The sequence below is a fragment of the Doryrhamphus excisus genome, linkage group LG16, assembly GCF_037039965.1.
Source record: "Doryrhamphus excisus strain RoL-2023G ecotype Guam linkage group LG16, RoL_Dexc_Guam_v1.1, whole genome shotgun sequence".
Classification (NCBI taxonomy): domain Eukaryota; kingdom Metazoa; phylum Chordata; class Actinopteri; order Syngnathiformes; family Syngnathidae; genus Doryrhamphus; species Doryrhamphus excisus.
In genome coordinates this window covers 10,911,011-11,055,189 of record NC_136372.1, presented here as the reverse complement: position 1 = coordinate 11,055,189, position 144,179 = coordinate 10,911,011, and the positions used below count along the sequence as shown (strand labels likewise).

At 40.8% G+C, this 144,179-nt stretch overlaps 4 protein-coding genes and 1 long non-coding RNA gene across 6 annotated transcripts; 4 read left to right on the top strand and 1 right to left on the bottom strand.

The window, feature by feature from the left end:
• The first annotated feature begins 4,161 nt into the window (after positions 1 to 4,161).
• On the top strand, positions 4,162 to 33,107 carry fbxl16 (F-box and leucine-rich repeat protein 16). 2 transcript variants are annotated; one of them, XR_013630034.1, is made up of 8 exons: positions 4,162 to 4,466; positions 19,939 to 20,650; positions 23,770 to 24,012; positions 26,356 to 26,621; positions 29,172 to 29,256; positions 29,366 to 29,429; positions 30,618 to 32,969; positions 33,046 to 33,107. XR_013630034.1 is itself a non-coding variant. In XM_058049445.2 (7 exons), exons 2-7 carry the CDS (start codon positions 19,946 to 19,948, stop codon positions 30,764 to 30,766), a joined length of 1,512 nt encoding a protein of 503 aa, XP_057905428.2. In that variant the 5' UTR covers positions 4,162 to 4,466; positions 19,939 to 19,945; the 3' UTR covers positions 30,767 to 33,010. The 2 variants fall into 2 exon arrangements, 1 of the variants encoding a protein (XP_057905428.2); XM_058049445.2 differs by lacking the exon at positions 33,046 to 33,107 and having other exon boundaries at positions 30,618 to 33,010.
• Positions 33,108 to 33,402: 295 nt separating this feature from the next.
• LOC144901884 (uncharacterized) lies at positions 33,403 to 39,237 on the top strand. Its single transcript, XR_013630022.1, has 2 exons — positions 33,403 to 33,482; positions 33,722 to 39,237. It is a non-coding gene; the product is annotated as an uncharacterized LOC144901884 (long non-coding RNA).
• A 20,418-nt stretch (positions 39,238 to 59,655) lies between these two features.
• On the top strand, positions 59,656 to 81,098 carry LOC131103497 (retinoic acid receptor alpha-A-like). Its single transcript, XM_058049817.2, has 9 exons — positions 59,656 to 60,545; positions 73,116 to 73,270; positions 73,660 to 73,801; positions 74,716 to 74,876; positions 75,044 to 75,220; positions 75,314 to 75,518; positions 76,784 to 76,851; positions 77,160 to 77,250; positions 79,236 to 81,098. The coding sequence occupies exons 1-9, from the start codon at positions 60,347 to 60,349 to the stop codon at positions 79,460 to 79,462; spliced, it is 1,425 nt and encodes a 474-aa protein (XP_057905800.2). The 5' UTR covers positions 59,656 to 60,346; the 3' UTR covers positions 79,463 to 81,098.
• A 2,978-nt stretch (positions 81,099 to 84,076) lies between these two features.
• Positions 84,077 to 134,506, top strand: tanc2a (tetratricopeptide repeat, ankyrin repeat and coiled-coil containing 2a). Its single transcript, XM_058049171.2, has 29 exons — positions 84,077 to 84,375; positions 101,239 to 101,316; positions 102,428 to 102,538; positions 111,636 to 111,778; positions 111,950 to 112,121; positions 112,690 to 113,007; positions 114,801 to 114,926; positions 115,008 to 115,274; positions 116,423 to 116,547; positions 117,779 to 118,010; positions 118,815 to 118,987; positions 119,932 to 120,012; positions 120,100 to 120,300; positions 120,388 to 120,522; positions 120,985 to 121,181; positions 121,280 to 121,388; positions 123,012 to 123,134; positions 123,284 to 123,421; positions 123,503 to 123,601; positions 123,704 to 123,895; positions 124,226 to 124,319; positions 125,279 to 125,412; positions 125,678 to 125,801; positions 125,876 to 126,051; positions 126,128 to 126,260; positions 127,308 to 127,399; positions 127,483 to 127,617; positions 127,717 to 127,817; positions 128,738 to 134,506. Exons 2-29 carry the CDS (start codon positions 101,259 to 101,261, stop codon positions 130,464 to 130,466), a joined length of 5,718 nt encoding a protein of 1,905 aa, XP_057905154.2. The 5' UTR covers positions 84,077 to 84,375; positions 101,239 to 101,258; the 3' UTR covers positions 130,467 to 134,506.
• An 818-nt stretch (positions 134,507 to 135,324) lies between these two features.
• On the bottom strand, positions 135,325 to 142,698 carry cyb561 (cytochrome b561). Its single transcript, XM_058049355.2, has 6 exons — positions 142,559 to 142,698; positions 141,691 to 141,895; positions 138,695 to 138,793; positions 138,477 to 138,580; positions 137,975 to 138,132; positions 135,325 to 136,637 (listed from the first exon to the last, which is right to left on the bottom strand). Exons 2-6 carry the CDS (start codon positions 141,893 to 141,895, stop codon positions 136,445 to 136,447), a joined length of 759 nt encoding a protein of 252 aa, XP_057905338.2. The 5' UTR covers positions 142,559 to 142,698; the 3' UTR covers positions 135,325 to 136,444.
• Positions 142,699 to 144,179: the final 1,481 nt, after the last annotated feature.

Sequence of the window (144,179 nt, the reverse complement as noted above, 5' to 3'; positions counted from 1 at the left end):
GAAACGATTCTTTTTGAAGAGCATGTGCCACTTTTAACTTTTTAACCATAGCTTTTTAACCATAGCTTTTTCACCATTCTACATTTTTTTTACATTTTTAACATCTATGTCCCAACTATGAACCCGTTTTTATCCAGGTTGAGCATACAAAAGAAGCCATAAAAATAATAAATCTTTGATAGATATATGTTTTTATATTAGAAATTCATTCTATATATTGTTACTGGATAGTCAAATAAAAATAAATTTAAGCCAGGAGCCTGATCCTAGATTGTCCAACTGTATATAATTGATCAGAAAAGTGGTATGATATAATCCATAGTCAAATGGATCTGCCCACCCCTGAGATTCAAATGCATTATAATTCAAAGGGTGAATGAACCACCTCTGTAGTTTGTATCAGTACACCTAATGATATTCATAGCTAAATGTCTCACATTCACACACACACATACACAATTTCAGTCCTCGGCAACAGCACAGTTACTTAGAGACTGATTGCAAAGAGGCTGTGTTTCCATGGTAACTCTAGTGGCTGAGTCATCTTCACCGCAGTGCTCGCTCTTCTTATAAGAGTGCACATGTGTTTGCGTATCTCTTTTCATTCATTCAGTTTGCCCGCTGATTAGAATTCTTCAAGCCCAATTTTGACACATTTTCTACGTCAGTGAGCAGCACTGACTTTGTGAAACCAAGACTGTCCTCATCTCCAAGGACGCCACGTCCTGTCTTTATCGAATGCTTTTAGCACTGTAATGTGCTTTATCAATTTCCAGCATGATGTCACCGTTCCTGCAATGAAAGGCATACAGAGAACAGAAGGAGCCTCTTTTTATGGCTAAAGCTGAGAGGTCTGACCACGGCATTCGGTGTGCGACATGCAAATCAAAGGTCAAGTTGTGAGGTCGCGTGCAGCCGAGACTGCCGCTGCTGCGAATGCAGCTGGAAATGGTGAAATCATTTGACAAGGGTTGACTAAACATGACCAGCTATTCATTACACATCATGAAAAGTATTTTATAAATCAAATACTTTTGTAGTTAGAGCATAGAAACACTGTTTACGTTACCTTCTAAATACAGGTTTTAACATTATTAAAGCCCTACAAACAAAATAGCACCCCTATAGGTCGTTTGTGTTGCAGTAAAAGTGTTCTGGGTATGTGGAGGACAGGAAGTGACATGACGGTTCAGAGTTGAGTTTTTGCTGTAGTGGATAATTATTATCATGATTGTTATGTTATTATTATTGTGCCTGTTATTGCCTTGCTTGTATGCTTCACCCAACATGACAATACTGACAACACTGACACCTACTGGCCAGTGTTGAACACTACATAACATCTTTGAATGCATCTTATGAATGTCTAACATTTGTATTTTAGTTAAAATGGGCATTTTCTATGCTTGAAAATGCTTAATTTAGGGGGGAAATGATTATGTAATAATCGTCTGTGTTTGAACATAAAACAGCCTGATTTATTCATTTAGTTTTGAAATATGGTAATGGTAATGGTTTTATTTCATTTGAACATGCATCAGATTACAATTGAGTGATCACATAATCAGTTCACAGTTCCACATGTTCAAAAGGAGTAGGAAGAAGCAAAGCTTATTAAATCCTACTCCTCCATCTGGTACTTTTACAATCAGTAACTGTTACATTTGTTCTCTTCCTGCTTTCCTAATATAGTTTAAGTTTTTTTATTTTATTTTTTTATTTTTTTATATATTTTTAGATTTTAATTTTTTATTTATTTATTATTGTTTATTTTATTTATATTTATATTTTTATTTTTAAAAACACAAGAAAGAAGTGAAAATTTAACCACAAAAGAGACTGCTGTAATATCTAATAATATAATAATAAACGATAAAATTTAATTTAATTTAAAAAATAAAATGAGATGTCCAACTTTAGTGTTTAATAAGAGCGCCACCGTGTGGTATATTTGTCAGAAAAATAATAGCACAGGCCACACAATCGGGGTTTTTACTAATTTTCACCCTTTTGCGTGCAAGAGTTCCAACCATAACTAATAACAATTAAACCCAAGATAAAGTTGCAGGGTAGCTTTTTTATACTAGCTTAGAATTAATTGAATATCATTGCACACAATTTTAGCCCATCTGTTGAAACTATACACGCCTGGCTTGCCCTTGTTCATTAAAAATGGAATGATTTATGCCTGCTTTCCGTTACCAAGAGAGGCCTGAGCTCCCACAATGTGACTTTGTACACAGATTTATGCCCACAGCATCAGTAATATCTAGTGCACAGACAAGCCCAAGCCCCCACCCCCATATCCATTACAGGGAGTGTTCCCTTTCCTCCTCCGAAAATCCCTGCATTATTGATGCTGTAGTATGTGCACTACAATGAGCCTAGCTGGGATTTTTTATTTGCCTTTGCTTTGCATTTGCCATTTTCTGCCTGTATTACCTCCAGTGTGCTATACATTGTGAATGCATGAATTCACTTGCTTGTTTCAGTATGTGTGTGTGCAGGCTTTGTCCGTTCCACGGCTGCTTTGTGTGAGTGTGTGTGGGTGTATCTCTTTGTGCCGAAGAGGGCGGGAGGGGCAGCGGGTTGCATTCTATAAATAGAAACCTCTCCGGCTCCTCTCAGTCCTCATCTTGGACTGAGAGAGAAAAAGAAACAGAGGGAGGATAAAGGAGAGGAAGAGAAAATGCACATTCAGATGAAGCGTCATGGCGCCACTTCCTCACTGAGGTGATGCCCATATTAGGATACAGGACATTCACAGATTTTAACTAGGCAGGTTTGTTAGTGTTTGTCTTTATTCAGGTTTGAAAGATGTTGATGCCAGTAACTCATGCAGTGGTTTGTACAGATAAATACGTTTATATTACTGGTTCTCAATACTATTTCAAATTCATTTCATTCATTTTCTACCGCTTATCCTCACAAGGGTCACGGGGGAGCTGGAGCCTATCCCAGCTGTCTTCGGGCGAGAGGCGGGGTACACCCTGGACTGGTCACCAGCCAATCACAGGGCACATATAGACAAACAACCATTCACACTCACATTCATACCTATGGACAATTTTGAGTCGCCAATTAACCTAGCATGTTTTTGGAATGTGGGAGGAAACCGGAGTACCCGGAGAAGACCCACGCATGCAAGAGTAGAACATTCAAACTCCACACAGAGATGGCCGAGGGTGGGATTGAACCCTCGTCTCCTAGCTGTGAGGTCTTCACGCTTCTATTTCAAATTAACTATTATTATTAAAAACTGGACTGCATAACACTGTATAAATATCTATGTATCCATCACTATAGGGTCATGGATAGGCTGGAGCCTATCCCAGCTGACCGGCTACACCCTGTACTGGTTGCCAGCTAGTTGCAGGGCATATATTCAAGACCATTCACACTCACATTCATACCTATGGACAACTTGGAGTCGCCAATTAACCTAGCATGTTTTTGGAATGTGGGAGGAAACCGGAGTACCCGGAGAAAACCCACGCATGCACGGTGAGTCTGCAACTCAATACAAAGTCAGCATAATGGGTCCCCTTTAAGTTGGATTCACATGTTTTGAGTATTCCGAAGACACTTCCAACCCTACACATACTTAAGTAATATAGATGCTGTGATGTCCGGGCTTCCAACTATTAGTGAATGCACCTCACGGTTCTGTGGTGACAATGAGGAAGTTTTATTCTGAGAGACGTGTTTGTGAGTTGGAGATATATATATATGGTAGGAATTAGACTTCTGTTGGTGAGTTCAGGTCAGAAAAAAGTACTAAAGGAGCGTCAGACTCTGATGAGTCTGTGAGGAGGCTATACTAATCCTCCATCTGTGGCGTGATGTCTGAGGCAGAAAATGTAACATCATTAACATCTGACAGTGGTACTAATATGGCTGTGAGGTGCTTAAAATGCATTTCAGGGCCCCAGGTGAATCTGACCTGCGGTATTGTGCCCCCAGACTGTCTATACACACCACTGTCCTTATAGTACAGTCATTACAGACATATGGCGTGAACGTCGGGACCGCTACCTCTGTGCGTGCGTGTCTGGACTGTATGGAGCTCCATCACCAGAAGCTCCTGCTCCGGTTACATAAGAAGCGGGAGGCTGTGGGCACAGCTGCCTCTATCTCTTTAAATGACACGGGGCTCTCTGCGCCTGTGCATGTGTGCGTGTGTGTGTGGAGAAATTACGCGAGCACTGTTGTGTTGTGTTGTATTGCTGCTGCTGGAGAACGACCGGAAACACAACAGGGTCGCGTTTTAGAGCATATGTGATCACGCAGAAGAAGAAGAAGAAGAGGAAGAAGAGGAGGAGGAGGAGGTTCGGTTCTCCACCTGAATGCCCCCTCACGGTTGGAACCGTGCAGGAAATAGAACGTATTGATTTGGTCCTTGTAGGAGACGCTGGGAGGAAGGCGAGGATCATGGATTAATAACCGAGCGAACATCCATCCGAGAGGTAAGGAGGAAAAGGGCGGACATGGGAGTGCGTGGATGCTAAGTGACTGTGTTGCCGTGATGTCTGAGGCAGTGCCGGGTTATGGCAGCAGCATCCACACTGCGGTCCAGAGGACACCCGAGGTCCACGGGGAGGGTGGGACGGTGCTGGGTGGTACGAGCTCTTTGTAGGGAACACGAACCTGATCAGCCGCATCGAGCTGCGGATTATTAACCGACACAGTGACGTCACCGACTGGGAGTGACGCAACTGCCTCGGTTGTCATTTTGTGCAACGTGAGCTTTTGTGGTGGGGTTGGACATCCACGTTCAAAACGTGTCATCCATAAATGAATAAGCGTTCATAAACACCGTCTATTTGCTTCACACATCCTGAGTTTATGTTCCTACCATGACTTGTATATTTTCATATTTTTGCAGATATTGAAGAAGTTGTATTTAAAGTGGGGGGGAACAGCCTGCATTTCAGCTTTGTGTTGTGAGTGGCAAAGAGTGTTATTGATAATTATTTCATAAATAACGCCCCCCCCATACCGGGGGAAAATTGATAGGGTTTAAATTTTGATCAGGTAATTTTTTTTTTACATGCACACATCATGTTTGACCCTTGGCCCACACCGTAGTGGCATTGAAGTTAATGTTGATCCACAAGGAACAAATATTGAGCAGAAATGGACAAAAAAATACTGGTAAGTTGAGCTTCAAAGCCCCGCAGATGGCACGGACACGACTAAAGTTATATGGATTTACCGTTACTGTGAGTTGAGTACGCCAGGTCTGGACTTAGCACGGCTGGTATTTTTTATTGTCATTTATACAGTACTACCTTGGCATACGAGCTCAAATTTGGGCTACAAGCTGCTAGTCACCAGGGGGGGCGTGGCCGAAGACAGCTATTTGGAGGGCTTGTGTCACAAAGACGGAAGTGAGCGAGCACACACAGTGCTCAATGAGATGGCAGTAAAGGCTCGCGAGGGAATTTGTTAGCGTTATTTGTTAGGGATTTGTTAGCGTTGGAGCTTGAACTGCTGCGTTTGTAAACGAGGACAGAATAAAACCAGCATGAGTCATAATTTCATGCTGCTGAAGTCGCCAAACTAAGAAAAGTGTGTAAAAGAGAAGTGAAGTATAAGATGACTGCAGTCCTCGTTCTGTAAACTACTTAAGTTTTTGTAAGTCGTCTTTTCTGTTTTCATTTTTAGTTGGTGGGTGTTTTTTTTGCCAACCTTTATTTGTAATGTTAGTCACAATTCAACACAATTCGATTATTGATATTTAATTGATTTATTGATAATGATATTTAAATGATGGACAGTTTACCTTACTAAATTCAAGGAAGTTTGCATCAATAGTCACCGATATAATGGTACCCCTTCACACCTTGTGGTCTCCATTCTATACCAAACAAACAATACTGTAGCCCAAGTCACAAATGTCACATGACGTCACACGGCTGACATCAAAGTCCCCCCAAAAGCCCCACAGGGGTTGTTATGACTGGTGGCTGACGGCTCCTTAAGCAGCATTTTTCATCTTAATGATACAAACTCTGAATAATATAACTTGACAAATGTCCTCATTGTATTTGTAGGGTTAGTTTCATACAAAAAAAAGTTTCATAAAAAGTCATTTGTGATGTGTATCCACTTAACCCCGTTATCGTGATGTACTTTTCTACACTATCGTTGCTATTATTTTATGATGAATTCTTATGGCTTACATACATGCTGTATGTTGGAACCTCTTGGTTCAATAGGAGAATGAAACCCAGGTCTTTCTGATCTCCTGACTGTGTGACCAACATGTTAATCACTAGTCCACCGTGCGGCCCCAAAGTATAACACTTCTGGTTAAAATACATCTTGCTCACTAGATACAGTATGTCAAATTGTCCTCCATAATTTGGCTTGTTGAACAGTTTTGCTCTGATCAACCAATCAGAGGCTGGAGGGAGGACTGTGGTTTAAGAAAAAACAGCCCCATTGGTAATAGTGTGTATGTGACATGGGCCAGCATTTCTGATTCTGAAGGCCCTCAGCAGAATACGTATATTGATATGGCACCACATAGAAGCTGAAATCTAATTGGACAAACATATCTAATATGCACAAATACAAGTTGTCAGTGCTTGTGATCATGATTAGGCCAGCAGAGAAGGCTTTGCTGGCCATAAGTGAACAACACTGCCTTTTAATAATAAGAAGAACGCAGTGGGGCTGCACGGCGGACGAGTGGTTAGCGCGCAGGCCTCACAGCTGGGAGACACAAGTTCAATTCCTCCCTTGGCCATCTTTGTGTGTAGTTTGCATGTTTTCTCCGGGTACTCTGGTTTCCTCCCACATTCCAAAAACATGCTAGGTTAATTGGTGACTCTAAATTGTCCATAGGTATGAATGTGAGTGTGAATGGTTGTTTGTCTATATGTGGCCTGTGATTGGCTGGCGACCAGGCAGCTGGGATAGGCTCCAGCACCCCCCGCGACCCTCGTGAGGAAAAAGCGGTAGAAAATGAATGAATGAATGAATGAACAAAGGGATATGATTGGAAACACCAAGGATAAGCGGCCATTGATTGATCATCATCTTAAAATTAACCCCAAACAATTAGCAATCATTTTGTATTATGTACATATATAATACAAATATTTCTATTATATGCAACTACATTCCACAAAGCTATCTATATTTCTAGATCACTCTCCAATTGTCTGAAGAACTCCAACTGAAATTGCCTCACATGTTCTTCACGAGGCCGATGAATTGCACATTGCATTTTATCTGGATTGCTACAAATGTGACAAATCAACCATCAGTTTCACACAAATGACAGAATTAATTGCTTATTAGCCCAAAAATGAACCTCTATTTACTTTCGACTCCAAATTGTCCATAGGTATGAATGTGAGTGTGAATGGTTGTTTGTCTATATGTGGCCTGTGATTGGCTGGTGACCAGTCCAGGGTGTACCCTGCCTCTCCCCTGAATACAGCTGGGATAGGCTCCAGCACCCCTGCGACCCTTGTGAGAATAAGCGGTAGAAAATGAATGAATGAAGAACACAGTGGACCAGGACTTGAGTTGCTGGTTGTAGCCAGGTTGTTGACATAAGCGGGATTTATGTCCCACTTATAGACTCAGTGACTAAATGACTATGGTGTGTCATTTATTCAACATAATCTAATCTAATCCGTACTATTATCATTTCAAGATATCATGACATGGTATCACTTTAATGCTGTTGATAAGTTCAGTGAGGAAGTCACTGGCTTTGTTTGTCATGAATGATGCATTACTGCATCAGCCAGATTGATTAGACCGTGTAAGCCATGCTGCACTCTGCTTGCACCATAATACACACATGCAGTCCTTTCCCATCATGCATCTGTGGCACTATATTATATTTGTATGTCGTTTTCGCTCATGAGCGTACAGTAACAGTTTCAAAAAGCCTCGGGCCATTGCACTGGGCCATGTTGAATGATCTCATCATTTAAAGCTGATGATTCAACATGTAAAGGAGAAGCTATTAAACTATACGCGAGTCTGAATGTCCGGTGTGTCCGAATTGAAAGATTTTAGTCCAAAAAAATCATTTTTTCTCTGACGAAAGGCCATTTCTTCTGTAGAAAACACATCCCATTTGCCACAAGTCAATAATAATTTATAAATACATAAAAATACTGATGAAATGTAAAGATACATGTAACACTGTTAAAAAAAGACCATACTTCACTGATAATGTTTTGTTTTCAAGCGTTGCGATTTCACACTTTGTCTGGCCGTCCTTGCATACTCCATAATTGCTGTCAGACGCAAAAGTGAAAATTACAGTATATATATAACTTCTACACCCTGACTCCGATTCCATTTGTTCATCCCGCATCTTACATTCTCATTCATTAGGGGTGAGTACTCACACATTTTATAACCACCTATACCCCCTTTTCAACCTCTTCAGTACCGGCCATTTTAGACGATTTTGATTTTTCAAGTAGAATATTTTGTTCTATGGCTATATAAACATGGAACCTTCCACAAGAAAGATTAGACTCTTGTCTTTCATCAGACAAAAAAGTTTGTTTCTACCTTTTTCCATTCTTTAGTAATCAGCAGTAGAACTTAGGTAAGTTTCAGGGAAATATCAGTTCACAACTAGAAAAGGCTTGTTGGTGTACATGTGTGTGCCCGCATGAGTGTGCATTCGTAAAATTTTTCCTACAGTGTGTAAGCTTCTGCACACTACACTCCTCCATGCTCTTCAACACCTTTGCTGTCCATCCGTGCTGAGGATTTCTGCCGCCTAGCAGCCGTTTTAATGACCTAAAACTGCTCTAAAAGTGACATCAATTAGTGTGCAGTTGCATCATCACCTGTTTTGCCTCTTGTGCAAAAAAATGTAAAAAATGTGTACATACGTCTAAGGTATTGAATGAATTTTGGATAATTCCTGAATTTAATCCTTTTGTTACTGGGTCCTTGATGTGTTTTGTGTACAGTGTGAGTAACTTAGGAGTCAATTTAAGTACAGTTTAAGTATGGCTGTCAATTTTCAGAAACACTTATATCACTTACACTTACATATAAAGTAAACTAATATAAATAGCCTGGTACCAACATCACATATCAACTTTTTGGGCATTTAATGGGACGTAATAATGCATCCGATTTTATGCAGCACGTTTCATGGCACCGAAAGCACGCTTCACCCCTCTGTCACAATCTGATGGTGGTAATCTACATCTGTAGCCACAGCTGCCCTGGGGTGGTCTGACAGAAACGTGGCTACCAAACATTCATTCACATTTATATACCAGTGTGGGAAGCACCGGAGGTAAGGTAGGTGAAGTGTTTTGCCCAGGGACACAATAACAGTGGGTGGAAGGAGCGAGAAGCAAATCGCCAACCTTCCAGTTTCTGGACGACCTGCTCTATTCCCGGATATTTTTCTGTTGGCATTTTACAAAGTGAAAAATGCCTATGAAAACTTCCTATGTGCTCATATGAGGAAGATATCACTTTTTTCATTTGGTTTGGTATCAATGTTGACATATCACTCACGAGAAGCGTCCATGTGAATTATACAGTACAGTGCACAGACCATCAGCTCAGAACTGAATAAAAAAAATCAAAAGCAGTAGCATTTTGCAGGTTGCTTTTTGACTGATCAAAACGCAACAAAAGTAGAGCAGGAAATTGTATACATTGTTTCAGTGTCATGGGAGTTTTCCACAGATTATTCATTTGTTATGGTTAAGACAGCATGTATTGAGATGTCTCATTCAGTTTGAAGGCAGATATAACACATAGCCTGTCACATTTTAGGTTAGGTATCATTTAGATATTATCTGATAACAGTGCCACAGTCGTACTTTTGAAAGGGTGTTTTATTTTATTTTATTTTATTTTATTTTATTTTATTTTATTTTATTTTATTTTATTTTATTTTATTTTATTTTATTTTATTTTATTTTATTTTATTTTAAAGCTGATATGCGTGAATATCATATTTTAGCTAAAACACAAATATAATAGGACGTATTTCAAGGAAAAATATTCACATTTGAGAGGCTGAAATATCAGAATATTTACATATTCAAATAAAAAAGTTTTACCAATTACCATAATAGTTGTTGATTAATTGGGGAAAAGCGGTAGAAAATTAATGAGTGAATAATTGGGTAATCCATTAACCATCCATTAATCAATATATTGTTCTAGCTCTAATTCAAATGTCTATTTTTGACACTCTACTAAAGCATGGATTATATTGCTGCGTCTTGGTGCCAATGTACTCTAAGACAGTTCACCCTACCAGTTTGAGGTTGACTTCCCTGATTCCAGATTAACATTTGCAATAAAATATAGGAAAATAGATTCAGCTACAATAACCTTCTCATTAATTGTTGTTTAATTGTTAACTGATAAAACTGAATACTTACTGCCTTCGCTTGACTTTTACCCAAAGACAGCTGTTGACTTGTGGATGCAAGCAGCAAATAAATCACAGGCTCAACAAGATAGGTAGAAACAGGCCTCCATCATAATCCACCATGTCTAAGAAGATAGTGAGGAGACCAGTCAGGAGGAAAGTGATGAGGACAGCTTGTCGGATAAGTGTGCCGTGCAAAGAGTGAGTACCAAGCAGTATCTCCAGGTGCTCCCTTGAGAACCAGACCAAAAAGGTTATGTGCAGGGGTGTTTATACTCTTATCTAACAAAGCTGCTGCGGTAACTTTGTTGTATGCCTTGACGACAATGACAGTAGCTTTCAGACATGCACAAATCTTTCTTCTGGTGGTTTAACAAATAAACATAAATAAATAAAATAGTGCCTTTTGAGATGTTTTTTGAGTTGGAAATACATACTCTATATGGTGTATCCATATATGGTGAATCCTATAGTCAATAGGATTCAGGTCAGGACTTTGACTAGGCCACTCCAAAGTCTTCATTTGGTTTTTCTTCAGCCATTCAGAGGTGGACTTGCTGGTGTGTTTTGGATCATTGTCCTGCTAAAGAACTCAAGTTGGTTTCAACTTGAGGTCACCAACAGATGGACATTCTCTTTTGGGATTTTTTGGTGAATGGTTCAATTTATCACAGCAAGTCTTCCAGGTCCTGAAGCAACAAAACAGCCCCAGACCATCACACTACCACCACCATATTTTGATGTTCTTTTTCTGAAATGCAGTGTTTCTTTTCTCCCACATGTAATGTAGCACACACCTTCACAAAAGGTGTTAATAAAGTGATTAAAGTTTTGCCTTGCCAAACATTTTCCCAAAGGTCTTGGGTATCATCACAATGTTTTCTGGCAAAATTGATAAAATCCTTAGTCTGGGAAAACTGCTATACAGGCAATCTTTGCCCAATGTCATTCATATGGTGGAGTCATGAACACTGATGTTAACTGAGGCAACTGAGGCCTGCAGTTGTTTGGCTGGTATTGTGGGGTCTTTTGTGACCTCTTGGATGAGTCTTCGTTGCGTTCTTTCACTCCACTGTATATGTTAATTTCAGTAGGGTGCAGTCAGGGCCAGCAATGCCTTCTCTGCTGGCTTAGCCACTACCAGAAGGACTGACCAACATTCAGAACCTCAATTCTATTATTTGTTCCATTAAATTATAGTCATTTTTTTCTATTACAGGGTTCCAGTTCCAAGAACAGTACATTACAGTACAGTGTAAAATAATTTTACTGAATTGACTTACTATATTGCCGTGTTCAGTATTTCCTGTGTTGAGCTTTGTGTGCTCCGTGCATCAGAAGTCATTTTCATGCTGTATTTTTGTGAATAGAAGAGAAGAGAGGCTGTTAAAGCACATACTGTTTTTCAGCTCAGTTCATGACCGTGCATAGTACATTTTTACACAATTGTCATTAGCACTCTCTGCATACAAATGTCCCAAAAAGCTCATCAACCCAAAGCAAGAATACGAAGAAATATCACAGAGCAGAGTTGGGGGGTTCACAGGGAGAAAATAATTATGTTTTTTATGTCTTAAGAATTGTAATGACAGCTGTACAGTGTTAAGTAGATTTGCTTTAGGATAATCAATTGTAGTTAAAGGCTTGTTGCTAACTGGGGAAAAAACAGATAATTGTTTTGTTAGGTTCATGGTAACTGCAGCTTAGGGGCCCATTCTTTGAAAAATAAATCAAAGATGGCCCGCATCAGAACATTACAAAGGATTAGAGAACTACAGTGCTCACTGTCTGGAACACAGTAGTCCTGCATAAAATGTGCAATGACCACATTTCCACTACCAACGCCCTCAAGTCCAGCTTTTTAGCTCCGTGGCGCCAGCGGTGACTCTGACAAAGTGTGTCCGACAATGAGTGCTCCTCCTCGAACAGGGGAGGGTGGAGGCAGCGGCCACATGTGGCGGTTTTCCTGAGCTCCATGGCACTGGCGGTGCTTTTGACAAAGTGTGTGCGACAATAACTGCTCCTCCTCGGGCAGGAGAAACTGGAGGAGCATACACGGTAAGTCAGGGCTCTCCAGCCTCTAGATCATGAGCTGCCAATAGCTCCTAAACCCTTTTCAATTAGCTCTCCAAAGACTTTATGCGTTTATTATCAACTCCTATACCCACTATGTTAGAAAGTGGGGTTTGTTTGTAGTTAGGAAGCACTCTGGGCGTGTGACCAATCACAGTGGAGTGGGCGTGCCCGCAGGCGGGCCGTGGGTGGAATAAATAAAAGCAGAACATTTTGGCGGGGAGCACAACGGCAAGGAAATAAAGTTGGAATAAGTGCAGATTCTGAAAGATCTAGAAAGTTTTCTGTGCGGGTTATTGTGTGTCACTGCTCTATAGGAGTCCACAACTCAATAAGGGTAAAAAAATGAGAATAATAGGTTCCTTCCATTATTGAACTGAGAAAATTAGTTTTAATTAAATTTTCTACAAGGCTGCAATCTATTTGTGGTGGCGGGTTGTAAAATTTGCAAAATTGGCCATGAGACATGTGCATGTACATATGTGTGAGCCCGAAAGCGAGATTTGTTGCTAATCACTTTTTTGTAAAACAAGAGGGGTCTCAATAGTCATGAAATACAGTGACATTGTCACTAAGCACACAACAGTGATCCCTCTTGCTACGTATTGTTATTCTCTGGCAGACCAAATGCATATGAGGTGTGATAAGAAGCAGCATTTTGATACCATTAACTGTGCAGAATTGGAAAGACAAAGTACATTCACAGGCATCATTGTGTGTTTATGGGGGAGGGCGAACAGGTAATCCCAATGCATTTGTGGCTGCCGCAAATGAATGAATGTATGAGAGAGAAACACTGTGTTCATATTGCTCTGCTTTAAAGGCTGTGTTGACTCATCCTCAAATCTGACGTCCAGCATCACTGTCACTGACATGGAAATGAAGCTTGTTAGGTAACTCCAGTCTTGGTGGGATAAACATGTTGGTCGTGTTCTTAAACATTCACAGCCTAGTGAGAATGATTCATCAGGGGAAACAAACCTGTTGCCTCATTCAAAATGTGCAGCTGCAAGAAACCCACGACACAGTGATACTGGATAGGAATATCTCATGCTGATGGCAAAAATATAATATACAATACATTACCTGACAGCATTGATCCCTGATGCTTTGACAGATCCTATGCCCCAAAAACATCACTTTTAGGAAGATGCCTCAAACAGAACGTGACGGAGGTCTGTTCCCAACATCACTAGGGCCCTATGATTTCCACCTTAAGGGGACCTATTTTGCTTTTTCCACTTTTCTGACCTATAAATGTAGTTAGAATGTTGTATTCTCATTTTAAATGACGCCAAAATTTCAGATAATGAGGTTTGCGCATTTGGAAGTGAGCCCTGAAAGAAGTTTGGGATGGCTCAAAATGCTCGGCTTCAAAAGGCGTCGCAAAATTGTTCCTTGTGATGTCACAGAGGGGCGGATTTCCTTCTATGGGTGTGTCTGTAAGCCGATAAGCTTTCTGTCCCTCCCCCCAGCTCTGTTTCCTGATTCCCTACCAGCAAAATAAATGCATTTTAATCTGTCAACGGCATTTCACACTGGACTGTTTTGTGAACATGGGCCACTATGCAGCTGGACTAGCCGACAAACTGTTTCTGAAGCCTGACGCCTTTCCGATATTACTTAGTCATGTGGACTGCGCAAGGAGTAAGTAACAATTTATCAGTGTCCTAACTGTGTTTATTTTGTGTAAGTCATGGAGCAAAAGCGATTGCATACAGGGAACGAGGTTGCTAATAGCCATTTCCCTCCAAAATTAATGGCCACATTCGGTTTAAAAGCTACTTACCATTGAGAGACGTCTTGAAGCTTCCCTGAGACAGAGCAAATCTGTCTAGCATGTAAGGGCATTTAGATCAACAATACTATCTGCCCCAATGGCTGGACGGGACAAAAAAAAAAAAAAAAAAAAGAGAGACGTCTTGAAGTAACCTTTTTTCTTGAAAAACTTCAAACTGTCCAGTTTTAAAAAGATAAATCGCAGTTTATTATCAACTCCTACACTGTTAGCTAGCGGCACAAACCAGAACTCCATTTTGGTACCCCCTAGTGGGACCAACCACAGTGGAGTGGGTGTGCCTGGAGTCAGGCTGTTTTTGTGGGAACCACGAAATCCAAAGAAATACAGCTGAATAGGTGCAGATTCTGGAAGTGCTATAAAGCTTTGTGTGCTGGTTATCATGTGTAGCTGCTCTATAGGAGTCAATACAAAGGGCTGAAAAATGAGCATAATAGGCCCCCTTTAACAGCCATGGAATGTCAGATATGATAGAGTGAACAAAAAAATTGAAGGCTAACGAGTTAGCTCGGTAGCTTGCTCTATGCTATGACCGTGCAGTGATTCATTCATTCACATTATACACCAGTGTGGGCAGCACTGGAGGCAAGGCGGGTGAAGTGTATTACCCAAGGACACAACAACAGTGAATGGGATGAAAGTCTTCCGGTTTCTGGATGACCTGCTCTACCTCCTGAGCCACGTTTGTGCTTGTATTGAAGCTCATTATTGTCTGCCTAGTGTAGGTTTTTGCTGTAGTCGTGCTCGCCTTGGGATATTCTTTACATTCTTTTGCGGATGTGAGCTCTGTCGCAGCACTTAATTGCTGTAAAATATGTCTGCCTTTTTAAATGTTTCACAGTGCTGGCTGCAGCCGGTCTAGCTGAAAGCATTGTTGCATTATGTAATGGATGAACCTGGTGATGCTGCAGCTGAGGCAGAGCAAGGCGCCATCTGATTAGGGACTGACAACAAGTTCTCTTAACGGGAGAAAATGAAAAATGCTACATCATATGCGGTCATAGTGTCTGCCCGTGGTGCTAATGAAAAGAAGATATACGCTAGATGGTTTTGTGCAACGATGTCACGTGTTAGTTCCACTGCCTGTTGTTTCAGTGTAGTGAGACGAAAGGATGGCGTTGTATGTGAAGCCCTAAAGTCAGGAGCTTACATAACTGATCAGTTGGAGCCTGTGAGCCTCCTCCTGCTGCTGACACAGTGAGATCAGAGAGAACAGGCGAGATGAGGCCATGGGCAGTCCATCATTTACACCCTCAAGTGTTTTCACTTCAACACAGCATCCAGCTCCTGTCCAGAAGCTCATTTAAACAGTTGTGCAGCTAATTTGGCTAATTCTCTTGTAAATCAGTGAAAAAAGAGAGTTGCTGTTGGTACATTGAAGGCATTGCTGATATATGTTGTTGGAGAAAAAAAAGAGTCATGGTAAGATTTTGCTGTTTACAGAGCATGGAAATCCATTTTCCTCATCTTGTTGTTGGGTTACAAGCCGGAAGAATTAAATGAAACGCTAATAAAAAGAAAACAACTTCTCACTTTTGTCCTTGTGGTTATCCTACCATTGTCTGGAAAGGTAAACACACTTAACAGCAAGGAGGAAGTAGAAGAGCATGGTTGACTGTAGCGTGGTAAGGAAACTTTACACACATGCACACCAATTTAGTTCCAAATGTGAAAATTGTAAATGGTTTATGGTGGTATATTTGAAAATAAATTGTAAGATTTTTTTTGTAAATTTTGGTGGGCATGTGTCCTCTTTTTATGATGTTTATTTTCACTTCTGTGGTGATGGCTTTCCTTTTCTTTGGCGCACTGTGGCTTGGGAGGCACAATGAAGTGTAAAAAGGTAACTAATAACTGTTGTTAATCTTCTTCCTGGGGCTGCACGGCGGACGAAGTGGTTAGAGTGCAGGCCACACAGCTGGGAGACCCCAGTTCGAGTCCACCTTGGGCTATCTCTGTGTGGAGTTTGCATGTTCTCCCCCGTGCATGCGTGGGTTTTCTCCAGGTACTCCGGTTTCCTCCCACATTCCAAAAAGGTTAATTGGTGGCTCCAAATTGTCCATAGGTATGAATGTGAGTGTGAATGGTTGTTTGTCCTGTGATTGGCTGGCAACCAGTCCAGGTTGTTCCCCGCCTCTCGCCCCAAGACAGAGTGAATCTTCTTCCTTGGTGTGGCTTTGCAGGCCGACACTATCACACAGAATTCTTCTGCTACGCACCATGTGTATTCTTCCACTGGCGCGGTGTAGCCGGGTGTAAAGCATACATATCTTGTGTTTACGAAATTTAAAGGGGAACTGCACTTTTGGGGGGATTTCACCCATCATTTACAATCCTTATGTGAAACATGAACACATATTTATTTCCCTTTTCTGTGCCTTATAACACCAGAAAATAAGTTAATATGAGCTCGCTAACAATAGGGTCATTGGGACACACCTATTTCAACCATGGAGCCCTCTAAAAAACCCTCTAACAATGTTTTATATAGTACATGCTGTGATCATGTATGAACAAGTACATTGATTCATTCATTTATTTTCTACCACTCACGAGGATGGCAAGAGTGCTGGAGCCTATCCCAGCTGTCTTCCGGCGAGAGGCAGGGTACACCCTGGACTGGTGGCCAGCCAATCACAGGGCACATATAGACAAACAACCATTCACACTCACATTCATACCAACGGACAATTTGGAGTCACCAATTAACCTAGCATGTTTTTGGAATGTGGGAGGAAACCGGAGTACCCGGAAAAAACCCACACATGCACAGGGACAACATGCAAACTATACACAGAGATGGCCGAGGGTGGAACTGAACTCGGGTCTCCTAGCTGTGAGGCCTGCATGCTAATCACTCATCCGCCATTGATAACATGTAATACTTGATTTGAGATTTCAAACATTACGGGAACATCTTTCTTAAGTGCATTGATTTCACAGACCCATTGATCGGAACTAACGCTACTTCCGTCAACAAGGTAAGAAGTCTCGTCTCCCCAGGCAAAGAATCATGTTGCTGTGTTCAAACATACACACACACACACACACACAAAACAGTTACTTACATGTCTGCTCTCTTTGGGATGCTGACTGGTGGAATAGCATCAATAATGTTTCAGACGTGTGAGACGTGTGCTCCTTGTTGAGCTGGCAAAAAAAAAATCAAGATCTTGCTAAGTCTTTGCGGAGATGTTGTCGGGTCTAAGTTGAGAGCTGGCATCCTTCAGTCTGTCCTGTTGTTTTGTTGGTAGCGTGAGGAATCTCAAAGTTAACCAATTATTTGGCTTACTGCCACAACCTTCAACGATATACATGTGAGACATGATTCATCGTAAGTGTTGCTGTTGTCAATCAGGAATTCATTGTATTAAATCATCAAAATACGGCAAGACACTGCAACTATTACATGTTATCATCAGTGTAGTATGTGTTAATGCATGATCACAGCGTGTATATGAAACAATGCAATGTTGTTAGACATTTTTTTAGAGGTCTTCACAGTGGAAATAGATGCGTACCAATGACGTGCATTATTAGCTAGCTCATATTAACTCATTTTGTTGTGTTATAATACACAGAAAAGGGAAAGAAACATGTGTTCATGTACATAATGATTGTGAATGATGGGCAAAATTCCTAAAAAAGTGCAGTTCTCCTTTAAACGACAACAGCAACATGCTCTCTAGTTTCACAGCATGTAAAAGTGCACACAGTGACTTTCTGTTCAGCGCAAAGTAAGCTTCAAAATTAAAGCAGGTCTGTGATTACTTGGATTCTACCACAGCCACCAGCAAAACACACCCATTACGTTTATAAGAGTATACTGTATCATATGAAAACATAAGAATCAAAATAAAAACCAAAATCAAAAATGTGATCATTTGTGGCTTTGTCGCTAAATCTGGCAACATTCCAAACCCTCTTGGCAACATATTTTCTCAAAAGTGACTAGTAACTTTTTCTGCTGTTGTTGGAGAGTTTTCTAGTATTCTGATTTTCTGCACAGTTTGTTTAGTTTCAGTTTCATGCTCTTATTTTGTAGTGCTTCCTGTTTAGTCTGTGTTGCTTTCTGCCTGTCTTACGTTTATATTCCAACGCACCTGCATCTCATTTTGTGTTTGATTATTTAGTCTTGCCTGTGGTGTCTGTCTGGCGTTGTTTGCATTGTAACTGCTCATGATTAAATCCCTGCCGCTGCACGGCAGCCATTCATTAATTGTCATAAATTAATTCATTATGTAATTTATACTTCTTACCTGTAATTGGGTGTCATCTTTCAACACACCACAACACCAACAAGGCAAAACATGACAATTCGGGGACTTAAAAGTGAAAGCACATATTGATCTGCAGTTTGTGTTCTCACTAAGCAGCAGCGGATGCCGCTGTGACTTCCGCCCCGCCCTAAAGCAGCCACAATCCGTCAGCTCACACGGCACACTGAGAGCTTAGTGGAGCTGTACGCATCCATGGAGCGGGATCTAAAACGTAAATGTTTTTTTTTATCTTCATTAAATTGCTACTCATTACAGTCAAGCCTCATTCGGACTCGGTCAATGTGTCTGAACGTGTGCTGGGAGAAGGAAGTGATAAGTTAAACCAGTAGTCCCGAGATAAACAGTGGAGGCTGGAGGCGAGTCCGGGTGTAGTTACTATGCTTGCTAGATAATATAATTGTATTTTGATGACGTGATGGCCAATTTAAAATGACTAAACTATTCCATTTCATTGTCCTCCGTTTATTCGGGTCCGGGTCGCAGGGGGCAGCAGTCTCAGTAGGGAAGCCCAGACTCCTCCATCTCCACCGGGAGAATACCAAGGCATTCCCAGGCCAGCTGTGAGGCATGATCCCACCAGCGTGTCCTAGGTCTGCCTCAGGGCCTTCTCCCGGCTGGGCATTCCCGGGACACGTCACCAGGGAGGCATCTGGGAGGCATCTGGACTAGATTACGGTTCTTTGCGCAAGAGGCAAAAATGATGACGCAACTCCACAATAGAAGAGATCATGTTTGGTGCAGTTTTATTCGGTGGACATGGTGGCCGAAGGCCTTTTATAAGAACTCGGCCTGCAACTTTCCCATAGTAATACATACTGCACAGCAACTAGGTGTCTTATAGCATTGAAGAGATTACACATTGAGGGGGAATTTTAATGCATTCACATGCATGGTGTGTGTGTGTGTTTACACAGTACAGTTCCAAATGTGAAAACTGTAAATAGTTCATGGTGTTATATTTGTAAATGAATTGAAAACCCACGCATGCACGGGGAGTACATGGCTGAGGGTGGGATTGAACCCTGGTCTCCTTGCTGCATGCTAACCACTCGTCCGCCATGCAACCCCGTTTAGAAGTGATATTTTGCTGAAACTTACCTATGTTCTACTGCTGATTACTAAAGAATGGAAAAAGGTAGAAACAAACTTTTTTTTCTAATGAAAGATAAGAGTGTAACCTTTGTTTTGGTATATAACATACCAATATAGCCCAAGCACACAATATTCTGTGTGCCTTGAAAAATCAATCAAAATCATCAAAAATGGCCGACACCTAGAGGAACGGCTTTAGAAACATGGCTGGGATTGAATGAGTTTTGGTGTCTCCTACAAGGTTATGCTTTTTCCCCTAAAGCATCTCTTATTTTTGACATTGGCTGTGTTCCTTTCCCCAGGTTCCAAATGTTGAACATGTCCACCCCCAGCGAGCTGAAGTCTCCTTGCGTGACTCGCAACGGCATGGTGAAGTTGCCCCCGAGCCAGCCCAACGGTCTGGGCAGTGCCAGCATCACCAAGGGCACCCCTGCTGCCAAGAACCGTCTGTGCCAGTCCTCATCGGTGCCCTCCATCCTTCCTCCTCCGCCATCCTCCCTTCCCTACCACCATCACCACCACCTGGACAGCGGCATCATGCCACACTCAGCAGCCTCTATTCTGGGTTCGGACCTGGAACCCGGCAAGCAGCTTGTAGGCCTGAAGAGCCTTCGTCAGCTACCCCCCCTCACTTTACCCAAACCCATCCTGTTGGAGCGCCAGCTTGTCCTGGATGAGAAGCTGCTAAACCGACTGCTCTGGTACTTCACCACTGCTGAAAAGTGCGTGTTGGCCCAGGTATGCAAGACATGGCGCAAAGTGCTCTACCAGCCAAAGTTCTGGGAGGGTGTGACGCCCATACTGCATGCCAAGGAGCTTTACACCCTGTTGCCCAATGGAGAGAAGGAGTTTGTCAGTCTTCAGGCCTTCGCCCTGCGTGGCTTCCAGTCTTTTTGCTTAGTGGGCGTGTCAGACCTGGACATTTGTGAATTTATTGACAACTACCCGCTCTCCAAGAAAGGCGTACGCTCTGTCAGCCTCAAGAGGTCCACCATCACGGACGCAGGTTTGGAGGTGAGTCACTCGCTGGAAATCTGGAATGGAATGACTGGAATCTATATTAGTCATTCATTTTCTACCGCTTATCCTCACGAGGGTCGTGGGGGGTGCTGGAGCCTATCCCAGCTGTCTGGTACACCCTGGACTGGTTGCCAGCCAATCACAGGGCACATATAGACAAACAACCATTCACACTCACATTCATACCTATGGACAATTTGGAGTCGCCAATTTAATCTTTATTATATATAAGCATATTTATAGATAAAGTATAGCAGGGGTGGGCAAACTAAGGCCCGGGGGCCACATGCGGCCCACCAAGCGTTTGAATCCGGCCCTCCAGTCGCTTTATAAGTATTTCAACCTTTAACATACAAACTGGCAACATGACTTGCAAGTCGGATGTCTGATTTAGTAAAAAAAAAAATGTAAAATTGAATTACATAGTTGATGTGGTCTGATGTTTTAAGTGCTCCTGAAAAAACGGGACATGAGAACATACAGCTGATAGTATAACACTTCATAGATAACATGAAATTTGACAAATAATTCAAGGAAAATTATAAGCATAAAATAGTGTGTGTGTGCCTGTGTGTGTGTTTGTGTGTGTGTGTGTTAAATATATGTTCTGGCCCCCCCGACAATTTTGTTTACTCAATACGACCCACGAGTCAAAATATTTGCCCACCCCTGCAGTCACATGGTATACAGTACATCCCCTTATTTGTGGTTCGGCATTCGCCATCTCACATATTGGTGGATTAGGCACTGTCTACAACAGGGGTGGGCAAACTACGGCCCGGGGGCCACATGCGGCCCACCAAGTGTTTGAATCCGGCCCGCCAGTTGCTTTTTCAGTATTTCAACTTTTAACATACAAACTGGCAACATGTCTTATTTAGTCATTTTTTTTTTAAATGTAAAATTTAGTGACATAGTTTGATGTTTAAAGTGCTCCTGAAAAAAGCCACATGAGAACATACAGCTACAATTAGACAAATCATTCAAGGAAAATGTGTGTGTTAAATACATGTTCTGGCCCCCTGGACAATTTTGTTAACTCAATGCGGCCCACGAGTCAAAATATTTGCCCACCCCTGGTCTACAAAAACAAAAACAGTACTGCATCTATGAATCCAGCAGAAGGCGCTGTCTCATAGTCCAATTTCCAGCAGGAAGATGCTTTGACAAGATGTGATGTTGTGTAAGTCCAATACTATATACCTGTAATTGTTTCTTGATGTGTAAAACTGAACTTGAAATGTGTTGAATAACTGTGAGAGGCATATTAAGGTTATATATAGAGGCTTTTTAAAGTTGCATCCATTATGCTTGTTTTTTTGCCATCCGTGGGTGATCGTGGAGCGTAACTTCTGTGAATACTAGGATACAAGTACTATAATACAGTACATTACTGTATTGTGCCTCCTATAAACGACACTAGTAGATCCCATGTTGAAGATATTCTATTCCTTTTGGTTGAAATAATCACCTAATAATCAGGCTCTGTTTACATGCTGTCATATTTCACCGCTGTCAACAAAAGGAGTTTAATGCTGGGGAGTGTTTCTCAGATGTCTCCTCATACCTGCTAGGCAAGAGGGCTATTCTGGGATGAGTGCATGGTTGTCATGGTGAAAGCTGAAAGTGTTGCCTGCATGATCTATATATGGACTTTCCTGTTTTGGGTGCTGAAATGTGCATCAGCAATTGATGGCACCTGAAATGGAAGAACCCCATGCAGGTTTTTGACAGCATCTCGATATTTCAAGAAATGATATTTGACAGGGCTGCACGGTTGTCGAGTGGTTAGCGTGCAGGCCACACAGCTAGGAGAGCCGAGTTCGAGTCCACCCTCGGCCATCTCTGTGTGGAGTTTGCATGTTCTCCCCGTGCATGCGTGGGTTTTCTCCGGGTACTCCGGTTTCCTCCCACATTCCAAAAACATGCTAGGTTAATTGGTGACTCCAAATTGTCCATAGGTATCAATGTGAGTGTGAATGGTTGTTTGTCTATATGTGCCCTGTGATTGGCTGGTGATCAGTCCAGGCTGTACCCCGCCCCTCGCCCGTAAACGGCTGGGATAGGCTTCATGTGCGCCATATGTGATGGATACAAGTGGAAAAAAAGTATTTTAGCACATGAGTGGGACAGCACTTGCATCACAGAGAAGCTCCTGTATCCATATACGTAACAACATAGTCGGTTAGCCCTACAAGCTTGTACGGCATTGAGTATCAACGCAAGAGTTGCCGATGAGAACAAAGAAAAGTTGCAGGAGACTTGTACATTTACATACCATTTACATTTACCTAGTTTTATTCACTTTTCTTGGACTCATTTCAGGATTATGTATGAATGAGAGGGACCCAAATGGAAGAGTGAGGTTACAGGGAGAAGAGATACAGAAGGTGCAGAATTTTAAGTACCTGGAACAATGGAGATTGTGAAAAGGAGGTGAAGAAGTGTGTGCAGGCAGGATGGAACGGGTGGAAAAAAGTGTCAGGCGTGATGTGTGATAGAAGAATTTCAGGTATACAAAACTGTGGTGAGACCAGTCATGTTGTTTGGTCTAGAAACAGTGCCACTGAGGAAAAGACAGGAAGCAGAGATGAGGATGCTGAGGTTCTCATTGGGAGTGACCAGGATGGATAGGATCAGGAACAAGTACATCAGGAGGATGTTGCGTTTAGAGTTGCCAGGTAGGAGGCGTAGAGGAAGACCAAAGAGGAGGTTTATGGATGTAGTGAAGGAGGACATGAGGGTAGTTGGTGTGAGAGAGACAGATGCAGAAGACAGGGTTGGATGTGCTTTTCTCTTCCTTTGAAGGGAAAAGCCGAAAGAGAAAGAAGAAGAAGAGGCATTTACTTATTTCAGGAGCAAAATGCAAATGAAAGGGTTAAAAAATGTACCCACACCAGTGCTACATTTTTACTTTTTCCACTCACACAGTCTAATTTCTAGCCGCATATACAGTACAGCCCTGATGTTGGCATAATGTGTTGCATAAAGACATGAAAGAGTTGAAAACAAGGTGAACAAACAGTGCTTGAATGTTTGTATTAAAGTAAGGACTGCAGACACAATGAATGTAGCAAATGATAACAATTCCTAATTCCTGATATGGATTGCAGGTCATGTTGGAGCAGATGCAGGGTCTGATGCACCTGGAACTGTCCGGATGCAACGACTTCACAGAGGCCGGCCTGTGGTCCAGTCTAAACGCCCGCTTAACGTCACTCAGCGTCAGCGACTGCATCAATGTGGCGGATGACGCCATTGCCGCCATCTCACAGCTTCTGCCCAACCTCTCCGAGCTGAGCCTGCAGGCCTACCATGTGACTGACACGGCCATGGCCTACTTCACAGCTAAACAGGTACCGTTTGAAAATAAAAGAATGTGAATGTGAAGTGACTCTTAATATTTATACCTTTACTCACACATCACCAACCATCAGGAGCTTATCAACCCATAATAACTCAAGAACCCGTAAGGCATGCTGGGAAGCCGAGGCCACACTTCCCCAACAGGAAGTTACCCAGTGGGTTACAGCATATATGCATTTACGATCGTTCCTCGTTTAATTGGTGAGAAGTGAATTTCCACAAAGTAGGATTCAATATTAATAAATAGTAAACCTGTTTGATTTTCCTAATATGGTTTTTACCATTATTAGAGCCCTGTAGACATGAAATAACACCCCTATAGTCACCTTTACAATTGTATTACTGGATGGATGGAACAGTTACACAGAAGCTGTGCCCGGCCACTCTCTACAATGCTAACTTATTGCTAAGGCTCAGCTACAGTCCACACTCGCTAGCTGACATCACAGATATTGTATTAGACTTCATATCACAGCTTCTGAATGCCTTATTGTTGTATTTTTGTTCATTTAGCCATTTTTATGCTTGAACAGAAGGCAACGGATGCAGCTAGAAGGGCCCAGTAGAGGCGGGCAAACCTGCTTTTCATTCAGGTTTTTGGTTGATAATATGATAAGAGTAGAATTATAATATAATTATAATAATAATGATAATATAGCCAGTAGTCGGTATAGGACGATTTCATTCATGGATTCTCAGGATTGGTATCAGCAGCATGAAATCCTAGCTTAAAAGCACAGAGCCTCCGCTGCATGACTTTACCTTTGGTAATTCTTACCTTTGTGTCAATGCACCATGTTGCATTTCCGTTCCGTATCACAGTTTCCCTGTTTTTCCTGGTTTTATTCGCCTCCTTTTTCTTGTTTCCACCTCCCACAGTGAGTTGATTTGTTAGCTTTAGCCGTACCTTCCTTTCTTCTTGGTTATTTTGTATTGTGTGTTTGTCGTTTTGCTCTGTTTGAGCTTAATTAAAGACTCTCTCAGCATGTCGCCTCAGTCTCTGCATCCTGGAGTTCTGCCCGTAACAGAATGTGACACCAGTTCCATTTTGACATAAATCCAAATAAATACGCCAATAAAACCTCTGAAAAGAAACCAAAACAAACACATTAGAGGGTGGTTCAAGAACACTTTGCTTTTGAAAAACAGACATAAAGGACCAAAAAAAAGGGAGGAATAATCTTAGAATGGTGCTGCTAGATTGGCGATTCCAGTATCAATCCCATACCGATATCAACCTTCTATTGTCCTTGTTGTAGTAATAGATTTGTATGAATATACTTTGCTTCAAACGTACATGTTCCAACTGTGCAACTAATATTCTGCTCCCCTGAAGGAAGTAATTCAATTGCCCACAATATGACTCAAGTTATGCAATACTGCTGCTGTGATATATTTAACATTAAACACACATACACATACGCATTTTTGTTTGTATCCTGATCCAGCAGCTTTCAAAGATACCACATGAAATTGAATACAGTCTCCAAATGTTCAATGGAGCATTCATGTGAGGTGTTCTAATTTTTTTCATCAATATCCACTAAATTTGACCAGTGTCATACCAATATCAGTCCTGATTGTGTCGTATGGATCATCCATTCATCCATTTTTTATGCTGTTTATTCTCATTAGGGTCACAGAGGAATGTCTTATCTTACTAGCTTTTAAGGATTTCAGTAAACAAACATAGTTTGTTTACATTGGGAGTGACCAGGATGGATAGGATCAGGAACAAGTACATCAGAGGAACATTACATGTTATAGAGGCCTTAGAGATAAAGTCAGAGAGGCCAGACTGAGATGGTTCAGAGGAGAGATAGTGAATATATTGGTAGAAGAATGGTAGGAGGCGTAGAGGAAGACCAAAGAGGAGGTTTATGGATGTAGTGTAGGAGGACATGAGGGTAGTTGGTGTGAGAGAGACAGGGTTAGATGGAGGAGATTGGTTTGCCGTGGCAAGAAGAAGAAGTAAACCAACATAGTACCTGCCCTGCATCACAATTATAGTTGCACATTACTTACAGACACCAAGTCTGTATGGCAGAAGCTTATTAGAAAGTATTCAGTTGCAAAAAGTGTGTGCATCAGTCAATTAGACAGTATAGTTTGATGAATAAGTCGCAGGACCAGCCAAACTATGAAGTATAACCTGGTTTATCATCACTGTCAATAAATTATGTAACGTCAGGATAAATATGTAATACCACTGGTCTACCGTTGGTCTACCACTGGTCTACCACTGGTCTACCACTGGTCTACCACTGGTTGTGTGGTGAATTTGAACTGGCAGGAGTGAATAATAATAACCCAAGATCTTTGTTCATTCCCAGGGCTACACCACGCACACTCTGCGGCTCCACTCGTGCTGGGAGATCACCAATCACGGTGTGGTAAATATGGTACACAGCCTTCCCAACCTGACAGCACTCAGCCTTTCCGGTTGCTCCAAAATCACTGACGATGGTGTCGAGCTGGTGGCGGAGAACCTGCGGAAGCTACGCAGCTTGGACTTGTCTTGGTGCCCAAGGATCACCGACATGGCCCTGGAGTACATCGCCTGCGACTTGCATAAATTGGAAGAACTGGTGCTTGACAGGTCAGTCAGCGTCTGTGTATTTTACTGTAAATGACTTTAAAGACGTGTTTACATCAGGCAGTACGGCTCAGTTCAATTCCATCCACTTCCATCAACACCAACTTGAAATTATTATTATTTATTCAAAATTATTTAAATTATTTGTTCAATTTACTGTTCACGCTGTACATTGTTGTTCATATTTGATGTCATCTATTTATTCTTCACATTATTATTATTATTTATTATTATTTATGCTGTGTTATTCTGCAATGACTATAAAGGAAGTCTGTCTATCTATTTAGCTATCTATCTAGCTATCTAGCTATCTAGCTATCTGTCTATCTATCTAGCTATCTATCTACATCCATCCACCCATCCATCACGCCTGTAGCATTGTTGTCTGATAAAACTGCACATTCGGAGTGGCCTTTTATTGTGGCCAGCCTAAATTACACAAGGATCATGTTGTCTAAGATTCAGACATATTTGAGAGAAATTGGTCTTTTGTGTACAAAGAAAAGTTTTTGAAAGAGTAAATTATTTCTTTTTTTGCACGTTTGTCACACTTAAATTTAAATATGAGTCAATGACAACACAACCAAACACGAAATTCAGTTTTTAAATGAAACTTTTTTATAATTAAGGGAGAAAAAAAATCCAAACCTACATGGTCCTGTGTGAAAAAGTGCTCCCCCTCCCCCTAAACCTAATAACTGGTTGGGCCACCCTTAGCAGCAACAACTGCAATCAAGCGTTTGTGATAACTTGCAATGAGTCTCTTCATCGCTGTGGAGGAATTTTGTCCCACTCATCTTTGCAGAATTGTTGTCATTCAGCCACATTGGAGGGTTTTCCAGCATGAAGCGCCTTTTTAAGGTCATGCCACAGCATCTCAATAGGATTCAGGTCAGGACTTTGACTAGGCCACTCCAAAGTCTTCATTTGGTTTTTCTTCAGCCATTCAGAGGTGGACTTGCTGGTGTGTTTTGGATCATTGTCCTGCTAAAGAACCCAAGTTGGTTTCAGCTTGAGGTCACCAACAGATGGCCGGACATTTTTGGGTAGACAGCAGAATTCATGGTTCCGTTTATCACAGCAAGTCTTCCAGGTTCAGCCTCAGACCATCACACTACCGCCACCACATTTTACTGTTGGTATGAAGTTCAACTTTTGTCCTGTCAGACTCCAGACTATTTCCTCAGAGGTCTTGGGGATCAAAAGGCTTTGTGGCAAAATTGATATAATTGATATGTTCTTTTTTGTTTAGCACTGGTTTTGGTCTTGGTACTCTGCAATGCAAGCCATTTTTGCCCAGTGTCTTTCTTATGGTGGAGTCATGAACACTGACCTTAACTGAGGCAAATGAGACCCGCAGTTCTTTGGATGTTGTTGTGGGGTCTTTTGTGACCTCTTGGAGTCGTCGCTGTACTCTTGGGGTCAGTTTTGTTGGCTGGCCACACTCCATTGCCATTTGTGGATCATGGCTCTCACTGTGGTTTGCTAGAGTCCCAAAGCTTTAGAAATGGTTGTATAACCTTTTCCAAATTGATAGATGCCAATTACTTTCTTTCTCCTGTATTCTTGAATATCTTTAGATCTTGGCATGATGTCTAGCTTTTGAGGATCGTTGGTCTACTTTTTTTCCCCTCTCTTGAAGGGCCCTATTATGCTTTTCCTACTTTTCTGCCCATAAATGTTAGATTCACGTGTTAAATGAAACATTTTAATGTGACAAACTTGCAACAAAAAAAAAGGAATGAGGAAGGGGACATACACCTTTTTACACCACTTTACATTTCCTTCCAAATATATGTTGACTCATGTTACCTGTGCTACAGGAAGCCATATTCGTTAGGCCGTGAAGCTGTCCTTCGCTGTCATATGCAGTGTCGTAACAGCGGCACAAGGAAGCCATTATCATTTGTTTCTATCCAAAGGCTGGCACTTACCATGCACTCCTCTGTTTGTGGGTGTTATCAGAGTCCTGTAAAATACAAACTTAAGGAATTCAGTAGATGGATTCAAAAGCATAATCATATGTAGTGTTGTATACTGACCACTAGGTGGCAGTAGTCTTACTGTAATGTTTTGGTGAGACACTCAAGAACCAAGAAGACTTGATCACTGGAGCAGCAGGCTTTTATTACAGGTGTGAATTCTATAACCTAACCCTAACAAGAACAATTGTCGTGGCTGTAAACCACACCAAGCTAAAGCTCTGAACTCCTGACGTCACTTCCTGTCCACCATCCACTTGACAAGACACATTTACAGCAACACACATTAACATAAGTCATATGTAGACCTTGAATGGCTTATTTTATTTGTAAAGATGACTATAGGGTTGTTATATCATGTATAGAGGGCTCTAAAAATGTTTTTAAAAAACTTAATTACAAGGTTGTAAGCAGGTTTTCTATGCGAAAAAATTCCATTCATAAATAAGGAATCCTATTTCATGTGGACGAGTGTTCATCATCAAGTGTCATTATTATAACATGTGAGTCAGTAAAGTTTGTGTTGTTTTGGTTTCCAACCAAGTCAGCTTGTTGTGCGTTGTGCTTTTAGATGTGTACGGATCACAGACACGGGCTTGGGTTATTTGTCGACAATGTCTTCATTGCGGAGCCTCTATCTGCGTTGGTGTTGTCAGGTAACATAACGTCCGCGCACACAGAATAATGCAGATGACACGCTGGTTGTATTTTGGATTATAATTAATTATGTTGTTGTATTATTCTTTGTGTGTCCGTATTGCTCAGGTGCAGGATTTTGGACTGCAGCATTTGTTTGGAATGAGGAGTCTTCGTCTTCTCTCTCTAGCAGGTACTGTATGAGTTGTCACTACAAAACAGGGATGTTCAAAATGCGGCCCAGGAGCCATTTTTTAAATTTGTTCATACATTAATGAATGTTTCCATATGAAAGAATTAAGACACCCCATGTCATGAGTGTCTTGTTGTTATTTTTCTGACAGGTACACCACATGGTGGCACTGTTGTTTAACCCCAAAGATGAATACACTTTACAAAGTGCTCCCAATACTGTTTTACGTTTGGTAAATTGCAGTTTGAGCTCTTCATTAATTTGATCTTAAGTGTAATATTTTCATTCTTTTTCTGTTAAATAGAGATTTCATTTGCTACATCATATGCTATATTACATCCTGAACCATCTGTGTGATGCATACTTTTGTTCATTTTTCTCAATTTTTGTGTATAATTGTATAATTTCATTAATAAACAATACATTTGAAATAAATAAGACATAAAATAATTAATTATTTGAATACTTAAAAATAATTAAATGAGCATTACAAAATGATGTGTAGTATAAAAAAATTATACTTAATATAGTCAATTAAAAACCTTAATTTACAATATAATATGTACTTCTTTATGTATAATATAATTTCTAGGTGTGTAAAGTAATTAATAAGCAATTAATTTTAAATCAATATGACAAATAACTCATTATTTTAAATGCTATTACTTATAAGTAAATGTGTATAATTTAATTGAGAAGCAATTAGGCTGTAGGCTGATTTTTTTTTGTATTCATACAAATACATTCTGCCATATAACAAGCAAAGAAGCGTATAGTATAAGCACAGAAATGATACAATCAGTAAAATATAGCATTATCCATACATCGTGTACTTTTTAACCACTTTTCTGTTACTTTCCCAAAGGCTATAATCCAATTTGAAGACAGACAAACAGAATTAGACCGTCTGGTAACAGCTTTTCTGCATTGTTATTTAGCCCACAGCGCCATCTGGTGGCTGTTAGGCTCCTGTGCAACAAAACAATCAAGGAAAAATGGTAAATCACAGCTTAAGCGGTTCTCATCTTTGCAATATTTGGAGTTTAATGGTCCTTATTTTCATAAATAGTAATAGTATTGTCGTTAATGCATTTTTCCAAGTATTGTAGAAAGATGAATAGGTTTTACAGATGGCTGTGCTGCCAGAAAGGAGAATAATGTTTTATTTTTACAAATGACCGCCTCCAGGTTGCCCCCTGCTGACCACCACGGGCTTATCAGGCCTCATTCAGCTGCAGGATCTAGAGGAGCTGGAGCTGACCAACTGCCCGGGAGCCACCGCCGAGCTCTTCAAATACTACTCACAACACCTGCCGCACTGCATGGTCATCGAATAAGACCGCCGTTCCCGCCCTGGCGACCAACTGCAATACTTCAAACTTCCTCCTCGCTACTCTTCCTTACTCTTTGTCAAACGCCAGCCAGGAACACAGAACACCATTCGTCACCACCTGGCCCCCCCGACCCCACCCGTCTTCCTCCACACCCCATTGAAGAGGCGGACCAGCAGGAGGGGACTTCAAGACTGGATGGCGTTCAATGTTGATACTGGAGCGAAAGGCCTGGTATGACGTCTTGTCTGGCCACCAGTTTCAGTTTCGTTCTTCAAGGGCACGGGAGACGCTTTGATGATAAACTTTTAGCAGATGGGATACTTCAGGAAGTGGCGTTGGAGGAACACAAATAGGGACTTGTTGTGTTCTGGTGGAAGTCACACGTGCGTACACACGTTAACCGCACTCACATGCATACAGTATGTGAAACAAGTACTACTACTTTGCTTCATCACTCTGTGTAATATATTCTTTTTCTCCAAGTGTTCAGACACAAACCAGCCGATAATGAAATCCGGATGGAACTTCTCTTTCTCTTTTTCTCCCTCGACGTGTGCGAACTGTGAGTCATGCACCATATTTTGGGATCCTAACATTTTTTCCCCCCTAATTCTTATCAGAAGTCAAAAACATTAGGGAAAACTACTGTTTACATCAGGGGTGTCCAAAGTACCCAGTCAGGGTGGCATTTTGATACATTTTGTACATTAAAGATGCTTAAAAACCAATCCGGTCTAAATCGGTACAGTGGATCCCCTGGTGGATATTAACCAATCAGCACTCATGGCCCCTAGTAATTTTTGGAATTAATTTCATTGTATTCACATCTGAATAATACAGCTCAAATGTACAGCATACATATAAAGCCAACCATTTTTCCATGTTTATGTCTTTCACTGATAATGTATTTTGAGAATTGACACGTACTTGAACGCACCATAGTCCGGCCAAAAGTGCGTACCTATACATTTTATACTTTAAATGCATTTCATAAATGTGTGATGCATATTTAGGACTTAAACCTGAACAATGGCAATTGAAGAGAGAAGGGGAGGGTCACTTTTATTGCAAATGCTGATCAGAAATTGGAGGAAGAGCTAGCAAGAGGGTTTTATGGGGTGGGTAAGTGTCAAATATAGACATACCAATTACTCATAACCAACTTACCAAAAAAAAAAAGCGGGGATCTACTAGTATTAGTGTAATATCTCATAATATATCTTATTAATAAAGAATTAGTTGTATTTTTAGAACAAAAAACAAGCTGTGGGCTGAACTTTGGACACCCCTGGTTTACATTGTTTGTTGTTTTGTGTTGGAGTCGCAGGCTTGACCGGCTCATGATTTCCCGTTTTTCATTGCTATTTTTTTAAGACAGTGAAATGCTAGTTCTAGATAAGGCGCTGTTGTACACCATGTGCTGTTGTGTCTTCAACGCGTGGTCAGCGAGGCAGTTCGAGAGCGGGAAGAGGGAATGATCCTTTTGTGTTTGCTGGAGAGATTCTGCTGACGGTTAAGTGCTTTTCTCTTCAAAGATATCACACGTTGATACGAGATGGCTTGCAATGTTTGACTTGGAGTACTTGAAGTATTTTTTTTTTTTTTTAGAGCGGAGGGACTTTGAATTGTGGTGGAAACACATGATGGGTAGTACTTTTATTTGAATTTGTGTCAGTAAAAATGACCTGTGTGGACTGACTACTTGATGACAAGTCAGGGGATTTCACTCCATCTGGCAGTTTTGGTTTTTCTGTGCACTTCGTCTATCAGTGGGCTCGTTGGAAAAGTCCTATGGAGGCTCCTGCTTCAGTGACTTAGACAAATTTATGGATGCCTTTCAATATCTGCGACTATTGTCATTGATCCAGGAGGTCATGGTATTCTCAGGGCTGGAATGGATGGCAACTGGACTATTTAGGAAATAGTCTTGGAAGACGTTTCACCTCTCATCTCAGCAGACTTTAGCAGCTCATGCTTAGTTCTAGCTACAGTATTTAAGGACAACTCTAGTCCTAGTTTATGCTCATGACTAGATAGGACAGCTCTTGCCCTAGTTCATGCTCATGACCAGATAAAACAGCTCTAGTCCTAGTTCATGACTGGACAGGACACACCTCTAATCCTATTCATGCTCATGATCATGACAAGATATAACAGTCCTAGTCCTAGTTCATGACTAGCTAGGACAACTCAAGTCCAAGTTCAGGTTTATGACTAGATAGGACAGCTGTTTTTCTAGTTGTGGTTCATGCCTAGATAGGATAGTGCTAGTCCTAGTTCAGGTTTATGACTAGCTAGGACAGCTCTATCTTATTTGGTCATGAGCATGAACTAGGACTAGAGCTATCTTGTGACCTATGCTTGTGACCTATGCTAGTCCTAGTTCAGGTTCATGACTAGATAGGACAGCTCTTGTCCTAGTTCATGCTCATGACCAAATAAAACTAGAGCTCATGACTCTAGTTCATAGTCATGACCAAATAAGACTAGAGCTGTCCTATCCAGTGACCTATGCTTGTGACTATGCTCGTGACGAGATAGGACAGCTCTAGTCTTATTTGGTCATGAGCATGAACTAGGAGTGGAGCTGTCCTATCTCGTCACGAGTCTTTTTTGGTCATGAGCATGAACTAGGACAAGAGCTGTCCTATCTAGTCATGAACCTGAACTAGGACTAGCATAGGTCACAAGCATAGGTCACAAGATAGCCCTAGTTCATGCTCATGACCAAATAAGACTAGAGCTGTCCTATCTAGTTTTAGCTCTAGTCCATTACTAGATTAGTTGTGAGCATGAAAAAATAAGTCAACATCACACTTTTTTGTGCTCAATTCCACAAACGTACAAAACGAACTTTTAATTCAGAATAATTGAAATATATTGAGTGTCCTATTAGCATTTTTTCATGCTTTAAAAAGCAATGTCAAGGCTAAAAGCCCGATAGCGATATTTTCCTAGCTTTTTTTAATGAAAATTCATTGAAGAAATATACTGAAGTAAAACAGTTGAATTGTAATATTTGCCACCGTATTATTAGAAATGTTCAAGGGGTTGGAAATGACCATTCAATGGCAAACAAATGAAGTTTGGAAATTGGCTTTCCTACCTTCCATTTTGGGGGAAATTACATATCTTTGGCAGGTTGTGACTGTCACATGACATCCACTCCAAAGTGTCTTAGATTACAGGTGGTCTTCAGGCTACGAACGAGTTGTCCCACTGTCCTACTTGTCCCAGGCTAGTCAGCTATAACCTCCTCTTCTCCTACATAATAAGCAGACCTAGATGGCCCTCTGTGAAAAAGTGACTGCACCCCTGCTAAAACTTAACTGACATTGAGTCTGGAGATGGTTATAAAGCTATTTCTAAAGCTTTGGGACTCCAGCAAACCACAGTGAGAGCCATTTTCCACAAATGGCCAAAATTGGAACAGTGGTGAACCTTCCCAGGAGTGGCCGGCCAATCAAAATGACACCCCCCAGGTCACAAAAGACCCAGCAACAACATCCAAAGAACTGCAGGCCTCAGTTGCCTCAGTTAAGGTCAGTGTTCATGACTCCACCATAAGAAAGACACTGGGCAAAAACGGCCTGCATGGCAGAGTTCCAAGGCCAAAACCACTGCTGAACAAAAAGAACATTAAGGCTTGTTTCAATTTTGCCAGAAAAACATCTTGATGATCCCCAAGACCTTTGGGAAAATACTCTGTGATCTGACAAGACAAAAGTTTAAATTTTTGCAAGTGTGTCCTACTACATCTGGTGTAAAAGTAATGCTGTAGTGTGGATAAAGAACATCATCTCAACAGTAAAATATGGTGGTGGTAGTGTGATGGTCTGGGGCTGTTTTGTTGCTTCAGGATCTGGAAGACTTGCTGTGATAAATGGAACCATGAGTTCTATGTCTGGCCATCTGTTTTTGGTGACCTCAAGCTGAAACCAACTTGGGTTCTTTAGCAGGACAATGATCCAAAACACACCAGCAAGTCCACCTCTGAATGGCTGAAGAAAAACCAAATGAAGACTTTGGAGTGGCCTAGTCAAAGTCCTGACCTGAATCCTATTGAGATGCTGTGGCATGACCTTAAAAAGGCGCTTCATGCTGGAAAACCCTCCAATGTGGCTGAATGACAACAATTCCGCAAAGATGAGTGGGACAAAATTCCTCCACAGCGCTGGAAGAGACTCATTGCAAGTTATCACAAACGCTTGATTGCAGTTGTTGCTGCTAAGGGTGGCCCAACCAGTTATTAGGTTTAAAGGGGGGGTCGCTTTTTCACACAGGGCTATGTAGGTTTGGATTTTTAATATTTCCATTTGTTTGATGATGTGAAACATTTAAGTGTGAGAAACACCCATCTTAACCACTTCCAGAATTAGTTCAAGTCAAGCCCATTTTAGGAGATTTAAAGTAGTTCTTTAACTAGCTCTTCTGTGTAAGCTAAGATAAACATGACATCCAGAACAAAAGGCATCTGTTAATTTGTCTGGACTCAAGCATCGGTACAAACAAATCCCCATAAAGTCAACATCTGAAAGATGATTATTTTTCTAGCATTCATTGGATCTTGAAAGGAGACGCTTGACAGCGAGCCACTGTGCTACTTTTGTGTTGCCTCCAGTGTGTCGTCGGACGTGCCGACTGCCATCTGCAAAGACTGGCTGAGTGACAGCCGGTGTTAGGTTGTGCCAAATACATGTGCAGCATCACACGTTTTGCCTCATACGTGGACTGACAGCTGGCAGACCATGCATGTTTTTTTTTTGTTTTTTGTTTTTAAGTTACTCTGCCTCTGGATTTCAACAACGCTGTCCTTTTACCTCTTCATTGTATATATTTATTTATTTATTCATTCATTTGTGTCTTGCCTGTTTGATTTATTTATTGACGTCTTCAAATTTGGTCAAGCAATGACTGCTAATTTTTTTTTTATTATAATTTTTCAACCCCTAAAATAAATATTTGACTTTGTGCTGACATGATGTATTGACTGTCATTGTCTTGAATGTGGCAGAAAGCATACGATGTTTGCCACTTACCTCTGTCATGGCTACGCTATGTTTACAATATATTACCACGAAAACAATGGCGAGCAAGATTTATGGTTTGCTAATGCAAAAATGAAATCTATGGAAGCTTATTAGGGACAAACTAAATCATCAGAATGAGCCTGTGTTGTGATTGTATTGTTTCCCACTCTTCACATGTACGTATGTGAGCCTTGTCTTAAAACACGGGTGTCAAACTCAATCAGTCGTAATGTTGGTAAGACAATACAAAATGGAGATTGACGCCCCTGTTATAAAACATGTGGCCTCCCCTACTAGCTGAATTTGTTTTTTTCCAGGATGATTGTCTGGAATTTTCTGCTGTGTACTCTGAAACTGCAACATCCCATCATCCACGATCCCTATGTGAGACAAGAACACTTGTGCACCTTTTCCACCTAAAAAGCCCTGTAAGATAACGTTTATATCCATGCTGTAATTATGTAGTAACTAACAGGAACATTCATGACAACATATAATAGCAACTCATGCTACTTGGATACGTACATGGAGGATGAGCTACAGGTTTTAGAAGCTGAGCCAGCAAGAATAGAAAGTGAAACATCAGAGCTGAGTTCTTCGGTGTTAGCTCCTACAATAAGAATATCACTATAGCTTGGTTAACTCGTTCAATCCCAGGCCACTTATCAATAGAGAACCCCTTCAATAGCGGCCATTTTTCATCATTTTGACTGATCTTTCAGGACGCATAAAATATTGTGTTTTATGGCTGTATAAACATGGATGCTACCAAAAGTTGGATTAGACTCCTGACTTTCATCAGAAAGAAAAAGTTTGTTTGTACATTTTTCCGTTCTTTAGTAATCAGCAGTAGAACATAGGTAAGTTTCAGGAAAATATCAGCTGCCGACTAAAAAGGGCAGAACACCTATAGTACCAACATAAACAACACAAATATGGGGTTGTTTTATATCAAAATGACAATTTATGTCAAAATATAACACCATGTACTATTTAGAATATTCATATTTGGAAAAGAACTATAAACATAAAAAGAAGCTTTTTGTGAAAATGTACTTACTGTACGACAACGTGATCTCTGACGAGCTCTTATCATACACTTCTGCATCCTAGTGGCTGTTTTATGGCTTAATATTGCTCTGAAGGCAAATCCATCAGTGGGAAGTTACATCATCACCTCTTTAAGCGTCTTGTGTAAAATACGTCTAAATATGTTATTGGGATCGGGCGTTTAGGTTGATAAAAACGTCTAACTAGTCTTGGATGAGTTCATATGTAAGTCACAGCATGTCAATGCAGTGTTGTTGCCGTTTTTGGTTGGGTTTGTGGTGTGAATTGCTATTGACAAACAGTCAGCAAGAGGCGGCTATGTAGAACACAGAACAGGGAAAGACGTGTGTTCTTGTCTCACATAAGGATGGTAGATGATGGCAAAATGAAAACAAGTGCAGTTTTCCTTTAAGGGAGGAACTAAAAATCAACAATTTTAACCTCTGACATACGAGAAAAAAAGGATTTTTGTTGTTAAGCAAATACAGTGGACCCCGTTTATGTCAACAACCGGTCTATGTTGCCCACCCATTCAAGTCCTGGTCCAACGTCTTCTTCTTATGACTAAAAAGCGCCCGCTCAAGTCGATGTGGACATTAAATATCCGTTTGTGTTGACATTTGTTAAAGTACGGTGTTCCCTCGCTTTTGCGGTCTCGCAGTTGCACTGTTTTTTTTTTTTTTTGTGCAATCTTCTTCGTCCTGATTGCCAACGAATCCTTGTCTCCTGTTGTGTTTGCACGTTTTCTCCCCGACAAAAACCCACAATGTTGACGGGACGTCCAGAGGAAGCCAAGCATTGCACAAAAAGTAGGACTTGTGGACATGCTGAAGGAAGGTTACGTGACTGTCAGGCGCCATGATGGAATAAATTAATCTTCCGTTCAGCCAACGACTACTAATAACTACATAGTAGTTAGTTACCCAACATTAAAACAAAAACACAGTGACTTCCTGTGCAGTGCAAAGTAAGCTTCAAAATAAAACCATGGCAGTATTAATCTGGATCCTATCACAGGAGCTAAGAAAATGTATTTTTGTATACATGTATAAATCCACTGCACAGCGATGAGTTCAATTCCACCCTCGGCGTGGATTCTGCTTAATATTTATACCCTTACTCACACATCACCACCCATCAGGAGTTTATCAACCCAAAATAACACAAGAACCCGTAAGGCATGCTGGGAAGCCAAGGCCACACTTCCCCAACAGGAAGTTACCCAATGGGTTACAGTATATACGCATTTACGATCGTTCCTCGTTTATCGCGCTTAATTGGTGACAAGTGAATTTCCACAAAGTAGGATTCAATATTAATAAATAGTAAACCTGTTTGACCTTCCTTATATGGTTTTTACCATTATTAGAGCCCTGTAGACATGAAATAACACCCCTATAGTCACCTTTACAATCATATTACCCAATACATAAATGTAATAAGAGAAAATAAGTCATTTTAGACTGCACAGCGGAGGGGTGGTTAGCACGCAGGCCTCACAGCTAGGGCACCCGAGTTCAATTCCACACTCTGCCATCTCTGTGTGGAGTTTGCATGTTCTCCCCGTGCATGCGTGGGTTTTCGTCGGGCACTCCGGTTTCCTCCCACATTCCAAAAACATGCTAGGTTAATTGGCGACTCCAAATTGTCCATAGGTATGAATGTGAGTGTGAATGGTTGTTTGTCTTTATGTGCCCTGTGAATGAATGAATGAATGAATCCCTTATCGCACACTTATCTCGATACCAGTCAGCTAGTCAAAGGGGCGTCGCCATAAACGGGCTCCACTGTATTTGGTATACTTGATGTTACTCGTGAATGAAGCCCATCATGTTGGATACACTCCACCATTACACATGTGAGACAGACTTCATTTTTCTACGTGGTGGGGTTTTTATTAGACGACAGCTTGAAAAAATCCTTCTCAATACGGTATTGTAAATGTCTTAGCAGAAAATAACCAGATTGTTACGAGATAAATTGTATACTATACCCTTTTTCTACAAGAATAATATAAGCAAATGGAATTATTTACATGTTGTCTTGTCAGTAATTGATGTGGTATCTAGTATCAGTCTATACCAATGTACATTATAACAAATATTTTAATTATTCCTGCATTTGATACTGTCTGTAATGAGCTTCCATAGATTCATGTGCAAGTTTACATATCATAAATGAACGTGTACAGTCAGGCATTTCTCAGCTAAAAGCAACTAACGACAAATCTGAGTCCACGGTACATGAGCTAAGGTTTTCCAAGGAGAATCATTCCTGCCACTTCTACTGCTGTCTACGGTCTTTGTATACATCTGTCACCATTTTGTTACAACCCCTGTACAGCACAACTTTCAACAGTCAAATAAATGACGACAATTTACTGATAATGAAAAACACTGATGGACTCTGTGCATTTTTTTTCAACATTCATTTCATTTTTCATTTATTGGAATGGAAAGAGCATGTTGCATAGAATACCGGACAGAAGTATTGGGACTGAGAGGTCATGTTTTTTTTTTCTTTTTCTTTTGCTGTAAATGGAAAACATGTGGATTTGACATGAAAAGATGAATAAAAGACTGAAAAGCAACATTTCAGCAAGATTAGTTGATATCGGGAATACTGGCCATGTACGTATTTGCTTGGCATTGGATTGATTTGCCAAATTTTTATCACCCAGCCTTGCCAGGGTGACAACAGTGACAGTGCCATTCAGTGGAAAAGGTGTCACTATTGCAGTACACAGCAGCAGCCACTAGAGGCTACTAGAGGACACTTTTTAAGACCAAATGAGTTTTTAACCCTTATTTCCTTTTGAAGAACCTTAAAATCAGCAAAAAAAGAGTACTAGGTATTATTCATTCATTCATTTTGTACCGCCTATCCTCACTGGGTCACTGGGGAGCCTATCCCAGCTGTACATCCTGGACTGGTCACCAGCCAATCACAGGGCACATATAGACAAACAACCATTCACACTCACATTCATACCTATAGACAATTTGGAGTCGCCAATTAACCTAGCATGTTTTTGGAATGTGGGAGGAAACCGGAGTACCCGGAGAAAACCCACACATGCACGGGGAGAACATGCAAACTCCACACAGAGATGGCCAAAGGTGGAATTGAACTCCAGTCTCCTACCTGTGTGGCCTCCACGCTAACCACTGCAGCGCCGTGCAGCTACAGTTTTCATGCAAAGATTTTATTTTGAATTCTTTGTTGTTGGAAATTTGGTTTCACTGAGTGAAAACCTGGACATGAAGGTTGTACACATGGAAAATTTGATCCAAATTCTATTTACCTTAATGCACTGACAGAAGACAAGCTAAAATTGAGTTAGAATGAGGAAAGAGCACAATCTACGAATGGGAAGAAGACTTGAGGGAAAAGGAGGAAAGGGTGCTGGAGCCTATCCCAGCTGTCTTGTGGCGAGAGGCAACAAAGTTGCCAATTAACCTAGCATGTTTTTGGAGTACCCGGAGAAAACCCATGCATGCACGGGGAGAACATGCAAACTCCATACATAGATGGCCGAGGGTGGAATTGAACTCGGGTCTCCTAGCTGTGAGGCCTTATTGTGTTTTAATTAGATGTTTCTGTATAGTGTGAGTAGTAAAAAGTTTATTTCTTTTTAATACATTTTTGTCCCCCATGTGACGATTTAAGTGGTGAGAAAGAGGTTTAGCAAGGAGTCGGAAACCATCTGCTATGTCATAAAATGTGGGCCATGATTGAAGTGTTCATGAAGGGATGCACGCTGGTGTTCACACAGAAGTGATCCTGACAGCTCAGTGAGCCTCATCGCGTGAGAAGGTTGAGGAAGTGGCTGGTGTGAGAAGACTGCCACCGCAGCTTTGTGGCAGTGTTGTCACACTCTGCGGTGATGCCGTCTTTCACCCTCTGAAGCTCGTTACAATCTGCTTTCAACTTCCACTCACACTTTTGCATCCGTTTCAGTAGCTGTTTGTGCACAGAGCAACTGTCAAGACAGCTGACTGGCATTTGGTGTTTCAAATAGTAACATCCATTTGGGTTTTCTATTCATTACATAAGCACAGGCACGCATTTGTCAACAAAGATTTTACCCCCTTTACACCAAATCCACCAACCACAGGGATGTGCTGATCATCCACTACCAGTAGGGCAGGAACAGTATGGGATCAAAACTATATTTTTTAGATACATTGTTACATTGTTAGATTTATACATTCATTTATGGCTGTCAAAAATAACATCTTAACTCATTTATTTCATGGATTCTGTTACATTTTGGTTGCACAGTGAGCAAGTGGTTAGCGTGCAGGCCACACAGCTAGGAGAACCGAGTTCAATTCCACCCTCGGCCATCTCTGTGTGGAGTTTGCATGTTCTCCCCGTGCATGCGTGGGTTTTCTCCGGGTACTCCGGTTTCCTCCCACATTCCAAAAACATGCTAGGTTAATTGGCCACTCCAAATTGTCCATAGGTATGAATGTGAGTGTGAATGGTTGTTTGTCTGTATGTGCCCTGTGATGTGGGAAAAAACCCATGCATGCACGGGGAGAACATGGAATTGAGGGTGGAATTGAACTTGGGTCTCCTGGCTGTGTGGCCTGCACGCTAACCACTCATCTGCTGTGCTGCCCTAATTGCAATTAGTCGTGATTAATTCATTAAAAAAGTGTGATTAATAAGTCAACAATGGTAATTGAAGAGAGGAGGTGAGGGTTCTGAATCTGCTGAATCTAATAATAAGAAGGACATTTTTATTGCAAATGTTGATCCAAAATCACAAGACATTGTTAATTTCAAGTGAGTAGGATGGTTTGGAAACATTTTTGTGGGCATATCAATTACTCGCATTTTTAGCCATTCGTTGATGGTTCCAGAGCTCAACCTCGGGGAAAATGGTGGATCTACTGTATCTGCTGAGGTGATCAACACAGGAGTTGCAAGATGAACCAAAAACATGAAGTCCAGCCGTTTTTGAATGCGGCACTTGGGCTGCATTCCTAGACACACACACACACACAGTGCACAACAACTGACTGTAATTCGGACGGACAGCTATCCTTCACGCTCGAACGCACCTCGCCTCTCAAAATGGATGGAGAACGAGCGTTTTACATGCACACATGTCCGCACACCCTGACTAAATGGACTGCTCTGTCTAGAGAGCAGCTGACATGAAGCAGAGAATGAGGTGGGTGACTAGTTGAATGTGGATTAGGAGGACAGATGGACGAACAGACACACCACTAAATGACGCTGGGGTCAAGAGACTTGAACCATGATGTGGACTGTCAAGTTACATGCTGAACATGGTCACATGACAAAAATACAGTAAAGTCTCGTTATATCGATATCGGTTATAACGAATTACTACTTATTACGATACTATTTTCATTTCCCGGCAAATTTCTAGTCTTTTATGATATAATTAGTTCCGTTAGTACGATACCTGGTTATTATGATAATCCGGTTACTACGATGCCCTTTTCATCTCCCGCCAGCCAATTTGGTCTGCTTATATCGATACAAAAGCAGCTTAAATCAATCTTCCTGGTTCACAGGTCATGTTCAACCCGCCCCACATAGCTGGCCAAACACATGCCTGTATAGAATCTATGCACACGAGAGAAACCACGAACGCAGTTGGTTCTTCTGTTGCAGGCATGTGTTTGGCCAGCTATGTGGGGCGGGTTGAGCATGACCTGTGAACCAGGAAGTGCGGGAATCGGTGTGTGTGCTCTGGTGGTGGAAGTGTGAAAAATAAAGTTGACTGGAAGCAGCCGTTCGCCGTGTTCTTTTTTGGTATTGAAATCCTTAAGCAAAGATTGATTTAAGCTGCTCGACATTGTTCTATACCAGGGGTCAGCAACCTGCGGCTCCAGAGCCGCATGTGGCTCTTCAGCCTCTTTATTGTGGCTCCCTTTGCGATGCTTGAATATTTTTAACACCCGAGTGGGGAAAATGCACGTCTTTTGTAATGAGTTTTAAAAAATCCAACTTTGTCTGAGACCATGAATGCATCCTGAGTGAGTTCTGACTGCTATCCAGTTCAGTACATGAAGAAAAACAAGTAATACTTACCTACAAATCTAAAAAATAAATTCGAGATAATTTAAAAACAGCGGCATGGGAACTTGTTTTTACGTTTACAGTAGTTTACACATACATTTATGTAAGTTTATCTCCAAAACTAGCAAGAGTACTCCAACTCGTCTTTTCTTATCTGAACTACTTTGATACCCCCAAATTCCCTCCAATGTTGTTTTAAACATACTATATGTTTTGCGGCTCCAGGCTATTTTTCTTCAGTGGGCATTGGGTAAAATGGCTCTTTTCATAGTAAAGGTTGCCGACCCCTGTTCTATACTATAGAACAATGTTGAGTGCATTATTGCCCACTTTTAATGCAGTTCGCCACAGGATCGGATATATCGACAGTCCGGTTATATCGGTATTTTTTCCGACTCCCGAGAATATCGATATAACAAGACTTTACTGTATTTCATTTACTTCCAAAAACTTCATACTCTTCATACTCTGTGTGTGCTTTGGACTAGGACTAGATACAGTATCGATTCAAGTATCAGTATCGGATTGATACCGATTCCATTCTCTTGTTTTGTTGCTGGTCTCATTTTTATGCTACTCCTAAATCGGAAGAGGTACATAAATCTCACAAGATTTCTATGAGATCTTTTGAATTTTTCATGTGTCAACTTTAGGAAGTCCCTGCATATTAACTTGCTATTAATGATTGCTTTTGTCTTGAAAATGGCAGCCAGAAAGTGTTTTTTGGATGCAAGAATTGTGTACAGTCACCCGTCGTTTATCACAGCTAATTGGTTCCAGACTCATTTAATATTCAATATTAATAAACACAATATCTTCATAGTTTGAACATAGAAATCCTGTTTATGTTTACTTTCTAAATATAATTTTAACATTATTATTGTCATGTAGACATGAAAACCAACCCTATAGTCACCTTTACACTCCTATTACTCTTTGTTTTTACCACATTGCGCAACATTAATGCGTAGACTATGCCATGGGATCACTGCAAATTGGAGTTAGCCTTCTATTTATTTGTTTTCAACTAAGAAAGATTTGCAAACGCAGTGGGCAAGAAGGACAAAATAAGAAGTCAAAAATGTACCACTTCCGCATGGAATAGGAGGAAGAGTTTTTCTGACTGTATTATGTTGGACATGTGGTTAGCAGGCAGGTCTCACAGCTAGAAGACCCGAGTTCAATTCCACCCTCTGCCATCTCTGTGCAGAGTTTGCATGTTCTCCCTGTGCATGCGTGGGTTTTCTCCAGGTATAGTATCCGGTATGTCCACATTCCAAAAACATTCATTCATTCATTCATTTTCTACCGCTTTTTCCTCACAAGGGTCGTGGGGGGTGCTGGAGCCTATCCCAGCTGTCTTCGGGCGAGAGGCGGGGTACACCCTGGACTGGTGGCCAGCCAATCACAGGGCACATATTGACAAACAACCATTCACACTCACATTCATACCTATGGACAATTTGGAGTCGCCAATTAACCTAGCATGTTTTTGGAATGTGGGAGGAAACCGGAGTACCCGGAGAAAACCCACGCATGCACGGTGAGAACATGCAAACTCCACACAGAAATGGCCGACGGTGGGAATTGAACCCTGGTCTCCTAGCTGTGAGGTCTGCGCGCTAACCACTAGACCACCGTGCCGCCCATTCCAAAAACATGCTAGGTTAATTGGCAACTCCAAATTGTCCATAGGTATGAATGTGAGTGTGAATGGTTGTTTGTCTATATGTGCCCTGTGATTGGCTGGTGACCAGTCTTGCCCGAAGACAGCTGGGATAGGCTCCAGCACCCCTGCGGCCCTCGTGAGGATAAGCGGTAGAAAATGAATGAATGAATGAATGAAAAAGCAACCCTATAGTCACCTTTACACTCCTATTATTCTTTGTTTTCACCACATTGCGCAACATTAATGCGTAGGCTATGCCATGGGATCACTGCAAATTGGAGTTAGCTTCCAATTTATTTGTTTTAATCTGAGAAAGAGATTCAAACGCAGTGGGCAAGAAGGACAAAGTTAGAAGTCAAAAATGTACCACTTCCGCATGGAATGGGAGGAAGACTTTTTCTGACTCTATTATGTTGGACATGACATTGGACAGCCAAACCGGGGAAGTGCCGGTGAGGAAGTTTTGGCTTTGTGAAGGACGGAAGATGGTCGCTTTAGGCTGGATGCTACAATAAGTGCGGCGCTGATCAGTAGAGGCGATTGGCTGAAACACTCCTAATGACAACTTTTTCACAACAATAAGAGCGCAGTGGACTGATTGTTGAACAAGTGGGACCGACTTAAGCGGGTTCCATTGTGTCATCTTACCAAAGATCAAATAACATTTGCATGATGAGATGAGCACAAACGTCGGCGATAACCCTGCTGCTTGATTGTTGTTTTTTCTGAACACAGAGTATGATCAAGTGGAGCAGAGACAGAGAGGTGTGATGTAGACTTCAGAGGGAAATTGAGGGATGGGTTGTCTTCTCAGCAAAGATTGAGTGTCATTTAATGTAAGACTGAGTGGAGAAATGATGGCATGGCTGCTACATGGCAGACTATATATGTGACACATAGCTCATAAGGATGCTATCCCTGTTGAATGACAAGTATCCCATTAATGCAAAGTGAATACTAACGGCCACGGCACATATTGGGCTGGCAGCAAAGAGCTGAGCTGGCTAATGACCGTATGTCACTGTAATGGTGTTGCTCTGCCTCTGCGGGACACTTAAGTCTTCATCACTCTAACGCTTCATCCTCCTGCTGCTGAATGACCTTCCTACCGATGCAATTAAGCCATTGCTCAAATGTTCTTCTTCTCAAATCTTCTGCTTCTTTTGTAACTTTGAAGCGATGTAGCATGTTGTGAAATAATGATGACCTCCATCACATAATGTGAGGAAACAGCTCAACAAATTAAGGTGCTTACCATACAGGAGGTACTTGTCCTTGGGGAATCTTCCTTAGGTTACAGATTACAGAACATTTCCTCAAGCAAAGGTCCGGTCCAGTCCGGTCCTAGCCCCCAAAAAATTATCTATGAGCAAATATGGACGTACATTAGACACGCCTGTGTTAGGACTGGGAACCACTGACCTGCAGAATCAGGATTGGGATGGATTGATCATATTGTGCTCTGAGACTGCTTATTTTCTGTGACTTGAGTGGGTTTGTTTGCTAAAAAAACAACTTTATGCTTTGTTTCATAGTTTCACCTTACCATTTTTGAAATCAGTGCCACATTCTTTGAGTGTATAACTTTCCCTGGTCACAGGATGCTTGTATTTATCACTCATTTCTACCTCATATTATGCTTTTTGCAGATGCAGATCCATTTTACACTGCATCTGGGTGTGGACTGAGTGACCACTGCTTTGGAGAACAGTAATCCCTCATTTATCACTGTTAATTGGGTACACGCTGGACCGTGGTAGTTGAATTTCCACAAAATAGGATTCCTTCATTATAAAATGGGATATTTTCATACTTATAGCATAGAAAACCCGTATACGACCTTCTAAATATGTTTTGTAGGATTATTAGAGCCCTCTATAAATTGAGTGTGAACGGTTGTTTGGTTGGATATACTGTACTGTAAATGTCCTGTGATGGACTGGCAACCAATCCAATGCTAAAATGCTAAAGCTACTTAGTACATACCATTGAGAGACGTCTTGAAGTAACCTCTTTTCTTGAGAAACTTCAGACTGTCCAGTCTCTACTTCCAGATCAGATTCGGGATCCAACACATATAGCTGTATGTTAAAAACCGACATTTTAAAAAGATACATCATCATTTATGATCAACTCCTATACCGTTTATCAAGTGAGCCTCACAAACCACACTAAGTGTTTGGAATGGGTGGAGTGGGTGGAATACATTAAAACAGACCATTTTCACGGGAACCACAAAATCCAAAGAAATACAGCTGAATAGGTGCAGATTCTGGAAGAACTATAAAGCTTTGTGTGCTGGTTATTGTGTGAAGCTGCTCTACAGGAGTCCACAAGTCAATACAAAGGGCCGGAAAATGAGCATAGGTAATAGGTCCACTTTAAATAATTAATTGAGCAGGGCCAGATCCATTTTACACTGCATCTGGGTGTGGACTGAGTGACCCCTGCTTTGGAAGACAGTAATCCCTCATTTACGTATCAACTTTAATTGGTTACACAACGTACTGTTGTAAGTCAATTTCCGCGCAATAGGATTCCTTCATTAAAAAAGGGATATTTTCATAGTTATAGCATAGAAAACTTGAATACGACCTTCTAAATATGTTTTTAGGATTATTAGAGCCCTCTATAAATTAAGTGTGAATGGTTGTTTGGATATACTGTACTGTAAATGTCCTGCAATGGACTGGCAACCTATGCTAAACCAATGCTAAAATGCTAAAGCTACTTAGTACATACCATTGAGAAACGCCTTAAAGTAACATCTTTTCTTGAGAAACTTCAGACTGTCCAGTCTCTACTTCCGGACCGGATTCGGGATCAAACACATATAGCTGTATGTTGAAAGCCGACATTTTAAAAAGATACATCATCATTTATGATCAAGTGAGCCGCACAAACCAGAAGTGTTTGGAATGGGTGAAGTGGGTGGAATACATTAAAACAGACCATTTTCACGGGAACCACGAAATCCAAAGAAATACAGCTGAATAGGTGCAGATTCTGGAAGAACTATAAAGCTTTGTGTGCTGGTTATTGTGTGCAGCTGCTCTATAGGAGTCCACAACTCAATACAAAGGGCCGGAAAATGAGCATAGGTGATAGGTCCACTTTAAATAATTAATTGACCAGGGGCAGATCCATTTTACACTGCATCTGGGTGTGGACTGAGTGACCCCTGCTTTGGTTACACAACGGACCGTGGTAAGTGAATTAAAAAAAGGATATTTTCATAGTTATAGCATAGAAAATCTGTTACAACCTTAGCATTATTAGAGCCCTCCATAAATTGAGTGTGAATGGTTGTTTGGATATACTGTACTGTAAATGTCCTGCGATAGACCGGCAACCAATCCTGGGTGGACCAAGTCCCGCAACCAAGCAGTATACAGTATATAAATGGATGTATTTTTGCTTCTATACACAACAATGGGTTTGAAATTAAACACTTAGGAACATCAGTTTTCAAGGTCTCAAAAGCATTCGGACAAAGTCACACAATTGGGGGCCATATTCTTATGAAGATCACATTGTTCTTGTGAGTTCGGAGACGGCGACCATGCTTTCCCAGGAGCCGTGCTCATAGTTGTCATGGTAACGCACATCCTACCGGCGTTGGCACAGCCCGCAGTAGAGTAGGCTGTCATTGATGCTGGTATTTCATGGTTATCATCAGCAGTGGATAAGGCCATTAGCACAAAGACATTAGCAGAAGCCATCACCAAAGCCATTAACTCCCCTTTCTACTAAAAGGCCTCTGTCCCTCACAAAGACTCATTAAGAAGAGGTATGGAGAAATGCAGCGACAGACGAGAAATGACGAAAGTGGGAGGACAGCAGAGATGGCAAAGAGAAATACGCAACGACTGAGAGGGGAATGCAGTAAAAACCGTAAAGGGGGTGTTCAATCATTCTAATTGTCATGGTGTCGTTTCCCTGCACTCATAATCTGAAGTTGGAAATTGGACATCTGAGGTTCTCTCAGGGAAGCACCTCTTCATGCTAATTCGATGACAATCTCCTGGATGTAGAAATTATGTAGTTTTGAAGTGAGCTAAATCCATTTTTTGGATGATGGCACACTTTTGCAACTAGCGAATGTTGCTGCTACATACAGTGATGAAATAAATATTTGACCCCTGCTAATTTTGGAAGTTCACCATCTTACAATGATACAATAGGTCCATAATTTGTACTGTATATATTCATTCATTCATTCATTTTCTAACGCTTATCCTCACGAGGGTCGCGGAGGTGCTGGAGCCTATCCCAACTGTCTTCAGGCGAGAGGCGGGGTACACCCTGGACTGGTCACCAGCCAATCACAGGGCACATATAGACAAACAACCATTCACACTCACATTCATACCTATGGACAATTTGGAGTCGCCAATTAACCTAGCATGTTTTTGGAATGTGGGAGGACACCGGAGTCCCCGGAGAAAACCCACGCATGCACGGGGAGAACATGCAAACTCCACACAGAGATGGCCGAGTGTGGAATTGAACTCGGGTGCCCTAGCTGTGAGGCCTGCGTGCTAACCACCCCTCCGCTGTGCAGTCTAAAATGTCTTATTTTCTCTTATTACGTTTATGTATTGGGTAAAATGATTGTAAAGGTGACTATAGGGGTGTTATTTCATGTCTACAGGGCTCTAATAATGGTAAAAACCATAGGGCACATATAGACAAACAACCATTCACACTCATTCATACCTATGGACAATTTGGAGTCGCCAATTAACCTAGCATTTTTTTGGAATGTGGGAGGAAACTGGGGGGGAGAACATGCAAACTCCACACAGAGATGGCTCAAGGTGGAATTGAACTCAGGTCTCCTAGCAGTGAGGCCTGCGCACTAACCACTCATCTGCCATGCAGCCCGTACTGTATATGTGTACTATATATTTCATCATATCACATCAAGATGTTGTGTCCATCATCCATCTGTTTATCCGAGGTCAGGTCAGACTTCCCTTTATTCATCCAGCTCCTCCCGGGGGATCGGGTTACATAGTCGCTCCAACAGGTCCTGGGTCTCCCCAGGCCTCCTACTGGTCAAACAGGCCGTGATCACCTCCCCAGGGAGGAGTCCAGGAGGTATCCTAACCAGATACCCGAGCTATCTTATCTGTCTCCTCTCAATACGGCGGAGCAGTGGTTCGACTCCTGCTTCTCACCTTATTTCCGAAGGAGAGCACAGTCACCCAACGGAGAAAACTCATTTCAGTTGATTGTACCTACGATCTTGTCGTTTCTTTCCAAAAACATGCTAGCTTAATTGGTGACTCCAAATTGTCCATAGGTATGAATGTGAGTGTGAATGGTTGTTTGTCTATATGTGCCCTGTGATTGGCTGGCCACCAGTCCAGAGTGTACTCCGCTTCTCGCCTGAAGACAGCTGGGATAGGCTCCAGCACCCTTGCGACCCTCATGAGGATAAGCGGTAGAAAATGAATGACTGAATTATGATAATAATCCTTATCAACAAATGAAAGGGTCGAATCACAAAATCAAAGTCCAAGTCAGTATCGGCCTGATATCAACATTTGTATCATCACCCACCTCTGACATGATGGTAAAGTTGTACAAAAAGCAGACAGACTGAGCTGGATGTCAACAGGATTATTTGAGAGTCTTTCTTTATGTAGGCCAGAGGAAGGAAAAAAAATAGAAATCATGTGACTGTATGTGTGTGTGTTAATAATTCATGCGTCTTTCTCTGCTTCCACTGTGCAAGGATGACACAGACATTAGAGACATAACGAGTGAAGAGAACATCATAGATCCTCATCTCCGGCTCCCCTCGGATAGCCTTTAACATTTATTTCAAGACGTGATATAAATGTGTGGTTTCATGCCAACTGTATTAAAATTAACCGTTTTCAATTACAAACAAAAACGCCAGTAGGATAACTTTTGAGGAACAACACCATGCCTCATGTAGAGAAAAGAGGAAGCGTCAACGATGTTTTGGAGAAGGAAGGTTGTTCAATGGCAATGGCTGACCCCCATACACCCATGATGAGCACTGACACAACCTCACACGCGTGCTGGCCATGAGTGTGTCATCACTTCTCTCTCCAAAATGTGCCCCCCCCCCACTCTCTTCATATCTCTCCCGCTGGTGACACAGGATATCCTACTACAGGCGTCAAAGAAGAGAAGAAGAGGAAGTACAATCTGCTAAAGCGCATGGGACTCTTCGGTCGTGATTTCTTCACTTGGTATCAAAATAAAGGGCAGACCATGATGCTTACCGTAGGCCGCAGTGATGCTAAGATGTTGTTGGGGACAAAGCAGTCCATACATCCATAACACTCATTTCTGTTTCCAACAACATAAAATAAACATTCAGACTTACTGAGGTATGTTTGCGGCAGTCAGAATCAAACACAGCACACACTTCTGTGAAGTCACTGCTGCCAGCGACCATTTTCTATAAAAGGCCCTGCCTCTGCCTCAAAAAGTCAGCTGGGATAGGCTCCAGCATACCTGTGATCCTAGTGAGAATAAGCAGCATAGAAGATAAAATAGGCAAGTTACATGTTTATTGATTGTAGAACGTTGGTATTTCGTTTTTTACACACATTCATTCATTCATTCATTTTCTACCGCTTTTTCCTCACGAGGGTCGCAGGGGGTGCTGGAGCCTATCCCAGCTGTCTATGGGCGAGAGGCGGGGTACACCCTGGACTGGTCACCAGCCAATCACAGGGCACATATAGACAAACAACCATTCACACTCACATTCATACCTATGGACAATTTGGAGTCGCCAATTAACCTAGCATGTTTTTGGAATGTGGGAGGAAACCGGAGTACCCGGAAAAAACCCATGCATGCACGGGGAGAACATGCAAAATCCACACAGAGATGGCCGAGGTTGGAATTGAACCCTGGTCTCCTAGCTGTGAGGTCTGCACGCTAACCACTCGACCGCCGTGCCGCCCTTTTTACACACATTTGTGCAATTTTTTTATTATTTTTGCAGGATTTTCGGCATGTAAAACTGGAATTATTGTCGACAAAATGTGTTTGAGTGTCTGGAACCAATTAATTGGATTTGCATTGTTTTCAATGGGAAAATTTGCCTTGGTTAGAGTCCGTTTTGGTTTGAGTTGGACCCTCCGGAATGGATTAATGACGTTAACTAAGGCACTACTGTACTTCACTCCCAGGCAAAAGTCAGATTTTTTTTATTAGGTAAAATGGGACTACGTAGTATTTGAAAAGAAAATGTTTAAATAGCAAACTATATTAACATTGCTTGCTGTGTGTGCCGCTTATTCTTCCGTCACCTGTGCTGAAACTAGTTTTAGAGCGAGTCTCGTGTTTACAGACCAGAATTTTGTTTATAATTTATGGGAGCACATTCGTAACCGTGAAACATCATAACACATAATGTTATAAACCGAGGTCCACCTATGAAAGTTTGTGGAAAATAAAAAGACAGCCAGAGCTAATCCCACCAGTAAGAATCTGATAGCCGCCCTTCGTATAGATTTGATCCAGCCACCCCTGTTGTTGACTGCTGTGGGGAAAGTGTCCAAGGTGGAAGATGTAAGGGTCATCTTAGGAAGGGAGATGGCAATAAAGATGAGGAAGGCGAAGCTGCATGTCTGAAACAAAGGAGGCTGTCATGTGTTGGGATTCCCCTCCATTTCCCAGTTTGGTGAGTCTGCAGTGATGCAAGCAAACACAACCTTGTTTCTTATCTGCAACAACAACATCTGTGATACACTCGTGTTTTATTTATTTGCGTACCGTACATTGATTTTTATTTGTGCTTGTAGTTGTGTACACTTTTTAGGTAGTTTTAAGAGTCCATACACAGTATTGGGCATGTTTTTACCCACATTACTGCCAGTGTACATCACTGCCTGCCACTGCAACAATGGGGTCACAGACTGCTCGCTGAGAGCACCATTGCCCCTCTTTGTCTTTTAGCCCGCAGACCCAAATTCTTTTGCCCTAATTTTTGTATAGCCTCCGTTTGCCAGCGCTTGGTAGGACATTTTGGTACACCCCTATGCTATGACTTTTTAAGTCAAATTCAAACCAAATTCAACCAAAAAAGAAGCTTTTATAAATAAATCTATAACTGTTGTTTTCAAAGAGTGCCCCCACTAAACCAGTCATTCAGCAGATCGCACAATAAATACGTACAGTACATGCCGGCTTTTCCCTCCTGGCTTTCAATGAGTAACATCTTTAAAAATATTATTGTTTAATTAATTACTTTCTCAAATGTTACAACTCAGGTACCTTCACCGGAAATGACATATGTTGCATTATTATGCACTGATATCCAGTGTTGGGAGTCATGGCATTAACAATAACAGTGTTGGAACTGAGTAAACAGTAGTCTAATGAATTACTACTTCAACACTGATACTGTTACTGTGAAATGTGACATGTTATTATGCACTGATCTCTATAGCAACAACCTGGAAGTCACTTCACTTGCCACTGTTCACTACTACAACACAGGAAGCTAAATAGCTAGTCAACAAGAGTTGTGGATGCTCACTCGCAGGAATTGCAAGTCACACTCACTACATTTTAAGAAAGTAACATATACAGTATAGGTCTATAATTTGAAAGTAACAGTAAGTAAACAGTAAACAGTAGTAAACAGTGCATGTGATACGGCTAGTAACATCCTAGAAAAGTATTTAATCGCCATCTTCATTCTCCTCCTGGGAAGTCAAACCACTAAAGTTGTCTTCTTCAGTGTCAGACTCATAATTCCTTCATCACACACTTTGTCAGTCACTCTTTCTCTTTTGTTGTCGGCCTCTGTGTCGTTTTAGTCTTGAAGCAAATTAGCCCTTTTGCTTGAGCTGTCTTCTTCATTACGCAATAGTCCAGCCAGTTGAAACCCATTGGTGATAGTGGACTTTTTTTTTTTTACTACGATAAAGAAAGGCATTAACTTGTAATCCAACGTGCACTCAACACTCCCAGCATTAGCTCCGATGGTGAGATGTGAGACACTTTTTTTTATCTGAGTTTGCTGCAGTCCAAAAAGAAGCTGTAGTACTTCTACACTTGATCAATCTTACTGAATATTTGTCAGATCGAAATGCGTTTGCTGCATAAGACTTCAAAACATGATACTATGAGAGTCCACTTCGCTTGTCCAATTCACTACTAAGCATCATGGAAACTAGTTCTTTGAGTCATCAATTATCCACATCCCACTGTATAAGCCGGAGGGTTCAAAGCATGAGTAAACAGTATAAACGTATACACCTGAAATTCTAGTAGTTTTACTGTTTAAAAGTGTACTTTAAAAATGTACTAAAACTTTAAAACTTTGGCCTGAGGTGCTGTGTCCATGTGTAACAGATGGGTGCAAGTTTACCAGCGCTCGCTCCCTTCTTCACGCTCATCCAATCACTGATCAGAACTCATTCATGGTCTTCAAGAACATAGTAAACATAGTCACAGTAATCACGATCAAAAGAACAATGTGTGTTCCTGCTTCCTCAAATGCTCCTCATGTTTTATAGCTGGGATTATTCACCGACTTACACTCATTTCCTGGAAAGTAAGCCTACACTGAGGCTTCAATGCCAAAAAAAATGTGATTTAGATTATGGATGGAAACTACTTTACTGATTCAAGTTCTTGTAAGTCACTAACTGAGTGAAATGCATATTAAGCCTATATTAATTTAAAATAGACACACAATCTGTCTGTGTGCAACATAGCTGTGAGAAATATTTCACAATTTAAGCATAGCCGTACATGTTGTGAAATGTCGTGGTGTAAATGTTTTGCAAGGGCACCACCCAGAAATGAACTGTTGCATAATGTTGCGTATTTTTTGTCGCAGATTCACAAGTCAAAAACCGAATGATGATTGTTCAGGATTGTTTATTCATTGCTTGATTTAGGTCAATTCCAGTATATGGTTAAAATACATGGTAATGGGATTAATAATACACCACGTCACATAAAAGCTTCAATAGGGTCTTGTGCTGCACTTTTTGCATATGGGATTTGCCATCCACTGACCTGTAAATAATATTAACAAGGGAATATCCACCAGCAGCCCAGAAAACACACACACACACACACACACACACATACACTGTACATGCGTACACCCCAGAGGAACATCATGTGCTGTATATAAATAGACCCATATACACAATCCGCACCATCATTCTGACCATGACATGCATCTTGCACGCAATGCTGTGTGTACATTTACTGTAGCTTTACATGCATTCACACACATACAATATTACAGGCTATAAAACCTAATCTACAGTATGTGTTTGCAACACAGTGATGTTATAATATTTTAACCTTCCAATAAAGCAACATTGAATTAAAAAACCTTATTCAACAAAAAGTTTCTAAAATGTCAATAACATGTATGAATGATAGGATGATTCATACGACACTTTACGTACACGACTGTTAAATCTTAAAGATGAAAACACGTCTGTTTATAATCCAGGCTATGGCTGCATCAGGAGTCATCTGTTTTGAAGTTGTCATGTCCATCCTTCCTTCATTGGCAGTCCATAGTGTTCGTTAAAAGCATCAGCATATTCATGATGACCATTTATAGATGATTATGGGAAGAGTGGGATGACACCGGAGTGGCGTTTAAGTGCACATTATTCAGGTGGGATTTATAATGAGAAAACTGCGTTGGAGTGCGTGCTGCATGGTTTTATAGAGCATACGTACATTGTGACATTTGTGAGTACACAAGGTTTTATAAATCAGGGCCCATATTGTTACTTTTTCCACTGGGGTACATACATACATTTAAACTAATGCAGTTTGGGTAACAGTTGTACAACTAGTGACATGTTATCTTGCCTCCTTTTTATATGTATTTAATTTGCGCCAAATTTAGGTTTTTGCCTGCATTTATGTATTTGTTTGTTTGTCTGCTTGCGTTCAATATAACTTGAATCTAACTGTTCCACATGTTCAGGACATTCAGGCTATCTATGATTATACTGAAAAACAATTCCTGCATTCAGTCAGCATTTTAGCTATTTTCATTGGTAGAGCCATATATAAACACTTACTACTATCATGCTAGAAACAACTCATGAAAACGACTAAAAATGCTAATATGCCAATGTTAGCATGTTAGCATTGCTAGCATGTTTTAACATTCTAGCCATTTTCATACATAGACACATATAAAGACTATAAATGCCATGCAAGGTGTTAGCATGCTAAGGATATCATGTTAGCATTGCTAGCATGACAACATTAGCATAGCAGCATTTCAAGCCATTAGGCAGACACACTATTATGCTACTCACTATTATTTATTATTTATTTATTATTATGCTCACACACTATTATATTATGCTGGGTGGTAGCATGCAAATGTTAGCATTGCTAGCATGCTAACATTAGAATGTCAGCATTTTAGCTATTTCATGGGTAGACACATATAAACACTTTGCACGATCATGGTAGAAATGACTTGTGAAAACAACTGAAAATGCTACTAAGTTAATTTTAGCATGTTAGCATTGATAGCATGCTAACATTAGAATAGCAGCATTTCTAGCTTTTAGGTAAACACATATATAAAGACTTAGCACCATTATGCTAGCTTTGCTAGCATGCTAACATTAGCATTGTAGCATTTTTTGTCATTTTCATCAGTAGACTATTGTATAAATACTTAGCGCTATCATGCTAGGTGTTAGCATGCTAACATAAAATGTTTGGCACTTGGCAGATGTATGCACTCTCTGAATTATTTTGTAGTTTATCCATCCATCCATTTTCTATCCCGCTTATCCTCATTAGGGTCACGGGTATGCTGGAGCCTATCCCGGCTGCCTCTGGTACACCCTGGACTGGTCGCCAGCCAATCACAGGGCACACATAGACAAACAATCATTCACACTCTCATTCATACCTATGGACAATTTGGACATGCAAACTCCACACAGAGATGCCTAAGCGAAGAATCGAACCCAGGTCTTCCCGATCAACTCCAACCTTTATTGATTTGTGCTGAAATAACAAATGTATGGACTGCAAAGAAAAGCCCAACATGCCCAGAAAAAAATACTACCCGGCGTTTTGGAAGATTTTCACTCTGGAATTTTTAAGTTTAATTTTAAGTTAAATTTAAGTTACATTTAATTTTCAATAATCTACAGTACATACGCATGTGGAAAAATATAATAAACAAATGTAATAAACAAGAGCAGGACACAAAACACTGAAAAAGTAGAAAAGTGTTTCAGATGACATTCATTGCATTTGTTTTACTACCTCCTTCCATCATTGCGTGAGAGTGTCTGTGCTGTAAATGATGAGTGCAGCCAACCGTGCAGGATTCTATACATTAATGTGTATGAAAAGATCTTCCTTTTCACCCTAGGCACACACTGTCATGTTTGCTTTCTCTCCGCCTCCCTTTTTCTATCTGTTGCTGCTGACATCTCTATTTGTATCATACATCTCTGTCTAGTCACCCCATCTTTGTCTCCCATGGTCCCGCTTTTTCTGCTCCTCAACTGTCGCCCAGTCCTCTTCTCCATGCGGCCTTTGAAAAGTTTAACCTACTTACAGCACAGATGTCTGATGAATAATGGAGGAGAGACAGTTACTATCAGCATCTCCATCAGCAGGATCCTTGTTCTCTGCTTTGCTCCTTTTCCCTCAAGTCTTCTTCCCATTCGTAGATTGTGCTCCTTCCTCATTTTAACTCAATTTTAGCTTGTCTTCTGTCAGTGCATTAAGGTAAATAGAATTTGGATCAAATTTTCCATGTGTACAACCTTCATGTCCAGGTTTTCACTCAGTGAAACCAAATTTCCAACAACCAAGAATAAAAAATAAAACCTTTGCATGAAAACTGTAGCTGCACGGTGTACAGTGGTTAGTGTGGAGGCCACACAGCCAGGAGACCGGAGTTTGATTCCACCCTTGGCCATCTCTGTGTGGAGTTTGCATGTTCCCCCCGTGCATGCGTGGGTTTTCTCCGGGTACTCCGGTTTCCTCCCACATTCCAAAAACATGCTAGGTTAATTGGCGACTCCAAATTGTCCATAGGTATGAATGTGAGTGTGAATGGTTGTTTGTCTATGTGTGCCCTGTGATTGGCTGGCGACCAGTCTAAGGTGTACCTCTCCTCTTGTCCGAAGACAGCTGAGATAGGCTCCAGCATACCCGCGACCCTCGTGAGGATAAGCGGTAGAAAATGAATGAATGAATGAATGCATGAAAACTCAATTTTACTCTGACTTGTGGTGAAACCTGTTCTCGGTACTGATCCCAAAACATGTGAAAGGCTGCACTTGAATGTAAATGTATACCTCAGCAATGGTTATTCATCTTGTGAGGAGTGTTTGGAATTTTGGAATGAAATTCAACACCAAACTGTAAATCCATGTACATGCATCCACGGAATGGCGAGAGGCCATGCTGCTTTTGCACTAAAACATGTTAGATGATGATAAAGTGAAGTACTAAATTATACTATTTACACTTTAATCAGTCCGGCTTTAGTCGTCATGTATGTTTGCACACCAGGAATTTGCAGTCTTACATCAATCACTGTGTATTAGGGATGGGCAATACTGGAAATTTTGGTATTGATTCCATATCACAACGTTCATAATCATGAAACATTGTAATCCGAGGACCACCTGTAAATACAAGGCTGGTGTTCATTCATTCATTAATTTTTGATCGCTTATCCTCACAAGGGTCGTGGGGGTGCTGGAGCCTATCCCAGCTGTCTTCGGGCGATATGTGGGGTACACCCTGGACTGGTTGCCAGCCAATCACAGGCAGACAAACAACCATTCACACTCATATTCATACCTATGGACAATTTGGAGTCGCCAATTAACCTAGCATGTTTTTGGAATGTGGGAGGAAACCGGAGCACCCGGAGAAAACCCACGCATGCACGGGGAGAACATGCAAACTCCACACAGAGATGGCCGAGGGTGGAATCGAACTCGGTTCTCCTAGCTGTGTGGCCTGCGCGCTAACCACCGGTTATGAAATACGTATATGTATGAAAATTTGTTTCTCTATAATAACGGAAAATGTTATGTCTTAAGTCTGGAAAGATGGATATCCTTGGGCTATGCCCTTGTTGGTAGCCTGGCTAATCAGAATCAGAAAAGGTTTATTGCCAGGTATGATCAAACACATACTAGGAATTTGTTTTGGTGAAGTAGGTGCAGACACATATATTAAAAAATGGAAATACAAAATATACAGAATAAACAGTATAAATATATGTACACAGTCTGTTTTTTGTTTGTTATTCATTCCATTCTGTGACCATTACATTCAGAAATTTATTTTTGGGGTTGGTTTTGAACATCTTTTGGTTGCTCCTCGGTTGCAGTGGAAGGTTTTTGTTTTTTTTTTTTCAAGTTGTGTGGTGATTACCCTCAATATTACCGTAATGCTCCTTCAACAGACGTATGAATGATTTTGGTCACCTGCTGGTCGCCACATCGTTGCAGTAGCCCATTTTAGTTACATTCTATAGAAATTACGTTCTTTTTGGTTACCTGCTGTCCACAAGAAAGGCACAGCTTCCGGTCCGCTCTGCAACGTCAGCATAGCACATCTGTAGTCAGAAAAGTCAGACCTTCAAAATAAAAAGCACAGCAGTAAATGAGTCCTGCTGATTAAACTTCCCTTATTTGACATATTTTTCCAGCACCTTTCCCTTATAATTCAAGTTTTGAGTGTTTTTTTGGCATTTGCAGCATTTATATCTTGCATTTATTCTTGATCTTGCATTTTGCTATTGCATATGTTTTATGGTGTTTGTGTGTTTTTTCGTTTCGGGCTGTTGCATGCAATACTTGTATTATTTTATATTGTAAAATTGTATTTATTTAGTGCTAAAATGTTCACAAATAAGTCTGGATAGTTGTGTTGTTTTTTTCTTTTTTTGCATTTTGAAGTTTAAAAAAACGGTATCGGTAATGCAGGTCAAGAATTGACTTGGTATCGGATCGATGCCAAACTCTGCAGTATCGCCTACCTCTATTGGCAGAAGGGTGGCGCTCGTGTGCAGCTGATGTCGACCGTCAAGGCAGACAAGTGGGGCGGGGGCGGGGAGAGGCCATTGGGTACAGGCCGGAGGTTACAACAGGACACTGCCCCCTCCTGCACTACAAGAGCCAGCAACAAGACGAACCACGCCGACTTCTTTTTCTTCTTCTCCTTCAATCCACCATTAGATACGTCGTGGCAACTTCAGTGTTACAGCGCGCGTGTCTGCTTTTTTTTTGTTTTTTTCTCGGCCGTCGCGTGTACTCATTGAACCGAAAGTGGATGTATTTTATTTGACCTATGATACCCCCCTCCCCCCCACAGCCATGGATTAAACAAACGCTGACTAGCGCATTGAGGAACCGACTGATAACAAGCGCCACTGGCTACAAGGTTTAATGTTAGCTTGCGAGATATCGACGCTTTAAGGCGCTGTTTCTGACGTATGTCGGACCCCCACGTGGTGTCGACATGTTCATGTAACGCTGTCCCCTGTGTAACATATAATATGTAACAACCGTTAGTCTTTGTTGTCTAACCTACACGTACAACTACAAGCCAATCGCGCCGCAGCGCAAAGTTTGACAGCAAACGGCACTTCGTCCAGGGTTGAAAGGTCACCTGACGTCGTATCCTCTTTTCCTGTCAACAGCACGTCATGAAGATGTGAACTGTTCTTGTGTCATTTTTACCTTTTTCTCCAAGAGATTACAAAAAAAAAACTCGTCAAGGATGTACGAAAGCGTGGATATAGTGGGTATGAGTCCCAGCCCCCGCAGCCCAAGCAGCGGCTCCTTTCTGGGCATGGACTACTACCACAGAGCTCCGGGCTTCGAGCCGGAGAAAGGACTTCTTCCCGGGCTTGGGGGGCTTCAGAGGTCGTTCGGAGGTTCCCTGCTGACCGGCAGGCACTGGAGCGGATCTTGTCACTGTGAGTTCCATTCAAGCACAATATAAGTCCAGCTTGTTTCAGGATATTTATTAATTCTAGAGCTGGGGTGTCCAAAGTGCAGCCCGGTGTTCGAAATTTTAATATTCTTTTCAGCAGGGGTTCTCAACAACTGTGGAAAACTTCTGAAGCAATGATGAAAAAATGCAAAATAATAGAAAACTAGTTTTGTAAATAACTGCATTTTGGATATGTTTTATTTAAAAAATAATATACAGTCTTCCCAGAGAACTGCAATCTATCTGTGGTGGTGGTGGGTGTTATGCTAGATTATACAATTGTCCAGTTTGCATAATTGGCTGCAAGGCTTGCGCATTCTATGCTGTGGGTGAGACAAAAAGTTATTAGTAAACATGAAAAGCAAATGACATTGACGTGTGTTTTACAAAATATCCATGGTCATGTTGACCCGCTGCTCGGTGAGAAGAGCGATACGTTTATGTCTGTCTCACCTGAAAAAGTCGGTAGAATGCGAATGCATGTTTTTTGGGGGGGTTTAGACTGTTAACCAAATTAAATACGGACTGCTGATCAAGTCTGCAGTTTGTGTAGCGGTGGGAGGGGGATTAGATTACATCACCGTGTTGTGTGTGTGTCGACGGATAAATTGAGCTTTTTAAAAAAAAAAAACAACAACATACATGTGCTAACACTTGGTCGTTGTTACCCACATAGCACATAATAGTTCATTGTTGTGTATTAACGTACTTGTTTTGTGTTGTTTATTTTTGGAATCACACCGTGAGGAAGACTGCCGTTCTATTTGATGACCATCAGTTCGTCAAGCTAGTTGTTTGCTATCGGTTGCAATGGAAAGGCCCCTTATGCAAGCTGACGTGCTTGTTACTATGCAGACTTTACGACTACTAAACTATTTGATGGCGTTGAAAGGACAAGCCATTCATTCAGGTTTTTAATTCACTTATCGTGGTCGGGTCTTGAACCAGTAAAACCACGATAAGAGAATTTCTTATTTTATAAATGCGGTTAAAACCAGTTTAAGACATTGTACATTTGTAGCATTATTAGAGTCATGAAATAACACTCCTATAGTCACTTTTACACTTGTATTACCCAATAATAATACCTTTTATTTTCTATTGTAATGGAAAATAAGCCGTCTTAAGACAGACGTAACACATTACATGCATGTCAGCATTGATCGCATCTACTGGCTGGCTATTGTCTCATCAATGTGACGTTCCTGACACCCACTGGCGAATGTAGTAGTATTACTGCAATAGTGCAGAAAACGCACATGCGGTGAACATTCACACAGGAGCTGCTGTCTGCCACAACTTTCACCAGTCATAGGCACTGATAACCATGCCAACTCTAAGCAACTCCTACAGTACATAGTAGCTGATAGTGATAGTCACACAAGTCACTTCCCAGACCCCGCCTCTTAAAAGCACACGCGACATTACAGCATTATGCATATGTTTTGACTAATAATAGATCGTATTCAACCTTAAAATGGTTATCATTTGGTAATTAAAAAGCAATTGAAATTGAAAAGCAATATTTGCGAGTATGGAAGGATGACTGTAACGTGAACGTGAGCAAAAGCGCCAAATCTAAAAATAAATAAGCCCTAAATCCTTCTGTGGCAAGCCCAAATGAATGATGGCGGGCCGCCACAAATGAATTTATATGTAAGTGAAATTTTGCCTATTAAAAAGCATGGTGCAATAATGTGTAGAATACTCTCTTAAGGATAGCTGCTCCTCTCTGCTTCCTTGATTTTTATTGTTACAATTTGCTACTAGTTTATTTTGCATAGGTTGTTTTAAATATGACTTTTCCAACATTTGTAGAAGTGTTTGTTTACATGATGTTCCAGCATTGTGTTGCTTTGGTTGCATATTTATGTTGTGCGACTTAAGTGACCTTTGTAGGTCAACAGATGCCTCCCCTCAGAAGCTCAAGCCCATCCTGAGCGGCAGCTTTGAAATACTATTTCCACTTTGGGAGCCTTTGTTTGCACGTATGCTTCAGATTGTTAGATATGCGTACACTGCAGGACAACAGAGCTTTATCAAAGGCATAAACTAAGAAACTTCAAATGAAACAAATATTTTCTATATCTCCTAAAGTTTATGTAGGATCGGAGGGGGGTTGTGTTACTTGTGTAAGAGGGGGAGGCACATTGGGGGTGGGTTTCTTCCAGAGTGTGTTTGTGTGTGTCTTTGTGTGTGACTGGAATGATGAGCATCAAACCAGTTCAAAGGTCAAAGGCCGTATGGACACAGACACATTCACATTGGACGACTGCTCCAGTGATTTGCAAGCAGTAGCTGTGGGACGTTACTTGGCTTTTTGTGTGTGTGTGTGTGTGTGTGTGTGTGTGTGTGTGTGTGTGTGTGTGTTTGGGCGTGATCCAGAGCAATGACTCACTGACAATTGGGAAGTGACCTACATCTCTCCCTCTCTTTATTCACCTTCTATCTGCCTCTTTCTTTCCTGTGTCAGCTGCCTGGTCATCACTTCTCCGCACTGAATGACCCCCCTCTCCGTCTAAGGCAAACTTGCACACAAAAAGCGGCATATGTACACATTGATCCACACACGCACACACACACTACACAGATCCTCACACACTCTCAGTTTGCCTGGGAATGTGAGAGTCTAGTGACTAACTTTGACCCGGGTGTGCGAAAAGGGAGGAGTTGAATAGTAGCGTGTTGGTGTTTATATCAAAGAGACGCCTTGTTATCATGGACGTGGATGTGGGACCACACAGTCAAGAGAGAGAGAGACGTGTCGGTGGACAGATGGTTATCAATTTGTCTTTCACAGAGTCCTCAACTATAGTCTTAATGTGTCACATGGTGCATTTGATTATAGGGTATGATGCTAATGTGAACGCAAAGAGTCGGAAGTAAAGGTGGATGTCGGAGCCAGGAGTGCTGGGAGATTTTCCATGACTGACATATGTACACTGTAGGTCGGATAGATTCGACTGGACCGCTCAGACTGCATTACATCGGATTTACATCTACATGTGAACAAAACCTGAGTGTAATTTGGAAAAAAACAGTGTTCACACTAGCCAGTTTAGTAGTAAACCAGTAGTTTACATGGACCGAATGAATATATAATCGGATTCACAGGGGTGGAATATTCCTTTTCCCAATCCGATTGAGGTATCTTGTACCCGCTCAATCGGAAAGTTGTAAGGGTGCGTTCTTTCAGCGCATGCTCAGCTGTGACGTAACATGCAGACGTCTCTCAGGTTTTGAAAATGGCGGCCAGCAGTCATCACTGGACTACAGCGGAAAGTTCGTTTTTGATACAAACTTTAAAATAACTGAACGTAATTGCAAGACAGGACAGCCAAAAAACTCGCAACTGCGACAAAAGCATAGCAACTGTCCCAACAACCGTGGTAATCACACTCTGGTCCGCCATCTTCGATGAATCACGTGATGTTGTTTACGTTTTACTGCGCATGCCCCATTGACTATTCCGTTTGATTATAGATTATATATTATGTAGACAGGAGATTGGAATATTCCTTTCCATGTATACACTGTTTTCTCGTACGCCATTCGGAGAGAGGAAAATCTCCTCATGTAAACGTGGCTACTGACAGGTCACTATGAGCAAAATATTTGCAATTGATCTGCAGTGTAAACATATCCAAATGGTTTAATGACGAGCTTATTTCACACTGAACAGGAAGTCACAGTGTATGTTTTCATGATATGTATAGACAATCGCTGTATTGCTGTTGTTTCACTGTTTAGCAATATTGAGGATGATTCTTAATAAGATGTCCGCTGATGTTCATTCATGCACAATGCGACGACAGGACGGCAGCCAGGAAACTTGGGAAGCACTTTTAATTAGCTTTGTCACGCCGACACACCCCGCCGCCTCCAAGGGGCCTAAAGATGGCACACTTCCCAGCTTCACAATAAAAACCCTGCGCATTGCATCTTGTCAGGCGGCATCAAACACATTAAAGGTCTCAGAAAAATATCTTCAATTCGCAATGAAAGCAGCGGTTATGTTTAGTTGGTCATGATTTTTTAATGGCTTTTGTTGAGACAAAATGTTTCAAAGAAATATGGCACTGTAGCTTACATGGCATATTGCAGTATATGTCTTATTCTGCATAAATGGGGTTTATTTGTGAAATGCAAATGAAGCATAATGTGTTCTTTCTTTACAGAACATGTGACCCGACATTAGTTTGAGGGATAAGCTATTTATATTGGAATCAGTAATGTTTTAATCATGGAAAGTTTTAAAACACAAAAATGTCTGTTTTTGTTTAAACAATACGTAATGATAATCATCATCAGAGCCCTCAGTGGTTGTAATCTGACAGTTGTAGTATTGAACACCCGGCCTTCCTTCTCAGACTCCTCCATGTGGACTTTTGGTTTAGTCATTCAGTTTTTGTGAATTGTGGTATTGGATCGTTCCCCTTGTAGGGGGTGTTCATGTTTGGATGAATGCTTTTATCTGATTTTAAACAGAAAAATGAAATGACAAAACGATTACGGCTCTGTCATAGTGCAATCACATGTAATACATTTAGGTCGACGCCTTCCGCCTACTCCTTGTGAAACCTTCGAGGGGAGAAATAAATCCTGAAGAGGAGGAGGTGGCCTATCATTAAAGATTGACAAACAAAGCTAGAGCTATTTCACAGCTGGTCCGACTCCGCCTTTAAGTCGCTTTTAGTCTGGAAGCTGTTATTTGCTTAGCCATTCCACCTGTAATCCTCATTAAAATGCGGCAAAATGACTCAAGTCCTGGTCCTGTTCTTGTTACTAAGGAGTGTCTAAAGTTGCATCGACAATGTTTTGTCATCGGCACAAATGTATCATAATAAGCACAAATCCAAGGAAATACAGCTGGAATAGGTGCAGATTCCGGAAGATCTTGATCTGAAAGATTTTGTGTGCAGGTTATGTGTAACTGCTCTCTAGGAGTCCACAACGCGATACAAATCAGCATAATAAGTGTCTGCACTAACTACTCTCCTTGCGGCTCGTTATCCTTTGTTCATTCATTCTGTGGCTGGTGTGACCTTCTTGACCCTGACTTTAATTCCAAATCCTGTCTCTCTACCACTGTATCAGCTTAACCTCATCGTATAATCACCCGATCATCCCTTTTACCTGCACACACATCTTATCTCATCCCCTCATCACCTCCGCTAGCACAGTACACTGACCCATTATCTTTGCCTCTGTGTCAGATCATCTCATGAACGACTGTTCCATCATTTTCCTGGAATCAGCTACTCCTTTTTGTGACTCATGGTCCTACCCTTCGCTTGTAGAATCCTTTTTTGTTTAATGTAAAAACCTGATTTCAGACACTTGTCTGTTGTCAAGAGTCATCCTTGAGCTCGCTAAAATCAAGCCAAATGTCATTGACAGGAATGTGTAGCTAACATTACCTCAAGTTAGACAACAAGGAAAATATATTTGCACGTCAGGTTACAATACCACAATGATACATTGTTGAATAGTCTGCCTGGAGGAGAAAGCACACCATGATTAAAATGTCTGTTGAGCAGAGTGGGATATTAGGTTTTGGTTGTGTAAGATGCCCATTTCCCTTTTCGTTCAAAGGGAACTGGTCAACAGAGGGAAGCTGAATCTCCTCCATAGTGGAATGTCTGGTATGGTTGCCAAGGTAGGGGGAGGTGTGTGTGTGTGTTAGGTTAGAGGTTAGTGGAGGCAGAGGGAAAGAGCGAGAAGTAGAGGAATTGTGTTTTTAATCTGTCAGGTCATGACCTTTGGATACGTCGCACTCAATCATTGCCACGTCTGTGAACAAAAACAAAAGCACAGGAGGGGGCGGGGGAGACGAAATTAAGATCTTGTGGAGGAAAAGTTCTAATCTATATTATAAGGTTATGATGTCAATCGGAGGGGAAAAAACGCTTACTTGGGCACAATGGTTCAGAGCGGCAAAGCATGCACAGTGACCTAATTAAGCTCTGAACCTGGCAAAGTTTGAGAAGGAAAGTCAAAACTACTAAATCATAGCGGGAGACATACATTTATTCATTTTAAATAATATGCCTGCCTGCTTCACAATAGCATCTCTCTGTGGTTCATTCTTCTTCTTCATTCTTCTCACACACTACAAGTAGCAGCATAGGTAGAAAGTGCTTACTTGCATTTTAAAATGGGGCATTTAGACAAAAGTCAAAGCCAAATATGTGTGCAAAATTTGATTAAAATGTAAATCTCACAGGACAATAGCCTTAATTATCTTTAAATAAGTAGAAAAAGTTCAATACAATGTTCAATCATGCTACACTCACTGTAGTCTCTACTGCTGGGTTAGCGGCGTTAGCTCTACCAAATCACGTTCCCCACGACAAGAGACGGTAAACATGGTTGATACGTCTTCATACAGCAACCTTTATACTGTCTTTTTTGTTGTTCACTCCCTCTATGCAGCCTCTCCTCCTTCATATCTCCTCTAGGATCTCCAATCGCTCCGCGTAGCAAAGGGGTGCTCAAAGCTAATGGCTGCTCCCGAGTATAAACAATGAAGCAAAAGGCAAGCTACGAACGTAACAAGATTAACATCCATAACTACACACTTACTTAAGGGTCGGTATGGCACCAAAAACAATAAGAAAGTAATAAATAAAACACTAAAAACACTGCAGAACATACTGAGCTGCCGTAACTAGCTTGCACTCAGGTGGCGCCATCTTGAAACATGAGAGCTCTGCATCAAATCCAGTCTATTTTGATATCAACGATGTGCTAGATTTTGATATAAAAGAAATATCGATATATATCGCCCAGCCCTACCAGACACTACTGGAGGGCTAAAGCGAGCTGTGATTTTGTCATGGAAATTATGGTGCCGGATGACCAGGCCTTTACCATTTATCTCCAAATAACCTGAACATTTAGATCCAGCTAAAAGATACCACACATCTGAAAATCTATTTGCCTAACAATAGTTTCTTTAACAGCAGCAGAAATGTGAATTACACTTTAACTGTGTTACGAGCAAAGAGGGGTTTTTTGTTCTACGTCTCGACTACAATGACAATAAAGTTGTCATTTGCCCATAATGAGGAAGTTGAGAATACTGCAACATGTTAACGTAAATGGACCGCTTTTTCATAGAAATGGCCTCAACCCTCATATGCCCCAACTGCTTCACATTAAACATACACGCCACATAAAACAAAATAAAGTAGTTGCAGCTCAATTGTTCCTGTTCTTGTGTTTCTCAACAGTAACTAGTTGAGTCGGTCAGTCCAGCAAATGTAAACACAGATGAAGTTATGCAGAGATGCTACAGATAGGACACTTTGAAGTCTTGAATGAAGCAGATAAATGAGGAGTTGTACCATAGTGGAGGTCTGCACGGACTCCACTCTCAACAAATAATGGAAGTATCGCATTCTCCATCCCTCCTTTAAATTCCGTTCACTTCTGTCGACAACAGCCTTGCTTCCTTTTCACAGCTTCAAAGGCAACATCTCTCAAGTCACACACTTGTTCCTATTCTTCCAACCTCCCTCTTAACCTGCCACCTACCATAATAAATGATATCTTTAATAGGGCCAACATTTTATGAGGTGTGATATCAAAGATTTATTGTCGTCTCTCATCCAGAGCCCATCAGTGACATGATTGAGGGGCACTTGGAATGTGGATGCAAGTGAACAGATCAATGATTAGACATTGGGGCGACTACAGGGCAGGATATTTTCATCTTCCTTCCATGCCAGACACCTTTAATGCAGTTGAGACCTGTTCACAGGGTGCATTGATCATATGCCAAAATGAGCCATTTCTCAAATGGTGTTGACCCCTCCTTTCTCCTAGGATGTGCCAAGTGGCAGTCAGAATTTATTGGGATGATAATAGATTGGTACTTTAGATTTTTTTCAATTGAGTAAAATTTGTTGCTTTTGCAGGCTTCTTATGTAGACGCTAGATATTACAAAATCCCTTTTCAAATGCACTCACTGGCTTTTTAAGGCTTATTGTTTTCAACAAAATTTCACTACTTTACTTTCACTAATTTAACAACTAATTTGAAGAATTTGTCATCAATGGTGTATCATTAGCATAATATGTTATATTTGCACATTTGATTACTGCAAATTACAGCTTTTTATCTGTTTTTCTATCTTTCGAACACGCAGAAAAAATAGACTGTTCATCTTGACTAAACCAAGAAATACCATAGAACTTTGTATTGTATCTATTATTATTTAAATTTAGATTTAACTTGTTTGTGCACATTGTCCAGATCGCTTTAGCTCATGGATTATTTCTGGCAAACCTTCTTGCTCTTTCCCAATGCTGCGGCAATAGGAACAAGCCCTGGGCACCAGGCGTCATAACGAAGTTGATGTTTCAGGTGGCTGATATGATGGGTTTTTTCCCCTCCTCATGGTGAAATGTTTGCAGAGCATTTGGTGAAAAGTGAGATAAAAACAGTGAGAAGTTTGACATTTGTTTACAATTGAGCTGAGGCCTTTAGTATCACATCACAGAAAGAATGCTGCCTCATTGGATTTTTAAAAAGAAATCTGTTATCTAAGCTATTTTTTAATGTTATCAGACTTATCAGTATGATGGTATTATTCCTCATCTATATAATTAGCATGGACCTCTTACATTGTGTTCCATCTGCTGCCATTTTTACATGTGACTAATTCACACAAATACTTACATAGTCTGCAAAACAAACAACACCACAGGCTCCCTGATGGTCTGCTGTTTGCTCACAGACATTATCCATGTATGTTTTGTGCTTAAAGCACTTGTACATAGTCAACTTTCTTTTATGTGCCAACACACTTCACATAGTGTACCCCCACTTTAGTTTAGAGCCCTGGATAACTGTTAAGAACGATCTGCAGTAGTGATTTATTTATTTTTGGGGGGGCAAATGAACAACGACGAGAGGTTATCGCACACATCACATTGCTGTCATTGTAAACAAAGCAGTGAGGATGTGGGTACACGATGCAGGGACGCAGTTGACGTACGCGTTTGAGTGCTATTAGGGGACAAATTTGATTTGCCAAAATGACAACGATTGGATAAAATGTGCAAGGGAAGTTGTGAACCATAAGTTCCAAAAACCAAAAGTTAGATAGACAAACAACCATTCACACTCACATTCATACCTATGGACAATTTGGAGTCGCCAATTAACCTAGCATGTTTTTGGAATGTGGGAGGAAGCCGCACTACCCGGAGAAAACCCACGCATGCACGGGGAGAACATGCAAACTCCACACAGAGATGACCGAGGGTGGGATCGAACTCGGATCTCCCAGCTGTGTGGCCTGCGTGCTAACCACAGGGCCGTCATGCAGCCCATATTCCTTTTGTTGAAATATTTATTTTTAACTTTAACTTGATAGCCGCAGGGCTAATGTCAAATGTTTAAGTCTGAAATAAGTCTCAAGTAAAGCTGCAACAATCGATGATTAATCGTTTATCCAATTAATTGACAACAATTTTGGTCATCGATTAATCGTTTCATCTAAAAATGATCTCAACCTCTCAAATGTGACTTTTTTTTTAAAACAATGTGTATTTTAAAAAAACAGATTAATTGAAAAATAATGAACCGATTAATCAGTTATTAAAATAATCACCTAGTCTCAAGTAAAATATGCATGTCAAGTCGTAGGCTTGACATTTTTGAGTCCTTACAAGTCATAAGCACTGTTTATTTGTTTTGACTATGCATGGGCCGCAATGATAACCTAATATCAGAATTTGACAGTATTAAAAATACAGCTCTAAAATGTGTAAGTCACATCGCACCATTTGGTGACCCTCGAAGTGAGTCATATGTCAGACAACGGCGATAACAGCGTGGCGTAACTGCGCTGCTCAATGCTGGCGAGGCAGCTAACGCCGGCGCTAGCTATACTTTTGGCAACACAGCACACGCCCGTGGTTTTGACACATTGAAGCCCAGTTACGCCTGTGAGGAATAAGACGGGACGTGGCAAAGTATTTCCATGTAGCCGCCCGAGCTCTTTCTCTCATACTACAGGAATGGTATGATAGTTTTACAGTTTTGGGGTTTTGAAATAGGGACTTTTTCATACCGTGGTATACCTTGAAACCGGTAACCAGCCTAGTGCCAAATAAAATGCCATTTTAACAATGTATTGTATAAAATGTATTACATTTGACCAATACAATGAATGCATTTTGAATTGTTTAGTTTTTAAATAGGACCATTGTGACAAGACTTAGTCACAGTGCTGTCTAGCAATCTGGATTTAGTCAGTGTGCAGAAATGAAATACACACCCCAGTTGACTAGATCTTAACAGATGCATTCAATGAGGAAGATTTTGTGGGAAAATTTGGTGTTTTTGCTGTAAATGACCTAACAATCACGTTGGTCGAATATTTCAATGGGGACCGAATTTACTACGCACTCACTGAAAGTGTTTTCAAGTCATCAGACTACAGTCCGAGTCGGTTGAGGTTCAAGTACCAAGTCTTTGATGTTTTTTGTGATTCGAGTCTGACTGGATTCCACACCTCTGATTAATGTTGGCTCAGAAAAAATTCACATAGAATTTTTCATCATGTTGATTTTAGGTCCAAAATCTTGAGGGAAAAGCCATTCTTAGAAGATGGTGAAAGCCGCAGACCAGATAATCAAGGCATCTTGTGACATTTGTGTAGATGCATTTACGCCAAGGATGTGCTCACACGATGCCAGTCGTACTGTTAAAACCTGCCGTAAAGCCACAGTGTACTTTTGGCGTGAGTGCGCCTTCTAACCTGCACAAGAAAAAGAACATTCATAATGTGCGTGCGTCACTTTTGAAGGGTAATCATTCCATAGCTATTACATCTACCAACATATTTCTCTTTGCACTGAACAGGAAAAGTAAAGTGCACCAGTAGCGACATGTATGTTCAACATATTCTGTATAAGAACATGTAGTATAATTCTGTATAAGAACATCAGACTTCTGTATTCAGACAAAAATCCTGCATAGAATCTGCAGACTTCAGTATATATTATGAATAACCACCCAAACTAGGCTGCCCTTCGTCACCAATAGTACAACAAATGAAATCAACATGCCTCTGCAGCATTATTGAACAGCTCAGCCATTTTTGCACCCGTATGGCTCTCATTCATTCCTCTCGTTGGTAGCACACAAGAACCCAGCTTCCAGTGTGCCATTATGGTGACATAAGCCCTGGTTCTCAACCGTAAATCCTCGGCAATAAAAGTTTAGATTAACTTTGTGATCCGTTTTGGTTTTTCACGAGTTGAATGGAAAGTTAGTTATCACCTGCTCGAAGGTTCTGGTTGGTAGCAACTTCAGCTGGCTGTTTTTCCGCCTCATTCTGGTGGAAACGTGCGATTTGTTCCCAAAATATTTGAAGCTTGTATGTTGTCTGGCTCATTTTTTATCTTCAACTATGTGAAATAGCATCTTGTACACCACCATAAACTGTCTGGGTGGCATTGATTATTGACATCTATTAATTAATTCATTATCATCAATTGTTGCATTGCGATGCATCGGACAATCGATGATTCACCCCCACCAATCATTTCTACCAATTGTTTGACGATAACACAAAACTAATAAAGGAATATCTTAACTGACATATAATGTTTTGGTTGGAACCTTTGGTAAGACTTTGAACAGCACCTTTCCTAAACAAGCTAAATATGCCATTGTTTTTTGCAGTGCCCCCCTTTTTGGAGATAAAAAAGTAAATCATTTTGTTGAGCTTGTTGTGTGTTGTGGAAACAGGACGCCGATGACGCTGGTGATGTCATAATGCTAATTCAATGAGTGAATTTATCACAAATTAATCACAAATTGATGATTTTTCTAATTTACAGTATTGCATTTATATCTGACCATGTTAGAAGAGTTTCAGCTAAAACGAAAGGAACATACAAAACTATGGTGAGACCAGCTATGTTGTCTGGTCTAGAGACAGTGCCACTGAGAAAAAAACAGGAAGCAGAACTGGAGGTAGCAGAGATGAGGATGCTGAGGTTCTCATTGTGAGTGACCAGGATGGATAGGATCAGGAAGGAGTACATCAGAGGGACATTACATGTTAGAGGCCTTGGAGATAAAGTCAGAGGGGCCAGACTGAGATGGTTTGGACATGTCCAGAGGAGAGAGAGTCAATATATTGGTATAGAGGAAGACCAAAGAGGAGGTTTATGGATGTAGTGAAGGAGGACATGAGGGAAGTTTGTGTGAGAGAGACAGGGTTGGATGCAGGAGATTATTTTCAAGCTTTTCAAATGGTAACTAAATGTAAAAAATCTGTCCATGTATGTAGTATACGTAAATAATGTTGCTAATGCTAATGTTTCTGTTTTCGTCCTCCACTATATGTACATGGGCCAGTCTGGTATTTCTCCATCTGGGACTGCACTGTAACTCCACATGAATAGTTAAATGTGTCCCCATTTCCACCCGATTTCAGCCAATGAAAAAAAAAAGGTGGTTAATCTGCTTGCGGAAACAATATTTAACTATCGTGCCACTAAATGTCTGTTTTGTTTTGTCTTGCAGCAATAGAAACAGAAAGCACGAGTTCTGGAGAAGACTTGCTGGTCACAAGCCCCCCGTCCCCACCACCTCCACCGCGCATTTACAAGCCCTGCTTTGTATGTCAGGATAAATCTTCTGGATACCATTATGGAGTCAGCGCCTGTGAGGGCTGCAAGGTATGCATCCAAACATCAGCTTGAGCCAAAGTGGAACAATCATAACATCTACATAGCAGCTCTCCTTTTGGCTAACAACAACACTGAGCGTGAATAGACTGAAGACTGCAGCTGGAAAACCTGAGAGCAGACCCTTTACACAGAGGATGAGTCGACAGTGTTTGCATAATGTGTCAGGGTGGAGGCCATGACCTTTACACCCCCTTAGAATCACTAATCCTCTTTTGCCTTATCTAATCCAATAAACACTCACACACACAATCTTTACATGCAAGTAGTATTTACCTTGTTAACCATTGTGTGTCTGCTGTTTAACTATAAATGCCGTCCTAAGCGGGTTTTAATAAGATATTTACATCATAGTCTGTAATGTGTGTGTGTTTTTTTAGGGATTCTTTCGTAGGAGCATCCAGAAAAACATGGTCTACACTTGTCATCGAGACAAGGTTTGCGTGATAAACAAAGTGACAAGGAACCGCTGTCAATCCTGTCGACTGCAGAAATGCCTGGATGTTGGCATGTCCAAGGAATGTAAGTTTAATTCTAAATGCACTTTAGCTATAAAAATGAGTATCAAAAACAGTGAAAAATGTTTATAGTTGTGTCACCTTTATATTGGCAATAGCATTGTTCCACCTACTACAAATTTAACATTGAAGCATGTTGTACATCCCTTGGTTTACTGTTGTTTGCCGCCCTCATGTGGCAGTTTCCAGTCAACGCATTCTGCCTTGTAGTTGGGTTTTTATGTTTTAAAATGCCGAATTTAGGATATGAAGAACAATTTGCTTAAATATGCATATTTGTTTTACTGATAATAGGCTGTATTTAACCATGAAACAGCGATCATTTATTAATAGTTTTTGAAAAATGGCGATTGAAAAGGCACAATATTTGATCTAGCGAGGAACAACTGTACATCCTGTTGGCACATATTTTATATATTTTTTAAAAAGCAGCAAAAAGGCTGCATGGTGGACGAGTGGTTTCCTCACAGGCCTCATAGCTAGGAAACCCGAGTTCAATTCCACCCTTGGCCATCTCTGTGTGGAGTTTGCATGTTTTCTCCGGGTACTCCGGTTTCCTCCCACATTCCAAAAACATGCTAGGTTAATTGGCGACTCCAAATTGTCCATAGGTATGAATGTGAGTGTGAATGGTTGTTTGTCTATATGTGCCCTGTGATTGGCTGGCGACCAGTCCAGGGTGGACCTCGCCTCTCGCCCGAAGACAGCTGGGATAGGCTCCAGCACCCCCGCGACCCTCGTGAGGATAAGCGGTAGAAAATGAATGAATGTATGAAAAACAACAAAAAATGTTGTTTGAATGGCATCACTATATATAATGGAATCACAATATGTTGGCATAGCAAAAATGATCATTATATGTAGTAACTAAACTCACTTTTCCGACCAATTAAATGCCATGTTCCCTTCTGTCATCAGTGGTTCGAAATGATCGTACGAAGAAAAAAAAGGAGGAGAAGAGGCAGGTGGAGGTGGAGGTCTACGTGTTGTCAGCAGACACGGAGCAGATGATTGAACGAGTTCGCCGTGCACATCAGGACACTTTTCCCTCTCTTGGTCAGCTGGGAAAGTACACAACGGTACTCACACTAGCAGTATTTTACAACATTAGGGTGGAATCCCTTCATTTTTAAGGACAGCAATACATTGTGTGGATATAGCCCCGTCAGTCCCGCTTCAGTCAACCTCATTTGTGAATGAATATTGAATTGAATTGTAGTAATTCTCCCATTGTTTTTCCTGATAGAGCAACAGCGCAGAGCATCGTGTCCCTCTGGATGTCAACCTTTGGGACAAGTTTAGTGAACTGTCCACAAAATGCATCATTAAGACAGTGGAGTTTGCAAAGCAGCTGCCGGGCTTCACTACGTTAACCATTGCTGATCAGATCACCTTGCTCAAAGCTGCCTGCCTGGACATTCTGGTCTGTATACGCCCCCCCCCCCCCCCCCCCCCACACACACACACACCAATAGTAACCATGAAAATCATTCTTCTTTGTCCTTTATTCTCATAGATTCTGAGAATCTGCACACGCTACACCCCAGACCAGGACACCATGACCTTCTCAGATGGTTTGACGCTCAACCGCACTCAGATGCACAACGCCGGATTCGGGCCGCTCACGGACCTGGTGTTCTCCTTTGCCAACCAGTTGCTCCCGCTAGAGATGGACGATGCAGAAACAGGATTGCTCAGTGCCATCTGCCTGCTTTGTGGAGGTACTGCTTTTGTAAAGTGTGTTAGATATTGAAAGGATCTTTTTTTCCTTGTGAAAAGAGGACAGTGCCTTGGAGAAGTGGGTCCAATTTCCTACTTACTTCTTACATTGTCTATTTTGCATAATTGACGAAACCTGTTTGTGTGTGGACAGGTAAAGGGGAGCTTTTTGGTGTGTGGGACATGTTTTTACAGCTCATTTAACAAGACAACATGAAGTTGTTACCTTATGAGTGCTTGTGTTGATTAAGAAAAATTGTATATATAATATATCACTATATTGATGAACAGATGCGTTAATAGTAATATGAGTTATGTAATTGCAAGAGGTCATTACTCAATATTACTCAATATGACTCATGGGTCCACCTTGCAAAGATTAAATTCATCACAAAGCAACTTGGAACTCTGACATTATACAGTAGAAATATACAAACATGTACCAATATGAGTTTAAAATGTTTTTTCCCGTAATGCATTTTGTTTGAGAAAACCATTCATCGGAGGAGCATGGAAAGCATACCAAATTTGCTGCAATGTTGCCTCCTTACACCAGGGGGAGCCAGAGGACCTAGTGCCTTAAGCCCAGGGGAAAGCTGAAGTCATCGCAGCACCCCATTTAATGCGTTGCTCAGACGCAATACCTTATGACAGTGGTTCTCAATTACTTTCAGTTATGCCCCCCCTCAGGGACAGAAATGACATCTTAGGATATCTATTCATTTAACTTTACTTTACAGACTGAAGTTGAAACTGAAACCAGCAAAATGGAGTGAACACAAGTGTATTCAACATTCAAATTGCATGTTGAGGACTATAAATTTGTACATGTTGGCAGGTCTGCACTAACATTAAAAGCTTTTTGCGACAGTTCACCGCACCCCCTGGCCCTTGGGGGCCTGCCCCACTATTTGAGAAGCATTCCCTCATATGAAAACTTGGGGGAAAAAATCCAGTCTTAACTCGCATTGATACATGTATCTTTTTTCAGGTACATCTTCAGTTAAGTTGCTGTGTGATGAGATGCTTTTTGCGTAAAAAAAACTTCCAGAGCAAATAAATGAAATTAATAAAATTTATGGGATTGTCCATGCTGAATCCATTGTGGGGATCCATTTCTTTAATTCTTTAAAGCGGAAATAATTGACATTTTCTGCATTATTATGCCAAAATGATCTCTTCAAGGTAAATAGAACATTTTAAAAAGACAATTAATAGCAAGTTGAGGGTGGGAGATGTTATTTGATGTGTTTGTATTTGTCCACAGATCGTCAAGATTTGGAGGAGTCGGACAAAGTGGATGTTCTTCAGGAGCCGATGCTGGAAGCATTGAAGGTTCAATAAACACCTTTTTTACTCACCGATGTTGGCAAAAGTTTGTCTTGTAATGTGAAAATTATTTTGGGGTCGTGTAGCAGCTCACGTCAACAGCAAGTTAAGTTTTGCCCTCGTTCGTCTTTACCTTAATCTTTTGGTTAAGAAAATTTTGGCACCAAATCCTTGAAATTGCCACCAATGCACCAAGGAGAGCACAAATTGAAGCGTCAGTGTGTGTGATTTAAGACTTTATTTCCACATTTATTTCAAAATGTTGGTGTCCCTGGACGTCCAGACTAGAATTTGAAATATATTTTGTTATCCAGAACTATGTCCGGCGGAGGAGGCCTGACAAACCCTGTATGTTCCCTAAGATCCTGATGAAGATTACTGACCTCAGGAGCATCAGTGTGAAGGGTGAGTCTGCACACACTGGTGATGCATAACGGTTAGATAAGGTCCATTATAATACCAATATTTATTAATGTGTGATCGAAATTGGGTGCTGGTCTTGAAGCACAGAGGTCACCAAGGTTCAACAGGTTCATAGTCACCATTTTGGTCTCATGTGGCCACATCACATTCTCCCAAACCTTGTTTGAATCATTTTTATGGGCCTGTAAGTGTGTTATTTTTTTGAGTAGGTGAACCTTGCAGGCACACAGCAAAATGTGTTTTCTTGGTGACTGTGCACCCAACTCCCTTGTGATCATTAGCAACATTGGCTTCTGTCGTTCTGGCCGGGTCTCTCACTGTTCACCTTTTTTGCCCTGCAAGGTGACATCTTGTATTATGTTGGTCTTGTTGATGGTCCTGTAGTACATTCCGGTTCTCAACAGTTATCCCTCCTTTGGTCTAGAGACAGTGCCACTGAGGAAAAGACAGGAAGCTGAACTGGAGGTAGCAGAGATGAGGATGCTGAGGTTCTCATTGGGAGTGACCAGGATGGATAGGATCAGGAAGGAGTACATCAGAGGGACATTACATGTTAGAGGCCTTTGAGATAATGTCAGAGGGGCCAGACTGAGATGGTTGGGACATGTCCAGAGGAGAGATAGTGAATATATTGTTGAAGGATGCTGCTTTTAGAGCTGCCAGGTAGAAGATATAGAGGACATTATAACACATTCAGACAGGGCATTTTGTCTTATAGGCAGATGCTCAAAACACAGCAGTATCACTTCAACACTAGTTCTCTTCTACAGACTTACTTCCTAAAAGGTAGCTTGAACCCTCCATGAAGAATGTCACTTCCCTCTATGGCTCTGAAAACAGAAGCTTAGTACTTCACAATACAGTCGTAGTCTACATTGCAGTCCAAAAATATTGAAAGACAAGTCATGTGTAGTAAGCTAGTAGCGCGCAGGCCACACAGCTAGGAGACCCGAGTTCGATTCCACCCTCTGGCATCTCTGTGTGGAGTTTGCATGTTCTCCCCGTGCATGCGTGGGTTTTCTCCGGGTACTCCGGTTTCCTCCCACATTCCAAAAACATGCTAGGTTAATTGGTGACTCCAAATTGTCCACAGGTATGAATGTGAGTGTGAATGGTTGTTTGTCTATATGTGCCCTGTGATTGGCTGGAGACCAGTCCAGGGTGTACCCCGCCTCTCATCCAAAGACAGATGGGATAGGCTCCAGCACCCCTGCTATCCTTGTGAGGATAAGCGGTAGAAAATGAATGAATGAAAAAGTAATGTGTAGTATTTTGGTCACTAGATGTCAGTAATTACATGATAGAATTGGGGGGGAGGGTTGCCTCCCTTTCTGTGTGGAAGTGGTAATTTTTAAGGTTTCACATCTTCCCCTCACCGTTTTAATTTTTGAACAAATTAATTGGAGGCCAACTTACAACTGTATTTGTTATCAGCGGCGGCTTATAACAAATACAGCCTGTGCGTTTGTGTTGTGCAATGTGGTGTAAAAGAGAAATAGTAAAATAATAGAATTATAAAGGTGACTATAGGGGAGTTTTGTCATATCTACAGGGCTCTAATAATGGTAAAAACATTTTCGATGCTCTAACTATGGAAATATTTGGTTTCTTAATATTGAAACCCTGCTTTGCGGAAATTCACTTATCACAGTCAGGTCTGTAACCAATTAACCGCCATAAGCGAGGGATGATTGTACACCAGTTACTACAGTAACTGAGCTGACACTTGGTGACAAATCTAGTATACTATGTACACTTAAATAAAACTTACAATGCACTTCTGAAAAACCGTGAGAGGGAAGTCACAAAATTCAAACAAGGGATGACTGCACTTTCTTGAAGGCAGAAAGATGCTTGCTGGTTGGTAGGGCATCAAATACTTATTATTCCCTGCATTCACAGGCCGAGATTCTGTATCTATTAATCAGCAACATATCGTGAACGCTCTTTCTACACTTTGGTCTCAGGCGCAGAGCGAGTGATCACACTGAAAATGGAGATTCCCGGTTCCATGCCTCCACTCATCCAGGAGATGCTGGAGAACTCTGAGGGACTAGAGGGGCAAGGTGCTGGAGGAGGAAAAGGACGAGACAGAGCCGGTGGACAACGGGAAGAAACAGATCTCCAAAATTCCCTTAATCTGTACCCCATGTCGGTCCCTTCTCCGAGCCAGAGTCCCCCATCTTCCACCTGAAATGTCACACTTGAAGAACCTACACCTTGCACAGCACTGCCTAGTGGCGCTGAGTGGCACTGCAAGAGCACCAACAACAGACAGACGTTTAACTGCTCGTCGAAAGGACGCTGAGTTGACTTCAGTGGGACAGCATTGATTGTTGAATAGCGGGATGTGTGACACTTAATGATATCTTTTCTTTTTTGGGCTTAAATTATGCAGTTTTTCACATTGCCGAAGCATAAGATCATTTCACTTTTAAGCTAAATGTTGTTCTAAAAGTTCTATAGATCATGTCTTTTTATGATTTTTAAACAAAAGGTTAGTAATTCAGTGGAACCCGTTTATGTCGACAACCCGCCAGCTTCAGCAAACCGGCTGAAGTTGACGTCAACATGAAAATTTGAGATCCAAAGATGTCATTTCTAACTAATTGCCGTATTGCAGCAACATAACTGCAGTCAATCCCCTGTTTTTGTTAGTAATCCGTTCTAAAATGTCAGACAAAAATCTAAATGTATGAAAACCGAAGCAATATGTCCTGTAGAAAATGATGTCAATCCAATGAATCAGTTCCAGAGCCCCGAAAATATGAATTTTATAGAGAATAATTACAATTTTACCTACAGAAAATGATAGAAAATAAGTAACAAAAAGTGTCGACTTGAACCGTTTCCACTGTATTTAGATGCACCTGTCTGTGTGACCTCTCGTAAGCTGAACATGGTCAAATGTGGACCCGTTTGATGAAGGATTATGGGGGTAGTCTATATATAGATGATAACCCTCTTATGCATTTTTCTGTGATGAAAAGCCATGTGTGTTATGCAAAATCCATGTGTATATTGTATGTAATAGTTGCTATGGACAGACTGACAATAGAAGATATTTTCCTAAATGTACATGTAATATTTTATCTCCCTCAAGCAACACTGCCAAGAGTTCTTCCTTTATCCCCACCAAAAGCCGACACACACAAACACACACACACACGTAGAAATGAATCACTTTTCCAGTCATGCATGTCTTACGTCTGAAAATGAACTGTATCATCACACTGCCTCACTTTGCTACTGCCGGGTACAAATCTATTTCCTTATTAAAGGGGACCTATGATCTGTGTTTATAGCTCTATATGTGAATGCTATCCACTTGAGAAGTTCATGCATGATTTACCTGTTGGAAGAAATGTTTATCTTACACTGCCCCCCTCTTAAATATATACGTACTTTGATAGGCCATTTTCAGAAAGCCGGTCTCGGGGCATGTCTCAGTACTTTGATTTTGTGAGTTTGCCTTTAATGTGTTGATCATAATGAGAATAAAACAACAGAACAAGGATTTTAAGCACACCAAAATATTTTTGTGAACAAACTTATTTTCATTTTTAGGCAAATTACTTTAAAAAGGTAAGAGGATATAGTTATTAGTTATTTTCCCAAATACAGTGGTGTGAAGTGTTTGCACCTGAGTTCTGATTTGTTTTTTGCACGTTTGTCACACGTGAATGTTTGAGATCTACAAAATTAAATAGTCGTCAATGACAACAAAACACAAAATGTAATTTTTACATTTTCAAAGCGATCTCCCCCACCCCATTTCTAAAGCTTTGGGACTTCAGCAAACCATAGTGAGAGCCATTACCCACAAATGCTGAAAACATGGAACGTGGTGAACCTTCCTTGGAGTGGCCAGCCAACCAAAATGACCACAAATGCGCAGCGATGACTCATCCAAGAGGTCACAAAAGACCCCACAACAACATCCAAAGAACTCCAGGCTTCACTTGCCTCAGTTAAGGTCAGTGACTCCACCATAAGAAAAACACTGGACAAAATTTCTAAGACCAAAACCACTGCTGAACATTGATGCTTGTCTCAATTTCTCTGTGGTCTGAGAAGAAAAATGTTACATTTTTTGGAAGGTGTGTGTCCCATTACATCTGGTTTAAAAGTAGCAATGCATTATAGAAAAAGAACATCATACCAACAGTAAAATATGGTGGTGGTAGTGTGATGGTCTGGGGCTGTTTTGCTGCTTCAGGACCTGGAAGACTTGCTGTGATAAATGGAACCATGAATTCTGCTGTCTGGCCATCTGTTGTTGGTGACCTCAAGCTGAAACCAACTTGGGTTCTGCAGCAAAACACACCAGCAAGTCCACCTCTGAATGGCTGAAGAAAAACCAAGACTTTGGAGTGGCCTAGTCAAAGTCCTGACCTGAATCCTATTGAGATGCTGTAGCATGACCTTAAAAAGGCGCTTCATGCTGGAAAACCCTCCAATGTGGCTGAATGACAACAATTCTGCAAAGATGAGTGGGACAAAATTCCTCCAAAGCGCTGGAAGAGACTCATTGCAAGTTATCACAAACGCTTGATTGCAGTTGTTGCTGGGGGTTGCTTGTTCAGGGGGCAATCACTTTTTCACACCACTGTAAATAATGTAATGAATTAGTAAAGGGATTCACTCTTTCCTTCAGCAACATTGTGTATAATAACGTTAATTAATTAAACAAGACATTACTGGAAAACAATAAATATCAATAGAATTAAAAGGCGCTTATCCGGTGGAACCCGTTTATGTTGACGCTCCTTGGACTGGCTGACAGATGTTGACATAACCCAAATGAAAAACTAGAAACTAGTCTTTGCTTGCAAAGCTGCTTGTGGCTTGTCCAGAGACATAAAGAGAATGAATGATAATCATCAGTAGTAATAATAAGAAAAAGGGGAACCAAGACTTGATAGTTGGGTGGTCGTCCTATGTGCAGGTTCCTACTGTAAGTGACAAGGACCGCAGAGGCAAAGTGGTGGAAAAACCCCCAGTGCTGACACTGTTTGTTTGCATAGCAGAATCCTGACTACTTCAATTGTCATGGTCTGCGACCTTCGGAGCGGCGACATGTTTCATGACATATTCATTGAAAGCAGCAGCAGGGAGAAGTGACACAATCAGACTGTAGAGTGCAGGCTCAGCATGCAAGGAGAAGCTGCAGGGAGAGAAATATTGCACAGCAGGACAAAAGCAAGGGAAAGAGAGGGATGTGACAGGTGGAGTAAAAAAGGAGTCTTAAACCTGAGGAAGTTGCTTTCCTTATGCAATGAATGAAGCCGGTAAATCAACATGAGCAGGTTTCCGGGTATGGCTCATCATAACTCAGTTAACATGTCCACTAAACAAATATTTGATGCTTGCTTTAGTCTGTCATGCTTTGACCCACTTTGCTTTTGAGCTAAATCAACTCCACACCTCAAATGTGCTCACTTATTTTGGATTACAATGCATGTAGATCGGAAATTATATATAAAGTATATATATAAATATTAGGGATGTCCAATATTTATCAGCCCGATATCAGTATCAAAATGTGATATCGATCGATATTGTTATTGTATATGGCATATGGGCATATGGGTTTTCAGCCAAAAGTGTGGGCAACAGTGCAATAATGGTATCCAATAACAAGTAAATTGTATCTATTGTCAAAACCGATATCGATACCAATGCCTATATGTCCAACATGCGGCCCACGGCTATTTTTCATAGGCCCGTGTCACATTCTCATAATTTTACATTTTTTACAAGACTAAAGTGAAAACATTAACATTTTAATATTGTGGAAAAATAATATATAATAATTAATAAAATAAAATAAAATAAAATAAAATAAAATAAAATAAAATAAAATAAAATAAAATAAAATAAAATAAAATAAAATAAAATAAAATAAAATAAAATATATTTATATTATATTATTAATATAATATATTTATATATTTTTATATTTATATTACCAATATCGATACCAAGAGGTGTCCAACATGCGGCCCATGGATATTTTTCATAGGCCCGTGTCACATTCTCATAATTTAACAATTTTACAAGAATAAAGTGAAAACATTAACATTTTAATATTGTGGAAAAATAATATATAAATATAAGACAGCTGGGATAGGCTCCAGCACCCCCCGCGACCCTCGTGAGGACAAAGCGGTAGAAAATGAATGAATGAATGAATAATATAATATAATATAATATAATATAATATAATATAATATAATATAATATAATATAATATAATATAATATAATATAATATAATATAATATAATATAATATAATATAATATAATATAATATAATATAATAAAGTTGAAATACTGTATTAAATAAATTAAGAAAACATTTTTACAATTGTAATATTATGAGATGAGAAACAAACAAAACAACATAATAGCAGTAATTTGGGGGAAAATTAGGTAATGGAAAAAATACTTTAAAATAAAATAAAGTAAAGAATAAAATGTTTACAAACAACAACAATAGTAGACATAGAAAAAGCAGCTCGTCATATTCTAGTGTGAAAATAAAGAACAAACTTTTACAACTTAATTATGGGGAAAATATTTCAGCAGAATGATGAAAGAATCTTTGACAAAAAAATCACATAACCATTCACTGACGTTGTAAAAAAAAAAGTATCAGTATCAATACAGGTACAGTGTTGCATTTACTTGGTATCACATCGATTCCATCATTTGCAGTATCACCCACCCCTAACGCCGCCCACCGCCTCTTGTTGTCAGCAGCAGTGGGACACGAAGACCACGCCCCTTCATGAATAATTCATCACCCTCCCTTCACCAGAGGAGGCTCGTGCCAGTGGAGCTTCCCAGACGTCAAGCGTACATTTCACCGGTAAAGACATCCGCCGCCATAGTATCTACTATCGCCTTTTTCGTCACCGATAAGAACATGAAAACACCCAGCAATGACTGGGGCGTGGAAGTCGGGTTCCAGGAGGTTTTCTGCCGGTGTATTTACAGGAGAACAAGCAGCGAGGGCTTGACATCACCCCGACCGTGACCGACCTATTATTTGCCATTAATGACGCCATTTGTATCCACGCTGAACTGAAAACAATTACACAGGTAAGTCTCTTATTTATATAACTATGCATAATACACTCAACAATATCACCATGGCTCAGGTATATTAGTATTGCTAATCATTATCCTAGAAAATGAAGAGGAGGATTACTATGTAAACCGTTGTGAATACTGAATAAACATTGTGTTTTATTATCAGTATTAAATTTATTGCCTGAATGAAAAGCACACTGACAGTTTTACAGTTACAATGATAGAATAATAGCCTAACTCCCAATTCAAGCAGTGTGTGTGTGTGTGTGTGTGCCATTGTATGTGGAAATTACTTTTAACTGTTCAAGCCAAGCTGGTGGTGACCAGTTGTTTTGACAGGAAGCAAATCCTTTGTGAGGAAATGACGGGATTATCTCACACTAAATGACAACATACGCCCCTTCCTACATCTATATCGCCATAGTGGCTCTGAATGTGTTTGTGTGTGTTCTCTGTATATCGTTTCTGTCTATCTATCATCATCAGTTCTTCTGTCTATCCATCCACATTGCATTTACCTATCCACTAAGCCACATGTGTCAATGGAGGGCCGAGGCACTGCAGGTGATTTAACTGATGAGGTCCTTCCACCAAATTGAAGGAGGTTTGATCGAAAGAAAACTGTGGCTCAACCCTCCATGGCACAGGTTTGACATCAAAACATCATCATTTGTCCATCTGTCGTTCATCCAACCATCAACGATTGTCCCATCCGTAGTACATTCATCAATCTTGTCATGTCCCCATCCTTTATCCTCTATCCAAACATCCATTACTAACATCAATCTGTCATCCATTGACTTAACCATCCATCATTCGTCCAGCCATCAACCATTTATCTACCATCCATCTAAACATCATCATGAATCCATCCGACATCCATCAATTCATCCATCCAACCATCAACCATCCATTTGTAGTCCATTCATTAATGTCATCTCTCTATCCTTTAATCTGTCCAGTTTTGTATCTATCCATACATTCAAGCATCCACCCATTATTTACAGTCAGCCAACATCCATCATTCGTCCATGCGTCCTCCATTTATCTACTACCCACCCAAACATCCTACATCCAATATATTTACCCATCCAGCCATCCATTCCTTTTATCTTTCTCATGTCAACCAATCCTATAATCCATCTTTCCATCCATCATCCTGTGAATATTCTCATGTATCCAGGTCATTGTGTTCTCAGGGCATTCAACCAATCGCAACTGGACTGTTCAGATTGTCTTAGAAGACGTTTCGCCTCTCATCCGAGCAGGCTTCATCAGTTCATGAACTGTCAGACTAGATAGGACAGCTCTAGTCTATTTCATGTTCAGACTTGGTGTGATCACACACCTAGATAAGACAGTTCTAGTCTATTTCATGTTCAGACTTGGTGTGATCACACACCAGTCAGACTAGATAGGACAGTTCTAGTCTAAGAACCTGGTGCAAGATCCAATCTATTTATCCTCTAAATGAGGAGGTTGGTCCAGACAGGAACGGTTGGCTCTTTAGTGGTGTCCCGTGACGATCGTTAGGATACAATGGAGTGGGGCCTCTGCCCACCAACGATGGTCGTTTGGGTTGTATCATGTTGATATCCCATTCAAATGATGATGACGATGCGATCCATTGAATGCCCTGAGAATCCATTAACCATTTACTGATCTAATCAGCCATCAATCAGCTATCATTTGCCCTCCATCCAGCTATCATCAAGAATGCATCCATAGTGCATTTATCAATCTCTCTATCCTTTTTATATAGCCCTTTCTCCATCTATCTAAACATCCATGTATCTATCCATTATCAACATCCATCTGTCATCCATTGACTTATCTAACCATCCATCATTCAAACATTGTCATTTTTCCCTCATCCATGGATTTATCTGTTCATCCGTCAGTCAAACAGTCATTCTTCCATCTGTCATCCATGGATTTATTTGTCCGGTCATAATTCAAATATCATATTTACATGTATCTATGTCATGCATGAATCCATCTTTCCATCTATTCATTCATCATCCATTCATCCGTCCCGCCCATCATCCATTTACAGTACCTATCCGTCATCCAATGTCCAGCTATCGTCTATATATATTTGTATGATCATGGTCAGCCGTGCAGTTCAAAATAAATAACCATTGTCACTAACCTTTCTTTTTTAGAATACACCCTGCAAGTAATGATTTTGTTTCAAATCATGAAAGTAGCAAACAGGTTATTGTGTCTTACTGCAAACATGGCTTCCTCCACTACAGTTTGGTGTTTGAGATGTTCTTTTGGCATATTTTGTCCTCTGCCCACCCCCACTGACTTCTGTTCCTCAACAGTGGCGGTGCAGATGGGTGTAATCCAACGTTAATCTGCCTAACTTTGTAGCCCATAGTCTGGGTTTAGTGCTACTCTGATTAAAAACCCTCCCACCATGTCACTCATTAGTTAATTAGATCACTCGTATGTGCTAATTAAAGGCGCAAGCACACAGCACTTGAAGTGCCAGACCTTTGCAATATAATCATTTTATTCAGACTGATTGTTGGCCAGTTCATTCCCACTGTGAGCCTACTGTAGGGGTGGGATACTAAATTATATTGAATTGTGTAAATATATTTAAGGCATAATTCTAAAAAAGTGATTGTACTTTGCCTTTATTATTTCATTGAAACATTTCTAACTACATGTTCTGTAGCAATATGTAATATCACACATAAAAATATAGTTATGTAATAAGAATATAATTTCAATCATACTGAAGAAGCTAGGGCTGCGTGATATATTGATGTTATGATTGCCAACTTGGTGACTCTGTCGCTAAATCTGGTGAAATTCCAAACCCTTGTGGCAACATATTTTCTCAAAAGTTCCTTTTTTTGCATCATTGGGCAGTTTTCTGGTATTTGTGGACTGAAAAGTGAAAATACGTATTGTTGTTCAGTTTGTGTGTTGTCATTGAGCAGCAGCGGTTGCTCCTGAGACGTCCACCCCCCCCCCCCCCCCCGCCCCCCTAAAGTCCTCCATCCTTGAGCCGTGATGCCACAGGGGTGGATAAATAAACAAGTAGTCTGTAATTATTACGCTGTCCAGACTTTGAAAGGGACTAGCCAAGATTATAGTTATTTAAGAATCAAGTTTATTTGTCGTTCTAAACATAATGAAGGTGTTTTACTAATTTTGTTTGTCTCTCTTTGACATTGTCTAAACTCACTTTGTGGAATTATTGTGGAAAGGTTATTGGGGTATATATCATATATACGTATATATATATATATATATATATATATACGTGTGTATATATATATATATATGTATATGTGTATATATATATATATATATATATATATATATGTATATGTGTGTATATGTATATATGTATATGTGTTCAGTATATTACTTTTAGTTCATCTTGCCCAGCCCAAGGCTATAGGAGCAGTTGTGTTTGCCTCTTATCTGACAGACCTGCTGCAATAAAGCTTTCATACATACACTCAATCTTTGTTCTCGTGGATGACAATCTAATAAAAGCAACCAAAAAATAGTTGTAGAATTCAGGATGATACTTCCCTGCTTTTAATTTTGGAGCTTATTTAGCACCAAACAGGAAGTCACTGTATGACTGCAGTTGATCCAGGCAGTAGTTGTTGTCATTTCATGCTTTACGATAGTCAGGAAGCGGACAATATTCATAAAAAAAAAGATCTCTTTGGGCTAGTTAGGGCGAGTAGTTAGTGAGCAGACCTCACAGCTAGGAGACCTGAGTTCAATCCCACACTCGGCCATCTCTGTGTAGAGTTTGCATGTTCTCCCCGTGCATGCGTGGGTTTTCTCCGTGTACTCCGGTTTCCTCCCACATTCCAAAAACATGCTAGGTTAATTGGCGACTCCAAATTGGTATGAATGTGAGTGTGAATGGTTGTTTGTCTATATGTGCCCTGTAATTGGCTGGTGACCAGTCCAGGGTGTGTACCCCGCCTCTCGCCTGAAGACAGCTGGGATAGGCTCCGGCAGCCCCGTGACCCTCGTGAGGATAAACGGTAGAAAATGAATGAATGAAAGATACCTTTTGATGTCAACAAAAGTGGTTTTGATTTTTGATATGACAGATTCATACAAATGCACGTTCACCTGTCGGTCTTTTGTTTTGTGTTCTGTTTTCAGTATTAGCTGTGAAAAAGTGTTGCAGGCAGAGTCTGTTTGCAAGTTGGAAAGAAGATGTTGTGTGATTTAGTGACTCAGGTTTCCAGATGGCAAGAGAGAGTAGAGTGCAGGCTGCTTGACTGTCGTCCTTGATGATATTAACAGCTTTCCATTTTGTCGGGGCTAAGGCCTTATGACACCCTTGTGTGTGTGCCAAGCATTTTGAAGCTGTCCTGTGACATGTTTACAACCCTAAACAGTCATGTTGTCATGCGGGAGTTCAACCCATCTTGTCAGAAGAGCACATCTGCGTAATAGATAATATAACTACATACCTGTATTATATATTAAAAGTTAAAACAAATAACCAGAGAAGCGTATTGAGTCAGTCAGTCAGTTCATGGAACTAGCACGGAACAAGGAAAGAGGTCACGGGAACTGTGAGTGATTTCATCACAAACATGCAAATTATTTCATTTATTTAGTACTCCTGACAGCAATTGTCTTTTAATGTCTTATCACGCTTCAGCACCACAGGCGCTTGTTAATCTTTCTTAGCATGCAGCATAGATATCGCTAACCCAGTTGTGTAGGTAATTTCATTTCCAAGATACTTAAAGTTAAGTTGTCTGATGTCTCATAACTCACATACAAAATGCATGAATTGCCGCCATATGAGCATTTCAGCCTTATCTATAGTTTAATTATTCCAGGTTTCCCAACACTAACACATGACACACTGTGTTTCAGATACCTGAGAGTCATTAGCATATGCAAATGGAATCCTTGAACCATCTGCCAAGCGATCTGTTGATTTAGCATACAGGATTCAAACGTGCGCTATAAAATACTACACTTATTCTGGTTTGGCTTTTCTCTCAGTCCCCCCTGGCCTGTTGTGGAATGCTCACATGGCCCCAACATGGCGAATGATGAAAATGATGGTTTGAGCTTCTTACTTTCACCTTCTTCGCGACTCTGTGTGAAAGCATTTCTAAAGTTAACAACAAATAAAATGGAGGTTAACTAGTTAGCTTGCCAGCATGCTATGGCCGTCTCTTGTGTCCCTGCGGTGATCCTGTGGCCTGCACATTAGCAACATGGTGAAAACAAAGACTAATAAGGTAAATGTAACTGTACGGGTGTTGTTTCATGTCTACAGGGGTCTAATAATGGTAAAAAAAGCACATTTAGAAAGTCATCAACAGGTGTTCTATGCGGTAAGTACTAAAATATTACATTTATTAATATTGAACCCAACTTCAGAGATTCTGTTGTATTTTTTCATTTCAATAGCGTTTCTCATAAAGGCATATCTTAATCTTAATCTTAATCAAAATGCTGGCGCTTTGTTTGGGTTACTTGTGACGTAATGGTTATTTAAAAAACTGCAGTGTCAACGGCTGATGACATCATAAAAGCGAAGGAGGGGACAGTGACTTCTGGTTCTGGTTTCCATGCTAACACACTGTTGTGTTGCGCTAAAAATACAGTTGGACTCATGCAATGGAATAATAATGCACCGTATAGTATGCTAACCAGAATTTTTATATAAATTTCCAACCCAAATGTACACTAACCAGGACGGATGCTAACTGAGGTTCCGCTGTACTTTGCTGTCTTTCGTGCGGGTTATACTGTACTGTATTACTGGCTAAAGTAGTGATTTTCAACCACTGTGGCGCGGCACACTAGTGTACCTTGAGAAACCGTCAGGTGTGCCGTGAGGAATTATCCAATATCACTTTTTATAATTAACATTTATTAATCATCATTTGCAAATATTATGTCAATAGCCATTATGTCAATAGTATACATGAACCCAAATATTCCAATTGCCTTTGGTTTATTTGCTCAAACGGAAAGAATTGAACAGGGATGGAATATTCCTTTAACCAATCCGATTGAGGTATCTTGTACCCGCTCAAACGGAAAGTTGTCAGGGCGTGTTCTTCTTCGTGGTGTTTTTCTTCTTCTGTTGTTTGTTGGTGGTTGGCAAGCAGCTTTCGTGTGCATTACCGCCATCTGTGAAACAGAATCTAAACCCTTCTATACTTTATTCACAAGTGCAGTTTTATTAAAAAAGAAAATATATATCTATATAAAACATGTCCTGAGTTTAATTATAAAATATAAGCAAGATTAAATTTGATCTTTTCCTGTTTAAATTTATCCCGGGTGCGTTTTTTCAGCGCATGCTCAGATATGACGTAACACGCAGCTTCAGACTTTCTTCAGTTTTAAAAATGGAGGCCAGCAATCGGCACTGGACTAACCAAAGTTTGTTTTTGATTCAAACTAAATTTCAAGACTGGACAGACGAAAAACTGGCAATATGGAGTTATTCCAACAAGTGAAAGAAAAACTTGGGGAAGCCGGTATTACGTGATATTGATGTTTACGTTTTACTGGGCATGCCCTATTGACTATTCTGGTTGATTTTCACGGCGCATGTAGACAAGAGATTGGAATATTCCTTTCCATGGATACCATTGCTTCCCGAAAGGTCATTCGGAAAGAGAAAACTCGTCATTGTAAAAACGTGGCTACTGTCGAGTGTCTGTGGTGCAAAGACTGGCAGAGCAATGTAATATTGGTCCGTGTGGCAACACCTACCTTGTTCCTCCAATAGACTTATTGATGCACGTGTGAGGTCGTGGTGACATTTTGTAACATTTTTGGTGAGTGGTGTGCCACAAGATTTTTCCAATGTAAAAAACGTGCTGTGGCTCAAAAAAGGTTGAAAATCACTGGGCTAGAGCCCCAATCCCTAGCTATTGGAGTGTCTAGTGTCCCAAACTCATAAATAAATGGGCGGGTTGCATAAGGAAGTGTGTAAAAAAAAAAAAAAAAAAGACCAGGCCAAAAGACCTTCTTCATTAAGAAATCAACAAATTACTGCACATTTGTCTTTTTTTCTGAGCTTTGTAAATGACAAAACAGTTCTTTACTGAAAGGGCCCATTCTTCAATTGCTACTGGTATTTTCTATCCCATGTGTTTCCTGTTGTCATTTCTCAAATGTGTGTGTGTCTGTGTTTGGAGTGGGGGATACCCTTGAGGACAGTTCCCAGTGTTTTTGTTTAAGGTTCAACTCTAGCTGTGAGAAACGTAATTACCTCATGGCAACACTGTGACGAATGCCACCACTACCAAAGTCCAACAGTCATTTACCCAAAACGTATTTTGTCAGTGCACAAGTGAATACAAAATGTTTGCATTTTATTATAATTCTTCGAAGTTGCCCCGTCAAGATAATCAATGAATCAATCATGAATCAATGAATCAATATTGACGTGCATACAGATAGTATTTCCCCAGACGGACCAATCAATCATAGCAGAATGACATCATGCAGACTAATCCCCTTCCTGAACTAAAGATGTTGATACGGTGGCCTGAGCACCGGTGAAACTTGACAGAAAGACTCCCCTTGTGGAGTGTGAATGGAAGCTTAGTTTAGCAGAGCATGCTGTGTGCATTTACACCATATTGCCTTTTACCACCTGTTAATATCAGCCAGAGACTGAGTCCATTTTATTTTCAATTGATTTTTTTGTCAATTTTTTATGTCTGTTGAATATATTTGATGTGCTTTACATTCCTATTCCAGTGTTAAATTCTCTATACCATATATTATCACAGAGAAAACAGTCTCAAAGTCATTTTGTTAGTAATTTGTAGGACAATTATAGTCCAGCAAAATTCATCATGCCAGGCCCATTTAGGGTTGTACTTACTTTTGTTGCCAGTTGTTCAGACATGGGCTACGTTTACATGCACCAATAACCCTTTTGAAAAAACGGGGTATGCTCATATTCCGATTTTTAAAATATTTGGAGCGAGGAGGAAACTAACCATCTCATTAATGTGGTGAAATATCCCGGGTTGTTCATTATATGCCTTGCTGGTGTTTTTTTTTTGTATACAGGAAGAAGAAGAGACATTGCGTTACGACATTCTCCGTGCATTGAGACGTTGTTTGTGCGTTGTGCATCGTTGTGATCGGATATCCCGATTGTTTACAATTACCATGTATACAGGAATAACCCTGTTTGCTCAGGCATGTAAACACATTATTCCCATTGTTTCAGAAACCGGAATATTGACCTTAACCGGAATATTACTGCATGTAAACGTAGAGATTGATAGCTGTTTGTTGACATCCTTGTCTTGACTGAAGTGTAGAATGTCTTAAATAAAATACTACCCTTTTAGTTTTCATGTAATTCTTGCGAGGATTAATCTGAGATATACCACTTTGTATGCTATCCACATCATTTGCATACATTCCATTTGTATGTCAGATGGTAGCATTAAATCATTGTTCAGCAGTAATTGGGTTGTCCATCTGTGCTGTCTAAGGAAGTGGGCCACTTTTATTTTGTACATATGCAAAATATATAACAAAGCTCGCACTGACACCAGTTATTAATCCTGTTTTGTGAATGTTCAGACTCTATACGTTACATTTGTGTTGTTTTGAGGACAGCGCTCGATTTTACATGGCGGACACAGCCAATTACACCGATGTTGGACAGACGCTTTGTTGAGGGATGGTGCATAGTCAAGGAAGCCATTAAAGTGTGGTAATAGTCTGAGTTTTTTATTTTCATTGTGTGGGGTTGTCACCAAGTGCACATATTCACATATGTATGTCCAAGACATTCAATGCAGAACTTCACAATGTTCCTCTGTACAGATGTGTGGTAAGTCTGATATTTTGAACAGCCATGGATGCAGAAAGGAGCATATAATATACGTATTAAGGCTGGGCTTTTTGCATCATCATTAGCATATGAACAAGGTGGGGGAGTCAGCCAAATCTGTTTGAGCCCACCCTTTCTATTGCTATCAAGGATAGAGGAGGTCAGATGGAGCAGTAACTGACGGCAGATGGTGTGTGTGTGTGTGTTTCTCTGTGCGTGCACATGTGTGTGCGTGATTCACATGAATGAGCTGCCAGTGCTGAGTCATGTTTTCTTGCTACAGACTGCTACGAGTGACTCAGGGATCAGACATGAAATCAGTTTCTTCTTTCACGCATTTCCCGGTAACTACCAGAACCACAACAGGATGTGACCGGAGGGGGCAGAGATCCTTGCTTTTTTATCAAGTTGACTGGGCATTCAGCGCTCATGCTACACAAGCAGGAAGCCAAATGTCAATATCTGCCAGGGGCTGTGAAACATCTGCAATGGTGTTAAATGGTGCTAAATAGATGTACAGCATGAATGTGACAATATCAGTATCAATCAACACATACCACTAGTGTTGTGCAAATAGTAACAGCATTACTCTTTCGTGACTAGCTGTTTAGCTTCCTGTGTATTAGTAGTGAACTATGGCATGGAAGCGATATCCAGATTGTTGATATACATAACACAGGACATTTCACTGTCAATAACGGTAACAGCATTATAACATTTGAAGTGGCAGGATAGGCTCCAGCACCCCCGTGACCCTTGTCAGGATAAGCGGTAGAAAATGAATTAATTAATTAATGTATGGGAAAAAAATCTGAATGGTACTGTTAAAAAAAATCAGATACAGGTCACATAGGAGTAAAAAAAATGTAATTGACCTGGAATGTGAATGTTTAATGCTGTTACTCACAACACTGCTTACTACTGGAGTGGAAAACCCATTTAAGCTGGCCTCAATAACAGTGGTGTGAAAAAGTGTTAGTCAATAACAAAATCACTTTTTATTATTACAGGAGAAAAAAAAATCCAACCCTACGTTGCCCTGTATGGAAAAAGTTGACTGCCCCTCTGTTAAAACATAACTGAGATGAACTGAGATCTGTCAGTCTGGAAAAGGTTATAAAGCCATTGCTAAAGCTTTGGGACTCCACCAAACCACAGTGAGAGCCATTATCCACAAATGGCTGGCAACATGGAACAGTGGTGAACCTTCCCAGGGGTGGCCGGCCTACCAGAATTACCCCGAATGCTCTGCGACGACTCATCCAAGAGGTCACAAAAGACCCCACAAAACATCCAAAGAATTGCAGGCCTCACTTGCCTCAGTTCAGGTTGTGAATTATTTTTTTGTGGCTGAGTGGATGAGTGGCGGATGAGTGGCATGTTGGCCACACAGTCAGGAGATCAGGAAGACCTGGGTTCAATTCTCTATGTGGGGTTTGCATGTTCTCCTCGTGCGTGCATGGGTTTTCTCCGGGTACTCCAGTTTCCTCCCACACTCCAAAAACATGCTAGGTTAATTGGCGACTCCAAATTGTCCATAGGTATGAGTGTGAGTGTGAATGGTTGTTTGTCTATATGTGCCCTGTGATTGGCTGGCGACTAGTCTAGGGTGTACCCCACCTCTCACCGAAAGTCAGCTGGGATAGGCTCCAGCATACCTGTTCCGACCCTAATGAGGATAAGCGTTATAGAAAATGGATGGATGGACTTCTTAGCCAAACATTTTTCATGAATGGAGGAATACAATATCAGAAATTGCCATAGGTTCAAAAATCCTTTATTGCCCGTTCTCCTTATGTCTCTGGCAAAAGTCACAAATAATTGTACAATCAATGGCTGGTTTGTTTACAGTTCGGTATGTCGACTTTAGTCAATCAATCCGAGGGATGTCGACTTAAACACGTTCTACTGTAGCAGTAATTCTCGAGATAAACAATTTTCTTGTCATTTTGCATTAATTTAGGTAATTTATATAGCACATAACATATCTCATTTAGCCAGATACATGGTGCCTTGCTCTATTTTCCGGGCCACTGTCTAATTTATCTTCAGTGTATTTATTAAGCATTTTCTTTCGCGTGTTGGCATAATAATATATGCGCTGCTATTCAGTAATCTGTCTTTTTTATTATGCTTGGATGTGGGGGTGGATGCAGCTTTAGTTTTTACACTTCGGCCTATCTTTCCTGCATGCTTGGGTCATTGAGGATTAGCACACTGACACACATTACACACACGCAAGGATAAGCGAGCTGCTGCATATTATATCGAAGAAATAAGATGACAACTAGTTGCTGCAAATGAAGGTTTTGTGGGGCAGCTCTCAGACAGGGATTATGTCTATTCCCAGACTAGCCATGCGGATAGATGTAGTTGTTTTATTGGATTTGAACCTAGGCTGCTTTGTCCATAGTGTTTTTTTTTCTCTACCAATTACCAACTGTTCTTCAAGCTTTCAGCGGCTATTGTTCTTTTATTTAAGAAAGGACCTTATTCATTTTGAATCAGTCTGATGCATGATATCAAGGTGATTTGGATCAAAGTTCAAAACAGTGCTGCAGTTTTTAACCAAACCTCTTCAAACATTGACAAATTACTGTTAAATATTGGAACAGTTGACTATATATAGTGGTGGGCCAGAATTTTTATTGAGGGTTTCTTTGAACAGAACAAGATTAGAGTAGACCCCCGCATCTTGTGGGGGTTTACATTCTTGGACCATACGTGACCATGATGAATTGGTATGCCCATATCTTGTAAATATATCTTCTCCCCCACATACTTATGCTAGTTCTGTCAGCAACAGCAGCATAGATACAGCGACAACACTTACAACGTCCGCTCTCCTTGGGATGGCTGTGTCTTCCAGCACAAGACGGGTGCCCGAGTCCTCGTGTAAAACATTCTGACGGCAAACAAACATCTTGTTGAGTCTTTGTAGCAAAATTGAGAGCAAGGTATCCACTCTTTTGTCTTTGAATGACACTGAGATGAGCGCTTAGTGAGGCATCTTGCTAGTCCGGCAGATAAAAATAGCTTTTCATGTTAGCTGCTACAATAACAATATCGCTGTAGCTTGGTTAATATACCAGTCAGGTATGTAAAAGGAACACTGTTGGCGTTTCATTTGGAGTTTTTCTGTGAGGGCTTTCGCATCAAAATAGGTACTTCCCATGACGTCTGTTGTTAGCTAGCTCATATTAAGTTGTTTCATGCGCTAGAATGCACAGAAAAGGGAAAGAAATATGTGTTCATGTTCACAACGTGTCAAGGATTGTGAACGATGGGCAAAATTCCCCCCAAAAGTGCAGTTCGCCTTTGACATTTGACGAAAAAACATTATTAGTGAAGCATATAGACTTAAACAAGTAAAAATATGGGATGTTTTACAACAGTGGTTTGTGTATGCTGTACATTTTTCCAGTATTATCACTTTTCATAAATTATTACCAATTTAGGGTGAATGGAATGTTTTTTAAGAGCTCTGTTTTAACAGAAATTGTATGTATTACAACAGGATTATGAAAGAAATATCTGCATAGACTATTGAAATATGGTCTTGTTTTGAGTTAGAATTAGATTAATCAGATTATCTCCTTCCGTCTAATTATATCCATGCATCTTGGCATTGTGCCACAGTATGGTTTGCCAGTGGGTACCCTCAAACACAAGCAATAAACTTTATTGGGCGGCCACGAATGATCCAGACTCTCAAGCCACAGTTGGCAGCTTGTAGGAAGGAACAAAGAACAAACTGAACAGTAAACAAACTGTCCGACTGTAGGCAAATAAATATCATATGGTGAACAAGACATGTTGGGGAACTGAAAACAAAGAAAGTACATTGCAGGGCTAACAAGGGAAATGAAAACTGGCACACCAGTAATTGTGGAAATAATAAAACACAGATTATAACAGTCCATGTGGGAGTGGTGACAGGTTCTATATTTAAGTTTCTTTTTGTATCGACAAATAAGGGATAATAAAGCACTGTGAGAGAACCTCAGGTCTGACAGATGGATCCAGAAGCTTCAACAAAGAATAATGAATCAGCAGATGGGTCAACAATGTTCAACTGGGAAGGAACCCCCTAAAACCTTGTTGACCCAAACCCATCAAGCCATTGTTTACAGTAGTAGTAATACAATCAAAAGTAAATAAAACAGACTCTTCATTGTTAATGCAATCATCATCGTACTGTTACTGATACAGTTCTTGCTCTACACATTGTTTTCTCATGCTTCCCCCAATTCCTCTATACTGTTTTCTCCATCTACCCTCTGTCTCACTAATGTCAACCCGACCTGAAAGGGGGGTATTCTGCAAAAGTGGCTCAAACAACCCAGGCTTTGTGCTCAAGATGCAACTCAACAAAACTTAAATTCCTTAAACAGAACCGAGTGGGACTTTGATGGCTGTTATCAACTTACTTTGTTGAGTCCATTTTTCGGCTCTAGCGCTAAGTGCTGGTTTAACATGGAAGGTGGCGTCATATTATTCTACTTCCGCTTTCAAGTGAAATCACCCCAGACAGTCTATTTTGTACAAGATGACCAAGTAATTATTTTGTTGTGTTATGAGGAGTTCCCATCACATTATGACTGCTAAAAGCAACATTGCCCGCTCCAATAGAGCGAGGGCGGACCGCTGGCATACAACAAGTTAACGCTGATTGTTATACCCTATACCAGGGGTCTCAAACTCAATTTACCTGGGGCCACTGGAGCTAGGGTCTGGGCGAGGCTGGGCCGCATCAGGTTTTCCAAAAAAAAAAAAAAAACGCATTTATTAAAAGCAGAAAAATTAATAAACTTTGCTTTGGTTCCGATTTTCTACAAGAAAAGCTCTGATAAAACATTCCACTGTTTTCAAATATCTTACTTTTTATTTTTCTACACAAAATAAGATGAAAAATAAATAAACAAATCAAGAATAAAGAAAATCAATCAATCAGTAATAAATAAATAAATATAATAATAATAAAACGGCAAATAATAAAAACTTAAGAAACCACATATAGTTGGTGGGTAGACATTATTTTTTTCAGATTAAAATTAACAAAACATTATTAGAGCCCTGTAGACATGACAAAATACGACTATAGTCACATATATACTCTTTTTATTTACAACATATTGCGCAACTGCAGGGTCTTGTGACACATGCTAACTCGCGAACTAGAGAGCTAGCGACCTAAACAGTAGCCTCCAAGTTATTTCCTTTAAACTTAAAAAGCCAAAAACTTACCACTTCCACACGGATAGGGAGGATAACTATTAACAGTTATTTAACCTTTAACATGAACATTAATCAAATGTAATAATTTTTTCTGGGTACATGATACCATACAGCATCCATATCAAACTTGTGCGGGCCGCACTAACATTAAACTTTCATATCAAGGCGGGGGCCTCAAACTAGTGTCGTGCCAAATTTGGCCCGCGGGCTGCGTGTTTGAGACCCCTGCCCTATACCCTTCTAGTCTTTTCATTTATCATGGTGTTTATTCCTCCAGCAGATATTGTAATTTGACAAGACTAACGGACAACTTTTAAAATTAGTCTGTGAGTACTGAGTACTCACGCAAGGACTGATGTGACACTGACATCTGCTAACATCGGCCTAATTACAATATTTAATATTGCATTATACTCCTGGTTCTAGCCTTGAAACGTGAGCAGCTAATTATAAGCGCAAAGCCTGGTCAGGACCAGGTTATGACTATAGCCTAAGTTGCCATGGTGATATAGCGGCATTAAAAGACAGTTACCGTCGCTGAACAGTCAAGTCCGGCTTTCCACTCAACACCGCTCACTAACCCACTAAACTCGCTTCGTAGAATACACCCTTTGTCTCTTCTGGAGGGAGGGAATTTTTCCCTGCATCCGTCGCCATAGCACTTGCTCATGCAGGGTTCTGTTTATTTTGTTGAATGTGCAAGGAGAGTGGTGATAGACATGCTCAATGTGTAAAGGGCCATGAGGTGATATAGAAGCGCTATAGATTTAAAATTTACTTATCTAACTAACAATTTATTAAAACAGGCACACTGTGTTTGTTCAATATTGTGTGATTTTATACTCACTCACATTCACGCGCTTACATACAATACCATCTTCAATATGTCTGTAAAGAAACATTTAAATGAATGACACTTTTTGGGGCACCACTGGGGGGCGCCAACTATTAGATTTTGTATGTCACCCAGTCCAGGGTGTACTTCACCTCTCAACCAAAGTCAGCTGGGATAGGCTCCCGCTCAGCCTGCACCCTAATGACAACAAGCAGTATAGGAATGGCTAAATGGACTTCCCAAATAGGGACTCACCAATTTACTCCCATAAATGTTATATCACATGGAATCATTATCATTAATAGCTAAATTATTAACAATAACCATAATTATCAATAGAATAATAAGTGAATATTTACATTTGTGGGTAAAATTAAGCTTCTGGAATGACCTTCCTTCCACACTCAGTCCTATTGAACATTTGTGGACTGTGCTTAAGCCAGGAAATCAACTGATTTTCAATGAACAATTCTTCTATGTACTCTTACTCTTGAATTACCTTGTGTATGAATTGTGCTCGATATATAAACTTGACTTGCCTTACGAACATCTGGTATTACAGACCCTCCAGGATTTTGAACTTCTCACAACCTCCCCGCACATTTTGGCCAGTATCTTTTCCACATCTTTTCAAGGGAGAGTAAAACTAGGATATAAAACTCAATATGTAATCCTAATATATTAATATTAATATATAAAAATGAAACGTATGCAAAAAAATTACTACAATGTAGACATGAAATGACAACCATATAGTCACCTTTAGACTTGTATTATCCAATATGGCAGACATAATAACAGAAAATAAGCCATTTAAATAGGGCCTATTATGCTTTTTCCACTTTTCTGACCTATAAATGTAGTAGTTAGAATATTGTATTCTCGTGTTAAACAATGCTAATGTTTCAGATAATGAGGTTTGCACATTTGGAAGTGAAATTTGGGATGGCTCTGAGAGGTTTTTCTAACATCGGCTCACTGTGACATCACAGCTGAACTTCCTTGTATGGGCATGCCCGGGTACAAGCAGTAGGCCTGCCTTCTTCCACACTCTGCTGCACTCTTTTGCCTTGGGAGTGTGGCCAATCACAGCGGCGTGGATGAAAACAGTTTTGAAAATCCAAGGAAATACAGCTGGAATAGGTGCAGATTCTGGAAGATATACGTACAAAACATTCTGTGTGGGTTATCGTGTGTAGCTGCTCTATAGAAATCCCCAATACAAAGGGCCGAAAATGAGCATCATAGGTCCCCTATAAGACATAAATAACACTTGTGCTCTTATGTGTTGCTATAAATGTGTTCCGGTGCTATGAGAGCAGAGTGGTGGGCAGACAGGAAGTGACATTGCAGGTTAAGAGTTGATAACAGCCGCAACTGTGGGATTTTTAGGGATTTTTTTGAAGGGTTATTGTGCATGTTGACTCTGTTAGCATACATATTTTTTTGAAGTGGACCTTCTGGAATGGATTAATGACACTAACAGAGGTTCCACTATACATATAATATTTACTGCATATCTGAGCTTATATAAATCGTTTGGACCCTGTTTAAATTAGAGAAAGACACCCACGCCCATGATGTGTGGATGTATATTTCTGACCAACAGATTTCTCTTTGGGTTTGCCAGTTGCAAGTTCTGTTCCTTTCAACCTTCCTTTTTCTTTGATCTCTATAAAACCTCTGAGCATCCTTGCATCAACATGCACCTCCTTCTACCTTTCATCTTTGGAATCATTATGTACAGACCACTCTGCAGTGAAGCTCTACTTGTGTCTGCATGGAGGGCAGATAACTTTTGACCTGCTCCTTGCAGCGTCAAGCTAAGGCTTCACTTTTTCTTCTTGTGTTGTTGACTTTAGACTGCAGTCTGATTCATAGGTCAGATTTCTGTGACGCTTCGTAAACAGCGTGGTCATCCATGAACATTTCTTAATAGTTGATTGTCTCTTGACAGGAAATACACTGTGAGCGACCATGTTCCGAAGCAGCCTGAAGATGTTGCTGGGAAGCAAAAGCCGCAAGAACAACAGTGGTCAGTGTCGCTATGTGTCACTCTTCATCTTGTGAAACAACTGTCTAGTATTGTCTGCATTGTGTCACCTCTTCTTAATGAAACTACTATATGTACTTGTATTGGCGAGTTTCCTAATCGGGATCAGTTATTATGATTCTGCACAGATCCATCTCAATACGTCTTATTTCAGAATTTTAAATATAGTCTACAGCTAATGAGAACCTCGAATTTTGTGTATGTTTTCTTGCTGTGGAAAATGACAATACTGTATAAGGAAATTATAATAGAAAACATAGTAATACTTTTATTAGTTCTAGACACAACCATGATAATTGAATTTCCACAGTAGAATTCAATATTAATAAATTCAATATTTTTGTAGTTAGAGCATAGGAAACCTGTTTATCACCATCTAAAATTTATCTTTTAATGTTATTAGAACCTTGTAGACATAAAATAACACCCTTATAGTCAACTCTACACTTGTAGAACTAAAAATAAGCCATTTTACCACAGGCTCACACTTAATCCGTTAGGCACTGTAGTATAATGTATAGTGTAGTCCTTGTATACAGGAAGTTCTTGTAAACGACAGGCGTATTTGCCTGACTAGCCGCGGTGTTGTACATTTTTGTGGCGTTTTTTGGTGCCTTTTGACTTCATACAATGAATAAGTACAAAACTGTATCTTTCATGTATATTATTATTAAATAGTGTTTAATTACGTCATATTGTTGTTTATTTTTTGAGTGAACAATGTTGATAGATTTCATCCAAACTGTTCAATCAATTTCTTGTATTGCTATGATGATGATATTATATGTGAGTGTTCAGATATCTGCGGTGTCTGAAAAAAAAAGTTAGACCCCAAACGGATTCCGTCAGCCATACGACAGAGTTTGTGTGAGTCTACAACAGGGATTTCAATCTTGTGGAATTCTTCGGGCGGCCACAACGGAGCCATGACGGATTCAGTGTGATTATTAGAAGTACATTATATTTCTGTATTTTAGTCATATAGAAAAATATAGTACAGTTATAGTAACTGTATAGAAATTATATATTGTTAAAAAAACAAGAAGCTATTAAGAGATTTCCATTGCTCTTAAATCTTCTTTTCCTATTACAGGTGGTGCCAGCACGGACTCTGGGAGCTCTGAGATAAGACTGATAGAGGGATTCACTCGTTCTCTTCCCTCCTCTCCTCTCCTTAACATTCGTCTGGCCAAAACAACAACTGGTAGGTGTTGTTTTTTCTTCCTATGAAGTGCCAATCTGACCAACACGTCTGGACATTTTGCAAGGGATGGCTCACCTATCTGTCCATCATGTTCATGGTCAAGGGAGAGGGGCGTTAGGGTGGCAGGGTTGATACCTATCCCAGATGATTTAGGGTGAGAGGTGGGAGACGCCCTTGAAGGATCACCAGTCAATCATATTGACATATAGAGGACACATTGACACCTATTCATTCACATCACTCATATCAATACCCTCTGTTTTGTTGTCAATTATTCCAACAATGATGGTGATATTGTTGTACAATCCTTGTATTTTGTATTATCATAATACTGTATATTAGATTGAACTTTCCAGAGCACCTTTACCCTCTGTATCAGCTGACAAGCACACATCTGCGACTTGTTATATCGGGGGGTGGTTTGAAGTACGACTCCTAATTTTCCTTTGCGAGAGATAAAACACAGAAATGTAAACTACTCCTTGTCATCATGTGCTGCTGGTCCTCGTCGTCCTCCTCCTCACGATTTCACACACTTTCACTAAACAATCCCATGTGCAATCTTTCAAAACAGGATCATCAGTAATTTATTTTATTTTTTTTACTAAACTATCCAACCCTTTCACAGAGCAACCGTGAGTTGAACTTGAACCACACATTTTCTCACTTGTCCCTCAATTACGATCAAGCACAAAATGGGACATGTTATTCATAAAGGCATTCATAAAGGCAGGGTTTTAAATGATAGCCAATACCTTGTACAACAGGAGTGAAAAGAACGACTCAAATAAATCTTTTAGGGTGCATGGGAGTTTGACCAACCAGTCTACATGTGTTTTGTGGACTTTGGACCGTGTTCCTCTGGGAATTCTGTGGGGAGTACTCCGGGAATATGGGATATCACACCAGCTAATTCAGTCTGTTCGTTCCCTGTATGACCGGTGTCAGAGTTTGGTTCGCATTGCCAACAATAAGTCGGACCCGTTCCCAGTGAGGTTTAGACTCCGCCAGGGCTGCCCTTTGTCACCCATTCTGTTCATTAGTTTTATGGACAGAATATCTCGGCACAGCGAGGGCTTTGAGGGGTTTTGGTTTGGTGGCTGCTGGATTGGGTCTCTGCTTTTTGCAGATGATGTGGTCCTCCTGGCCTCATTGAGCCTTTACCTTCAACTCTCACTAGATCGGTTCACAGCCAAAAATCAGCACCTCCAAGTCCGAGTCCAAGGGTGGAGTGCCATCTCCGGGTCAGGGATGAGATCCTGCCCCAAGTGGAGGAGTCAAAACCAGACTTCAGACTCAATCACTGAATTTCAGCAAAGTAGGGGATTATATTTGTAGTTATGACATAGAAAACCTGTGTACGATCTTCTAAATATATATTTTTAACATTATTAGAGAAATCTAGACTTGAAATAATACCCAAATAGTCACCCTTGCATTTATATTACCAAATACATGTAGTAGAGTTTACCTTGTCGGGGAGCAGAATTGATGACAGGAGGTGACGTCGGGGATTCAGAGTTTAATTGTAGCTTGTTGTTTTGTGGGTTGTGTCCAGTTCCTTACTACCTGAATCTGCACTGAAGGCATCATGGGAACTGTTGTTCTTTAAAGGGGAACTTTTGCCCCAAATTTTGCGATTCACAATCCTTATGTGAAACTGGAACACATATTTCTTTCCCTTTTCTGTGCATTATAATACGAGAAAACAAGTTAATTTGAGCTAGCTTACAATGCTGTCATTGGGATATCATCATTTAATATACACGCTATGATAGTAGACTGTACACTGATGATAGCATGTAGTAGTTGCTGTATTTTGATTATTTAAAACACTACCAAAACTTCGCTATAAAGACTCAACAAGATGCTTGTTTGCTGTCAGCATTTTTTACCCGAGGACTGGAGCACACAGCCATCCCAAGGAGAACGTACATCGTAAGTGTTGTCGCCACTGTTGTTTTGAAGGAACTAGCATGTGTGTATCAATGCGCCTCGAAAAGTTTTGCTAGTGTTTTAAATAATCACAATACGAAAAAATACTGCAACTATTACACATTATTGTCAGTAAATGCATTAATGCATGAGCACAGCATGTATGTATATCAAACGATGCAACGTTGTTGCAGGAATTCAAAGTCGAAATAGGTGTATCCCAATGGCAACACGTTTTGTTGTGTTATAATGCACAAAAAGGGAACTAAATATGTGTTTGGATTGTGAATGATGGGCACAATTCCCAAAAAGTGCTGTTCTCCTTTTAAGCCATAAATTATGAATTACTGATTAACCTGCAGGGTTCAAAGGGTGTGAAAAAAGTAGTGGTTTATAGTCTGGAATTTTTGGTCATCATTTGGCCAACTTGAAACTTACAAACCTCTCCAATAGCTTGTTCCAATGTTTAAACTGCTTTTCATTCCCTATAAACTTTAACTTCCACAATACATACACAGCATACGTTATCCTGGGGTGATACGTTATCGCGGTTCTTTTTCTGCAATCCAGTCAACTTTCCGTGTGTGATTTGTGGTCTGATGTTTTCTGTAGCCTTGTGCACACAAGCTGAAAAGTGTACAGGCTTGCTCTTGGGCTTCTCCTCCAATCCGTCTCTCTTTCTCCTTCGTGCGAGTGTGTAAGTGTGTGTGTTTTGGTTGGAGGAGGGGAGTTTTGATTCCCGCTGAAGTCAGACGAGAGAGAGAGATCGTCTTTCAGACCAGATATGGAGGCTCTGTCGTTGAAAGGGAAAAGTCTTACAAGACTTGAAGACGTTACTTGTTTACTGGCAGAAGATGATCTTCATCTAAACTTAAGCTTTACGGATGTTTTTTCTTTTTTAAGAAGTCTAAGGCTGGTCCATCTGTGAATGAAAATGGTGCACTTTTGACTAAAAGGAGCAGTGGACACCCCCCCGGGTTGATGTGAGTTGCGGTCAACGTTAACTGCTCTGTGGACATTCCGTTTGCTGACCATAAACTTAGTTTTCCTGTGGTGCTCACTTTATTTTACCTCTGTGGAGTCAAAGCTGGAGTATCTCAAGTGATTTTCTATTCCTGGAGAGACTCGTCCCTCTTATCTTCTTATTCCCCCCCATCTGTCTCTCCTTTCTCCTTTGTGCTCTCTGGAGGAGGAGCTCAGAAAGTCAGTGGTGGTGATCGGTCTTTTTTTTGGTCACCAGGAAATCTGAATGTTGTAATGAAGATTCGAAGCAGAAAGGCAACAAATGATAACGTGTTGAATAACCTTTTCCCTCATTCATCAAACCAAAGGAAGGCTCTTTTCTGCAGCGGCGATAGCCCTTTGATGTTTTGACGCCACCTTCCACATGGAAACACTCTGAACCAATTACATTCTGGCTTGGAGCTAGACATGGACTGCACGGCGGCTATTTTGAAAGCATGTACCCGTTTAAGGACCATGTGGTGTCGGCATGGACGGACCTCTGTGCATCACCCGTGGAGGTTTCTGGAGAATTGCCGCTGTGGCCGAGATGTCAGGGCGGTTGGCACCTTGAGCCATACCTCCTCACTTCGGGGCTTGCTGTTCTATGTGTGCTGCTGTCTCACCCATGAGGAAAACTCAGATCTGTGTCGGGATTGGGTCGATCTTCCCATCGACGAAACAAGCAGAGACAGGAGAGGGAGAAGATGTGAGGAAGGTGAGAGTGGAGAGCAGTCTGTGTTTCCAAGTATCGAGTCGACCTATGCGGAAAGCCACACAGAATGTCTTTCTGTGACTATTCTAGTCTGGTGGCGGGCACAATTATATGATCCACTGCTGATTTTGTGAAGTTGCCCTTCTTAAAAAGTCATGAAAAGTCCATAATGTGTATGGTAGGTTTATTTTAACAACAAGACGGGAGTTGCCCAACATCCCTCCTGTGATGTGTGCACACTTGGTGGTGACCAACAACAAGAAACATCTGTTTCTTCGATAATTTTCATGCCATAATTCTACAGTAGGTGTGGACCAGTAGATCACAATTTTGCCCTAAAATTAGATTAAGACCTTATAACTAGGGATGTCCCAATCTGCATTTTTGGCCTCCGATCCATATTCGATTTTCTTCCAATTTTGAGTCCTCATCCAATACTTTGACAGTGTTAGGATAGATTTTGGAACTGAAAAGGCTTTTATTTTATTAAAGTGACCAAAGTCAACACAATACATTTTTATAAAGCTTATTTGATTATATTTTGAACTGAAAAGGCTTTTATTTTAGCAAGTGACCAAAGTCAACACAATACATTTTTATAAAGCTTATTTGATTATATTTTGAATATACCAATAAATCAATTAACCAAATCAATAAATCAACCAACAAATCAAGCGCTCCTTTTTTCTATGGCCTGCAACGTTCACGGACTGTTGTAACTGCACCCGAGCTTGAGCTCACTTCAATATTCATTAGACATTTCACATGCTAGTTTCACCAAATGCTCTGCCATGAGGGGAAAAATATCGAGCTAAAACACACTAAACCCGATCAGCTGCCCAGAGCTTGTTACTACTGCTGCAGTGTTTAAAAAGTGCAAAAAAAGTTGGTCTGAGATGACCCGTGGGCTAAAGCGATTAAGGCACTAAATGACCAGCCCTTAACCATTGTTGAAGATACTGGCTTTTTTTGGTTCATAAACTTAAACCAAGGTTTGTACTTCTGAGCTGCCACTGCTTTGTTATGTTTTGTTAATTTTTTGTGATGTCATGATATTGGACTAGAAAACCTTTACAGGTACAGCAATAGTCGTTCTTGCCTCCACTTGAGCACAAACTGCAAGTTAAATCTAAATAAAAAATATATCTATAAAAAGTTATCGACAATCCCACCCTCAGCCATCTCCGTGTGGAGTTTGCATGTTCTCCCCAGGTTTTCTCCGGGTACTCCGGTTTTCCTCCCACATTCCAAAAACATGCTAGGTTAATTGGCGACTCCAAATTGTCCATAGGTATGAATGTGAGTGTGAATGGTTGTTTGTCTATATGTGCCCTGTGATTGGCTGGCGACCAGTCCAGGGTGTACCCCGCCTCTCGCCCGAAGACAGCTGGGATAGGCTCCAGCACCCCCCGCGACCCTTGTGAGGATAAGCGGTAGAAAATGAATGAATGAATGAAAGTTATCGGCTTTGAATCTTGAGAATTAGGAAGTTAGTGTATTGGTATGAAGACAGATATGGGCAGTTGTCCAAAGAAATGCATTTTACTACCTTTTCAGTGAATACTTTTTATTTTTTTGCTCTCTTTTGGATATTTGTCTTTCCTCCGAAAGTCCAAAGTTTGATGTTTTGGCATAGCAGCCTTTTCGTTGGGAGCCTTGCTAAATTCTTGTATACTTGTTGTATTGAATGCAGCTCTGCTCGTACCACCCTTTGAAATTGTCAGACATTGCAAGTGAGTGTAGTACTATTTTCATTTACAATGCCCAGGTTTTTTTTCCATGACAACACAAAATACTTCACGGCAGCTGCCGTAAATATCGGGTGGGCTCATCCTCTGATTGTAATGAAGAAAATCGAATCGGGACATCAATTTATTTTTTCCTAGTATCCACTGAATCACCTAATTTGTCATTTTTGTGGCTGAATTCCAAGCGATAAGCCTCTTTCACAGAGATTTTCCAAAAAATTTGGCACAGCATTTGAGTCAGCAAGCATTTCCACATTATTACCTGAAACCAGAAAATGTGCAGGAAACATGCGAGGGAATTCACTGCTTTAAACGGCAATGTGAAAGGTGAACTACAAAAACTATTTAAAAAGTACAGCTGTCTCGATACGATCATTAGAATCGAGATTGGCTGCCGATCCGCTGTATTTTGCAGTAAAAAGTTTAAATACAAGAATTACATTTTAATTTTATCCCTTTGGTTGTTCCAAAAAGTGAGACAGGCTTACTGAGAGGTGGACATATCAATAATGAGACCACTACGCTGTTTTTTCTCTTAGCACTGCACATTTAACAGGAGCAGATACTTATACATGTTAAGAGAATGTCTAACTTCAACTCCACTTATAATAGTACAAGTTTAAAAAACAACAAAAAACGCTAGCTCTGAAAACATGAGCCATATGCTGACTCTGTTTACATATGTAAAACATGCGGGGGTTTAGTTGCTCACTGAATATCTTTTACTTAAAAATGTTGGCCAAATTTAGAATTTTTCAGTCTCGTGTACAACTTGGAATACTTTGGTCTGTGCTCTTGTTGGCTGAAAATAAGCAAGGTCCAAGATGATGTGTTTTTAAGAGGAAAAAATAAGCAAGTAAAGTTGTCTGAGGTCTAGAGATGGTGTAAAAAGCCTGTCAAAAAGATATAAAAACAGTAAGATGAGATAAAAATAGTGCATATTCTTCCACCAATTATGATAATGTTTTTGAATCCAGCTTACTTTTTAAACTTCTGTCAAGTGGCTTTGGTTACTGGTTTCTTGGTTTTAGAAAGTAACAGGCGGTTTATTTTTAGTCACACTACAAAAGTACGGGCCCAGGAGTTCAGACACAAGTCAGTTCCACTGACTTCTGATTGACGATCACGCAGAGATAATACTCTGAAACATGTCAGGTGATATTATTCCTAATTGCTAGTTTCATCCTTTCTACTTACTTCATCACTCCAGTCGCAGAATCCAAAATCGGACAATCTTAAGGAAATTGTTGGTGAGGGAAGAGAGAGATCAGTCAAAAAAGAAGCAAGAAAGGAAAGTGGATCTCTTAAAGTAAGAAAGTAAACATTGGGAAAGAATAGACAGAGCAAGTTGAGGAAAGGAAAAATGGAATGGTTGTAGGAACCAGATGCTCCAGTAACCCAGGAGACAGAAATGGAAAGTCTATACTCCTTGTGTCTTCTGTTTTATTTTTGCTCTGCAACTTACATACTCTGTCATTGGCTGACCACACATGACTATGTGGTTGCACACACAATGCATTTCTATTATTCAACCCACTAGTCATCAATTTATAGCTGTAATTATAGACTTGTCAAGAGCCAGTATGAGTTTGTATGCTGTGGTTTACATTCTTGTGTGTGTGTGTGTTGTGGGGACATGAATGAGTGCTTTACCGAGTGGCAGTAGCATCAGTTATTTCATTTAGTAAAAGCTAATGTTGGGCTGATTAAATGGGTCTTTTTATAAACATTTTTATGCTGTTGAAAATGCAAAAATGAAAATTATATTCCATGGCCAGACTAATTGAACTGTGGTAATAAGTCAAACTCCAGCAATACTTGACCTTGCTTGTACATCATTCATCCACCCATCCAGTATTCCTCTGCATATCTAGGTCAAAGGTTCAAAGTATTTTAGCGTTTCAGCCTTCCACCCACACAGAAACGGCGTTCTGAGTGGCCTGAAATGGTATTATTTGAAAACTGCTTCCAGAATGGGAAAATCTGAAAACGCGACTTTGTCGTTGGCGTGTAGACGAGCAAACCGCTACTTGTGGAAAATGATGACATCACTGCCATGTCTTCGTCGCGTAACCAGAAGTGACAAGCATTTAACATTTGTGCTCCACTGTAGCGATGGGAGCCATATCCTTAGCTACTATGTGGTAAGCTACCGTGTTGGTTATTTCTGTCCAACGCCACAAACGGGAGACGACAAACAAGTGCAATTGGCGAAACTCATCACCAACAACGACAAAAAAAGCCATAGCATTTCAGTATGTGGAATCAAATTATGGAATGGATTGAGTGAGGACCTCAAACAATGCACAACGATGAGCCAATTCAAGAAACAATACAAGCAGTTGATGTTTGCTAAATACAAGGATGAAGAGTCTTGAACCAGTCATGATGTGCTATATATATCACTATATTGACACTTACTATGGTACCCATTATGTCATTGTATGGTCATATCACCTCGTACTTCAGTACGGGACAAAAAATGTAAAAATTCAAAACCAAAAAAAAACCTTAAACTGTATTACGGAAAGCAGGAAGTGAACAAATGTAACAGTTACTGATTGTAAAAGTACCAGATGGAGGGGTAGGATTTAATAAGCTTTGCTTCTTCCTACTCCTTTTGGACATGTGGAACTGTGAACTGATTATGTGATGCACTCAGTTGTAATCTGATGTATGTTCAAATGAAATAAAACCATTACCATTACTATTACAATTGGCTGTCAAATGTGGAGGGAATTTGGGGATGTCACAATAGTTCAGAGTGGCCGGTGTTGATTGAGGAGTCTTGGCAGATTTGGTTAGTTTGAAGATAATCTTACATAAATGTACATGTAAATTCATGTAAATCCACACTCAAGTTTGGTACACTACTAGGAGAGGGAGGGTAGGGGTACCCAAGCCTGGTACAGACAGGATCTCTTACTCTTAAAGTTATTTGTTAATTTATTTGCAATGGCGAAAACAATTATTTGATCCCCTGAATAGTGAGTAAGCTTAACAAAGACAGAATTTTCATGGTGGGTTTTACAGTTTTGCAGTGAGTGACAGAATATCAACAAAATGGAAAAAAATAAGTACATGATCCCCTACCAACTAGCCTCCACCACCATGGGCAAGACCACAGAGGTGCCAAATGACCTCAGGAATATGATGATAGACCCTCACAAAGTGCAATGGGCATGTCCGTATTACAATTGTTTGTACATGTATCCAACTAATACTATGGAATTTACAGTACATGTGGGTGTGGTTACTGCGTTCCTGTAATTTTTCGGTGTATGCGGTTGGAAAGCAGTAGCACTGCAGTGAAACCAGATGGGCCAACAGTGAAATTCATGACCAGATCTCATCAGAGCGGAAAGGTAGCCAAAAGCAAGCAACCAAGACAAATCTCAAGTTAAACTTGTTTGTGTGAATGCTTGTTAATAAATGTCTGGAATGATTTCTCCAATTGAAAAGACTCCATGGCGTCAGATACTCATAGATTTGTTACTGAGAAAACTCTGGTTTGAACAACACCCTGAAGAGTCTGTGGGTTTTTGTGTTTTTGCTGTATGACATGCACAGCTGATAGCGACATGCAAGACACCCAAGCCATCTGTGTGTTGCTAATACAGGTGCATCCAACTACACCTGACAGTTATTTCCTATTTTCCAACATCCGTTTTTTCATGCTCTCTCTCTGACTCTGCAGGTGAAGAAGAGGAGGCGTTAGGACCGCCTCCCTCAGTAGATGAGGCAGCTGATGCTCTAATGACCAGACTGGGTTTTTTATTGGGGGAAAAGATCATCAGTGGAGAACCTGGCTCAACTAACCATGGTCAGGTTGATGGACAGGTATAACCATACATCATATTCCTACGTTTAACCAAATCTAACCATGGCATGTGGACCATTATTGACTTTCATTTACGAAATGTACTCGTTTCAGTCATTTTTTTTCCTGAATCAAATGAATCATTACTGAATAAGATAAATATAGATTATCATTCTCATTCTCCTCTACAGCAGAGAATCTCCCCTTCCTCCAGCCTGGCCAGCAGCAGCACATCCCCCTCCTCCACATTGCCGCCTCCTGCTGGAGTTGAGGGTAACAACAACAACAAGCACACTTCATCCGTCCAAGCCTCTGTCACTTCCCCTTCATCAACACTGGAGAGTAGAGATAGCGGCATCATAGGTATGGAGGGTACTGTAGATAAGTGTGTGGGGGGGATAAGTATTTGATCCCTTGTTGATTTTAAGTTTTATCCCCTTACAAAGGCATCAACAGTCTACAATTTGTATGGAGGCACAATATCAACAAAAACTGAGCTGACTAGCTAACATTTGCAGACATAGCATGATGAGAACTTGGATGAGAACCTCCTGGCCCGTCAGCCACAACACTGATGATGGATGCGTCTTGCGGTCCAAATCTGGCCAAGGCAGTGACAGCCTCAAACGCTGTCAGATTTGACCTCTGACATACGAAAAAGGGCTTCTCCAGCAAGTACATTTTTTGCTTGGGGTTTAAATAATTATTTAACTTAATAAAAGACACATTTTACATAATTTTAATTTCCTTGATTTATTTTTTGTTAACATTGTGACTTTTGCTGGTAAAAGAAACTATTACAAATCCGAACAGTTCATGTCTTTGTCAGGGGATATACAGTACTTATGCACAAATGCATATTTTGTCCACAATCTGCTGTTCTGCAATGAGAACCTTCCAGTTGTCAATTCCGAACTAAAATGTCTTGCAGCCACATTGACCAGCTATTCTGTTGAATCAGCACCAGAGCATGATGACAACACCAAGCAGCCCAGCGACGGTTACCAAGGCAGCAGCCTCAAACTGTGGACGCAAGAGGGATGGCCCGTGGTGACATCAACCTCCTCTTCCTGTATGGTTGCGACAGGAAGCATGAACGATGACTTCCCGTACAGGGCAGGGGACAGCATGGCCTCCACATACAGTCTCAACAAACTCCACCCAGAATGGGGACAAGACTCAAATCGCTTGTCTGGATCCACCCATTCCATCCCGCTCTACCTTACACCCCGCCCAAATTCAGTTGCTGGTAAGATGGATGATGTGTGGGTGTGCATGTGCATGTGTGTGGGTGTGTGTGTGTGTGTGTCTGCAGTCTCTCACTGCATCTTCCTGTTAGGAAGGAAATCTATCTCTCCTTCTCAACTTTTGTAGTAAGTTCACAAGCAGCATGGATCCCTATGTTTGTAATTGTTACATTATTGAAGTATAGTGATGATAAACTGACTCTCAGATAACGGTTAGTCTCTGGATTGATTATGGAAGTCGTGATGTGCTGTTTGCTAAATAAGCACCCTATTTCTGCCACGTAGATAAGCTGACAGTGCACTAACTGACAGCTTGCGGCTGCTTTGGGGCGGAGCAGACATCTCAGCAGCACCCACTGCTGCTCAGTGAGAACAAAAACTGCAAGTCAATACGTGCTTTCGCTGTTAAGTCCCCAAATAGCAGAAAAGCGATGCCAGAAAAAGTTGCTACATTTGTCGCTAATCGCTTTTGAAAAAATATGTCATCAAGAGTGTTTGGAAGTAATGAGGCCAAATTATTCCACATGAATGAAATGCTATCAAGCTAATTATGTATTGATATCTAAAATTAATGTGGTGTCCAAATTATGCTGGCATATATTTTGATGAGGCAAGGTTTTATTAGTCACTGTTTTTTTTATGAACTTAACATTGTACAATTATCTTTTTACGTGTTTTTTATGATGGGAGCACGTTTTGAGTGCCCTTCAACTTTAAATGTTGACTTGGTTTTTAGTCCGCAAGTTTGGAGAACATGACAAAGTGACTAGTTTAACGTTGTATGCAACGTGGCTGCATGTCGTGCACTCTTCCCCTTTCTTCTTGGTCACTGACGCATAAACGCTCAAGAGGAGCACTTTGGGAAAGGAAGGAAGTAACATGTATGACGTCTTATAACACACACACACACACACACACAGGATATGAAGCAGAGTCAGCGCTAACATTCTCTGTGGTGTTAAACGGTTGTGACTGCGTTTGTTTTCACACGTTTTGGTAAGTTTCTCTTCTTGAAGGCAGAATGTGTTTTCAACATTGTACTTTTAGTTTTAATGAACCTCTAGCCCCTGCCTACTTTGTAGTCTGGTTGAACTCTTGCATGCGTTCCTCATGATGATGTACACGTGCAATGTTTGCTGCAGTGACGAGTTAGAGACAAGCAAATCAGCTTGTATCTTATCTATGTCTGGCTATAATATTGCAATCATCAATCTGACCGGCACTGCATTGATAATAAGTATAGATAGAATTCAAGTTATGTATTATCCTAGCATTTCGTGCTGTCAACAGATGGATCCAGGCCTATCCATTCATTTTCTATGCCGCTTATCCTCACTAGGGTCGCATGTATGCTGGAGCCTATCCCAGCTGTCTTGGGTGAAAGGCGGGGTCCATTTTCATTACAGTTTGCTTTGGGTAGGATGTTTTTAGGTGTTTTAGCTCTCAAAAATATATATTTCAAACAGTGGGGCAGACCACTATAGGGGGAGTGTGAGGCAAGAGGGGACTATACGAAGAGGCTATCCCCACAGGAACGTTTTCAGGTCAAAAAGGCAAAGTATTGCATTGTTTCAGTCTCTCATCCACATGAAAACGACCTTATAGGTGACGAGAAACTGTATTTTGTTTAAACTGAAAATGCAGGCTCGCCATTTCCATATGGACTAGCAAGCCGCTGCTTTTTTTAAAACGATGACATCAGCGACCCGTCACCGTCATGTGACTAGAAGTGAACTTTGACAACGAGAACCTGTTGAAAACATTACAACTCAAGCTAAGTTGTTTTTTTGTTCAGCCACAAGTTCTGCACATCTTGAAGACCTGGCCTACCTGGATGAACAACAAAGGCCTACTCCTTCCAGATCGTCCCTCAGAATGCCCAGACAGAATTCTGGAAGTCGAAGTCAACAGGAGCCGAGAGGTAAAGAAATACTAATACACATACATGTGCTGACTATTTTATATGTAGTATGACATATTGTCATACCCTCTTCCTCAACAGTTCAGTTCACGCCGTATCTCAAATTGAAGCCCCTTCACTTTGAAATTCCTGGACTGTTGTCTGATTGGCGATTCACTGGAAGGGAGTGGCTCTTCAAGGAAGTGGACACCCGTCTGCGCAGTGATGACCCTGCCGTCAACCGAGGGGTGGTAATTGTTGGAAACATGGGCTATGGCAAGACTGCCATCATCGCCCGCTTGGTTGCCCTTAGTTGTCATGGAAACCGGATGTGGCCGACTTCCACTGGCATCCAAACACTGCCAAAATGTAAGCAACACAGAAAAATACAATATATGATGTGGCATGAAGTCTATATAGAAATTTGTGGAACCTCCACTGTTCTGACACAAGTGAACTAAGGATCAGATATCATTTTAATCAGTATCTTAATCAGACCTGTATTAACTGTACAGACAATGTTTTAAATGGCTTCCAAATAGACTTTTTGAGAGGAACAATTTAATGAAAACATGCGTGCAAGGAGACAAATATAGTTATAATTAATCTTCAAACAGCTAAAATAATGCATAAGGCTAAAAATAACTAATTACCAAAAAATGTCATCCAATACTTCTCTACAAGAGAGGAGAAATATGATCTCAGGGAAGAACTAAATCTGAAACACTTATATGCTAGGACTACGTTAAAAAGCCATAGCATTTCAGTATGTGGAATCAAACTATGGAATGGATTGAGTAAGGACCTCAAACAATGCACAACGATGAGCCAATTCAAGAAACAATACAAGCAGTTGATGTTTGCTAAATCCAAGGATGAAGAGTCTTGAACCAGTCATGATGTGCTATATATATCACTATATTGACAATTACTATGGTACCCATTATATCATTGTATGGTCATATCACCTCGTACTTGTATGTGACCAAAAAAAAATACTACTCCTTTTGGACATGTGGAACTGGGAATTGATTATGTAATGCACTCAATTGTAACCTGATGCATGTTCAACTGAAAGGAAACCAAATCAATACAACACGAATGGACAGCTTCTAGACAAAAAGTCTTAACTTCTACAGGAAATGTGCACATGCAAAGGGAAAGGTAATCTCAAATGAGATGCTGAAGCAACATGTTTTTGTATAATAGTCAAATCAAATTACATAATGGACACAAAACATTGTAATAACAAACCATATTTTACTGACTGTAACATATAACATAAGAGAAGAGAGGCAGTTTGGTATGAATTGGAAGCACAAGACCCCCAGTTAGTTATTCCACCCGCAAAGACAACCTCATAGTCCAGACAGTTGAATCGTAATGCAGAATGAACCCGAACTAGACACACTGCCAAGCCAATGACTGCAAAAAGCTCATGACATAGTGGAAAAACACCAGTGAGATATAGAAGCTATGGTTTCACAGTGATTTTATTGTATGTACTTTGTGTTCAGATGCTGAATCTTTCCCCCATGATTCACTGGGAAGAGCAGGAGGTGATGAAGGAGGAGGTAGCTGTCCAGGGACTCCAGAGATCAGGAGGAGACAGCAGGAGGCGCTGCAGAGGCTCGCAGGACAGGTAACACCACTTTACATCAAAATCTACCACAGTCGTCCCTTGCTATATTGCAGTTTGAACATGGCTCCCTGGCTAATGAAGTTAATAAATGACTGTTGTTTTGTGGTTGACTCCAGTCAAAAAATATTGAAAGACATATGCTCACTAGGTGTTAGCAATGTGGCATTGTGGAGACATTAAAGTACTTAACAGTGCATGGAGTTAGCTGTGGCATGTCCGAATTACTATTTACCATGAAAAAAAAGCTTCTGCTCCCAATTAGTGTGGAAGTGGTAAGAGTCTTTCTTCCTCACTTTGTTTGAGGCTACTTAGTTAGCTTGGTAGCTTTTGATATGCTATGAGCAGCGGCCGTCTCGTCTGTCCCTGCAGTGATCCCATAGCCTGCGCTTCAGTGTTGCGCACTGTCGTGTAAACAAAGAATAATAGTAGTGTCTACAGGGCTATAATAATGGTAAAAAAAATTGGTTTTGTATGCTCTAATTACAAAAATATTCTGTTTATTAACAACGAATCCTACTTTGCCGAAATTCACTTATCGCGGTTGCGGCTGGAATCTATTAACAGTGATAAACGAGGGAGGACTGTATGTCATGCATCACTGAGTATTTCCTTCCACTGTACAAAAATGACGTCAATGTTCATCATTTCTGCTGAGTAGTTTGTTTTTAAGCAGACATCAGTGGTTATAGAAATGATTGGTATGACAACCTCTCACTGCTCTGTTATGGATTATTTTCCAACCATAATGCCTTTTGAGACGACAGATGGTTTGCTCAGAGCTGCTGTCAACTATAAGGTTGAAGTCAAGATTCCCTTTTTATAGCATCGAACTACTCAAACATTTATGTGACATGTGGCCTGAGACCCATTCATAACTTGGAAGGGGTACAATTTATGATCCAGACTGCTATGAGCCAAAGGGGAGTGATCCAGATCTGACTTTAATGGTATCTGCAGTATGTTGAAGAATATCAGTCATATACTGTAACTCAGTTACACTAATTAGGCCATGCAGAATGAAAAATGAATTATGAAAACCTATGCTAAGTATATTTGAAAAATGCATTACCCTGATGTGTTTGTCTCTGACAGTGGTGCTAGATACATATACTTTGTTAATCCTGTGGAAATAAAGAAAATTATAAGTCGTAAAAAAGAGCAAAAAGGCATAATGTAATGAGACAGAATACTAACAACACTAATGACTCCCTCGCTGCTTCTGCTTCTGCAGGTAGTTTCCTATCACTTCTGTCAGGCTGATAACTGCCACACGTGTCTTGTTCCGGAGTTTGTCCACACCATGGCGGCGAAGCTAACCGAGGCCCCTCAGCTGTCAGCGTATCGAGAGCTGCTGCATCGATCACAGCAGCTTCAGAGCTCACTCAGTCTGCGATCCTGCATCCAAGACCCAAGCTCAGCCCTCCAGAGAGGAATTTTAGAACCACTGGATGCTCTCTACAAGGGTACAGTAGCCCTCTTTGTCAATTACCTGGGATTTGGAAAAACTGTGTTTTTTCTGTTGTAAAAAAATTAAGCTGGGTGGCACAGCGGACGAGCGGTTAGTGCGCAGGCCACACAGCCAGGAGACCGGAGTTCAATTCCACCCTTGGGCATCTCTGTGCATGTTCTCCCTGTGCATGCGTGGGTTTTCTCCGGGTACTCCAGTTTCCTCCCACATTCCAAAAACATGCTAGGTTAATTGGCGACTCCAAATTGTCCATAGGTATGAATGTGAGTGTGAATGGTTGTTTGTCTATATGTGCCCTGTGATTGGCTGGCGACCAGTCCAGGGTCTACCCTGCCTCTCGCCCGGAGACAACTGGGATAGGCCCCAGCACCCCCTGCTTTAACATTATTAGAGCCCTCTAGACAGGAAGTAACACCCCTATAGTCACCTTTACTCTCCTATTACTCAATATAGTAGACAAAATACAAGAAAATAAGCCATTTAGGACATCAATAATATAAGCGGGAGAAAATAAATGAATGAAAAAAACCAAGCTTTCCCTCAAATTGTGGCGAGGTGCACACGACATACGATAAATTACCAATAATCCTTTTATCCAGGTAAAGTATACAGGAAATTCCATATGCTGCTCTCTGTGTCCTTTAAATTGCCCCTCGGGGATAAATAAAGTGTTTTTGAACTTTGAACTTGAACTTGATGTTCATAGAAAAGCTGCATACTTGACTGAATTTTCCTTTCTTTCCAGTCTGCAATACAGGGAATACTGCATATAATGTAATATTGCTTTCTTTTTCTGCAGAGAAGACACTGCATGTGGAAGGAACTGGGATCATTTTACTGATTGATGGTTTAAACGAGGCAGAGTTCCATCGACCGGACTATGGTGACACACTGACGTCCTTCTTGTCACGAAACATACACAAATTTCCTCCATGGCTCAAGATCATTGCCACTGTGAGAACCAGTCAACAGGTATGTGTCTTCCAAGCGTCCTTATTTATATACAGTAGATCCCCGCTGCCATCTCAGGACCACCAGTGAATGGCGAAAAACGTCAAGTCATCAATACTGCCTTAAAAAAGGCCATTTGATTTTTCCCCGATCATGAAAATTGAGATTTTAAAAATGCTGTATAGAACACACGTGCGTTTATTCCACCACAGGAGATATGTCATGTTACACATATCGGTATCAGAAATTGAGAGTTGGCATACCGGCTTACCGGTTTTCAGCAAAAAGGCCAATATCGGCCAACCCTAATAAAGACCTAAACATGTAATAATGGTGGGCTTTCCAACAGTAGTATTGTAAATGTATGCTGTAAATCAGGGGTGGGCAAACTAAGCCTCTGGGGCCACATGCGGCCCACCAAGCGTTTGAATCCGGTCCGCCAGTTGCTTTCTAAGTATTTCAACTTTTAACATAGAAACTGGCAACATGACTTGCAAGTCGGATGTCTTATTTAGTAAAAAACTGTAAAATTAAATTACATAGTTTGATGTGCTCCTGAAAAAGGGACATACAGCTGATAGTATAACACTTTTACAGATAAAATTAGACAAATAATTCAAGGAAAATTATAAGTATAAAATAGTGTGTGTGTTAAATATGTTCTGGCGACCCGGACAATTTTGTTAACTCAATGTGGCCCATGAGTCAAAATATTTGCCCACCCCTGCTGTAAATGGTATATAAATTTATACCAACTTGTGTTTTGTGCAGAAAAAATGGTCTATTATGGGAGAAAATATATATATTTTTGACCAAAAATATGCAAAGTTACAGAACCGTGAAGGCTGAAGTGTGAATGTGCAGGGATCCACTGTATAGGAAAATGTTCATCTGTCCACATGTAAGGGTGTGCTCCAAGTCACCACATTAACTGTTTACAATGTTTGTGTCCTATCTAAAACCAGGACATCACTCGGTCTCTACCTTTTTACCGCATCTCTTTAGACCAGATGGAGGAAAACAGCGCCATAGAGCAAGACTTGCAGGTAAAAACAGATAAACTACCTGTTCACTGGATTTTACCTCTATATCTATCTTGCTGTAAAAACTTCACATTATTTTTTTAAATTTAGGGTTACCTGATGCAACGAATCCACAGCAGCCCTGAGATTCAGAGCAACGTGTCACTAAGCAATGGCCGCCTGGACAACATGGCATTGGCCAAGCTGACAAGTCACCTCAAGACCTTAAGCAAAGGCTCGTACCTCTACCTGAAACTAACCATGGACTTGATTGAGGGAGGATACCTGGTCCTTAAGAGCTCCAGCTTTAAGGTGTGCACGGAACCGAGGACAACACACCTTCTTAAATAGGGTGTTAAAGCCTCAGCCATCAGTCTTTACACCACTGTGTTTCTTTAGGTGGTTCCTGTAAGCCTCGCCGAGGTCTACCTGCTGCAACTTAACATGCGGTTTCCCACACAGTCGTCATTTCTGCGAGTTCTGCCACTGCTCAATGTAACTGTAGCATCACTGCACCCACTGACGGACCAACAGGTACGGACTACCAATAGCTAAAATCTGGTTTATTTTATTTATGCTGTTATGTAAAAAGCAGGGGGTTGCATTTTTTGGTTCAGTAAAAGTAGGCGACAGGTCATATAGAACTTGAACACAACAGTGGCTAGAGAATGCCAAGGAGGAGACACAGTCTGCAGACCCCATTCAGTCGAATCCAATTAAATGATGCTTGCAACGTACAATTTGGCAAGCTGCACATTTCTATGTGGCACAAACTTTGAACAACAAAGTAAAGTGCCGAGTATCAAACTCAGTATCAACTCAATTGAAGGTGTTTACACTAAAGATGAGCTGTTTTATGTTCAGCTTTTTCTTCCCTTCCCTTACCAAAAATGAACCGAACGGTTCCTTTAAAACCATGATACATACCGAACCATGTTTCTGGTATATCATTACACCTGTTACACCTGGATTGTAACTGTTCCTCTCGTCCATCAGCTCTTTGAGGTGGTGAATGCTGGCACACTAACAGGAGGGGCAATGCAATGGCCTGAGTTTGTGCAGCGTCTGGAGCAGCTCTCTCCTTTCCTGTTGCGGCGGACTGATGGGAGTCGGATGCTTAACCACACCTCTTTCAGGGAGTGGCTGGTGTGGAGGGAGGAGGGGCAGGATGACAGGTTTCTGTGCGACCCCAGGTAGACTGCATTGATTCAGTTTCAACATCTCCTGGTGTGTCCATTCCTGTTTTTGATGGGCAAGAGTAAAGACGGCGTTGTAATGTTTTTTCCTACAGGAGCGGTCACACTCTGCTGGCCTTCTGGCTCTGCAGACAAAGAGGAAAGTTGAACCGGCAGCAGACACTTGAACTGGGACATCACATCTTGAAGGCTCATATCTACAAGGTAATCTCACGTATAAAGTCAAGTGGCTCGGTTCCTAACAGATGGCTTCTTGATGATCATTATGGCATTCAGGAAACGTGCGTAGGATTCTGGCTAAAAGTGGGCCAAAAATCGCAAATGCGCATCTGCACATAATTTTTCTTTTGTAAATGACACTCCACCTGGAAATGTATGACTCAGGGTTGGCATCCTATCCCCATTCTTTGCACACCCACTTTAGACCTTGAAGCATCAATGCAAAGCACCTCATTGGTCAAAAAGGCGTATCAGTAGTGGGCTTGTTCATCAATGGAACTGCACCATGAATAGCCAGTCAAATGGAAATCGAGGTCCTTATGGTTAAGGTGGATATTTATCAAGCAGATTGGCATTGGTGGCCATGTTTTTATCAAGACTACACCAGGGTAGCTGTGGATACAGATTACCACCACCAGTGTGAGACTGTGGAGCGAATAAAGAAAGGGTTCACTTCATTCTGAAATGCTTTGGGGGCCTTGAAACTGCTATATAAAAATCGAATCCAGTATTCATTCATTCATTCATTTTCTACTCCTTATCCTCACGAGGGTCGCAGGCGTGCTGGAGCCTATCCCAGCTGTCTTCAGGCGAGAGGCGAGGTACACCCTGGACTGGCCGCCAGCCAATCACAGGGCACATATAGACAAACAACCATTCACACTCACATTCATACCTATGGACAATTTGGAGTCGCCAATTAACCTAGCATGTTTTTGGAATGTGGGAGGAAACCGGAGTACCCGGAGAAAACCCACGCATGCACGGGGAGAACATGCAAACTCCACACAGAGATGGCCGAGGGTGGGAACCCAGTATTATTATTGTTATTATTATTGACAACATTTTTCACCATATTGAATAGTTGCATTTCTTTTCCAATGTAGCGAGCGACACTGTCTGTGAGCACACACCATTTTGCACTATTTTCCGACTTACTATTTGCCGACCAAATGCCTCAGTAAACATTGACTGTCGGGACGAAGGCTCCGCTGCCCTGGGCACCTCCATTGGTGGTTTATTTTTCCCAATTGAGAAAACAATCCGTGAGATAGTATTATGTTGCTGCTTTGCGATTATTAGGAAATGAACAATACTAACACGTCAAAATAAACTCATTCAATCCCAGCTATTTTTCAAAAGCTGTTCCTCCTTGTAAAGGCCATTTTTGATGATTTTGACCGATATTTCAAGGCACTTGAGCTATATAGACCAAAAGAAATATGAGACTCTCATCTTTCATCAGAAAAAAAGTTTGTCTCTACCTTTTTCCTTTCTTTAGTAAGATTCATTAGAACATAGGCAAGTTTCAGCAAAATATAATTTTTAAGCAAAAAGCACAACTTTGACACAGATTTAGCCATATATATTTAGGCAAACTATACAAACAACCGTATATAAACAACTGTACAGTCATCACCTCTTTTTGTGGTGCAAAAAAAGCTAAAAAAATATGTTAAAAAAATATGTATTTGGGAGTGGACCTCTTTGATAGCGAATGAGTAAAAGTTCTTCAGCCTTCTGCTCTGTCTGTAGGATCATTTATGCATGACAAATGTGAAAGGTGTCTAACGTTTTGTTGCACTGTGGCATTTTTCTTGCTTGCAGGGTTTAAGCAAGAAGCTTGGGATTTCCTCGTCAATTCTGCAGGGCCTTTGGCTGTCCTACAGCACAGAGAGCTTGAATGATGCACTCTCCTCATTGCGAAACCTTTACACCCCAAACATCAAGGTATTGCCGTTATAATAAGATGCAGAAATGAAGGGCAAAAACACAACATTTTTCAATTATTATTCAGTTGTTGCAGTATATACTCACCCTCAATCCCAAACTAAACACTTACCAATGGTGGATTGTAACCTGGCTCCCTGCTTCTCCAGGTTAGCAGATTGCTGATTATGAGCGGGGCTGATGTGGATTATCGCAGTGGAGTTCTGAATAACGCTCCCCTGCTGTGTGTCCACGCTCACTTGGGCCACGGTGATGCTGTGGCCCTTTTACTTGACCACGGAGCTCAGGTAGAAAAATAAACATGAGAATCACAGAAGTGATTACAGGTGGAAATATGTTGCTTTGCAGCTGACACTGTCTGCGTTTAGGTGGATGCACAGTCGCAAGATGGTTTGACCGCTATGGGATTTGCGGCTTCAGCTGGTCATCTGGATGTTATCACCCTGCTGAGTCAGCACAAAGCCAAGGTAATGGCTGACAATCGTAGATTTTCTCACTCTCACCAACCAAATCACACGTCTTTTAAGATTTTAGCATTTTATGTCTTTCATGTGCCTGTGTGTGCTCAGGTGGGTCATGTGGACAGCTCAGGCCGGTGTGTGTTGGTGCATGCAGCTCAGCGGGGCCATCTCCAGGTGCTACGCTGCCTGCTGAAGCTTGCTGACTGGAGCTGCACTTCCTGCTGTGGCCACAGGGGGGTGAGCAGGAGCCAGGCGGTGCAGCAGGCACTGATTGCAGCAGCCAGCATGGGCCATTCAGAGGTACACACATTGATTGTACAGTGACATAAGCGCTTGTCAGCATAACTCAAACCAAAACTAGCCTTTACTTTGGCCAATGGTGATAATCAAGGATATTTGAATCCACCGCAGTTGGCTGGCATTTTTCACTCATTTTTATACGTATTTTTACTGTTTTCATATGATATAGTGTACTCTGTCTAACAAGCTATTTTATTATACAGCATTTATATTGACCATTGTGGTGCATTACTTTGGTCTTGAGTACACATAACGATTTTATATTGTATTTTAAAAAGTATTCTAAAAACATACTGATTTATTCAACTGTGTGTTTTTTCTTGTGTGTAGATTGTGTCTCATCTCCTGGATCCACCAGATGAAGACAATAAAGAGGAGGAAAGACCAGAAATCAACACACCTGATAGTCTATGGGGAGAGACAGGTATTTAAAATCCTAGAATTGCAATGCAATAAAAAAACATTGCAGTACTCTGGGTACTCCGGTTTCCTTCCACATTCCATAAAACATGTATGTTAGCTTAATTGGTGACTCCAAATTGTCCTTTTCTGTGCATTATAACACGAGAAAACAAGTTAAAATGGTCTAGCTTACACTGCTGTCATTGGGAGACAACTATTTCGCCTGTGGAAAAAAAAACCTCTAACAACGTTGCATGGTTTGACTTCCATGCTGTGATCATGCATTAACAGGTACACTGATGATAACATGTAATAGCTGCAGTATCTTGCCGTATTTTGATGATTTAAAACACTACCGAAACTTCTTTTCGAGAGCACATTGATACACATACTTATGCTAGTTCTGTAAGTAACAGCAGCAGCGACAACACTTAAGATGTCCGCTCTCATTTGCATAGCTGTGTCTTCCAGCACAAGACATGTGCTCCAGTCCTCAGGTAAAAAATTCTGGCGTCCAACGAGCATCTTGTTGAGTCTTTGTAGCGAAATTGAGAGCTAGGTATCCACTCTTCCGTCTGTGAATGACGCTGAGACTAGTGATTAGCAACATGTTGTGTTAGTCCGGCAGACAAAAATAGTTTGTTATATAGTATAGTTAATAGTTAGTGAGGGCTTTCGTGTCAAAATAGGTATTTGTCATGACGTTCATTGCTAGGTAATTTTAGCTTGTTTCTTCGTGTTATAATGCACAAAAAAGGGAAAGAAATGTGTTCATGTTTCACATCATTCACATCAAGGATTGTGAATGATGTCAAGGATTGTGAATGATGGGCAATAATTTTTAAAAAGTGTAGTTCCCCTTTAATGTTAATTCTCATATATCGTCATATACTCTCATTAACATTTCCTAACCACCAAACAAGTACCCAGTTTTCCATATTCCTGCTATAAGTGTACATGTGTCCATCTTGTATCTCGAAGCCTTGACAGCAGCAGCAGGAGGCGGCCGATTGTCAGTCTGCACCCGGCTGTTGGATCAAGGTGCTGCTCTCCAGGAAAGAAGCAGACAGGGGGTCGTGCCACTCTTCTGTGCAGTTCGGGGAGGCCACTGGCAGGTCGGGGAAAAAAAACACGCAAGCGTATAATAGAACCTGTTTAAATCGACAATCTCTCCTATGTTAAAAACAAACAAAGGATGGTTCAAAAATCTTTTATTGTTGCTCATTCTCATTATGTCTTTGGCCAAAGTCACAAGTTAAAGTGTCAGCAATAGCTGTTTTCGATATGAGTCAGCCAACCCGAGGGATTTCGACTTAAACAGGTCTGCATCAATTGGATTCTTGTAGTGTTATTGAGCTGAGTCCTCCATTGTTGTCTAAGGTGGTGGAACTGTTATTGAATCATGGAGCAGAGGTCAACATGATGGACCAGCAGGGTCGAACCGCCTTGATGACAGCTGCATCAGAGGGTCACATGACCACAGCCAAATTGCTGCTGGATCATGGTAAACTGAGTCGAAGAAAATGTACACTTAAATGTTTTGTGTGTATTCACTTGTAATTGACACAATGTTTTTAGGGGCCTCTCTGGATCAGGCTGACAGGGAAGGTTTAACAGCGCTGAGTTGGGCCTGTCTGAAAGGTCAGCTCCAATTGGTCAAGGAGCTGGTGGAGAGAGGCGCAGCAACGACACACACTGACCGCAGTGGGCGTACGCCTTTGGATCTGGCTGCCTTTCGTGGCGACCCTGAAGTGGTCAGTGCCATTTATGTGTTTGGATTGCAGTCAATCCACCGTGCTCAAGATTTCCTCTGCTTATGTCTTTGGTCAGGTGCAGCATCTGGTGGATCACGGTGCATCCGTGGAACACACTGATTCCAGTGGCATGCGTCCACTGGACCGAGCAGTCGGTTGCAGAAACACCTCAGCGGTTATCGCTCTGCTCAAAAAGGGAGCTAAGATAGGTAAAAAGTCAATTGAATGTTATGTTGCTTGTGCCTTAAACCATAAAGAGCAAATTCAGAAGATGTAAATTTCTCGGCATATAACAAACAGCAAGAACGTCACATCTTATTTGCGGTCCCTGTTAAAAGTTTGGAGATCCTGTCCCATTCAATCGTAGTGGTGTGACGAGATTTCTTGCTCAGAAAAAAGTGTCCTGCCATAATAAATAAATCAATTAATCACGCGATAAATTAGACAAAATTTTATCAATTTTGCCGGGCTCCGTGTCTCACCAGGAAGAGAGCTCACCCATTGTTTAGCACCGCAAAGCTTCATAAAACAGAGTGACACCTCTTGTCAGTCATACAGTCACTTTGTCTCTGTGGTGGGAGGCGGGGTCGCTAGCATACACACGCAGCAAAAGTGGGGAGTCTTGTGAGGATCAAGGAGGGGAAAAGGTCAAATACTACAAGACCTCACGTGGGGATATTAACTCTTACAAGCCCAGCCATTTTTCAAAAGCCACATGTGGCCCACCAAATTAAATTATATAGTGATGATGTGTGGTCTGATGTTTAAAGTGCTCCTGAAAAAAGGAACATGAGAACATACAGCTGATAGTATAACACTTTAACAGATAAAATCTAGACATATAATTCAAGGAAAATTATAAGCATAAAATGTGTGTGTGTATGTATGTTAAATATATGTTCTGGCCCCCCCGGACAATTTTGTTCACTCAATGCGGTCCACGAGTCCAAATATTTGCCCACCCCTGCTGTAGAGCATGTATTTCAATGGGAATGCGCTTATAAAATGCACCTCTGCCAACTTGTGGCCGTTTTTTCTGCTTAAAACTGTACCGAGCGGTCTCTCTTCTTCTGTGGAGTTGCATCATCACCTGTTCATGCATGTATATATCAAGATGTATGAATACGGTTCAGTAAATGTTCAAGTTTGGAGACACAATAACATGGAGAAGTCTCTCAATGTGTACATTTGATTAAAATGTGGTAAAGTAAAGTTCCCATTGCTTGAGATTTGACTTGTTGTTTATGTATGTGAAGGACCAGCAACCTGGGCTATGGCTACGTCTAAACCAGACATTTTAATGGTGCTCATTAGTAAACTGGTTCAAGAGGGGGACAAACTATACAAGGTAACACATCAACATAAATCAGTCAAAATGATGAAAGGATGAAATATCTTCATAAGGAATGTGTGTTTGTGTTTATCGCGCAGCAAGGAAAAGTGAGGGAAGCTGCTCATTCCTATCAGTCTGCGCTACAGAAGTTTCCGGGGGACGAGACGAAGACCTTCAGACAGCTGAGAGTGTGTGTGCTCCTCAACCTGTCACGTTGTCGCCGCAAGATGAATGTGAGACTCACCTACAATGTCTTTTGCTTCTTTCTCTGATTGAAAATGGATCTCACAGATCTATCCTCTGTCGTAATATGATCTATTATTTGCCTGCAGGATTTCAGCCTTGCTGAGGAGTTTGCGACCAAGGCTCTCGAACTGAAAGCCAAATCTTACGAGGCCTTCTATGCCCGAGCTCGAGCTAAACGCAGTCGAAGGTAAGCGGAGCAACCATGGGACTACAACTGAGTTAAATGGAGCAAATTCAGATCACAACGTTCAAAAATCCTGTTAATAATAAATAACTGCATTTAGATAAGTGCATTGTGATAAGTGGATTTCCTCTTTTGGAAATCAAATATTTTTATATTCCAAGTTCAATTCCACCCTCTGCCATCTCTGTGTGTTTGCATGTTCTCCCCGTGCATGCGTGGGTTTTCTCCGGGTACTCCGGTTTCCTTCCACATTCCAAAAACATGCTAGGTTAATTGGCGACTCCAAATTGTCCATAGGTATGAATGTGAGTGTGAATGGTTGTTTGTCTATATGTGCCCTGTGATTGGCTGGCGACCAGTCCAGGGTGTACCCCGCCTCTGGCCCAAAGACAGCTGGGATAGGCTCCAGCACCCCCTGCGTCCCTTGTGAGGATAAGCGGTAGAAAATGAATGAATGAGTGAATATTTTTATATTTATTGTTTACAGAAAATCAGTTTACAAATTTCTAAATACAGTTTTAACATTATTAGAGCGCTGTAGACAGGAAGTAACACCCCTATAGTCACCTTTACTCTCCTATTACTAAATATAGTAGACAAAATACGAGAAAATTAGCCATTTAGGACATCAATAATGTACTTCCTACAGTGTAACGACCCTAGAGGGCATTAGTAATGTGTTTATGTCGTTGTGCTCATGTGTGTCTTGTGTGTAAATGTGTTCCAATTTGAGGGGGGCTGCTGCTGCTGTGGGCAGACAATAAGGATGTTGTTCATTACGTTACAGTAAACAGTACTGACACCTAGTGATTTTTAGGTGTTTCAGCGAAAACAAATGCTGCGGGGGTTTGATTTTATAGGTCTGTCTCATAAGTAATATCTTTTCATGACTGTTTTTTTTTTTTTTTTACAAAAAAACATAGGCAGTTTCATGCGGCCCTTGAAGATCTGTTGGAAGCCAGCCGCTTGTGTCCATCCAACCGAGAGATTCAACGCCTGCTCTCTCGGGTCAAGGAAGAGTGTCGACAACAAGACTCTTCCACTCCCTCAACACAACATGTTTGTCAAAAAAACTTCTCCACTCACGATGCCAGGGGCAGAGATCCTGATTACCTGCAGGTGCATCCCACTGAGGAGACTACTCAAGAGGAAGACACTGAAGATAATCGGAATCAGTGGAAAGGGAATGTTTCTGCTCCAATGATTCAAAGTCTTAACATCTATGGTTGTCCAGGAGTGCAGCTACCTTCCTCCATCTCCCCAACTCATTTGTATCATGTCCAGTCCAGTCCGACCAATTCCCCCTCTCACTCTGCACCTTCCTACCACTGCTTCAGCCCTCCAACTTCTCCGCGGCAACATCAGCAGCCAACCAGCCCAATGTTGGAACAGTCCAGTCTGCAAGATGCACAAATACTGTTATCTGCTCAACACCCAGACCAGAACCAGGTAGTACAACAGTATCACCATCAGGCGAATTCAAGATCCTTTCCGAATCAAAACCCTGTTCAAAACCAGTGGCTCCAGCAAGCCAAAGTCCAGTTAGTCAGAACAAGCCAACCCAGTTCAGCGATTCATTCCAGTGTGGTTTTGGGGAGTTCAGGCTACTCTCAGTTTGCCCAGCTGCCACAAGAACTGGCTGAACTGGGGGACAGTATTTGCCCAAGCCCCTTTGATATGCAACCGAGTCATCAGGCCCACGCAGGGCGGGGGTCTGCAGCGTCATATAAACAAGACAATGTGGATGTTGACCTGGTTTGCCAGTCAAGACCTGCACCTGTGTACGGAAGAGGAGGGGATAGGGTAGGGATGAGTCATTTTGGACAGGGCCGTCAGTTTAGCCGCAACCAATCCAAAGCCGCCTATTACCCCATGGAAGTAACTGAAGTCGCAAAAGGCCCACAAGATGAACACCAGTACCTCCACCAGGGTGGACTACGACGTCCACTTAGTGCGCACCCAGCCTCTCCTGCCTTTCCCCAAAGGCATGCCCAGCACTCCCAGAACCCCAATAGCCGTTTCCCCACAAGCAGCAGCAGCCTCGCTAGCGGGCAGCAGACTAATCGAGGAGCAGCTTTCAGGACCTCAGCCTCCACCCAGTACATGGACTTACCTTCTCACCCTTCCGCAGGAGAGGTGATTGGTCATCGTGACGATCTCATGCTGATCTCTTCTACACAGGCAGACACTTGCCTGGTCGGGGGGGGCACTTATCCCGGAGAGGCCGGTCGTTCAAGGAACATTCCTTACATGGGTCTTAATGACAAGTTTGTGAGGGCACAGCAACAAGGTCCTCCTACTTCCTCATCCATCCTCAGCCCCTCTCGATCCTGGGCCGTGTCTTCGGTGGACACCATTGTCACATCGCCTGTTAAAAACCCCACCAAACAGGCAGATTTGAACCAATCCCAACCGCCCTTCTCTATCGCCTACCACAACCGCAGCAACAACAACGGCCATTATGACAACCAGCTGCCCTACTACGACATGATACCAAGCCACAGTCCCCAGGATCCAAACCCCGTTCAGGTTGGTGGTCAGAAGTTCCCTTACCTTGACGTGAAGCTTGCTCGAACACTGCCAGTGAACAGAAAGGCATGTCCGACCTCTCCTGTTAAAGCCAAAAGACCCTTTGTTGAGTCAAATGTATAAAGAAACGGAGAAAGGGAAAAACCTTGAAACCGAATTTGTGTAAAGTGTAAGTGTGTGTACTCACACTAGGCCATACGCAAGACCTAAAATCCGGCTAGTGTGAGCACTCTGATCCGTGCTCAGGTTCGGTGTACTTCCTGTCTTGCGGGGCACAACTGGAAGAGGCGGGCCACGGCACGGCATAATTGGTCATGCACAGGTAATGGAATGTGAGGAGTGATGGCACGGCAACATTTCATAGTAGAAATAAATGAAAAGACTCTAAATGTCTCGGCCCTCGACATATTGGCAAATTTAAACTTAGTTAGGACACCCCAGCTCTAAATAGTCCACCAATAGTCATGATGTAATTTCATAAATTTTTCCCACCGTGCAGGGTAGAAATAAATAAAGACGACAGAAAGTTAAAAAAACTGCAGTAATGGAGCGGTGTAAAAGTAGTGGCACAAGCAAATTCTTTTTTTTTTGCCAACAAGTTGAAAAAAATCAAAATTTAAGGAAAGGTAGTGGTAAGCAGAAGCAGTCATGTATGCAACTATTGTACATTTTATTTAAAAAAAGGTTTGGTTACAAAAACATTTGCTTGTCATAGTGTGTATTGTGTAAGAAGTGAAGAAAAATTGCAGTACCGTGCAATTTAGTTTTGCATTGAGCAAGAAAGATCAACAGCTATGTGTGTTATGAATGCATGAATGGTTTTAATGACGTTCTGCACATGCATTCAGAATGTTACTCTCACTCCTGTGAAGCCCAAGTGTTGTGTTGAGTGGAGAGTGTGGAATGCGTCGCTGGTAGCATCTATGTTCAATATCAGTCTGGAAGTCAGTGTGAGATTTATTGAGACCTGTTCTTTTCAAAGGCTACATCAAAAATAAATGTTTGGGGAGCTTGAGCCTATTACAGCGAGGTGGGGTACACCCTGGACTGGTTAACAGCCAATCACAGGACACGTGGAGACACGCAAGCATTTGCTCACATGGACAATTTGTGTTGGAGGAAGCTGTGGGACCTGGAGAAAACCAAACCTGGAGAAATGTTCTAATTGGTATATGAACCAAGGTTAGGGATGGGGTTTTAGGTGTTACAATTAGGGTCAGGATCAGGGATAAGAGTTAGGGTTACCAATAGGATTTTAAGGTTTTATGGTTAGGGGTAGGGATTAGGGTTAGGACAAGGGAGTTTGGATTAGGGATAGGGTTATAGGTTTTATGGTTAGGGTTAGGATTACGGATACATTTTTGATTTAACAGTTGGGTTTAGGACTAGAGATAAGAGTTAGGATCAGGGATAGGGTTGTAGGTTTTACGGTTAGGCACAACAGTTTGGATTAGTGTTAGGGTTATAAATTTTATGGTTAGGATTAGGGATACTTTTTAGATTTAACAGTTAGGTTCAGGACTAGGGATAAGAGTTGGGAATTGGGATAGGGTTGTAGGTTTTACAGTAAGGCACAACAGTTAGGATTAGTGCTAGGGTTAAAGATTTTATGCTTATAGTTGGGATTAGGGATAAGTGTTAGGATTAAGTATGGGTTTTAGGCTTTACCGTTAGGGATAGGGTTTTAGTTTTTAGGGTTATTAAGAATTAGGATGATGGGATGGGTTTTAGCTTTGATGGTTAGAAGTGAGGTTAGAATTAAGGATATGAATAGGGTTTTAGGTTTTTCAGTTAGGGTTTAGGATAAGAGTTGGGTTAGAAATAAGAGTTAGGGATATGGTTTTAGGCTTTATGGTTAGGGTCGGGATTAGGGATATGAGTTAGGGTTTCAGGTTTTACTTTTAGTACTAGGGATAACAGGATTAAGGATATGGTTTTAGATTTTACAGTTAAGTTTCGGATTAGGAGTAGGATTTTAGGTTTTACAGTTAGGGATAAGAGTTGGAGTTGGGAATAGGGTTTTAGGGTTAAGATTAGGCATAAGAGTTAGGATTAGGGATATGCAATCAGCTAGTTAATATGCTCACCATAATTTCAGGATATCAAACACTTAGTATGTGGACAAAAGCAACAAGTTGTGGTTTTCTCTGTGGAGCACCCACCTACTCGCCCTCAGTGTTGCCAACTCCTCAGTAAGGACAGTAGCTATTGGCTGTCCTGAAAGTCACTCGAAGTTGCTACATGATGTCCGTCTGATTTACATAATTGGCTATGATGTGTGTTTAGCCAACTGGTTCAGAGGGCGTACAACCCACCTACGCAAGCGCCTTCTGCAATTTTGGATCAACATTTGCATTAAAAATGACTGTTGTAACCCAATTCCTAAGTCGCAAATTTGGGTTAGGGTTAGGGTTAGCATTAGCTCACTCCACCCGTCTCACGGTCTCTCCATGCTAGTACCCATCTTTGAGTTTGACACTTGTGGCCTAGTCTGAGTATGCCCTTAAATCCTGCCAACATTCCAGTGGTGAATGTCAATAGGAAGTCCATTTTACAAGTGTTGTTCATTCCCCAGAAGACAAAAGGTTAACATCTGGTCAACTGGTAACATGCTACAAGCTGAGGACATAAAGTAACCTGCTGAAAGACCAAAGGGCTTACGTTGTTTGTACAAGCACAAGTAGCAAAAAATGGAATTCTTTCCTATGTTCTGCCGTCCCTTAACTGCTTTGCAGTACTTTTGTACAGTAAATGGATGCAGATGATGACTCAGCAGTAGCTATATTCGTTGAAGAGCAGCACAAAGCACTTATCTGCTCGCCGTTGAAACCTGGAGAAACCACTAGAAGATACCCGCAACCCCAAGCCATAGTGTTGACAAACATGGGCATCACCTGACTTACTGTACAAAAAAAATAGTATTTAAGTTATGTTTGTTTTAAAATGTGTACATTTTCTTATGTTTCCAACTGTTTTTGTATTTTGCTTTTACATCTGTTGTCATTCAGAATGGCTTATTTGAAAGGATACAAATTAAAAATGTAAGATGTATATCATGTTGTGTGCACACACTTATTTCTTAGGTCACTTTGCAGCGAGCACGCAGTAAAAAAAACTTGTGTGGACGCTTGTTGATATGACAGAGTATGAAGACCACCTTCAACCAAGGAAGTAGTCAGTAGTCACTTGAACTTGTTCAAAAATATTTACAACCTTCCTCGCACAACACAAAAACCATAAGGAGCTTACCAACAAAAATGCCTAACTTACTCACAGTACAACGAAAAACAGCACAAAAACACAGTGTAACTAGCACACAATCTATGTGAGTCGAAAGGGATTCTTATATATTCATGTATATAAAAAGTCAATTAAAACCTGCAAGGCATGCTGGGAAGCCCACCTGTGCACATGTCCCAACAGGATGTTACCCAACATGCTTTGTGGGTTATAAATGAATATTGTCGTTTTTATGTATATTGGTGTGCTAGTGTCTATTTCGACACCCACATAGTCACTGTGTTGCATTACATGTTTCACATACTATATCGTTATTTTTGGTTGCACCGTGAGTAAGGGGAGCAATTGTTGTTATTACAGTGTCTATATGTATGTTTTTTAGGGGGCATTCAAATTACTTTCAAGGGAGGTGTGAATACTGGGGATCCTGCTGTATACATTACAACTTTATTCTAAATGTGCAAAACTGTTGTTTACTTAATATACTTTATACTTTTTTCGTCGTTTGTTTTTTGCCAACATCTGAGGCTCAAGAGCACTTATTGGACGATGTGAGAGCACAAGTAGCCATCCATGAAAATCTATAATCTCAATTAGAGATTCGTCATCACTTTTCTGTGCAGTCTCAATGGCGACCTGCGTAAACCTTCATGTGTTTTGTGAACATGAATGCAGTTTTTCCACTAGACTTGTTGTGCTTCTTGTTTCAGCAGCTAGTTTCACCTTGAGTGGAATAGCTCAGTGAACTGACCACTTGAATGAGTCAATTAAATGGATGTAACACATTATTAGTGGATAACAACTTGGCAGAATGTGTTTTATGTGTTGTTGGGTGTGAGAAACATTTAAACAATGTACTGTCAATCACCACAGACGAATGACTGCTGGTTAAGGGAATAAAGAGAAATGAAACATGTACTTTATACCTCACCTTTGCATGAAATGTTCTTATCCACATCTCCAAGACCACACTGACCAGTCTACAATGTCTCCACAATGATGAATATAAATACACATCAATTACACAGTCAAAAGCCATCAGTGAAGCTCCAAGCATCCATGATGGATTCAACAGGATTCAAACACATTGAACTCCGAAACTTTGCTTGTCACAATTTTTCGTCTTTTGCGCTTAAAGGGTTAAAAATATTATTTGTATGAAGTGTGAAGAGTTTATGTGTAATTATAAACGTAATTTAAGTGTCTTTACTCACTTTTTTTCTCTCCTACGAGATGTACATATTCAAATAATATGCAAATTAGCCAATGGCGACTTCTATGACAGCCAATGGCTACTTTTCTTACTAAGGGATTGGCAACAGTGTCTGCTGAGCCGACATGCTATGGCTAAAGATACCCCATGGCTGAGACTGACTGGGGGGAAAAGGTTCTCCTCTGACAGGAAGTCGTGAGTTGTTGGCTTCTTCCTTAGTCTTTCGTCTCCACTATGTTTGAAACCATTTTATAAGTCCGGAAGAAATACATTAGAGGGGAACTGATTAGCTCGCTAGCTTCTTAGCTCGCTAGATAGCAGCTGTCTGGCAGATAGGAGTTGTGCATTCTGATGTAAACAATGAATAATAATGAGTTTAAAGCTGACCATATGAGCGTTATTTCATGACTATTGGACTCAAATAATGTTAAAACTGTATTTAGAATGTCGTAAACAGGTTTCTTTAAAGACTTCCTTATTCTTACAACTTTTTTGTGTTTAGCCTAGCTTCTTTAGCATCTACATTCATCAGTTCCATTTGTAAGATGTGTGCAAATCCTGTAAAGAAACCCATGGTAAGTTTTAAGGCTTTATTTTGAAACATCTCACAAAGACAAAAATTCACTGATGAAAAATAGATTTACCATATAGGTCGCTCTGGAGTATCAGCCAAAAAAAAAAACATCATGAAGAGAAAGAAAAACATAAATAAATCACACTGGGCTATAAGTCACATTTACTTTTCATGAAGAGACACTTATAATCTGGAAAGGCAAGTTATCCAACTTCACAATAGCACACAGAGGAGCTTATAGTTGTCACAAGTTTAGAGCGTCCACTGGCTGCTATCAACGGTAATGTTCACAACTTGGCACGTGTCAATCAGTATGAATTTACATTTAAAAACATGTTACATTAAATATATATATATAGTATATTTATTTCTGCCAAGTGCAGCAAGGAGGTTATGTTTTTGCCGACATTTAGCTTGTCTGTTTTTTGTTTGTGTTCAAAGTGACTTTTGATGAAATTTTCAAGAATTGTCGGAAATGGGATTTGGAAGAAGTGATTACATTTTGGGGGTGATCAAGATCACCGTCTTGATCCAGGAATTTATTTTACAAATTCTTCCCATTGCGACCATTTTCCATCACCACCTTAAGCAAACACTTATTATTATGCTAAGTGTTAGCATGCTAACATAATTATACTAAAAGTTTTAGCATTTTCCGAGGTAGGCGCCTATACAAACACCTAGCGTTATTAGGTGTAGCATACTAGCATTCTTTAAGTCATTTAAACCCTTGCATGGTATGTTTCCATGGTTAAGGAATCTAAATATGTAAATATAAATTTACCACTTTTATTCTCTGAAATTTCCAACTTTATTTTTGAAATGTCAGATTTATTTATTTATTTTCAAATGTGGCCCTCGTACTGCATCGCACTAAGCAGCGTCCATTAACAACAGCAACATCATTACTGTATGAGGACTCCTTTTATATTTTCTTAATTGTAATTTTGAATTAAATATTTAATTTAATTTTAAATTAAATTTTCAAATTTAATTTGAATTAATTATGATAGTTATTTTTTCTTGTGGCTGAAATCATGTGTTCACTCGGAGTAGTCAATGAACGCATACGACTTAAGGCATGGTGGGTGAGCCTCCTTCAGTCAGGGTCTTAAAGTGCACCGCCAAAGACTCCTCCTCTGGATTGGGTGGCCGTCTGTACTCTTCCCTGGTGATCATGTAGGCCAGCAGCAGGCCGAAGCACACGAGCAGGACACCCAAAATGTTGGCCAGCACCCCCTCAGGGGGAAACGTGGAATAGGTTGACCTGGGCCAGACATAAATAAAATACAGTTTCATGTATTTTATTCCACCCGTGAGTTCTTTTGTTGAGTTTTCTATACTAACTATCTTACTAAACCATTTATCATCCTTATGCAACAACAATTCTTCCACCTCTTTCACTTCAACCAACCTATTCTGTGCAACCCTCAGCTGTTAGTGAGCTCATGCAAACTGCTAATTAAAATGCCCATGAGGCTTACACTGCAAAAGATTAAATACCTGTAATCTCTTTCTTACTAGGAACTTTCTACATTTCATCAATTTGCTTATCGTAAGTAACTTTGCTCGTAACAATTTTTCGTCTTTTGCGCTTAAAGGGTTCAAAATATTATATGTAGTGTGTAGTTATTTGAAGTGCGAAGAGTTTATTTGTAGTTATAAATGTAATTAAGGTATCTTTACTCACTTTCTTGTCTCTCCTACGAGATGTACATATGCAAATACGTAAGCCATTGGCGTCTTCTATGACAGCCAATGGCTACTTCTCTTACTAGGGGATTGGCAACAGTGCCTGCCGAGCCGACATGCTATGGCTAAAGATACCCCAATAGTCCATAACTATAGTATGAGAAGTAATATTAAATTTCAGGATCAATATATTTCATTCATTTATCATTTATCAACCTTATTCATGGATATGTTTAGTACATCATAGTACAGTAAACCTCGGATATATCGGATTCAATTGTTCCCACTGGTTTTGTCCGATATAAGCGAAATCCGTTATATGCGTATACCGGAAAATGTCCGTTTTACGCATATATCGGATTTATATCCGGTATATGCGTAAATCGGATTTTATCCGTTATAAAAAGGCACTTCCTTGACTATGTTTCCAATGTACCTGGACTGGGCAATGAAAAGAGACGTAAGGTAATGAGAATTTAACTTTATTGGACTCTGAGCATAACAAATTGTTAATTAAGCTAGGCCCTGTTACGCCCGTCAGGCCTACGTTATTTCCAATAGTGAGGTTAAGATCTCATTCACTGCTGTGCTAGTATCATTGACGTCACTCACTTTTATATTTGTCCTAAATCTGGAGCCAGGAGAAAGACACGATGCGGCCATCCGATATATGCGAGGGAAATTGGAACGGGACTGGAGATTTTGTCCGAAATAGGCGAAATCCGTTATAAAAAATCCGATATATGCAATGAATTTTTATTGGAAATGCATTACAGAAAAATTGGTTCTTTTTTATCTGTCCGTTGTGAGCGAATTTCCGATATATCCGAGTCCGATATATCCGAGGTTTACTGTAGTACCTAGCATACAGAGAGATGGGTGACATAGTGACAGACATAGACGCAGACATACATGATACTGAAGAGGAGTTTCTCTGTGATACCAAGCAAGCTGGTCCCGACAGCCATGGCCAGCAGAACCAGACCACAGAACACATGGACTGGGAGGTACGAGGCTCGCAACCATGACGACGAGACAGGGAACAGGAAGAACAACAAACCCATGACCCACTGGTAAGAGATAAAGATAAATGTGACTTTTTAAGGTGGTGTTCAGAAGGTTACATGCATGCATCATGGCCGTGACACATTTTAACAGTGTTTCATGTGGATTTTATTTTCGGCAGCCCGCCACTAATAAAATGGAGCACCACAGATGCATTATATAGTATTGTTATATACATTTTCTAGCTGTATTTCTTTGAGCCTGTATTTTTACCCGGTGTGAATTAGAGAAACTGTAAAATAAATTCAGACTTGGGCACCCAATTCTTGACATTCACGGCCATGATGTGTGTATGTAAACTCTTGACCGCAACTGTACAGTATGTGTTTGCATGTAAACATACACCTACCTGCAAGCTAAATAAGACTAAAGTAGCCATCCCACACCAGCTGTGTAAGGAGTACATGTTTGGATACTTGGCTGCTCTGTGAGAGTCAAACACTGCGACAATGCCTGTACACAACAGACACACAACCCTCACTGTACACTGGATTTATTTGCAAAGTCAACACAAAATGAACATGTGTGCATTCTGGAAATGAATGTAATTTATAATGGTCGTCTTACCAACGATGCTGATGATGAGGGCAAGCAAGTGAATGATGCCGTGAAGCAGCTTCACGTTTTTCTTCGCCTCATTACGGAATACTCGATAAACCAGGATGGCTGCAAAGGGAAGTCATTGAGAGTTAGTGCGATGAAGGGATTCTGGCTACCATCATTAAACCCTTCCAGAATGTCTGACTCTTAAAGGGAACTGCACTTTTTGGGGAATTTTGTCCATCATCCTTATGTGAAACATGAGCACACATTTCTTTTCCTTTTCTATGCATTCCAATGAGAAAAAACAAGTTAGTCAGCAAACATTGAACGTCAATGGACATACCTATACAATACAAGCAGTTGATGTTTGCTAAATACAAGGATGAAGAGTCTTGAACCAGTCATGATGTGCTATATATATCACTATATTGACACTTACTATGGTACCCATTATGTCATTGGATGGTCATATCACCTTGTACTTTGGTACGTGACAAAAAAATAAAAAAAAAACAAAACCTTAAACCATATTAGGAAAGCAGGAAGTGAACAAATGTAACAGTTACTGATTGTAAAAGTACCAGATGGAGGGGTAGGATTTAATAAGCTTTGCTTCTTCCTACTCCTTTTGGACATGTGGAACTGGGAACTGATTATGTGATGCACTCAATTGTAATCTGATGCATGTTCAAATGAAATAAAACCATTACCATTACCATTACTATTACCTTTTGACTATGAAGCCCTCTAAAAAATTGTTTTATATACATGCAGTGATCATGCATTAACAAGTACATTGATTGTATCTATGATATGTAATAGTATCGTGCTGTATTTTTCTGACTTAAAACTTTACAGAAACTTCGTTCGTTGGCGATTTCACAGCAGCAGCATAGTAGAAACAGAGACGCCACTTACAATGTCCGCTCTCATTGGGATGGCTGTGTCTTCCAGCACAATATTTGTGCTCCACTCCTCAGGTAAAAAATGCTGACAGAGCACTTTGTTGAGTCTTTGTAGCAAAATTAGCATGAATGAAGATGATACTATAGCAAAAAGGGAGACGTCGTGCTAGTCTGCTAGACAAATGGAGTTTTTTGTATTAGCTGCTACAATAACAATATCACTGTAGTTTGGTTAATATACAGGTCAGTTATGTAAATGATTAGTAAATAAAAGAAACAACGTATATGCTAGCTAATGTTTCAATACAAGTGATGACTGCAGACAGTACCTGGTCTAATGTGGATTCATGGGTGTGGATACTGCTGGAGGCAGTAAATGGGACAACTGGGACATGTTTGTGTGTCTGTGCATGAGGACTGCCCTCAGGGTCTTTCCATCACTTGTGAGTCCCTCGCTAATGTCTAGCTGACCTTTGCTGTTATCACTTTAATGTAATCGGTCTTTGTAACAGACAGCTGTCCAGTTGAAGCAGTGCAACTAATGTGGTTATTTCTACAATACAATTCTACACAGGGCTGCAGGAACAATAGAAGCACACAAATCCACCTACGTACATCACCTTCATGAGGTTTTAACTCAAAGACCAGCTTCAGACAAGGCTGACCGTGTGTTATCTGTTTTATACAGTGAACTAAATGTGTGTTGGGGGTGTGAATGGTCAAAGAATGCGGCTATACATACAACCACAACTGGATAACAGTAACATGCATAAAATATGTACCGCACTCACTAAATTCACAAGAAAAAATAGATTTGTGCATATATAAATCCACACACTCCGGGAACACGGCTTTGCCAACCAAGCGGTGCACGTTGCCGTCAGCGACGTAAGTATTAATAGTAAGCAAGCTATTTCCTTAAATACTCATTTTTTGTTTTTTACTGTTAAAATGAATGAGGCACAATGACGGATATCAGTGGGCGCTCGCTATTATTATTATTATTATGACTATGATGTGACAATTTCATGTATTTATTAAATTTATTAGAGAGTAAGTGGAAATCTGTGTAAACCGGTGCATGAGGCACTAACACATGGTTTCAGCTCAAAAATAACACTAAACCCATCACGCAGCAACTTAACAGTCAAAACGTACACCTCCGAAATATACAAGAATGGACCAATACAAGTTTTAAAACACATTTTAAAGTTTTCCCATAGTGCATTTCATTGGACGACAAGCAGCATAATAAATGGCTGCATGGCTTTGCTCCACCCCACGGTGGGGCTGACATAATTGCAGCGCCCCAATGAATGCATTGCTCAGATAAAATGCATTATGGGAAATGTTTGGGAAAGGAGTGGAGGGTTTTTTGTTTGTTTTTTTACTTGCATTGGGACAAGGCTGCATGGTCAAAGAGTGGTTAGCACTAACGCCTCACAGCTAGGAGAACCAAGTTCAATTCCACCATTGGCCATACTCTGGTTTCCTCCCACATTCCTCCAAAAACATGCTAGGTTAATTGGCGACTCCAAGTTGTCCATAGGTATGAATGTGAGTGTGAATGGTTGTTTGTCTATATGTGTCCTGTGATTGGCTGGCGACCAGGGTGTACCGCTGGGACAGCTGGGATACGCTCCAGCACCCCCCGTGACCCTCATGAGGATAAGCGGTAGAAAATGAATGAATGAATGCATTGGTACATGTGTATATATTCCTCAGGTAAATGGTTTGAGTGTTAAGTTGCTGTGTGATGAGTTTAGTGTTCTTAGTAAGATCACACCTGTTCTATAAAATGACCTCCTGTAATTTCCAATGGGTTGACATGCTTGTTATGAGTGCACTGATAGCTTGTGATTGTCTCCTGCCAAAAAAAGAATGATCATTTCCACACTGACTCGTGAGTGGCACATTATTTAAACAATTGGTAGTAGTTCTGAAATAAAGTTGCGAGATTAGAACTAAACTGAACTAATGATTGAACTTTTACCAACAAGACCATGACTCAATTCATCAACAAAATCTTCAGTAGAATACTCTTGACTAAAATATTCCATAGCTGCAGCCCTACTGTTTTCCCAGAAAGCTAGTGTAGTGTGTCGGACAGCTCACCGTCTCCTTGCAAGAAGACCAGGCCCAGCACCATGCACAGAGGGTGCAGGTTGAACTCCTGTTCGGAGCCGTCCCAAGCGAAGCCCCCGCGATAGTGACCCATCCACACGCCGGTCAGCACCACTGATGCCAGACCCAAAACTTGCGAGCCTCCCACCAGCAAGGCAAACATGGAGCAAGCAGAGCGTGGACCAGAACTGTCCATCTGAGGAGAAAGAGACAGATCACTAAAAAAAAAAGAGCAATGCCTGGATGTCTGCTATTTGTACACCAAATCCACTTATGGAATAGATAAGGTCAGAACATCAAATAACACAGTAAACTGATTTATTTGTCCAATATGAATATTATTTTTAGTCTGCCATCCATTACATAATGTCTTTAATGAGTTTGCACCAGTTGATAAGACACAATATAGCGGAACCTGCTAATGTCAACGCCCCTGGCATTGGATGACTGATGGCAACGTTAGTTGTCAAAATCAAAAGCCAGGATGTTGGTTAAACTCGCCATTACCTGCAAGTACCTGGCACTTTGGTCAGCTGTTTAGACAATAATGCTTGTGTGTTGACTCTTTTTCAGTCCAGTTTTGCATGCATGTTCCCGTGTTTACTCGACTTTCGCTGCGCATGTGCGAGTTTCTTTGCGTGCGTGGATATATATCCCAATCGTGACTCATAAGACTCATCAGATTTCCACTTACTCTCAAATAAATCTAATAAATACACGAAATTGTCACATCATAGTCATAATAATAATAATAATAGCGAGCGCCCACTGATATCCGTCATTGTGCCTCATTCATTTTAACAGTAAAAAACAAAAAATGAGTATTTAAGGAAATAGTTTGCTTAATATTAATACTTACGTCGCTGACGGCAACGTGCACCGCTTGGTTGGCAAAGCCGTGTTCCCGGAGTGTGTGGATTTATATCCGCCTTTTTCCTGCCTCAAGTCGTACACGCCCTCGCCAACCTGCGTGTGTGCTCAGCAGGGGTGGGCGGGTCGATTCTAATGTCAATAGCACCGATACCGTGTATCGGATCGATACTAGCGTAATTGTTGCGTTACCGTAGTTAAAATGTTCTCAAATAACTGTTGATATGTGTTCTGTTCTGATTATATTATGACTCAAAAAAAGTCCAAATCAAATATCGCCCCCTCTACTTCCTACCCACGTGACCCTAGGTGCGGAAATAACATCCAGGATGTTGCCGCCATCAATTTTAGGACGCTTTTCTCAGTTGTGTGATTTCAGATATGCGCCAAATAGTGTTTAAACGTAGAGGGCGAAAGAAAATGCCAAATCAAATGGAATGGCCACTGTGCAGATTGATGACGATCAGCTTTAACGTAAATGGTTGGTTGCTTGGCAACGCGGAGGCGATGGGAATGTCAAGGAAGAAGGAGATGGATATGGGTGTGCCTGACACTGAATCAATACTGCCACGCCAGCAGTGTCATTTATACTTCATATACTTAGAAAAAAGATACACGGTAATGGTATTAAAATAGAGCTTCAAAATACAAAAGGCAGAAATGGGAGTGAGACAAAAAGCATTTTGAGTAAGTCATAAAGCATAAAGCTAGATCTTAGGCAGCTGTTTGGTCTAAAGTTATTCCAAGCTCACCCCTGACTGTCCAGTCCACTTGCCAGACCATGTGACAATCTTGAGGGCAGTCAGACATATTTCCAAGAGCCCAGAGTCAATGATTACATGGCTTTCTTCCCCCATCCTGGAGCAAGCTTTTACTCTATGAAAAGTAAAAGGGGACAGCACCCTCTTGTGGCGAACCAGCAGAACTAAAGATAGAATCAGACAACACTCCATTGACCCTTGTTCTTTATGTGCGGTGCGCTGCTCAGATTCTTGTTCAAATTGGAGGCATCCGCTTATCATCACTAGGGTCCCGGGGATGCTGGAGCCTATCCCAGGTGTCTTTGGGTGAGAGGCGGGGTACACCCTGGATTGGTCGCCCGTCAATCGGAGTGACTCAAACCCAAATTCAATAAAGTGATGTTTTCATTACATTTCCATTAAAAGTAATGTAAGGGCCACTGGTATGTAATCTTTGGGCGATTTTGGGGACAGGAAGATCCGTGGAATCTTTCCATATCTGAGCTATAGTTTGCTCCTGCCAGGAAGCAATGAGGATAAAATGAAAGATAGGGAGGCTGCACGGCGGACGAGTGGTGAGCACGCAGACCTCACAACTAGGAGACCAGGGTTCAATCCCATCCTCGGCCATCTCTGTGTAGAGTTTGCATGTTCTCCCCGTGCATGCGTGGGTTTTCTCCAGGTACTCCGGTTTCCTCCCACATTCCAAAAACATGCTAGGTTAATTGGCGACTGTGAATGTTTGTGAATGGTTGTGTGTGAATGGTTGTTTGTCTAAATGTGCCTTGTAATTGGCTGGCAACTAGTCCAGGGTGTACCTCGCCTCTCGCCCAAAGACAGCTGGGATAGGCTCCAGCACCCCCGCGACCC

Coding starts and splice junctions, on each gene's coding strand:
- fbxl16 (XM_058049445.2), top strand. CDS start 19,946: ATGTTGAACATGTCCACCCCCAGCGAGCTGAAGTCTCCTTGCGTGACT. Junction 29,257..29,365: donor ATCTGCGTTGGTGTTGTCAG/GTAACATAACGT, acceptor CGTATTGCTCAG/GTGCAGGATTTTGGACTGCA. Junction 29,430..30,617: donor TCGTCTTCTCTCTCTAGCAG/GTACTGTATGAG, acceptor GACCGCCTCCAG/GTTGCCCCCTGCTGACCACC.
- LOC131103497 (XM_058049817.2), top strand. CDS start 60,347: ATGTACGAAAGCGTGGATATAGTGGGTATGAGTCCCAGCCCCCGCAGC. Junction 73,271..73,659: donor GCGCCTGTGAGGGCTGCAAG/GTATGCATCCAA, acceptor GTGTTTTTTTAG/GGATTCTTTCGTAGGAGCAT. Junction 74,877..75,043: donor AGCTGGGAAAGTACACAACG/GTACTCACACTA, acceptor TTTTCCTGATAG/AGCAACAGCGCAGAGCATCG.
- tanc2a (XM_058049171.2), top strand. CDS start 101,259: ATGTTCCGAAGCAGCCTGAAGATGTTGCTGGGAAGCAAAAGCCGCAAG. Junction 121,182..121,279: donor AGGTTTCTGTGCGACCCCAG/GTAGACTGCATT, acceptor TTTTTCCTACAG/GAGCGGTCACACTCTGCTGG. Junction 124,320..125,278: donor TAGTCTATGGGGAGAGACAG/GTATTTAAAATC, acceptor TGTATCTCGAAG/CCTTGACAGCAGCAGCAGGA.
- cyb561 (XM_058049355.2), bottom strand. CDS start 141,895: ATGGACAGTTCTGGTCCACGCTCTGCTTGCTCCATGTTTGCCTTGCTG. Junction 138,794..141,690: donor GGTCTTCTTGCAAGGAGACG/GTGAGCTGTCCG, acceptor TTCCCTTTGCAG/CCATCCTGGTTTATCGAGTA. Junction 138,133..138,476: donor TAGTCTTATTTAGCTTGCAG/GTAGGTGTATGT, acceptor ATCTCTTACCAG/TGGGTCATGGGTTTGTTGTT.